General features: G+C 47.1%; 2 protein-coding genes across 5 annotated transcripts; both read left to right on the forward strand.

Annotated features, from left to right (window-relative positions):
• The first annotated feature begins 47,733 nt into the window (after positions 1–47,733).
• LOC126536448 (very long chain fatty acid elongase 7-like) lies at positions 47,734–103,481 on the forward strand. 4 transcript variants are annotated; one of them, XM_055074016.1, is made up of 3 exons: positions 47,734–47,774; positions 101,297–101,624; positions 102,194–103,481. In XM_055074016.1, the coding sequence occupies exons 1-3, from the start codon at positions 47,749–47,751 to the stop codon at positions 102,707–102,709; spliced, it is 870 nt and encodes a 289-aa protein (XP_054929991.1). In that variant the 5' UTR covers positions 47,734–47,748; the 3' UTR covers positions 102,710–103,481. The 4 variants fall into 4 exon arrangements, with proteins under 4 accessions (XP_054929991.1, XP_050039365.1, XP_054929990.1 ...); XM_050183408.3 differs by lacking the exon at positions 47,734–47,774 and adding an exon at positions 80,714–80,817; XM_055074015.2 differs by lacking the exon at positions 47,734–47,774 and adding an exon at positions 90,124–90,322.
• A 14,748-nt stretch (positions 103,482–118,229) lies between these two features.
• LOC126536809 (very long chain fatty acid elongase AAEL008004-like) lies at positions 118,230–119,462 on the forward strand. Its single transcript, XM_050183812.2, has one exon. The coding sequence runs from the start codon at positions 118,400–118,402 to the stop codon at positions 119,201–119,203; it is 804 nt and encodes a 267-aa protein (XP_050039769.1). The 5' UTR covers positions 118,230–118,399; the 3' UTR covers positions 119,204–119,462.
• The last annotated feature ends 24,717 nt before the right edge of the window (positions 119,463–144,179 follow it).

Raw genomic sequence — 144,179 nt, forward strand, 5'->3', positions numbered from 1 at the left:
GCACGTTCGAGTGAGAGCTTGCGAGGGTGAGCCGGCGAACGCGGTTCAATCTCGCGTACGGGAGCGAGGAGCGCGCCCTCTTCTGTCGTGCGCAAGGCACGGGGGTAAGGCGAGGGAGGGGGGGGGGGGGGGCGTTTTTCTCTGGCGGCTGCGGCTTACGGCGCGGCCGAAGACGTCAGACTCTGGAGTTTTGCAAGACGCGTCGCGCCACCTGCCGGTGCGAAGAGGCAGTAATTGAGTAGTGCGAAGCCCGACTCCCTTGCTAAGTTGCCTATGCAGCTAGCGACTGCGAAAGAACGATTTAACTAGATTTTGGTCCATATTGCGAGTGTTTTGCGCATTTAACACCCAGACAGAGAGCTATGAATTTCTACGCTAGTCGGACGCGCCGTCGAACTGCCATAAAGCGTTTCCTGGCTCACTCGTCAGACTGATGGCATAGAAGCGACGGCAACCGCGATAGCTCCGCGCGCTACGAAGAAACGCCGCAATCGACGCTACTGTTGTGTTGTAACTTGCCATGAACGTGAAGGACTGAATAACAACGTTCAGTTTTACCGATTTCCGTCGCGATCGTATGAAGGGGAAAGGCGACAGCGCTGGAGGGCCGTTCAACCTGTTGGGTAATCGAATAACTTGCATTCCCCACAACGCAGCGGCTCGCATGAGAAAGTGCGACAATTTCGTTCTGCTGTAATTGTGTTGCGTAGCCTTGACGGAGGACCGTGGTAACCAAGCGAAAACTCAAGAATCTGCAGCCGCCACTTCGTTGGCAGCAGAAAAAAACAACGGTGCGAACCATCCTGCGTATGTGCGATTGATATTTCCACCTGTTAACAGACGTCCGCCTCCGCTTGACTCAACAAGTGGAACGGATAGATTTGGCAGGTCAGTTTAACCAAACATTTTGGTTCGTTTACGAATTCAAAATCCCGCTCTAGAGCATCGTTGTATCGCGAGCTCATTTCTACTTTCGGTATTTTGTATGTCCTGCGCCGATACAAGCACGTTTGGCAATGTGCTGAGCCTGCTCGACAGCATTTTTCAAACGTGAGCAATAAAGTTGCTGTAGGAACACTGGATGAGTAATTGCGAAGTAACGTACGTCTGTAAAAAAATGTCGCGTTTATTTACATTTATTCGTGCGCTCTTGTTGCTCGAAGCGTCTGCGAAAAGTTCAAAGGTACTGAGCGATGCTGTAGCTCCTGCGAGAAAAAAAGAAAGATGTGGCGCGTATATAGACACTGTAGGAAGCTTACTTTCGTTATGATCGCATGCTGCTTGCTGCCTTGGAAAACGTTTTCTGTTTGCTGCCCTGAAAAAGGCTATGGAAGGTTTACTCTCTGAAAGTAATTGCGAGAAAAAATTACGATAATAACATGCATAAATATATAGGAGATACCTTAGTCTTGCGTTCAGGACATTTTTAATATGAACCAATTTGAAATGCTTAGATTTTTATGCTGATATGCCTATAAACAAACCTGATGCTCTCTGTACTTGCGAGCCGCAACACGCCAAAATAACACCTAACTCAGACTTCTTTTATATTGTACACGTACTTCACCCTGCTGAGCTTCCTCCCTTTCCGAAGCGTGGGTGGGCGGAAGAAGCTTTCCAGCTCCTTGATCTTTAGAAACCGTGCCTCAACACAACCGAAAGCGGAGGGTCCATAGAGGCCTATGCGTGCACGCTTCGCTTGTGGACAGCTCTTTTTGCACTACTCAGTTCGTGCCAAGTCTGCGATGGGGGCGCTGGTGACGGGTTTTTCCGCAGCGCCGCCTGGGCAGAGTCTGAGGTCTATCGTGAAAGCGAGCTGCGACGTACACCCGAAGTGCGCGCCCACGCGGGCCTCATCTTCAAAGCGATCTGCGATATTTGAAGAGTGCGCGTTGTGCCGTTTCGGCGTTTCGTTTGCGTTGAGGCGAGAGATGCACGAAGGCCAAATCACTGGTTGCTGCTGCCACGATTCCTCACTCCAGCGTTTTTCACAGCGAGTTTCTGCAGTCATCGAGCGTGATGTGTTCATTGCCTGTGCGCGCGTGTCACCGTGCTTGTTTAGTTAGTAATTGAATGTTTACAAGTTTATAAGGCCGATAAAACTACTATCCTTACTTCGTACAGCTATCTACTAATTCGCTATCGCAATCGGTGCTTCGCCTTTCGGGCGTAACTGCGCCTTTTTTTTTTTAGCGGTAGGCACCCACACACCCTACAATGCGCAGGCAAAAGCAGGCTCCCGAAACCTTTCAGAGAAGACAAGTGCACTTTCAATCGAATATTCACACAACGGCCGGTTTGACCTACGTATATATGTCCGCATCGCAACGGCAACCTTAAACGACACATGTATTGCAGAAAACGTATTCATTGGCTGACTTTCCAGAACACAGACTGCGAGCCGTACCAGAGGATGAAGCATTTCTTTGCCAGCGGACACAAATACTGGCAACATTACTGGGAGCGGAAATCACCACATGCTCGCCATACCTATTTGCTACGTTTTTCAAGCTGTGCAATAGCTTGTGTACATAGGCATAACTACCAGTATTTTATTGCGCACGTGCTCTTTTGATTTTTGTACTTTATTGCAACCTTTAACCCATTTGATCATATTGTGACAGGGCCTCAAGATTTTACTATCATGGTAGCCCGCCAGCTGCAATCTTTCAATCTGACTCTGGAAACTATTCCTTAGCGAATGTATGCACGTTTTCTTGAGCACAGAGCGCAGTGCAGCCTAAACAATAGCAGTTTTCATGATCTCAGAATACTCACAAGAAAATTTTAAAAGCGCTCTGCCAGAGCGGGGCCTATGCTGACAGCATAAATGACTTTCCCGAAGCCTGAGTTTGAATTGAAATTGAAGTTCGCAATTCGGAGGTAACTCAAATGTAAATTTCAATATATAGATAGATTCACAGAAAGTCTTTGATATATATATCAACAACTTCACAGTTGTGGTCACCTTCTTCCGTGATGGTTAGAGATTCATCAGCGTACCAGAAGACCATAAAATGCAATTTACCAAAAATTTTTGGTGACACACTTGTCGACGCGACTAAGAAAAATATGGCTTAGGATGGCGGCCACCCTTTCACTCGATAACAAACCCTTTGCACAAACGTCTTCCCGTTACTTTCAACAAATGCTTACCGCAAGTAAAACGAAAGTGTTTCGAAGAACCTTTCGCCAGCTGTGCGAGAAAGGTCAATGAATTCAGCTTCATCTTCCCATTAACGTATGTGTTTTCTGTTTATTTATTATTTTTTTTTATCGCACGTCATGACTTTCGTGGCACGCAGCTGGTTTCTGCTGCGCGTGCAGGGTTTCTTATCGTACAGCAAGGTCGGAGTTTGTCTGTATACGCGCGTCGTTTTCCAACAACTATTTAGTTGAAAGTCAGCGCTTGTGTTGTGATCGCCATCTCGTCGTCCTCGTATGGTAAGTGTTGCTGTTTGTCAAATATGAACTTCCACCAACTCGCCCAAGCTTCCCTACTATTACATACCATAGACTTCTTGGCCTAAGTAATTGTTATCTCGCCTTCTGGTCCATGACAGTAAAATGTGCTGCTTCCATGTGCACATGGTTAATACACATTTAAATGCCACATACTCGCAAACCACTTTGTGAATATGCTTTTCCTGTTCCTATATGGTTACTGAGCTGGTTGCTGAGCCGCGGTTATCATACTGAGCGTATATAGTATGGTCCATAAATCGAATAGCCTTACTTCGTGGAGCCATTTTGGGCTTTCTCTGTAGCATTATACTACAATTGTGTGCATGATTACTTTTATTTCTCTCCTAAGATTCAGCTGCGTCTACACCCTGCTCCTTTCCTTTCCCCCACCACCATTTCAGCACGGTCACTTCCGTATGGCGGTGCATTTTGTTACAGCTATGCGGACGTGAGACTCGTAATCGCGACGAACCTGCTTTGTTGGGACTGACACGAGAGAGCTAGCTGCTGAGCCGACGTTTTGGTGCGTGTTGAGAAGGCTGCGTTGGTTTCCAACTTATAAACAGAGCTCCCGCCGTACCAACTGGCGCCTGGAAGGAACGACACATCTGTTTAGGTGACGCCACTCGGTTTATATCTAAACACTCTCTTTTCTATTACGCTGTCGTTTTCAGCTTCAGCGGAGTCGTGATATAGAACCAGCCACTGTTAGTCGGTGACGGCCTTGCCCAATCCTTTCTGTTCGTTCCCTTGTTCTGGCGCTACCTGGCCAGGCTCCAAACTGTGGCCGTAAACATGTTGACATTGGTTACGCGCATCAGCGTCGCACAACTTTGCGAGAGATTATGTGCTCGCAGAAAGAGTAAGAACATGTCTAAATAAAGTTACATGCGGCACGAAATTGCGGGACCGAGGGAACGCGGTCAGATATGGCTCTGTGTCCTCTCCTATTCTTTGAGTGAGCGCACAGCGACATAAGGAATCGTTCCGCGTTTGTCTTGCCGTCTGCCGTTTCAAAGGGATTTACGCAAACCGCACCCGTTTAAGGTGTGGCCGTATTCAACGTTGGGCACGAATGCTTTCGCAAACATCTGCCTCATAGAGTTTTCAAGGTAAGGATTTATTTTTTTCGCTCCGTGAAGGCTGCTGAGCTCCTGATTAGGTTTCGGGGGGAACTACAGGACCATGGACAGGCATGAACGTTGCGTCAGAAATGTATAGAAAGAGAAACAGAGGATTGTGGTTGAATGGGGCAGGCGGTAAATTTTACACGCTGCAGGCGTTCCTGTGGCTGTCGTTCAAGTGGTATTAAAGGCATGCAGTGAATTGGCGAGACGCTTCCAAAACACTTGCGAAGTTGGGAAATTTGTTGGGAGAAAACTAAATCAATCACTAGCGCAGAAATTCAAAGGCATAAAGGATGCTCCCCATCCGCCGCTAAGGTTTGTGAGCGGTGGCACTGGCTAATACACCCAGGGTTAGTTCTAGTAGTAAAAACATAAATACCCAAGGAGGTGGATGGGAAGACGGCGCCGCGAGAAACTCCACTGGAGTTTTCTAAGTATGCGTAAACATACCCCCAAACTTAACTTGTCCTACCCAAAGATTTCGAGTTGGCCCACCCCCAAATTTAAGTTGGCCCGGCCCTAAATTTTAAGTTGGCCCAGCGCCCCAATTTCAGTTGCCTCACCCCTACTAAACACTGAGACGGGCGCCACAGGTATCACCATCGCTGCCGTTTTGCTCTGAACGCCCATCTCGCCCACGCACGCGGCACGTTGCGCCTTCGGATCACACCGAAGCACCTCGCGCCACTTCGCTTCGTAGCAGACATAGAGTTTCTCACTACATTACCTAGAGGGAAATCTGGCGCTGCTGCGCTGTGGTATGCATGGGAATGCCGGTATATTGTGACTTCGGATTGGCATCGTTCTCGTAGAGACAGGACACCTTGAAGACGCGCTTGGCTAGTACCGTTCCGTCTGTTACAATGATTCATTTTGTACTATAACAGCACGTGAAAAGCTGTTTTAGCTTTATTATTACGCGAGAACATGTTTTGTTTAACTATGAGAACTTGTTATCGCGTGTGCGACTCTATGTTACGTAAAAAATGTCAGCGGGCCGCTAAAGCTGGAGGACAGACGACACGGTTCGCGCTCGCTTTGAAACAGTTTGTCGTCTCTTCTTGCTTTTCTTCGCTTGTTCATGCATTGTAGGTGACTAAAGATGTAATATGCGTGAATGGAAACATTTTATGGAGATTTTAGTTTGAGAACGCGTTATTTGTGTAGCCATATCCACGTTTTAGACGAAGCCTCTTAAAACACCAGCCAACACGAGCCTCGCAGACACATATACCGTCATTCCCATGACGGCACGGTGCCCCCTTAAGAAGCTCCCATAGACGGTGGCGCCAGATTTCCCTCTAGGTGTTATAGTGAGAAACTCTATGGTAGTAGACGATGGATTCGGCTTCCGCATGATTGACGTGTGCGTGACGTCATCATAATATGCGCGCGCGCCCCGAGGCGATGGCCTCACCCAGGCGGCGACCAATCGCTGCTCGCAAAGCGAATTCTTCGGAAACCGAAGCGCTACAAAATACGACTCCTGCAGGATCGCCGACCGACTGCGCGTCTGTGTCGTAGCACGCCGAGCTTATCCCCTCACCGGCTGCGGAATGGGGTAGCGATGACGCTATATTTTTGCAAAGTGGGTGTCTTTAGCAGACATTATGGAATAATTTCGAAACCTGTTAAAAAAAAGGAAACGAAAAAAGGAGCCAGTACTTGATAAGAGAAGACAGGGAATTTCTGGACGCCGCTACCTTATTTGTCGCGGCGTCCGTCAAGGCATGCAGCGCTGAAGCTGTTTCTATTACAGGACTGTTTGTACAGACGTCGCACGATCAAGTCAAGTCTCATAGGAACTCGCGTTTATTTTTGATGAAAGCAGTCGTATCAATATGCATGAGCTTGTTGCATCTTTCAGTCGCGCTTTCCACACGCCTTACCACGCTTTGCATTAATGACATTCATGAATATAACAATGCACGCCCTGCATTAAGTGTAAGTGACTATCATGCATATCCAGCATGGTGTGCTTGCTTGTTGCACGGTACACAGGCGTTCTTTATTTCGCCCCCATCAAAATGCGGCCGTCGTGGCCGGGTAAAAAAAAAAAAAAAGATTACTTGCTTCTTTTGCTCTAACGAGGAGTGTTACTGCTTAGACCTCCAAGCGCAATAGATTAGAACGTTAAAAACCAGTCATAAAACTACCGCGCTAAAAAGTAAGACCGGAGGCGTAATTCAAAACACATTCATTCACGTACGCAGCGTGGCATATGGCCTGTTAAAACTACCGACCGCCCCACAAAACTAACGCGCCATTCATTTTCCGCTTGTACTCGAAAACCAGACACCTACGCAAACACCCTACCCCGCGGGGAACCCCTGCTCACGTTCAGTAAGACTACCACACTCTACTTACTGTCAATACGGGTATTCCCCTTGGCGCACAGCGCCTTATGCAGGGCGCGGGCGGTGACCCGCGAATTTTAGAAGCCCGTGCGAATCCTAACCTTGCAATATACCCTGAAAGCAGGGGCGTAGCCCAGGGAACTTATGGGGCTCCAGCCACTCCCCCCCCCCCCCCCGAAAAAAAAAAAAATTCTGTGGTGTCATTCACCGCCGACCAAAACAACCCCCGGCGCCGGAAATCATGCTGGATTTAGTCTAGAATGTCCTTTTCACGCTCGAAAAGTCATTTCAGCGCGAACATTGCGAACTCGGGCTGGATTTCGCAGCAACGCACATGCACCGGGAGTCACATAACGTACGGAGCCCCATCCGAGCAAAATTTCAAGGGCGTTTCGATTGCTAGCGGGCTCGTCGCGGCACCTTGCAGAGGCCGCGGAATCGACAGAGCGCATTAATTTCAATTCCGTATCTTTATGGGTATAAAGTTCGCATAAACCTTTGATGCGAAGGTGCTGTGACGTTTACAAAGTCGTGCTTTATTTAGATTTTAAATTCCGGAACATTGGGGGTTTAATGTTACAAACATTTGACGCCAAAGGTGGATTGAATTTTCGAAGTCGTACATCGGAGCATACAATTAGACAAGCCATACGAACACACTATCAGACAAGTTGACAAAGCACGCAGCTAGGTGCGATGAGACGAAGTATTGCGTTGGTTCATCTTTGCCGTCATGTCACAGAAAAGAATATCAACATTTCTTTTCACCGCGCCAAAACATCCATGACAAGACACTAAAGCCAGGAAAGGTAACTACGTTATTATTTGTTTTTCTACTTTGACTTTTATTCGCGAGGACACATTGAGCCTCTTCAATTTTTTTTGTTCCCGCTACCCGCGGGCTTCAAGAGTCAGCCAGAGCGCATGCGCTTTTCTCGTGTTGCCCCGACGACCGCGCGGAGCACTTCGATGCGCGTTCGCTTTTCTCTGGCCGAGTGGATTCTCGCCTGGTAGAGTTTTGGACGCTTTCTGGCTAGCAGACGAGAAAAAAAAAAGGTCGCTCACCGCCATCACTGCGGGGACTCGACGGCTTGCAACTCGTTCGCTTGAGCGCAACGTCTCCATAAAATTTTGTCTCGCCAGTCTAGGATACTGAGCAGTATGCGTATGGTTCTCTGTGGACCAAGGATCTCACGTTTTCTTCGATATTCCTTCGGTAGCCACATTAGGTGCCCAAAGTAGGCATTAGATTGTGGTCAACATGCTTTCCTTTGCGTTTCTTATTTTCGTGCCCCCGCCCATACAACAGAAAAAAAAAAGAAACATTGTTGCGGTGCAGCAAATTGCCGCATGGTGAAAGTTCGATTTTGTTACATCTTTTGTGGGAAGAAATGGGCCACGAGACGCTTGAGTTGCCCGATACTCTTATTATATTATTGCGGTAGCAATTATATGGACACTCCAGGCGCATTCCTGCCGTCGCCGTCGCCCTTAGTTTCCGTATAAAGCCCAAGGGCAATAACATCATGACCGCGCGCCGCATGCTGTATGTGCGAGTGAAAGCGTAAGGGAGCGGGAGTGGCATGGGTGAGCCGACGACGGTGCTTTAGTCTTGTGTGCGCAAGGGAAGAAAGCGGGGAGGAAGCGCGCCGCCTACTGTCGCGCGCGATACATCAAGCGGAGTGGAGGGAGGGGGTGCTGTGATCTTTGTATCCCTGATTTCGCAACATGTTTACTTGCCTTGTTTGACACATTATATACAGTTACTTTTCCTTAGATACATAAATTAATTGGATACTTATACGAATATTTAAATATCTTGTTGCGAGGTTTCCTGTATACGTGAAGTGAACTCTGTTTCCAGCGACACTCTTTTACCCTTTATTAAGCTGTATCTTCACATTTGTATATTCCATTGTATCTTCTAATTTCTAATGTACGAGGACGAGTCAAATGAAAATGAGCTAACCCACCCCACGCAATAATGGTTCGTTTCTTTATGTACGAAGCATGCGCGTAGTGCAGAGGGATCTTTCACTTAAAGAAGTGACACGGAGGTGTGAGGATAAAGGTTTTTAATGCTCTCATTCACTGGGTTGAAAATGGTTGCGTGACATAATGGTGTAAGGATTGGGAGGTCAGTCCCACCGCTCGTAACCCGTTGTCAAGGTTGAAGTCGGGCATGAATTTTAAGGTAGCTGGCCCATGCCGTCGTCCAACTTATCCACGCTGAGGACGTTGTTGAAGGGGACTGCTTCTCATCGAGAACGAGGAATATGGGTTTATTTACAGTATCTACATAAGGACGTTGCAGTTCATCAGCCTAGCATGACTGCGAGAGAAAGTGCCCTGAGCAGCCGCACAACAGCGGTTTATAAACACTCGGTCCTCCCTCGATCCCTAGCTGAGGGAAACGTTCGACCAGTCATCGTAGACGAGCCGCCTCTTACCATGTGCCGTGTGCTTACACACACACACACACACTTCCGCACAGGTTCACGGTCCCCACCGAGGTCAGACGGTCTTCGCAGAACTCGGGGCTTACGTCAGGAAAGGCGCATCTTATTCCCCGAGCTGACCCCCGGCAGCGTGGCCGCCAGTTCTCCATTGTCTTGCGTCTTGAAAGGCGCGTGGGACGTTGCCGCCAAATACGTTCCCTCGGGAACTCCCCCGCTCGCGGCAGACCAGATCGGCGGTGGCGTGTTCAGTCACAAAGCCTGGTTCGTCGAACTCATCTCGGCAATCCCGCGACGCAGAGTGGCGGACGCGGCGCATTGTCCTTGTTACACAGTAGACTTAGTGACGCCGTTTGGCTAGATGATGACGGTGGCTTTCCAGGAAAAGTCGACGCCGCTCTCGCACCTGGCTGGCAAAACTTGCACCTCAGCAGGCCTTTCTTAACAATGAACACTCCAAAAGTTGAACACCGCGGTGTCGTGAGGCTTTTGACAACTTAAGTTGTTTCCTAAAAAGAAATTAGTCGCCGTATGGCTGCCGTGTACGTTGAACATCGCATTTCATTGGCCACTGTGAAGCGTTGGAGCAAACGGTTCAAAGAAGGACCTGAAAGATACAAAGACGATCCAAGACTGGGCCAAAGCCACCGTGCAATCGCCCCCAACATAGTTGCCAAGGTTGATGAGCTGATTAGAGAATAGCGGAGGATAAGCATCGATGAACTGGCGGAGCGTGTGATCATCAGTCATTGTTCGGTTCACACCATAATTCATTAAAGTCTCGGTTACCGGCTCCTGTGCGCGCAATGGATGCCCAACATTTTGAACCACCGCCAGAAGACGGAGAAGTTCGGCGCTGTTTTGACTCATCTGATCCGGTGTCACAATGAGGGTGACGCCTTCTTGTCTGCAGTCGTGACCGGGAACGAATCACGGTGCCACTACTACGAGCCTGAAACACGACGGCAAAGCTTACAGTGGAAACATTCCAATTCACCGCCCCCAAAGAAACGGAGGCCGTCATTTCGGCCGGAAAGGTGTTGTTGACTTTTTTTTTCGATTGTCAGGGGCCATTACTGCTCGAATTTGCTAAACCTGGAGAGGCTATCAATCGTTTCCGATATATTGAAACGCCGGATCGGCTGTGTGTCGCAATCAAGAACAAACGAGGTGGAAAATTCAGGAATGGGGTCATCTTGCTCCAGGGCAATGCCCGTCCCCACGTCCCTGATATGGTTAACATAAACTGGCAAAGTTGAAGAGCGAAACGCTGCAACATCCGCCATACAGCATAGACCTGTCGCCTTGGGACTTCCACATTTTGGGGCATTTGAAAAACACCTCAAGGGAACCAGATTCGCGTCGGACGATGACATGAAAGCGCCAGTTACAGAATTTTTGAAGCAGCAACCCATGGAGTTTTATGACACGGGAATCACGCGACTTGTTAGTCAGTGGGACAAATGTCTAAATGCTCATGGAGACTACTTTTTAATATAGTACTGGCCGTTTGTGATATATTCGCATTGACTCACTTTCATTTGACTCGCCCTCGTATATTTTGCAGAACTCCTTCTCTTTATATGTGCTCTCTGTTGCGACTACAATTCCGGTGCAATTACTCACAATACACGACCGGTGATAGCTGCTCCTGCGCAATACATTGGAACAAAGGACAGCGTCATTGTTCTGGCCGTGTCATATGTACAAAAATGTCAACAAGGTTCTTGAAGGACAAAGTTTCATTAAAATATTTGTCGACAACTTGTTCATATCGTAGCCTTTACATGTTTCACATTAGCGGCATGCACTGCTTTGCTGGTTTCCAACTGATATAGTTCGTGTGATATTATGTTTACTTATTAAATAGACAGAAAATATGGAAGCATTGATATAAATTACTTCGGGCACAATTTTTGAGACATGCGAGTATATTCTTTTATGAAAAAAATGCATATTTTACTTGTCGTGACAGTGCACAGCGTTCAAGAATTCGTTTGCAGCATCTTTGGCAGTGGCAATGCAGTTAATATTCACGTATTTAATCCCTCGACAAATTCTATAAGGAGGAGGCCGACCTGCAACATATCCTGTTGCTTTTAAATGATTTCGCGACGTAAATACAAGCATTGCACACGTCAGAAACGTGACGGCATACACTTAGTCATACGGGTCCACTGTGAACGTGCATTTGGGAATCCATATATTAGAACTGGTGTCACCTTCAGAACTCGTCCGTAATAGACATGATTTTCGAAGTCACCGGCTACGATTCGTAAGTGGCAATACGTGGCGTAAAATAATTAGTTTAAGAGTTAATTAGCAAAACTTTGTTAACTATTCAAGAAATAATTTCGATTTGTTGCGCAAATACCGTTTGCCTCCGAGAGTAATCTAGCTTTAGAAGTAGAATCTTGCTAAATAGCACGGCTTATTTAAAAAATTTTCATTAACGATAAGAAAAGATAAATAAAAGAAACCTCGTATATACCATGACACCCATGGTGGTAGGGCCAGATTTCACTCTAGTTCATTTTTTCCCGTATTAAAAAAAAAGTTCTTATACGCTGGAACGCTGGAAGAGCAGGATCCCAGTCAATCCTGTTGTCGGACGTTTGATTAACGAAGGCAGCGAGCCTATTGTAAACAACACTTGTATATACGAACAAAAATATTTGTGAATTGCGCCCCTCATAGTATTAAACTGTACGGTCCTGGTAATATGGTTGAAGAGACAGCGTATAATTCGGAAAGGGTATTAAGAAAGGGACAAGACATGAGCACTGCTTTTATCAACAAAAATAATTTAATTCAAATTGATCACATGTGTTAAACTTGTGAGAACAAAGCAGCAGGCATGCTGTATCCCTAAAGCTCTTTTTTTTTTATTCCCAAGCTATTGGCTGCATTCTTTAATATTTACGTCTAAAAGCGACCGAGAACAGGCGGAATATTTTATCCAAAGAATGTGTGTGAAAATTCGACTCTTCCGACCTAAAAAAGAAAATGTCGTTTCTAACGTATTGCAACACACGCTTTCAGAGGTGGCAAACTTTTCAAAAAACGTCGAGGAAAGGCTGTCGGAATGTGAATGCTAACGCTTATGTTAACGTTACTGTAGCACATCAGGGTCGATATTTAAAAAAAGCGTTTGCGCTAAGATTGCTCGTAAGAGAAAATTTTTGCCAATCGTGATGCTGACCATATCATTGATGGCTTGCTGCAGCGTGTCTTGCCATCAATGATATGGCCAGCATCAACGAGGTCGTTGCATACGTAGAACCGCGCGGCCTGGCGTGCGCCCCACAGAAATCGGAGCTCCTTCTGTACAAGCCTAATTGGGGAGGTCGACGTCCAGACCCTCACCCGCCCGAGATAGAACTTCACGTGCACCAGCAACGCATACCTACTGTACCTAGCATCCGTATCCTTGGCTTACGCATCCAGCAAAACGGCAGAAACACGGAGTTACTCAAGCAATTATATACTCATGTACACCAAACCACTCGCCTCATTGCACGCATCGGAAATCGACATCACGGCATGAAAGAAAGCAACCGTATACGCCTGGTAACCGCCTACGCCCTGAGAAGGATCACCTATGTCGCCCCGTACCTTAGCCTCAATGCAACTGACAAGCTCAAACTCAATACCATGATCAAGAGGACTTATAAACAAGCCCTACATTTTCCATCTCCACCTCTAACAAGAAACTGGACGCCCTCGGCATTCATAACACCATAGACGAGCTTATTGAAGCGCAGCGTATTACGCAATACGAACGACTCGCCAATTCCACCATGGGCAGGCACATTCTAGGCACCCTAGGCATAACATACACCACATAATTCGAACCCAAAGTACCCATCCCTCCAAACATTCGTGCTCAGCTAGTTATCCCGCCCATACCTCGCAATATGCACACTGAACACAATCCGGAGCGACGTGCAGAACGAGCTAAACAACTACAAAAGCGCTACGACCAAACCCCTGACGTAACCTACGTGGACGCAGCAGAATACCCCAACCAAAACGCCATGGTGGTCGTCGCAGTCGCGGGTTCGCAGTACCGCCTCGCCGCGGCCGCGTCAATATTCACCACGCAACCCGAAGTAGGAGAAGAAACGGCCATCGCTTTGGCCTACGCGGCTACCAATGCACACTGCATCATCAGCGATTCAAAAACGGCCATTGGTAACTACACAAGAGGACTGATAGCAGCCCAAGCGCAGAAGATTCTCTCTGGCACTCCCCCCTCAAGGCTACGCCGCGTGCAGATCATCAGGGCCCCTGATCACTCGGGTCACCCGACCCCCGCCACCCCTGAACCCCATCAAGGACATAATAAAGTTTTATCTCTCTCTCTGGCCATATCATTAGCGAAGGCGGCCATCCAATTGCAAAGATCACTTACGAGTGAAAAGCTTTGTGAACTCGGCCCCAGATTAGTAACACTGTAACGGTATCTTGCGTTGAGCAATGATGCCGATAAATTTTAGCTTGCCGCGCTCGTATATGACGAGACTCACGCGTTTAATATAAAGTACCAGTCTTCAACGCCACGTGAAAATATAACCGTTGCAAACAGACTCGTTGGCATAATAGATCACAATGTATTACTATTTCTCCGAACGTGTCTCTGAACCCTACCCTTAAAGAAAAAAAAAAAGAGAAAGAAAGAAAAAAAGAGAAAAAAGCACTAAAATAAAAAGCAGGAAAAGAGATAGATAGACAGAGAAATAAATAAATAAATAAATAAATAAATAAATAAATAAATAAAAGAAATGCAAGAGACTTTGACATGCAATTGAGGAATGTTGCAAGCCGCCTGGTAGAATCAAGTAAATGGGCTTAAACTGAGCGACTGATCACCCTGGCAATAACTGCTGCAGAAATTCATTGGATAAGCTACAGGGAACCGACGTCAGGCATTGTGGAGTTTCATCGCGCAGCAGGGATAGAGTTAAGAGCCATCAATATGGCTAGTTCTGTATGCAGTCGAAGTCTCGACGGTTTACAAAGAGAAATATCAATGCTTCGGTGACCCCGCTTTGCTTTCCTGTTCAGCCTTCAGTGAACGCCGCACACCTTATTAATAGGCCTCCAGTATTCTGCGTGCGGAGGAGCCTCCTAAGATACGGCAATGACGTAATACCTGACCTCACGTTCCGGAACGAGGGCAGCTTGAGCCGAGTGCATCTACATAATCGACTCTGGGGACCTTCTGTACGAACCGTTCGCCACGGAAAGCGAATGTGACGCAAGGTGACCCTGTACTATTTATTCATTCCGTGCGGGTTATTGTCGGTACACGGTGTGATATTTTGTACGTAAGGAACCTTTCCTGCCACTAAAGGAGACAAGGTGACAGGAGTCATTTTACATTAGCAGATTAGAGCTTCCTTTCTCCTGAATCGTTTGCAGGAATTTCTGCGCACACTTTCCACCGATGTACAGGCGAGTCCGAATCACGAACGTTATCTGCGTGCGTTTCACAGGTTACAGGTTTACGCTATCTCTGGTTTGTGACTCGGCGTCTCCAGCTACGAGAGTTCACGGCACACAGCTTGGGGCTTGCTGCTACTGGACGACCTTATAGGAACACAACAAAAGTGCTTCGGCCTTTTTTTATACGAAAAGTAGGAGCCAACGACTCCTGCTGTTGGCGTTGGGTGTGTCCGCACATTTCACTATATAGCCTGTACGTGTGTGTGTGTTCTCGCGCATGCGCGTGTCGCCTGATCTCTGAGCACTTCGCGTTGAGCAGAATACCAGGCCCATGGCTCGGCCATCGTCTCCAAAGTGTTATACCCCGCCTGCTTTCTTGACCGTGTTCCCGTTTGAGTTGTAGTACTTTTCTTAGGCCTCTTCTGTTCCAGACGAGGAAGCACGGGAAGCAAGCACCCAAAGGAACAAGGTGGAAGCTGGGGTTGCTCTCACATTGTACGGCACAAGGCCAGTTGTTTCTCACGTTGAGGAAAGTGGATGGCTAAATATGAATACTCACAAACTGCAATAGATCGAAAGATATATGTGAGATGAAACTATAACGACAGTCAGACATACGTATCGGAAAGACGTTATAAGGGTTTATCAGTGCGCTTTCTATTTTTAGCGCAGGCTAACTGCAACATTTATGAGGTAACGCGAGAAAACACACACGCAGAACATCTTCGAGCACGATGTTATATGAGGAAACAGAGCCGTATGAGTTATCTTTCAAGCTCACCAGCAACAAGCATTAGCAAAAAGCTTCGGCGATTTGCGGACGTCTACATGCACTGTAAGCGCAATTTAAAGCACAGCCGTGATAAATTAAACTAGGATATCTCTATCGCATGATCACACGGGAACACAATAAGGCCCCTTTGCACGTATACACTTCCTAAATGTCCTTCATACACCTTCACGTACTATTCACGCGGCTACGTCACGCACCAAGGCGAACGTACGTGGACTTTAGAAACAGAGTTGTCTTAAGTTTATTTCATTTTTTTTTTCGTTCACGCTCTAATTTATGCCATGGTAAAAGCTCAGGAGCCGCTGCTGCAGCTTAGTAGCTTTGGCATTGCGCTGTTGGGCTCAATGTCGCGGGTTCGATCCTGGCTGAGGCGGCCGCATTTCGATAGGAACGGAATGCAAGAACGTTCGTGTGCCGTGCATTGGGTGCGCGTTAAAGAACCACAGGTAGTGAAAATTAATCTGAAGTCACCCACTACCACTCGCCGCATGATCATATTGTGGTTTTGGTACGTAAATCCACAAAATAAGTAGAGCTGGAAGACTCGGTGTTCTGCCTGAAAGGCACTTCGTCTTTTAGACTTTTTAGACTGACAACCTGAGACGCCTCAACAGGCAAGCCGTGTCTTCACATCTAGAGGCACTGGTTCCGAATGAAATCAAAGACATCAGAGTGAACACCCGTAAGAACGTCCTAGCAATTGACGTAGAACACGCGGCTGCGTTGGATTCCTTGCGCAATGTCACGGAACTTGACGGGATGAAAGTCCGCCCTCATATTCCGCTGGGCAAACAAATCAGTAGTGGCGTAATTTACGATGTTGATGAGACCATTGCCGACTCCGATCTGTCGATCTTAATCAAGCCAGCTACAGAAAACACCATCATCACAAACGCGTTTCGTCTCGGCACGTCACGGTGTGTCAAAATCATATTTAAAGGCGAATCCCTACCATCGCATGTAAAAGTGGGCCACTTCCGACACGCAGTTCGCCCCTTCATACCAAAACCGCTGCAGTGCTGGAAGTGCATGAAGTTTGGGCATGTGAGTAGTGTGTGCAAGAACACTACCGTCTGTTCTCGCTGCACTGGGCCCCACACCACTAACACGTGCGAAGCCAGTGTGCTGAAGTGCACAAACTGCAGCGGCCCTCACGATGCCTCCTCGAAGGAATGCCCGTTAGTTCGCAAGGAAATGGCAATATTGAGGAAAATGGTTAGAGACCACTCGTCTCACCGAGAAGCAGCAACATCTATTAGGCGGCGACGATCGCGTCGCCGACGTCGATCACGAACCTCCAAAGCCTCTGCAGAGCGCCAACCACGTACACTGCCACCCACTCTTCCGCCCAGGCCAAACGCAGTCAGCTCAAAGGACAAAGATGCAACGAACAGCCCTGCTGCTGACGCGTGGCCTGCACTCCCGAGGCTACATTCTCCTACTGAGCGAAATCAGACGTCTACAGCAAGGGACACTTCGACTGTTCCTGAAAAACTGACGGACCAAGATCAACAAATTGTTGTCATGATCAGCTCTCTGGTGAGTGCTATTCGTGTTCTTCTGGACAAGATACAGACACCAACAGCTCGAAGTGCGTTGCAAGTGCTGGATGCCATCAATCCGGTTCTAGCGAGCCTTCAGAAGTCCAGTGCTTGAGAACTTCTACAGCAGAACCATGGCTCATCGACAGCAACAGCGATCGTTCCGGGATGATGTGAGAAGTGCCTCCATATTCCAATGGAATGCGAGAGGCCTAAGGTCACGTATTTCGGATTTTCGACAGTTCGTGTTTGACTACCACTTTCCTATACTGGTGATCTGTGAACCGAACTTATCAGCCTCCATAAGACTATCAGGATATGAACCTTTTGTTTCAACAACGTGTGCCCGTAGTAGTAAGGTTCTGGTTTATATTCGCAAGGACCTAACGTATTTTTCGCAACCCGTAGCGCCACACGACGGTAACCAATACGTCTGTGTTAGTGTGAAAAAGAAGAGGCTGTCTTTTACTATTATTGGCGTCTACCTATCCCCAACAAGTCAGTTTGACAGCAAAAGACTAGAAGATATTATGGCTACTACTCCCGGTCCTTGGATAATAACAGGGGACTTCAACGCTCACCACCATATATGGGGAAGCTCCAGGATAAATTCGAGGGGCAGGTCACTAATATCCTTTGCATCAGGCCACAACCTGTGTCTTCTAAATGACGGAAGTCCGACATTTCTGCGAGGAACAACGTACAGTAGCTGCCTCGACTTGACTTTGGTGTCACGTTGCCTGACTTCGAGCGTGCAGTGGTTCACTGATATTGAAACCCATGGAAGTGATCATATTCCGACCTATGTGAGAATCAATGGTCTAGACGCCGCATTACCGGATGTATCTCGTCAAATCGATTGGACAGTCTTTCAAGATCGAGTAGAAGACACCTGCAAGAAACATATCGCACGCAGATTAGAAGACATAATTGCAGACGCAATGCAAGATTGCACGCGTTGCTTCACACTTTCGAAAAAGCGTACAGAGAATGACATTGAATTGGAAAGGCTTCGTACAATACGCCGCCGTGCTGAAAGGAGGTACAGGCGCACAAAGTCAATTCTTGACCTCAGAGAAGCTCGGCGCATGCAAAAGAAGATAAGACGCCGAATGGATAAGCTAGCGGATCAAAGATGGAAATGCTTTTGCGAGTCACTGGACCCCCGCAAGCCATTGTCCCGTGTGTGGCGTACCCTACGGGGTCTTTGCTCAAGACCCCAGCAACGACACCCTTTTAACGCCCTCGCTCTCTATCAAAACCGCCGCGAGATAGACGTTGCAGAGGAATTTTGCGCGCAAATCGCCGGCGGCACAGTTTTAGTCCCTGACATGGCTTTAAGCGACATCCCCGGTCCACGAGATACCAGCATGGAGGCTCCATTCTCTATGGAAGAATTAGAAGCTGCTATGGCGCTCTGTAGGTGTTCGTCTTCACCAGGGCCCGATGGCATAACATATACTGCTTTGCGCCACCTAGGCCGAGAAGCACGAAGAGAACTCCTCAGCCTTTTTAATAGTTCATGGCAAGATGGTGTCGTCCCACAGGAGTGGAAACGCAGCCGCCTGGTACCGCTACTAAAAGCAAGAAAGTCGCCGCTCGAACTGGCATCGTATCGGCCTATAGCACTTGCAAGCTGCGTCGGGAAACTCATGGAACGCATGATCCTCATGCGTCTCGAATGGTACCTAGAACACCACAAGATTTACCCTGATTCTATGGCGGGATTTCGACGAGGCCGTTCATCGATTGACAGCGTCATCGATTTAGTGTCATCTGTAGAACAGCAAAAATCTTGGAAACGATTATCAGTAGCGCTCTTTCTGGACGTGAAAGGCGCTTACGACAACGTTTCCCATCAACCCATTCTAGACGCACTTTTGACAATTGAACTAGGAGGGCGAGTATATCGATGGATCAGAAACTACTTGACACAAAGGTCCATGTTCGTACGTACGGAAGATGGTCCCACTACCGACCACTACACATGCCGAGGAGTTCCCCAAGGTGGGGTTCTAAGCCCTATTCTTTTCAACCTCGCGCTTCTTGGGCTGGCCGAATCCCTACCAGAAACAGTGAGTGTCTCAATCTACGCCGACGACATCTGCATCTGGTCATCAGCGGTCACTCGTCTGCAGGTTCGCGCAAGGCTACAGAAAGCAGCAACACAGGCATCTCACTATCTTCACACACAAGGCCTTACCATCTCTACAGAAAAATGTGCGTTAGTCGCTTTCACACGAAAACCAATGTCTCATTATCCAGTGTGCATTAATGGCCAGCCTATCTCCTACAAGAAAAATCATCGGTTTTTGGGTGTCATTGTGGACCGGGACCTTTCTTGGAGCCCTCATGTTGCCCACTTGAAGAAGAAGCTCACATCTATTGTTCATGTCTTCAAGTTTATCGCCGGGAAAACATGGGGATCCTCAGTGGGCTCCATGCTACAGTTATATCGAGCACTTTTCATCGGATTGCTACGTTACAGTTCTCCCGTGCTTGCTAAAACATGCAAGTCAAATCTTCGAGAACTACAGAGCGTGCAAGCACAGGCACTACGTGTTTGCCTAGGACTTCCGCGGAGCGCCTCAACAGCAGGAACCATTATAATGGCTCGAGACCATCCGATCGCGACTTACATTAGCATCGACACGCTTAGAGCCCATGTTCGTCATGTTTCACGCATGCAATCAAGCTCTCTTGCCTGCCTGCCAGAACGACGACCACAGGCGTCCTTCTCCAACGAGGTCAGCATCCATCGTGCCTGTCTACCATCGGGCTTCACACCCTCAGCACGTTCAACCTCAGCTTTGTGGTGTTTAGAACAACCTCAAGTGCGTCTCACGGTTCCAGGGATAAGGAAGAAGACCGACCTGCCTACCTTGGCCCTGAAGCAAGCAGCTCTAGATTGTTTGAACACTTTCTACTTTGACCGAGTCCACATATATACGGATGGCTCTTCCACTCAGACCAGCTCCACCGGCGCAGTGGTTATACCATCACGATCAATTAGCGTCCGATACAAGATTTCTCATATGACAACATCGACCGCATCGGAGCTTGTTGCCCTCCGAGGTGCCGTTGATTACATTAACAACCAACCCGCTAATCGGTGGGCAATATTCTGCGATTCGAAGGCGGCCTTACAATGTCTTCTGTCATCTCTTCGTCGCGGGTCGTGTGAACAACTAGTGTCGGAGATACGAGAAATGCACCATCGTATGATAGCGAAAGGACACGACGTCGTGTTTCAGTGGCTGCCTGGCCACTGCGGTATCTCCGGCAACGACCTCGCTGACGAAGCTGCTAGGAAAGCACACGAAGGAGCAACCCTTGTTTCTGTACCTTTATCGCGGACCGACGCAGCCCAACACCTAAGCAAGGTAGCACACCGTATGACATTAGAGAAGTGGCACACACCTGAATTCACCCAAGAACGATTGCATTCCCTCGACCCCTCTATGCAACTGCGGCTGTTACCAGGGCTTCTGCGAAATGAAGAAACAATGCTGTGCCGCTTACGCTTGGGCGTCGCATTCACCAATGCATATACGGTTTTGATTGGAATGACTGATAGCGCCAACTGTAATGCCTGCGGTGCCGAGGAAACTATAGAACATCTACTGTGCTACTGCCCATCTTTTCAAAACGAAAGACATGACCTCTGCACAGCTCTCAATCAGCTAGATAGAACACCGTTCACCTTGAAGAAGATCTTGGGACCATGGCCTCGCATATCGCAGCTACAAAAGGCCACAAAAGCTCTGCTGCGATATTTGAAGGCTACTGGTTTGAGTCAGCGTTTGTGATCCGAACTGAGTGACCGAACGATATACCCAGTAGACTTTCTCTTCTTCTTTTAATCTTTCCGTCCCCTTTTCCCTTTCCCCAGTGTAGGGTAGCCAACCGGGCTCAGTCCTGGTTAACCTCCCTACCTTTCCTTTATCATTTGCTCTCTCTCTGGTACGTAAAACCCAAGAATAATTTTTTTTTTTCATTTAAGAGCTCAGCAGATTTTAGCGATTTTCCTTCGGCTGTGAACTCATTTGCTACGGCAGTAGCAGACTCCCGTAGCGCACACCGTCGTCTTCTCAAGAACGACTTCTATGCAATGCCACACAACGTAGCCTTCGTCCACTAACGCTTTAGCCCCTCGATATTTAAGTGGCGCTCTCTCGCGTGCGACGTCAGCAGGGGCGGGGGAACTCCGCTGCCGCAAAGCGCGCGCGCTCCATACGTGAAGGCAACTTGACGCTGTCGGCCAACCTGCAGCGTTCGAGTTTTGATGCGAAAGCATCAAATGGCTAATTGAGCGAAAGAGCCGGCGTGGGCAGCAGCGATACGGCACGGCTGCGACGCCACGGCACGACCGCGCCTCGGCGGAGCAGCGCGGGCAAAAGGATACGCTTGCTGCCGCAATAGCGCGCCAGGTGTTGCGTGAGGGGAGAGGGAATCGCCGCGAAGCCTCCCACGCAAACCTGTGTTATCCGCGGGTTCCTTGGTCACGCAAGCTCTTGCCTGCGTTCTAAGTGCGCCTTGGTAAGGCAAAATCAAAACTTGCCTGGCGTCTCAACGCGCTTGTTGGCCCGCGAGGAGTTCATAACTCGACGTGCTTGCACGCCGCCATCGGTCGGCACCAGAATATTCAAATATTCAAATATGTTTTGATTCCAATGTCCTGACGTCAAATTTGCGTAACCGCCGACGCACGCATCGGGCTGTCACCCGCAGGGTTGTCTGAACAGACCAATCAAATGCTCTCCTCGTTAATAGGAGGTCGCTTTCATTTGCTTGAAAAACGAATAACATTGCCGACACTGAGCGGCTTGTCTTAACTAATTGGCTCACAAGTGGCGATGAGCATGCTCAAGTAGAGAGGGATTCGATGGACCCGAGCCACTGCACTGAAAATTGATAACCCGATGAAGAGGGTGGTGCCGCAGTCTGCGATTGGTCCGCTTTCCGTCACTTAGCTTGCAGTGGCTCGTCGACAATCGCGGCGGCATGCAACGGAAGCTTAAGAATGACGCTAAAACGGATCCTCAGCAAAGAAGAGTTGGCAGAAAGAGGTCGTAAAAGTGACGAAAGTGCTCGAAAACGTTACACGGCTACGCAGAAAGTTTTGTTACACGCAAATAAACCCTTGCTCTCCGGCAGGTGCAAGAGCCAGTGCCTGAGCGATCGGCGGCAGCCATCTTTTATTCCTTTCGGAACGCGGCAGCCTGCGGCTATTCAGAAAAAAATGCAGTTTTGTTCGGCATATTAATGCATTTCTAACGCGTACACGTCACTTTTACGCGGTGAGCTCTTGCGGTTTTGTGACGTCGCGTGACAGGCAGGTGAAGTGGGTGCAGCCCGAAAACTTTTGACCAATAGCCGAGGGCTGATGGCGAAAAGGCGTCGAATCAGAAATAACTATTTTCTTTTGTTCGGTCAAATCATGCATAATCAGTGTGTACACGTCATATCAGATGGGGAGTTATCGCGGTTTTCGTGACGCCGCGTGACAGACAGGTGAAGTGGGTTTTTTGGACCAATCGCGGAGGGCTGATTGCTGAATTGGAATAGAAAAGTTTGGAATAGTTTTATGTTATAGCGCCCCAGGGTCTGGCAAGCTTTTGAGGCCGCGGGCCGTAAAGTAGAGCAGCTGCTATGAAGCGTAACGTGGCGCTGAAGTTTCAAGAATAAAAGAGAAATAAACGTGATCGAGTAATACTAGTGCGCAAATATAAAAACAGCTACAATTATCCACATATTACATAATGCCTTATGCATTGCAAACAACCTGGAAAACAAAATACTACTGTCACTCCACGGGCGACAGTGGCGCTGCATGCCGAAGCTACCTTCCTGCGGTGGGCTGCGGCGCGCACAACACGGCCTCGCGGGCCACCGGTTACTGACCCCTGGGATCGGTGGTGTTCAAACCGATGCCCCAGCGACGGCTCACTCTGGCTAATAGAAAGAGATCTGAAAGGCTATGTTTTTGCTGAGTGCAAGTGGCGGAAGCGATTCGGGAACCTGAAACACGTCATTAACACCCTGTTTTAGGCATCTATCGCCTGTTGTAGCCTCCAAAATACACGCACCGACGCCAGTGCTCTGATGAGTATGGGCGGTGCACAAAACATCCATCCAAATGCCACCGAGAGCGAATCTCACGCCATAGCTCAGCAGCTAGCGCGTCTGGGGAGTGGTATAATCTGGACAAGTAAAACTCTTGCTTGGGCTAGTTGGTTCATGCTTGAATTAGTAAAGGCAAGGCGCAGAAGACCAGGACTCAAGAAGAAAAAACACAAACGACAGGACCGGCGCCTGGACCGATGCCCCAGCGACGGACCCTCCTGGACATATTCTGGACCACGGTAACAGAGTCTGGAAATCTTCAAATGCCGCCATCTTGTCAGCACCGATTGGTCCACAGGGCTGCTACGCGCTCTCTGATTTGCTCAAAGCGCCATCATTGCAGAATTCAGCAATATGGCTCATGATGAGAAAAGGCCTGGTGACAATAACGCAATACCAATGACGGCTTCACGTCGACGACGTAATAAGGAGGGGCGCGCACACAGCAAACCCAGTTTCGAGGTTCTGGCTGCTGTCGCAGATAGCGAGCCAAGTTTTGTAGGATCTAATTGCCCGGACTTTGTCAGTCAAAGCGCAACCGCCGAGGTCACCGTGACTTCTGTGTTGCATCTAAGCACTGCGCACGTGGATAGTTCAGGGAACTCCGTGCAACGTCCGAGCCATCTAGCACAACAACGCAGCAGACACCGTGTGGAGCTCGCTGGTTGTTAATTCCACGTCAGAGCGGACCGCAGTGCCTCCTTTTTGTTATTCTGTCAATGCACGATGTCTGCGTTCCAATGATTCAGCAGGCGATGCACCTTCATAGCACGGTATACGCTTTTCCAGGGATCAAGCCGCGCGAGGATGCGACGGCGGCGAGAGACGAAACGGATAGGTTTGCCGGCAGAACGGCGCAAAAGGGACAGGCATGCAAGAACTGCCGATTATTTTTAGAACTTATAACGGAGCTCCTTCGATACTCGCGACGGTACCTGACAGACGGCTAAAGGAAAAAAAAAATAAAGTAAGGGGGGAAGGGCGCCCCTTGGTCCCTCCACGAAGCCTGCGCTTCGTTCGTCATCCTTGGAGGTGCAGTGAAAGCTCAGCTGCGGTCAGCCCTCGCTGAAAAGAAAACAAAGAAAAAGAAAAAAGAAAAGCTATGTTTTGAGGCAAAAGCAACAAGAACACTACGTGCGGACAAGGTCTTTGCAGGGTCAAACCCACCGGCTGAAAGCACTCAAGACAGAGGCGAGCAGGAAGTACCGCGTTTATACGCATACAGCACACCGACCCTCCCGTTCCTTTCCTCTCCGACGTACGCGCGCACGCACTCACACATAATGAACGAGAAGAATGAGAATGAAGGGGCTCGGTGTTTGTAAGTCGCAAGCTGGTGAAACCAACAGACAATGAAGCCGCGGAAAGCGTAGGGAAAAGTAGCTGTGGGTTTAACCGACGTTTACAGGTAACAAGGAAGCGGGAAATGAAAAGCTGACGAAAAGACGACTTGCCGCAGGTAGCACCCGAACCGGCTTCTTCCGCATTGCGTGCACGCGATGCTCTACCAAATGAGCAACGGCGGTGGTGGAACTCCCGCATGCTTCCGCTGGTATCTTTTTCATGCGTACTAGATCTTTGTCTTCTTATGAATTCATGTGATGTTGGTTTTTTTCCAGCTCTCTGGTGCATGTTAAATCATGAGGAGGAGGAGTAGATTTTATGAAGAGAAAGGAGGAGAGGTTGGCCTGGAGAGCGTGTCTCTAGCCTGCTACTCCTCACTGGGGAAAGGGGAAGTGGGAATCATGAGGCATTGCGTACAAAGGGCCGCAAGCTCTTCGAGAATTATATCCCCTCAATATTTGATTATATCGACTGCTATTCCATATTCTCCTGTCGCTTTTCCTCGGGACATGTCTTGCAAGGTCCTTCTAACTTCATCGATAGTTATACGAGAAGCTTCTGCGTCCTGTTCATCACTACTTTTAATGAAGGTTGCGTGGCTGCTCTGAGTACTCTACAGGTCAGTATAGAGTTGTATTGCATTTACTCCATCATAAAAATTACTGATGACATCCCTCTACTTATCTTTCACTGCATACACCTTGCCCTGTCCCATGCCAACTGTTGTTCTGGCTGATTTCACACTATGGCATATTTTACTCTTCCACAATCTTTCCGACCGCTACAATTTCGAGTATCACTCACTTTTTTCTTGTTTATCAGTCTTGACAGTTAGCGAATCCAAACTTAGATCTTGTCATTAATTCTATCGTTAAAGAACTGAAGAATTATACGCCCATTAGGCTTGCTTTCCGTATAGCATATAATATTCACAAAGGTAATTTTCAGTAGAATCTGGGCAACAAATGACTTCATTCAACCAAGACACTAGGCTTGCTTCCGGAAGGGGTATTCTACAATGGATCACATCATTTTCATCAATCAGATAATCAGTACAACCAACCCCTCTATATGGCTTTCATAGACTATGAAAAGGCTTTTTATTCAGTATAGATACTAGCAGCCACAAACCCATTGCATAATCAGGAAGCAAGGAGACAGAATCTCTTCAACGCTATTCACTGCATGCTTGCAAGTATTCAGTTTATTAGACTGGAAATAATTAGAACTCAGGGTTAAAGACGAAAATCTCATCAACTTTCGGTTTGCAGGTAACATTCTCCTGTTCAGGGGACGAACTGCAACGAATGATTGAGGAAGTTAACCGAGAAATTGTACGAGAAGGGTTGACGATTATTTCGCAGAAGACAAAGGTAATGTTCAATAGCCTGTCAAGATAACAAGAATTTGTAATCGACAGTCAGTACTTTTATCCAGATAAGAGTACTTTGGCCAGATAAATTACTCACAGGGGAGCCTGATCATGAGCGAGCAATTTAAACAAGAATAAATATGTGTTGCAGCTTTTGCGGCAGGCATTACGAAATCATGACCGTGAGCTTACCGTTGTCGCCAAAAAAAAGTGCAAAATCATTGCATTATACCGGTGCTAACATATGGGGTAGAAAGTTTCAGGTTAGCAAATAAGCTCGAGAACAAGTTAAAGACTGTGCAAAGAGTTATGAAATGAAAAATATTAAGCGTAAGATAGGAAGATAGCGGTGTAGATCAGACAGCAAACGCGGGTAGTCACAATTCTAACTGACATTAACAGACAAAAAAAAAGTTGCTGAGTAGGCCATGTAATGCGTAGGTAGGGGAGATAATGGGGAGACCATTAGAGTTACTGAATGGTACCAAGGGAAGTGAACCTCAGTCGAAGACGGCAGAAAGTAGGTGGGGTGATGAAATTAGGAAATTTGCAGGCGCAATTCAGAATCAGCTAGCGCAAAACAGGGATGAATTGAGATCGCTGGGAGAGGTCTTCATCCTGCAGTAGACATAAAGAGAAGCTGCTGCTGCGGATGATGATGACCTGATCTCTTTTTCTTATATTTATTTGTACGTTTCAATTAAGACCGCAGTAAATTGTCTCTTTACATTCGTTGGATAATGTTCTGTTTGCTTCATGTGGTCGTTACGACATACACGCCCAGACACGCGCTACTATAAGCCACCATATATATATATATATCACATACACACACAAAAAGAAATTGCAGGGGTTTCTCTTTGAACCAAAAACGCTCACACAGAAGCTTAAAAGTTAGGCATTCAAGACGCGTGCACCCTATAACATCTGCTCGGTAGAATTTTTTTTCTTTACTTTGTATGATTAAGTAGGAGACCGAAGCGCAGGAAGAGTGACGGAGGTGGGGAGTGAGGGGGGGGGGGGGGGGGATGAGGAAAGACGACAGGTAAAACACGTAGAAATGCGGTATACGTGTGCGCGCGTGAGCGGGAGTGCCGGCAAAGGAAGACCACAAACGAACAAGAAAAAGCGGAGCAACAAGAGAGGGCGATGCCAAAGGACGCAGCAAAGGAACCCGCCCAACAATTTGCGGGCCGCCGCCAGGCGCCCAGGGGGACTCCTTCTGCGGCGCTTCAGAACGCGGGCGGCATCTCCGAGCGGCGCGTTCGGGGAGAGCGTAGCGACGTGCGTCACACCAAGCCGGTTCTCAAACGCCGTGACGCAAGCGGCCAACCTCGGAATACATCAAATCCACCGCCGCTAGCGGCGGGAATGCCGCGAACTTTCACCCGTCCCGGAGCGAGCGGCCTTCTCTTCACTGTCCTAAGGAACCGCGGCTATGGGTGGCACTGGCGAAAAATACACGCACGAAGAGAGTCTGGGCGGAGCGTAGATCAGTGACCCGACATACGACGAAGAGAACGAAGGGATCGTATATATGTGGATAAACTATGTATACGACCATGCACTTCAAGCGCAAACGAAACGTTAAACTAAAGGAGGCACGTCGGCGCCCACAAGAAGGTCCCCTCTAGATCTGTCCGATAAGCACGCTCTTTAATTAACTAACGATTCGCCTGGCGCGTTCATAACTTCTTTCCAATCTCGCGGATACGGCCTATAGCTTTGCGACCTTATACGATGGTCGAGCTCCAATGCACACTCATATATATATATATATATATATATGGGAACGATTCACGTTCGTTGGTTCAAAGATGTTCTTAAAAAAAGTGGCACGTAATAAAATTAGAGCAAAAGGTACGATTTCTACATCTATATATTCTTTCTTTTTTTGAGATGATAAAGTAACCGATAAAGAAACTATCCTTTCATAACACGTGAGTGCAACACACGATGCGTTCTCTCTGGCGTTCTCTCCCGCGACCTCGTGCTTAGCAGCCGAACGCCATAGCCAATAAGCGGCCACGGCAGGTACGAATAAATTGAAAGCTCGAGAAACGGCTAGGATAGCCGATATCGATCGTTGCCACCCGAGATGACCTTTGAGGAGCTGGTACGGTTACAAGGAGATTTCTCTCGTTCGCCGAAGGCACAAGTGAAAACAACCCCGCGACGCAGAAAAATAAGATAAACAAAAAGGAGAAAGCGTTGACAGGGAAAAAAAAAAGCTTTTTTTCATTGGAGGTGAAAACCCCTCCATTTGTGGAGAGAACTAATGCCACGTGGATGTCTTGTCAAAGGTTCTATGATGAAATAAATCTGTGGAATTTAGTGGGCACAGGTACACGTGGCTGGCTTAATTGGGCGAAATATCGATCTTAGCAGCTAGTGAATGCGAAAGCCAGAACTTATCTATACTACCACCACGCCTACTTGAACGTGCGTTTGTCTCTCTCCAGTTCGAACACCTGCGTCACCCTTTGGTCTGTTTGTTACTTTCGTGAGAATTGGCTGATGGAACGGTTCATGGTGGCTTGACGTATTGAGACACGCCACGCGAGGAGGTATGCCGAGTATTTTCAAACGCCTGGATTGTTTTCCGTGTACCTAAACCTTCCGCGGACCTAAACCTAAAAAGGTCACCCCCGAAGGCGTTTTTGTGCTTATGAAAGACACTGTTTCCTTACACAGATTCCTTACATTTATTATTACTGTTCTGCACTCACAGCGATTATCCTTCTAGCGTTTTCTATTTCTCTTCTCTGTTTCCTGTATATCTTCTGCCGCACTTAAATGTAAAGCAGAGGGGCAACACTTTCTTTTTCTCTTCTTGTAGTTTCGCCATATCGCTCATGGACCCCTTAAGAGGGCCCTGAACGAAACCAGCACAAAAAAACAATTCTGTCATGAGCAAGACGACGCGGGTAATGACCGGCTATGCCTCGACGCTAAAGGAAGTTTAGAATGATCCAAGCCCGTGCGTCGTTGCTGGCCGCCTTGAACATTACTCTCGCTTCATTCTCATGCATGGGGCGATAAAAAACTCCACGTCTCGTCCTCAAACCTCTTTCTTGTCCAGCCTTTATAGTTGACCGCTGCGTTTGCGTTGACAGCGTGTGCGAGTTGCGCAAGCGACAAGAATGCGGCACGCCGAACAACAACAGGGCAACGCGTAACAGCCACTTGGAGGAGGGGGGGGGGGATTTCCCATCCTCCTCTCGTCGACTCTGCGGCCACGACAATTTCACTTCTCGCAGCGAGAAGAGCGAGAAGAAAAAAAAAAAAAAAAACGAAATCTCGGTGGTTACGCGGGGCGTGCGTTTCACACAGACGTCGGCGGAGGCAACAACGTCACGCGAGCTTCTTTTGCGCGAGGCTTACGTGAAGGCGTAATTGGGGTAATTGTTTAGGAGCTCCCTTTCGCGAAATTGCCTTGTCCTGGGCGCCCCCCTTTTATACTTTCCAAGGTCGGCCACCGATGCATGTACATACCGGCGTCTTCTTGCATGACGCGAGCGGCCTTGCGACGCCCTTCGTTGCTCGTGAGGTTGATGAAAAAAGCTAGATGGTACGAGCGGCTTAATTTCTAGACCTACAAGGCCAGATATATTTGCAATAAAAACGGTCATTATGTGTTTTTCTGTGTGTCCTTTCAGTTTTGTAGGATTAATATACAAAGCCAGGCGCTTATATGCTGGCCCGTGACCACTTTACAATTCTTTCGCATGAACTTCTTCCCTAAAACACAATTCTAATTCAGTTCAAACCTGAAAATGATGTAATTTTATTGGCGCGGCTGTGCACTACGCCGAAATCGGCCCAGGAAAGAGGTTTGAGACATACATACCCGATACGGAAAAGCAGCAGCATGGCATGCCGTAACATAAGTGAAGATTACCCCGAGGCAAAGGGATAGTGGGCGATTGTGAAGATTTACAAAAAGTTGTTCCCCGACAGCTGGAACAACGATAGTTTAGGCTGATCTACCTTGCATAGAGGACCCACATCTGTGAGGATATGTTTCCTGCTACCATGCTTCTCTTGAAGTTGGAGCAAAACAAGCGCAGCAACCAAGGGAGAAACGTTACATTTCATCTCAGTACATCCAGTGCATACAAACACTCGTGACAGTAGAAACGCCCATATCTGTCGCGTATCGGCATTAGTTTTGTAAGATGCAATGATAGCCTGGTAACCAGGCAGTTGAAAGGGCTGAAGCAATGTGTCGATACTGGATGTTATTCATGCTGCATGAAAATGCGGATAAATTGTTCTTGTAGTAGCAGTGCAGTTACGAGTGTTGCTCGAGTCTCTACCACATACAGAGCACCTGACGTTGCCGTCGGTACGCCAAAACCGACATAAAGGCTCCTTACCATTGCCAGGTGTAACCTACTCCCATCTGCATGTTATAATTTTTGCAATACTTGCGGCGAAAATGCCTAAAATGGCTGCTTGCTGCTGCTTGCTGCCGTCGCCTACTATCGCCCACTATCCCTTTGCCGCAGCTAGCATTTACGCGCTGGACCCTACGCGTCTGCGTGACTATGCCTATTTTTGACGCTTCTTCATCCGGTTCTCTCCTTCGTGCTCGTTTGGGTGTTCGGCGTTCGGTAGGGCCCTATTATCGAATATTAGCGCTTATGATGCTCACAACCTACGCCCCATGAGTATCACGGGGACCTGTTTGCTGACCGCTGCGACAAGGAAGTATACGAACTATGCAGTATTACAGCCCGGTGGTGGTCGGTACGCCTTCAGAAATGTCGCCACAATGGCTATAACTTCGCTAGACACGTTCAGAGAAGAATTCATCAGCAAAAAGACAGGGTTGGGAAGCGCGGCGCATCCTTTGCATCGCAAATTAAGTCTTGCGCTGCAGATCACCTTCTTTTCGTCGTGGTTATTCATTCCGCATATTCACGCTATAAGTTAGCCGGCGTCAAACTTAGGCGCGCAGGAGCTTGCGAAAGGAGAGAGAGCCTATTTCCTATTAGTGTAGCACTCGTTGATATTCAAGTGGTTTTATAACACATCGGAAGATGAAGGTCACAAGGAAAACGGGCTTAAAGATAAGTACTTTTTTTCCTGTTTTAGTTTATCCTGCGGGAGCGCTGTTGTAAGCGGTACGCCTCCCCCCCTCCCCCCCCCCCCCCCCACACAAGAAGAACAAAAAAAAAAAAAAACACGAGAGTAGTCGGAAAGGTCTCCTGATGCCAGGACAGCTTTTTGTGCATTTCATTCGTAGAGTCTTGCGCACTTAAGCCGGATTAACGGCTTAGCGACAAGGTTTATCGGAACTGCTCATAGCAATAATAGCGTTGATGTTAAACTGCCAGAAGCAAATGACATGCATCCAAGTGTTCTTTTTTTTTACTGAACACGAGGTACTATAGATTAAAATTTTATTAAAAAATTACTAGGGAACTTCGATCAGAACGCCTATCAAGCAGATCGCTCTATGGAATATAATCCTGACTTGCAGCGCACTATTTTCTGCGAGTAAATACATGTAGAACTAATAAACTAACTTACCAAATTCACGAAGTTTTATGCACCACTCCTTAATTTCACCTATGCCCTTTGGTCTAAATAAACACCGATACATTCGTTTAATATTCGAGTGTCGGCACCTATATGTCATTTGGCGTTTTAGATAGCGATTTAACAAGCAAGCTCCTGACACCCACTATGAGATTCCACAAACACACGAAGTACCGTACTCGCTATAGGCACACAAGAACACCCTCAAACGAACACTGACAACACAATTTCATAAAGAAAGACCCTGATTGTGAATATTGCTAGCAGTGGTAAAAGAGACTGCACCTTGAAGTAGGTAATGTAGGGTGCCCCAATGGAAAGAAAATGTTATCGAAAAGTTCCTACGTATAGGATCATGTCCCGACAGTTGGAAGCACAGGCTCAGGCTCGTGTTTGCATTTTCAACTCGCTTGACCGCTATTGCCTACGTAGTCTCACTAAACATCGGGTTCCAAATTCCACTCCGAAATAACTGTGAAGCCCTGCGGGGCACTTAGTTTGGTCGTTTGAAGCATGGGCCTTCAACGCTTGTCCTGCCGCATCTCAAATGCCTATAGAGAGTGCGTCTTGTATGTACGAATGCGTTTTCAAGTACATCTCTACTGTTTTTCTTGCAGGCATGTCCGTAGAACAGCACCGCATGGTTTATCGCCCCCCCCCCCCCCCTCCCCTTCACACACACACCTACTAATTTTGCCAGAATACGACACTAATATGCCGTTCTGCTGCTGAGAACGTTCGAGGGCAACCATTACACGCGCCTGAGTGAAACGTACGATAGCGTCGTGTGGTGAGGCTATCGGATAACTGGTGCCGCCTTGTTGACCACCTCTTCGGGGCCAAAACGGCATTTAAAATCTGCGGCGGCGATCTATTTGACCTGTTTCTGCATATAGGTGTGCGCTCAGTCTGGCTGACCCACGGCCAAAGTGATTGTTAGATCAATCGAAGGAGGACTGGCAATAATTTTTTCCCGAAGGGCTGGACGAGAAATTGTTAATGCCTTGGAAGGTCCAATGCATCTTCGGAAATAAATTTTGCTTCACGTTAATAAAGCGTACACGGTTTGGCTCGCATTTCCTGTAGTAGTAGTATACATTGACATCAGGCTACGAAAACGTGACGTTTGATAACGCTAATGAAATTATATTTCTTTGATAATGAGACGCCATAATCAGCGATTACTACGTATATTTATTAGCGTGAGAGTAATCAAACTTGAAATCGGGATGACGTTTAACGAAGGGACTGACATCTACATGGAGGATGGAGTATCATAATTGTGTTAAATCGTAGCGAAGGGAAGAGGACGTGAGAAAACGCGCAAGTGTTAAACTGCAATTATCTTTTAAAATTGCAAGAAAAAATTCAGTAAGAACAACAAACATGACTAGTGTTGACCCTTCGCTTCTTTATGTTGCCACTACGCCGCATCCTTACTAATCCAGATGTGTGTGCTTACTTATTTTGGGGAAGGTGTCAACGTCGTGGCATCCATCGATCTGTATGTATATCTGTAGACTTTCGGAGCGATACAGACCTCTTTTTTTTATTTTAGAGCCATACAGCTTGAAAAATCGAGATATCTATATCCGCGTTGGGCGTTTCACTAAGGAAACAAAATTGATGCAATAGGATATTAAGGGCTGACGGTTAATGAGAATGACTGTCCAGTGTGTTACTCTGCACTTTGGGGAGGAGGCTTGCTAAGCAAAGCTGCTATAGACGAGCAAGATGAGATTTATGTGTTGGCTGGTTTAAAAAAACGTACGTGACCTAATGCTTATCACTCAATGCTAAACGTCAGGACTCATTCGTCGCGCGATATCTCGGAAAAGCAGCTATGGCGTACCTGTGGCAACGACAAGAACGTAAAAGTAATGTAGGGGCCCTATAACGTAAAACTATTCCAATGTGTTTCTATTCCAACTCCTGACGTCAAATTTGCGTAACCACCAACGCAAGCACCGGGCGGTCACCCGCAGGGTTGTCTGAACAGACCAATCAAACGCTCTCCTCGTTCATAGGAGGTCACTTTTGTTTGCTTGAAAAACGAATAACATTGCCTGCACTGAGCGGCTTCTCGTATCCAATTGGCTGACAAGAAGCGAGGTGAACGCTCAAGTGGAGAAGGATTCGATGGTGCCGAACCACTGTATTGAAAGTAGATAAACGGATGAAGAGGGTGGTGCCGGCGTCTACGATTGGTCGGCTTTGCCTTACTTAGCTTGTGGTGGCTGGTCGAAAATCGCGGCGGCATGCAACGGAAGCTCAAGAATGACGCTAAAATGGACCCTCAGAAAAGAAGAGTTGGCAGAATGAGGGGGTAAACGTGCCGAAAGTGCTAGAAAACGTTACACGGCCACGCGAGAAGTTTTATTATACGGAAATACACCCATGCTTTCCGGTAGGTGCGAGTAGCCAGCGTCTGAGCGATCGGCGGCAGCCATCTTTTATTCCTTTCGGAACAGGGTAGCCTGCGGCTATTCCGACGAAAATTCAGTTTTGTTCGGCATATTAATGCATCTTTATCGCGTACACGTCACTTTGACGCGGTGAGTTCTTGCGGTTTTGTGACATCGCGTGACAGGCAGGTGAGGTGGGTGCAGCCCGAAAACTTTTTACCAATAGCCGAGGGCTAATGGCGAAAAGGGGTCGAATCAGAAATAACTGTTTTTCTTTCTTCTGTCAAATCATGCATAATCAGAGTGGACACATAATATAAGATGGGGAGGTATCGCGGTTTTCGTGACGTCGCGTGACAGACAGTGAAGTGGGGGTGGTTGAAAATAGTTTTTGACCAATCGTGGAGGGCTGATAACAGAATTGGAATAGAAAAGTTTGGAATAGTTTTACGTTATAGCGCCCCTGATGATTCGTTTATTTTTCGACTTAGGGCGTCTGTTCCAGAACCCTACTCCTAAATATCGTTTCATGCTGATTATGACTGTTGATTCTAATTTATGCAGGCGTGTAAGGTCCAATTGGAAAACCACATGCTTGAGTGATATCCACACTAGTTCCTGTCGCTTTGTGCAGCATAACGTATTTCGGAGGACGATCGGTGTTTCTTTGGATCTAGCTGAATAAGCGAATTTGCTTCGTTTCAAGGTTGAGTGATGCAACTACGCAAAACTGGTGACACCGACTCTAAGATAACGCAGCTACCCGAGATAGGCGTTCTAGCCTGCGTGGCGGGTTTCCAAGTGTGAGTTCGTGTACAATACTCGCCGATGTAGTTAGCATGCGAATCAGTAGCAGCGGCGGAACTTGGCATCGGGTTGCCGTGCTAGTAAGATATTTGCTCATACCTGCATATAAAGTTTTCCGAGACTAATCGACCTGTCTAAGCTGATTTAGAGTTTTTCGTCAGTGCCCCATAAAGGATTGCTCCTCTGTTACCGCAACGCAGGCGATTGCTACAAAAGCTGCGCATGCGCAATGCATGCGCTTCTAAGATAGGAATCTCGTTCCCGTCACGTTGATTTCACGCAGTGCGAGGTCATATTTTGTTCGGTAGCCGGGCAAAAAGCAAATATTATGGGACTTCGCCGGTACCACGCGAATAGTGAATAGAGCCTTTAATTAGGCGAAGCATTCTTTGCTTCATACCAGACACCTTGCGGTATACGCACATAGGTAGGTTGATGGCGCGCCTCGTCTTTTCGGTCTTTTCGATAATTACATGTCCGGTGGGGGGATTTAAATTGGGTCCCCCTCTTGTCCCCCCTCCCTCTCTCTACCTGGTGATCGATGTTCTACTGACCAGTGTTCGCATATGGTTTCTTTTTTTTTTCTGGCCGCGTTTAAATTCTGCCGGAAGTGGTCGCAAGCGCACTTTCGTGAAAAGTCCGAAGGAAAAAGAAGAAAGAAAAAGAAACCAGGTCAAGGGCCTTTAAAAAATGATTAGGTTGCGTTGGCTTTCAAAGGACACTCCGGCTGAAGAGTTTAACTATGCTCTCTAAGCAGGTCCTCACCGCTTCACTGTTTATGGCTTACTTCTTATCCTGGTCTATCTGAAACCGTTGGGCAGCACCTACGCAGTTCATTGCGAAGGCTGTTTCAGTATAACGAGAGCGCGCGCAACCCCTAGCACATTGGCCTGATGTACGGGAACAATGTGTACGCCGGAGAGCTTTGGGCTATATACCGGAGGTCAACGGTCTTACCGCGGCACGCTGAAGACGGCGGCTGCAGTAGCCCATCGCTTATACAGGGTGTCCCACGTAACTTGAGCCAAACGTTAAAAATATGCGAATGCCACGTAGCTGGACAGAACAAAGGTAATATTGTTTGCCTTCGCTTGGAGATACTCAGATTATTTTTTTCGTTCCGCCTAATTAGATGATTTTGAATTTTTTAACGTCTCCCTTTTTGTGAGTTAGTATAATGTTGGCATTCTTCCAGTTCTCCGGGACCCTTGAAGTCGTGAGACATTTCGTGCAAAGGGCCGCAAGCTGTTCAGGCATGATGTCTCCTGCATTTTTGATTAAAGCAACTTTTATTCCATCTTCTCCTGCCGCTTTTCCTCGTTTCAAGTCTTCTAAGGCCCTTCTAACTTGATCGCAAGTTATAGAAGGAGCCTCTGTAACCTGTTCATTACCACTTCGAATTGAAGTATCTTGGTTGCTCTGGGTATTGTACAGGTCAGTATAGAATTCTTCCGGTGCTTTTACTATATCTTCGAAATTGCTGATGATATTGGCCTGCTTACTTTTCAGTGCATACATCTTGGCTTCTCCTATGTCAAGTTTTCTTCTCACTGATATCACGCTGCGTCCATTTTTGACTGCTTCCTCAGTCTTTCTTCCGTTATAATTTCGAACATTCCTTATTTTTTCCTTGTTGATCAGTTTTGACAACGCGAATATATCTTATCTCTTGAGTTGGACACTTTCATTTTTTTTCTTTATTAGGTCCTTCGTCGCTTGGGGGAGCTTGCCTAGTGGTAGCCTTCGTGCGTTGCCTCTCACTTCAATTACTGCTTCTGAAGCCAGCCTATAGTTACGGTTTCATTCATTACCTCTACGTCATCTTCATCTCGGTGTTCTAAGGCTGCATATTTGTTTGCAAGCACCAGCCTGAATTTGTTCGCTTTTAGCTTTACTGCGTCTAGGTTGGCCTGTTTCTTCTTGACCAATTTTACTCTCTCTCTCCAAACTGAGGTGAATCCTAGATCTCCCTAACCTATGATCACTACACTTTACCTTATCTAACACTTCTACATCCTGCACTATGCTGGGGTAGGCAGAAAGTATGAAATCAATTAAATTAATTAGTAAGCTTCTCGAATATTATAATTAGATGAAAAGTGTCAATGAGAAAATTGTAGAGCGACAGGAAAAACTCCCAATACAGCTTTCTGTTGCTTTATACGTGTTACACAAAAGTGTTTACGGAGCGTAACAGAAGCCCGCAAATACACGCAACATTGCCGCGCGACTGGTCACTCGAGGCACCGCAGGTCATTCGCGGGCACCGCAGGGTCTACCGACACAGCGGAAGCGGTCGCTCGTCAAATCAACGCTTCTGTACCCGCCGCGATAGCTTTGAGGCTATGGCATTGCTCGAAGTCGCGAATTTGATCGAGACAGCCGCATTTCGACGGGGGCGAAATAAAAAATGCTCGCGCACTTTGATTTAGGGACAGGTTAAAGAACACACGGTGCCAAAAATTAATCAGGAGTGCGCCACTACGGCCTGCTTCAAAATCCGAGTGTGGTTTGGCACGTACAGCCGCATAATCCAATTCAAGTTTAATGCTTCTTCCGCGATGCGATATGCCATGCGAGGCAATGGCAATGCTCAACCCTCTCGGACGTTATGAAATGTGGTGCACGAGAACGCATCGACCAAACACCTCTCCCTGTGTGTTTTGTGTACCAATCAGACAAAAAGCAGTGGTGCACGCAAGGTGACGTTTAACATCAACTCACCACTCTTGTGTTGGACACAACGTTCAAGAAATTAAGCATTCGCCATCGACATCATCACTAATTATCGTCAGTCAAAGCAAGCGGCACAGAAAGTTCCACTTACATTGATTCCCACAGTGCGTGGAATCTGCATAATTATTTTTTTTATTTTCTTTCATTTAGCCGCAGCGTACACGGTGATTTGAAGCCACGCTACAGACGCGAGAATGCAATTAGCGAGTGATAAAAAGATAGAAAGGCGGAAGAGTTGAAAGCTATAAAAAACGACACTCTGCTCGCCGGAACCAGGAAGAAACGGGCACTAAATGCGAGTAAGATAGGCAGATGTGCGTACACGGGCGCAATTAAATGCAGGAGAGCCTCTTAAACGTGGGCACCTGTGGCACGTTTCGTCGAAGTTGCAGTTCCTTCGTCTATGAGAAACTCCCTCTCCTATGGCGAGTGCATTCGCGATGAATATCACCAGGTAGATTGAGGCACACATAAAGACATTAATTGCCTTTATGTCTGCGTCTTAGGCAACCGTTTTTTGATGCCTAAATAAGATACTTTGACTTGACTAGATTGCTCAAACGTCGGTCCCGAGTGAAGCTCATGGAGCGCCCCGCTACTGTATTGAATCACTCGCGTGGAAGTACATGGCGCCATTTTTTTTACTCTTTTAGTGAACGCGTTTATCAACGTTTCCATCGTACCTGGTCGGGGAACGGTTGTTAGTACCCGATGACATAATATAAAGGCGACCCAGAGATATACAGAAGTTGCGAAATATCGCAAGATCAGAGATAGAGAAACGAGACGAAGAAATAGAAGTTATTGGTTTATATTACACGGTTATCTGCGCGTGCCCTGCGCACTGAAAGGGGTGGACGGAGGGTGTTGTGAAAAAGATAGGTTTCCAGCCAAATGGTTTACTTTACTGCCAGGATGACACTTCCTTCTCAATCGGTAAATGAGGAAAAGAAAAATGTAAAGAAAAGAAGGACATTGAGGAAATGGAATATTACCTCATTTATAAATATATACTAACACTTTAGTTTCGTCCTGTGTTCTGTTAGAATGACTGTTTACTGAATCGTCCTGTGTTTTCAGCAGCTTTAACTTATTCGCCAATATTACCGATCTCTAAATTTCTTCTCTGAACACATATCTAAGATCTTCCCGAGTACTGGCCAATCCTCCCAAGTGGGTAGGTTCCCAGTGACTTTAAGGTAATAATAATAATAATCATCATCATCATCATCACCATTATCATCACGATCATCATCATCATGATCATCATCATCATCAACAACAACAACAACAACAACAACAACAACAAGAAAAATTTTAATGGCTCACACGAGTCTCAGTATGACACGTGTAACCATGTCAAAGCCCGTCTCGCGGGCCTTGTGAACTGCAGCAAGGGAAGAAGCGGCACCGAGACCCTTTAGCGCGGACGCCCGTTGAAGGCATTGCACCTATATTTTAGTAGCGTGCGAATGTTCGAAGCTTTCGAATAACGAATCGAGTTTTGGACTATTAGATTCTGTCATCGAATCAAATCGCTATTCGATTTTGGGCCTCCAATCACAAAGTCACCAATAAAGATCCTAATATATTTTTTGAAAATTCCGCTGTAAACAATCGAGCATGATGTGGAAGCAAAATATTCGGCGACTTTCGTTCCTTTAACAGTGCACATAACAGTGGACAGCTCGCTGTGTCGCTCAAGCAGCCAGAATTTCCCGGCTAAACAAAATCAGTCGTAATCAAACGTTAGTTAGACATGCTATTCGGCTGTGGGATTTGTTGGGTACTATATATAGATGCAGAGCCTGGGTCATATCGTCGAGTACATTATGAAAACATTTTATTGCAACATACATTGTACAATAGTGGTACCATCTGCCGCGACTATTCGAACTAAAGATAGTGTGCAGGCCCCACGCACTGTCAGAATCAATTTTATGCGAAGCATTTTGCAGGCCCTTGACTATCGAGCATTGTTTGGAGTTACACAAAGCGATACGAGGTGAACCAACGTGTTTGTGCAAATTGAGTGCTTTTGTGCTTGGGTGGCGAGCGTACGTGTTTGACGAAAGCAGCTGGACGACGGCCATGTTGAAGGCTTCGCTTATACGGCAGCTATTCTACGCAAGCTTAAGACATAGCGACTGTTGGTTTCTACACAGGTAGTGGACGAGCGTAAGTGAGAGAAACACGGATTGGCATGACATCAGCGACTAGCTGTTATGCAATTATCCGTACCTATGGCTATGTAACGTAGTGTATATTAAAGCGGGGGACGACGACATTTACGCGGGTGAAGAAATGTTAACGCACGATTAACTTGGGCCACCATGAAGTCGGTACAACGTCGCACAATGTCTTCGTAGCGTGCTGCGAAGAAAGTACTGACAAAAGTGGACCGCTCTCGGAGATAGCGCAGTCTAACGCTGCGCTTCAGAGCGCCAGCTGTCACAAGAAAAGAAGACGAGGAAGTGACACGGGGCGCAAGCTATCAAAATGCTTAACAATATTTTCATTACACTTCTAAATTACAGTTATATAGTCCCTATTGAAATCTAGTTTCGCTTTACTTCTAAGCATACGGAAAACCGCCTGTTTCATGGCCAATCCCCCATAGCGGCTATGCGCCACTGATTAGGATGCAAGACAAGACAAGACAAGACAAGCTCCGAGCGTTTCAGCGAACTGGCTGGCTTTGGAATGGAAGAAGTAAGCATGCGATCGTGGCTTAACAGCGTCAAATGGTGCATCATCGCAAGGTACTGGCAAAAAACATTATGCCGTATGCATGCTAATTGCTCTGCAACGCATTTTGAAGAAGCGCTTGGCAGTGTCTATTGCACATCTTGACATTAGACGAATTCGTCTATATTTCCGAGAACCTATCGCAAGACTTCTTGAAGTAAGGCCTTTTGAACGAGAGCGCCCCGAATGGCGCCATAATGCCTTCTGGGCTGTGCTAATTGCGCGTTAACCACAGGGCAAAAGCATTGCAGAAGCTTCCGCGCGTGCCTTTGTACTCCCCCAGCACAGTCCAGAGAGGAGGTTCTCGCACTCCCCCACATATGGCAAAGTCGTGTACCAGAATGGCTCGACCGATTGGAGCCACTTGAATGCTTAAAATAGTTTCAAGACTTCTAAATCGACCAATGATTGGCTGGAATGTTTAAATCTCACTTAACATTGCCAATACGACTCTATTCTGAGCAACAGCAAGCAGTAAAGAAAGAAAAAAATATGCTGATGTGCTCGACGGCAGAGGTTCGATTCTACTGTCGGTCACACGCTATCTTCAGTTTCTTTCTATCAAAGCGAAGTGAGACGCGAACTTACCTACCTAGCTCAAGGTGCCAAGAAGGGGACAAAGAATGCTTCGCATTGAACGCACATTCTTTCCCCTCTGCCGGCACCGCAGACGGCACCCATTTCTGATTCGGTCGTAAAGATATGCACAGATATTATTTGGCCGATTCTGCGTTTGCAAGCTTTATATAATAATGAATTCCCACATAATACTCAGAATAAGAACCCAAATTTGCGAAGAAACTGCTTAGCTAATTGTTCCTAATGCTCCATTTGCGCATTCGATAAAGCATGCTTTATAATGTGCAGGATATATGGCAAACGCGTTCTAATGTTGTGTGCACCAGGAGGTGAGAAATGCTGGACACTTTAATGGTGTGAAATCTCTACATTATTCGCAAACTATTCGAAATGTACTCGATATCCGATTCGACTCGCTTCTATCACTGCTCGATTCGCATTCGATTCGGTTTCAAACACTACTATTCGCACACCCCTGCTATGCTCTTGTCTCCGTGTTTCCTCGAGTCTCCGTGTGTGCGTGGTTCTTGCGTTCGTGCTCGCGAGTTTTGGGCATAGAATGAGCAATTAAGAAGGACCTCATTTGCATAGCTGCCCAGGAACATTTGTGAACCTCCTGGGACATTGGTTTAATACGCAGTGTTTCGAAACGACGTTGCTGCATGTCTAGTCGTCGTTCCTATAGCAATAATCCTTTTTTTGTGTGTGTGTGCATAATTGTCGAGTCAGTAAACAAGAGTAGCAGACCCCAACCTACACAGACGGCAATTTCTCCTTAATTAAAAACACTTAAAAAAAGGGCCCCTTTAAACACGCTGCTGCCACTGTCGTTCTTCTAGCAGCACGACAGAAATTACGATTTCTGCGCTTCCATCGTTCTTGTGTGCTTGCATTGCCTGAGAAATGGTTCGGTCTAGCACCGGAGCTTAATCATGCACAGAAGGATACGTTGTATCCGGTTCTGTCCTATCCACCGTGGTAGCCCACCTGCTATGGCGCTGCTTCGCAGAGCTCGAGGTCGTTTAGGCCTGTTTCATGCAGGTACTGCAAAAGCGATTCATAAAAGGTGTTGTCCATTAGCCATCGTTCATTCTTTAGGTTGGTCGCTTCTCAACTGCCTACCGGGTTCAATCCTGGCCGTGGCGGCCGCATTTCTGTGAGGGCCAAATACAAAAATGATCATGTAGTTCGATTTAGGTACATGTTAACGAAGCCAAAGTGGTTAAATTTAATTCGGACGCATGCAGATAAAATGTCTGCGCGATTAAACAAATTTACGGTAATAAAATTTTGGTTCTCGTCTTAACCCACAATGTTTGTGGTAACTCCATTCGGTGAATGAGTCGAGCCACTCGGTAATACGTTTCACAGACCTATGTGATTTGTAAGTGCAACTTAAATTTTCATATTTCACAGCCTCGCCAATGCGATAATTAAAAAAAAAAGTTCTTGGTGGCATTTCAACCCTAATATTTCGTTCGTGAGTGATGCAGCAGTTGATCTTCACTTTGCTATGTCATCTGCATGTATTTTGAGTAATACAACGGTGGGAGGTTGTGCCAAAAAGTAATGGAAGTTTAGCATTCTGCTTATTTGTCCTAACTTCCTGAACCAGAGATACTGGTTTAAGTAGACTAAGTAGTCGCTGGCTTGAATCCTTTCTTTAAATTCAATTTTTTTACGCCAGTCGGTTTAGTTACCGTAATATTTCCGCGCTGTAATGTTCGGCCATATATTTTTTCTTTAAGAGGTTTGTGCTGTCCTCTAGACCTTATCGGGCTCAAGAATGCGACTAGATTGGTGCTCTTTGGCCATAGCTGGCCCTTGCGCCATAACACCTTACACATCATCATCATCATCATCATCATCATCATCATGATCATCATCATCATCATCACCATCATCATCATCATCAATGCGAGCTGTATTGTACGTTTATGTACTGACATTCAGCAGTCGTCAAACTTGAACATTGATTTTGCGAAATTTGAACAAAGCCCAGCAGCTTTCCACGTTTGACCCAAGATGGCGGCATCAGCGGCGGTGTATCCACCCTAAACAGATAGCCATGATATTCAGGGACCCTACTCTGAGGTTATGAGAGACGCCATGCAGTGGATGGCTCCAGGTTAATTTTTCACACCTGGGATTCTTTAGCGTGCGCATAGATCTAAGTACACTCGCTTTCTTGCTTTTCGCCCTGATCGAAATAGGGCCGCGGTGATCGGGAATCGAACTCATGACCTCGTGCACAGCAGCAGAACGCTATAATCACTTCATGAGCTACCTGGGCGGCTCACTGCTATAGCAGTATAGTGCTACTAAGAATATGACTGTGCTAGTGTATAGGACTTCTGCGGCGGCTGCTACCAGTTGTGATGCTAATAATACACGATGCGCTGGCTTCATATGACGTGCAGAAGGCCTAGGTTGTTCGAACACGTGGTTTCTTCTCTTTGATGGTATAGTCACAGGCAACGTGTCTGTCACGTGCCTTTGTCTTGCGTCTGGGAAGCAAGGACGCTGAGTAAAAGTGGTTGAAGTGCAAATATCTAGATGCGGGGACAATTTCTGGTCACGAACGCAACAAAACTCCCCTTCTCGTTTCTTTTACCCCCAGAATCTGCGATTCGACTCACTTTGTATTCCTTCAGGCAGCGTATTACTTGAGACACGATGACGCACGGGGGACCGTGTGCGTGCTGCAGGAAGATACGAAAACATGCGTAATCGAAGGCATGCAGTCAAAAAAATACGTAAAGCACGACAAAAAAAAAAGTGAGCTAAATAAACAGAAGGGTGGAGTCGAAGCTTGCATTGCTTGCGTCTTCGTCGGGTGCTTTTAGGGTGAAATAAGAAACAAGGGCTATCAAGGACTGTAATCTCATTGGAGCACCAATGCGGTCCAGCCGTGTGGCGTTGCTCCCGTGAGGCGAAAAGAAAAACGAAAAAAAGAAAACCCCGAACGCCTCTGGGGTGCATTTTCTGGTAAATGCCAGGTTGCGCAAGAGGTGCGCGACACGGCGCTAAGAAGGGGAACTTTGTCGCGGAAGGAGGGGCGAGGGGCTTCGATGCCTATTCTGAATCGGAGACATTCCATGACGCAACAAGTCGACGGGCCTGTCGTCATCCGAGAGGCGGGAAAATACGTAAGGGGAAGTTTAAGAAAAAAAAAATGTAGAAGGGGCTTCAGTAAAGAAAAGAAGAAATGCCGGAAGGGAGTCCTGCCCTGAAATCGTTGATTGCTTGGAATTTAAGATGCGTCCAGCTCTCATCGCCTGTGTGTTTCCCCCAGACCTTCTCTTCAAAGTTTTCATCTACACACAGGCGCATCCGCGGCGAACCGGTTTTAAGCGGCTTGCGCAGTATACCCGGACAGAAGCTATCTTTCATACATTGTTTGATAACTATTAATATTTCAGTGGTGATCGGGAATCTGCTTACATCGAACCCGTATGCTTATACCAACCGCCTGTGACTTACTGAATGATGAACGTTTGAGTTTGAGTTTATTGAACATTACATGGGGGCTTCGCATAAGGAGGAAGGTATACAGAAAGAGGTCCCTTAGTGTGGACACTGCAGTGGGACCTTTGTTAAAATGTTCACAAAAATAATACAAAATAACAGAAGCAATTGCGAAGTGCAGGCGTACAATACAAGGAAACAGAATCAATTGCGAAATACAAGCAAGCAATGCATACAAATACAGGCAGCTGGAAAGAATAGGAAGTAACGAACAGAAGAACTAATCAAAACTGAATAAATATGCAAACAAGGGAGTAAATAAGCGAAGGAATATCGAAGTGTCACAGATGCAATCAAATAGAAATTGAACACTAATAAATCACAGGACATGAAGTAACTGTATGAACATAAGAATACACGAAATGTACTGGAGAGGAGGAAGAAGTAACGACAGCGATCTTTATATAAATCAACTGCTCATGAACAGGCGAGCTGAACTTTTGAAAATAATTAATGAGTACGAGGTTTTAGCCTCCAAGGGTAGACTATTCCACATTTAGATGGCAGCGAAGCTTACGGTACTTTATCCGTAATTAGAGCGAGTCTTAGGTAGTAAAATGTCATTATTATGGGAAAACCGTGTATTATTAGAGTTAATCATAATTCTCTTTCCTATATTATAAAGAAGACTTCGATTACGCAAGATGCGGTAGGCCATAATGGATGAATTAAAGAAAGTAATATTCGAAATAGGAAGGATACTTAAGAAGGAATATAGTGGAGCCGCATGAGCGTGATATGTGCTGTTGGTTATAATACTGAGTGACTGTTATTGGGTATGTTCTCACGTGCATAAGGAAGTTTTGTATGTAAGGCCCCATGACTCGATACGATAGGTCAAATGACTATGAATGAATGCAAAATAGAGAGAATTTAGAGTAGGGAGCGCGAAATATTGACGAGCATTGAGAAGAACACGAACGCCGTAGCCAGTCTTCCTTGTTTTTTTGATTAATGTGCTCATTAAAGTTTAGAAAACAGTCATGTTCGACACCGAGAAATGTGTTTTGCTTAGATGGGCATATTGCACAGTTATTTACATAAACCGGAAGTAAGTTACATCGTTTTTTTAACCTAGAACTGAAAGTAACAAGCTTTGTCTTAGCTGGAATAATAACAAGCTTACTTTTAAGGCACCAAATAGTAACGCTCTGCAGATCACTGTTTAGCTGGGAAGTTAAGGCTGGAATGGAGTCATCTGAGGTGAAAATGATGGTGTCATCAGCGTGGAATAAGAATTGGGTGTGGTCACAAACTATCTGATAGGTGATTAATGTAGATGAGGAATAGAAGAGGGCCTAATAAAGAGCCTTGTTGGACCCTATATGTTAATTGTCTTGGTGTCAGAAAGCACGCCTGGAATAGATAAAGTCTGAGTACCATTAAGTAAGTAGTTAGAAATTAGTTCTCGTGGTGGTACAGTTACACCATAAGAAGAGAGTTTGTCGAAAAGAATACAATGATTGATCGATTCGAAGGCTTGATTGAAGTCAATGAAGACTGATTCAAGGGACATGCCGTCGTCAATTGTGTTCTGATGTTTTCAGTAAGTGCAGCAAACGCGAGATTAGTGGAGAGCACCTGACGTAATCCAAACTGATGTGGCGATAGTAGCTTAAATTTGTTCAAGCAGTTTGTAAGACGTATGGAAAATAACCTTTTAGCAACCTCATTAAAAAGGAATAATAGCGATGGGCCTATAATTATGGATGACTGCAGTCTATCGTCTTATAAATAGGTATAATCTTGCTCTTTAGTTCAGAGGGAAAAAAGCAAAGTTCTGAAAGATTAAATTGACAATATGAGCGAAGATAGGAGCGATAACATCAATAAGGTCCGTCATTTACCTAGCAGCTATGTTGTCAAGTCCAGCTCCTGTTGTTTTAAGATTCAAGATCGTGTTGCGAATCTGAGTGGGAGTGGTTGGGAAAAGATAAAAAGATTGCAACGAACGACGACTGTCACTAGAGTAAGAGTGCCTGGATGGTTTTTTCAGATTAGAAAATTATTGGTTGAAGGCATTTGCAATGGTATCAGAAGCGCGAAAGGTGTTTCCATCATGAGAGATTTCAGTAATATCAGTTAGAGAGCCAGTTTTATTTAAAGATGAACTAAATATACGCCACTGCTTTGCTGTATTCTTACCGGCTTGAATTATTACTTGTTCATAGTAATCTAGTTTCGCTTTTCTTAATAGTAGGGTGAACGTATTGCTATATTTTTTGCATCGATCTTTTAAAGGCAGACTAAGGAGCTTTTTCTTTGATTTTCTGCACAGGTTGTCTTTTTTTTCGTAAACAAGTAAGAAGACCTGGAGTTAGCCATCAATTTAGGGGAGATGAATGTTTTCTTCGGCACAAAACATTAGAGGATGAAGAAGTTATAGCATCAGATATTAGCGAAAAAAATTCGCTGACGGCAGTCTCAGGATCTTTGCATGTAATGACGTAAGACCAGTTTATTGTAGATATTGAATCGGTGAACTTTTTTTTGTCAGAGACCGACTTGGAAAAGCAAGTATTCGAAGGAATGGCTACGAGTCGAAAACGAAGCACTACGGGGAAGCGGTCAGTTATATTGGCACGGATGATAAAAGCCTCGGGAGCAGCAAGTAAATTTGTTAAAGCATGAACAATTAAAGTGCTGGAAATGTTGAAAAGACAGCTAGTTGGGTCGTTCAAAAGCGAATCAAGATCATATCCAAGAAAAATACTTTTATAAATACTGGAACCCGAGCATGAAACATCCAATAAGTTGATGTTGATGTCACCCATGATAACTACGTTCTTATTTCTTTGTGTTAATGTGTCAAGCAAGGCGACAAATGAGGAGCAAAAGTTGGTCATGGAAGAGTCAGGTGAACGATATATACAGCCGAATACGGTTGTACGTGTACTACAATTAAAGTCAGGGCTATCACTTTCAATCCAAACTGCCTCGCGATCGGGCACATCAAAAACCAGGTCAATTATGCGTTTGTAGATTGTACTGTTCAATATAAATATCGCTGCGGCACCATGACACGAGGACGCACGGTGGTGATATTCTGCACTGTAATTTAATATTAATATTTCAGTGGTTATGGAGACACTGCTTATATTGAACCCGTATGCTTATATCAACCGCCTGTGACTTATTAAACGAGGAAACTTTGTGTGTGTTTATTTATTTATTTATTTAAAGTACCTTACATGACTCTATTTAGGGCATTCGGTAAAGAGGGCTAGTATAATATAATGAGAAATCAAAATAAAAACAAACAGCACTATAGACATAAATTAATACATTTCAGGTGAAAATGCTGTACAATATGCAAGAGCTCTCTGAAGATGCATGTTAAAGAATGATAGGCAAGAGAACTAAATTCATATGGAAAAAGACAAGGAAAACTCCAGGTACAGTGCGCATGTCTGTTTCTCGTTTGACAACGTAAATGAACATTGAAGGCACATCAAAAGAAGAACCAATAAAACCTATCGATCTATGTAATCTCGATAAGTGCGTGCTCAGATTCTGGCGAAATTCCCATTAGCATATTCTATAGATGAAACCTGCGAGATCATTCCTGGAGGCCAATGGTGCGGGGAAGCGCTGATGAATAGAAATTGACCGCCACGCCGTAGGTGCACATAAAGCCGAGATGATTATGTAATCTGCATGATTTGCCGGATGGGACAGGCAGCACTGAGCAGAAATATGCCCACCATGGATGCTTAGTGGCTATGGTGTTGCGCTGCTAAGCACGAGGTCGTGGGACCGAATCCCGGCTACGGCGGCTGCATTTCGATGGGGGCGAGAGCACCCTTACGTTTAGGTGCACGTTAAAGAATCCCAGGTGGTCCGAAGTTACCCCACTACAGTGTGCCTCATAATCAGAAAGTGGTTTTGGCACGTAAAACACCATAATAAAAAGAAAGAGTAGAAATAAAAAAAAACTGGCCACAATAAACGTATTTGTGAAGCAAGCACAAAAGGGCGATGTCATGACGGATATTTAAAGGCGGAAGTGAAAGAACGCGAATTATTTCGGTTATGCTAAAGTAATAATCGTGTATGATAATCCCTTTTATACCCCTTTTCCCAGTGCGGGATGGCCAGCCGCGCTCAGCCTGTTTAATCTCCTTGCTTTTTTTCTTATCCGTTCTCTCCCTTCCTATTTCTCTACTAGACTCATATAACGGAACAGACCGCCGTTCTGAAAGGCACGTGATCAAATAAAACTCCTGTCTCTTCTATCTCTCTTGCTCCCCCCCCCCCCCTCCCTTATAAGATTGCGCTTCGACAGTAAGACTTCTACAAAAGAGCTTGACGGGCAGCTGTTCCGAGTGAAATTTGAATTTTACCAAGTAAATGTTAGAATGCGCAACATTTGGTAGAGCGTCAGTAAACAGCTAACCTCACACTAGCGACGCGGTGTTGTAGCAGTTGTGGCAGTGGGCATCTGAGTCAAACTGTGAAAAGTGTTTTATGCTGAAAGGCCGGGACACTAAAAGAGAGCAACTTAATCAGTTTAAGGAGAGTGTGTAGGAAGGCTAGTTGGTAAGACATATGTTTTGTGAACTTAAACTGCGTTAGCGACGAGACACCGAGGTAAAAGAAGGTAGGACGAACGCAGACTAACAACTGGTTCATTGAAATTACACAATGCTGCCTCTTCGAATCATGCGCATGCCCAAGCCAGGTCACAACCGCGTGATCATGGAACACTCCCTCGCCAATCCCCTCCCTACACCAAAAAATCAAGCGCTCCCTTGAAAAGATACACTGACGGTTCGCTGACGCATCTATCTGGGCCACCGCTAGCTATCAAGGAAGCTTCCAATATTTCACGCGCCCTTTGGTTCTTTGCTCGCCCTAACACCTTCGTTTTGTCCAAAATGGGCTTGCACTTCTTAACACATGACCTACAATGAACTGGCAGGTGCTTTTCGCTGCCATCTTTCAGTGGGTTAGAGAGCTCCATTAAGCGATTGTTGATACATTTTCCGGTTTGCCCCACATAAAACATTCCACAGGTCAGCGGAAACTCGTAAACCACCTCTGTTCTACATGGTACATAAGCTCGTCTGTGTTTTATGCCACATCTATTACTCTTGGGTTTATCTACGTTGGAAAGTGCGCATAACCGCTGACCTGTGTTTCCGCTGACCTGTGAAATGTTCTATGTGGGGCAAACCGGAAGATGCATCAACGATCGTTTAATGGAGCACTCGTACTCATTAAAAGATGGCAGAGGACAGGCGCCTGCCAGTTTATTGTAGGTCATGTGCGAACAAGTGCAATCCGATGTTCAACAAAACGAAGGTGCTAGGGTGGGCAAAGGGCAAGTGAAATCTTGGATGCTTCCTTGATAGCAAGACATGGCCCAGATGGTGCGTCAGCGAACCGTCGGTGTATCTTTGAAAGGGAGGGCTTGATTTTTGGGGGTAGGGAGGGGATTGGCGAGGGAGTGTTCCATGATCACGCGGTTGTGAACTGGCTTGGGAATGCGCATGGTTCGAAGAGGCAGCTTTGTGTAATTTCAATGAACCAGTTGTTAGTCTGTGTTCTTCCTGCCTTCTTCTACCTCGGTGTTTCTAGGCCCTAGCGCAGTTCACAAAAAATTAATCAGTTTAAACGCAAGGTACCTTTTCGAAACTTACTGTTCGTTAATCTTGGGATCATACGTTGATTATTAAACGAGACAATGAACGGCAGACCAACTTTTCGAATTTCGCGGCGACATCCCCAGCAATTAGTACATGACCGCGGTAGTTGGAGAAGAATGGGAGAGGCCTTTGCCCTGCAGTGGGCGTAACCAGGCTGATGATGCTGATGACCCCCAGCTCCATAACGTCAGTGTGACGTCACGAATTGCAATGTACCTTCTCGTAATTTGGGCTAGTGGCGGATCAGTAAATGTTCTCGAAGCTTGCCAAGTTCAATCCTTTAGCTATTTTAGACTACCATTTAGTCCAGTTTTACCAAACAAATTTTTAGTTGGCCCTAGCAGACGACACGTCACGGTGAGGTGGTGCGGAAATGTCAAGCTGGCGTCGCCACCCACCCTTTGCTATAGCCTATTTTCTGGCTTACCATGCCTCCTCTCATGGCACACATGGCGTTTTCGGTATAGCGGAAGCATAATTTACTTATGCAGGTGAAATTAGTTTTCTCGTTAAGAGGCGCATGCCGATGAAAAGCTTTGCGTCCCCCACTGCCGAGTACTGCGCGAATGCCATCGTTGATCGTGACTGTAAATACGGAATCTGGAAACGTGCAAGAGTGCCGTACAGAAATAATTTTTTTTGAAGCTCGGTTCCGGCTTACGTTATCGTTGTACACGATGCCAACGACAGCAGCGTGAAGTCACGATACAGGCGTAGAAATATCACCAGGCACCCAGGATTACCTACAGTGACGTAAATTGAAGAAGAACATCAGAACACGCTAAATTCAACGGATCAATTGATATGGGAAGTCAGACAATAATTAACGTTTTATTCTCTTTACCTGTCGAAACAACTGGCCAAATTGCGCATGAGAAACGGCGCACTGTGAATATACGTATGACGCATTCATTGTTCGCTCACAAGAGTTATAAATAGTTACCTTTTTCTGTAACGTTCTTTTTAAAATCAAAATTATTTAAACAATACGACGATACTGGAATTGCGAAGCACGACAACGCCACAACGCTAGCAAATGGAGAAGAGAGAAAGAGGGATACAAACTTTGATGTTATGCTGGCTGATATCGCCTGGCATGCTACTCCAGCTGCTTGGTGAAAATTGTAGTATTCACAGTGTTCACATGAACACACACATATAGTCACAGATACCCCCCGTGTACAATAGAGATATTCAGAAAGTTTCGTTAAGGTTAGTGAAAAACAAACACCAGCAGCGCTCTGGTGGCGTGTGAACACGCAGGTGGAGCCTTTCTTTATGGGCCGAGAATGTGCTGCAGCTCCAAGAACGATTCGCGCTGCAAGTGTAGTGCCGCATTCAAAGACTGTCACTATAACAAATAGCGGCAGCACTCACAAAGAACACGTTGCAGATCTTCAGAGGTGCTGCGCGTAGAGCACGTTGGCGGAGTTCGTTGGTTGAATTTTGCCCTTAATGTACGCGTATAGTTCGTGCGCAGGTCACGTTAAGTCCGATGCGGCGAGGGCAGGCTTGATTGTGCCTATCGAGGTCTCGCGGCATGTAAAAGTCACAAGTCGTTTTGTACAGGGGTCCGCATGGATGGCTTGCGTCACACCAGAGGGTTTGCTGCAAACGCCAAGCGGCTGCGGATACCAGAGTCTCCGCGCCTTTTTTCGAGAGCGATCAAAGTGTCGTGTGCAGCTTTGGCAGCGCAGGTCAGTCTGGACGTTGTCCTGTATACCTTGGTGGGCTGGCAACCACTGCAACACACCTTTACGATGCAGTTCACAGTCAGGGATGACGACCCAAGACTCATCGCTTTGGTGTATATACCGGAAACAAAAGCTACTCGCAGCGCAGCTTCAGCGGTGGCTGTGGCGGAAGTGCGTTGACTGAAGTGGCAAAGATGGTAACATTCGCGTTGGTAGGGAATCGAAGATGATTTTTATATATAAGAAGGGAGAAAGATGAGTAGCGAAAAGGAAATCGGCACAAGAAAATTTTAGGCGGCACACGTCAGTGTCGATCAAGGCCTATCTCGCAGGCCCGTAGATTGCAGGAAGCGAACTAGTTGTCTGGCCCTCTCGCTACCTTCAGGCCAGACTTGCAGGTAACAAATTACATGTAATTATTTAGTTGTTATCAATTAAATTTCTTAGGTTATCCTGTTTTTTTAAATTTCACGATTACTTTCTTTACACGGTAACGCTCACTGTAATTCAATTACCCCTTTCAGTAACCACTTACACGTAACCAATTACTTCATGGAAGCAACAGGCTGCGGCAAACGATGCAGCCTTGAGGACCCACTTTTAGAGGATACTATAGAGTAGAACGTCAGAGATCATTCCTTGCAGGCAGCATCGCGAATGCGCATTATTAGATGGGCAAACCAGGGGTCTCTGCATCTGTTTCCTCATTCAGCCGGCGGTGCTGCATGGTATGTCTCGGCAGCGAAGGCCGCCTATGACGGGTATAGCTGTGGTGTCACATACGAATAACTTTTTTTCCGGCGTTTCATTGGCCGAACCGGGAGCCTCTTCTACAAGTGCCAGCAACGATGAAGGGCCTTGTGCTTCACAGAAGACCCATATGATGAGTAACCTCAATCACGTGGTTACCCAGCGCGCACATCGAGGAAACTGACTAACTTCTCTTTCTTTCCTTCTCCTTTTTTTTTTACTTACTCGAACCAGTTTTCAGTGTCGCTGCTGGTGTCTTAACGAAAAAATTGAGCGGCAATGAATGACGATTTTTTTTAAAAGCATATCGTTAGTGCAGATAATCAATGTATGACGGGCTGCAGAGGACGTACTGAAGGTTACAGGGCGGCTCGTTCTGTTTACTTTATCTATGCAAAGTTAATAAATGTTCAGAGGAGGGTAACGTAGTAATCGAATAAATTTGAGCAATTGCCTTATTATTTTCGTGAGGCAGTAATTGGCGACTGTAGTGAATCTCATAATTGTAATTGTAACCAGTTAATTTTTTTTCCGGAACGAGTAAAAGTTTGATTTAGGCACACCTGCCCACTCTCCCACATTTTTCCTAGAGTTTACGAATTCGAGCCTGTTCTCATATTACGAAGTTACGAAAAATAAATAAATTCAACCCGTAAATGTTGAAAAATGAGCCGGCGTGCGATTGCAATAAAAAAAAAATGCATGCAAAAGAGAAACTGCGGCGCTACTTGCGCCGCCGTCTCGAGGCAACGCAAGACAACATATGCCAGGAGGCTATGCTTAACTAATTCGAGCAATTTTATACAGAAATAGTTTACAGGAAAAGCAGGTGAAATTGGCGTCGGCAAAGTCTTCTGAAAGAGTCACTGGGATCTAAAAACAGCACACTGCTTGTCAATCTCTGCTGTGCCAAGTTTGCTACTATTTCTGTGATGCGTGCAAAACTAAATCATCGGTACCAAAGTTCGTAGGTTAACTTCATACAGATGACGTGTGCGTGAGGCGGAGTTTGACAAAAATGCGGGATAACCCTCCTACCCTCCTCCCTTCGTCCGCGGGATATTTACGATTTTTAACGTTATCAGGTTGGAACGTATGCAATTTTAAAGCATGCATTTTTTTTGTGACTACTGCTCTAGTGTTTCTCTCGCTTTTACAGTGACCAGCACTCCCGTCAGCGAGAAGAATACGACAATGCGAGGGGCTCAATTATTTGCATAACTTGTTTATCTATACTAGAACTAACCCTAAGAGAGTATAGCCAGCGCACCACTCCCCCGCCGGGACCGTGAGTGGTGGCGCTGGCTAACACTCTCAGGGTTAGTTCTAGTAGATAAACACAAATACATTAGAAAGGGGGTGGCAAGACGGCGCCGCGGTAGCTCACGTGGTAACAGCATCGCACCTGTAATGCGAAGATGTGGGCTCGTATCTCACCTGCGGCCAGCAGTTTATTTCATTAACCTTAATTTCCATTTATTGATAATTTCTTCTATGTTGTCCTTGGTGTCATTGTTTGTTGGCTTCTTATGACATATATACATCAAGTCTCTTCTTCAATTGAATATCGCACCGGATCCACTGAGCCCCAATTTTCGAACACAGCTAAATAAATAGAGAAATAAATAAATGTTGCCTATAGAATGCACTGAATAATATTTTCGCGTGTATAATTTAATGCTGCGCTGTCCAAGGGCTCCGTAGGCAGCTACAAGAAATACTTTGTAAGTGCTACGCGCCAAGTTTAAAAGAAAGCAGTCGCCTTACAAGTCTGCAACTTACTGATCTACGCTTGCTTTACTACTACGCTGACGCCGGTCAGGCGCATGGAGGTAACGGGCCATGTAGAGGCCAACACGTGAGTCGCGACCAAATAAAAATGCTAAAGTGTGCGGTTGAGATTTGTTGGCTGTATACGTGACCGAACTGCGTAAATCAGAGTAGAACTTTGGTACTCCTTGCTCGCGTGCTCACCGTCTTCGTCAAATTCATAGGCGCGCTGGTCCTTTACGCAGTCAGCCAACGTTTTTAACGTTGCCGGAGGTATTACGCTTGTTTTGTGTCCAAGAGCTGGTCGAAGAAATAACGCGAAAACAGCTGCATTCATCGATTTCGTCGAGGCGCCAAAGGTGACAAAGGCCAGCACACTGCTTTGAAATGTTCGATTCGTTATCAGAATTCTTTGCAGTTTTCTCCTTAAGAGATCCACCTCACAGATTAGGCCGCGGGCCAGTCAAAGCAGAGATAGAAATGTTTGCGCGAAGTAAAGAAAAACGCAATATGTCTTAAGAGGAAAGTCAAGAAGTAAACCGAACGACGAGGAAAATAAGAACTGCTGCAGTTATGCAAGGCCACAACAACAACGACGTTACTTTACGAAAGGTAAAACTGAGGTAAATCAAGTTAAGCAAATGTAGCCTAACCAAAGTCACCAAAGTGGTGACCATATTATGTGCGCTGTTGATTATACAGGTATAGCCAGGCAGTGACTAATGGGCATTTTTTTTAGTGATTAGCCGTCTTTCACGTGGCTTTATTTCCTTGTTGTGAAACTCGAGCTGATTGGAGTTGTAGAATTTACCCCGCACCTTTTAATAAACCATAGTGCGAGTAAAGCTTCCGTACAGCATCGCCGGTCTTCAAGCACAGCAGGGTAACAAAATCTAGAAACTTAGGACTAACAAGGAAGCTCTTTGCGAATAACGTCACTAAAGAAATAAATTCCAGGCTTTTATGTTCCGAAACCACGATCTGAATATGAGGCACGCCGTAATGCGGGACTCCGGATTATTTTGACCGTCTGGGGTTCAACGTGCACCAACTGCCGCGGTACCCGGGCGTCTTCGTATTTCGCCCCCATCGAAATGCGGCCGCCGTGGCAGGAATCTGATTCCGCGAAACTTCGCTACAAGGCACGAGGGCTGCTGTGTAATAAACCCAACACCACGCAAAGATGCTGCCTGCGAAGTGAGTTATTGGTTGTTGCCTACCGAGCTTGATCACAAAAAAGAGTAACTGAGTTCTTAAAGCGCGTCGAGTACACCGGCGCAGCAAGCAGCTCTGATAATCTCAACACATGTTTGAATATAATTAAAGACAAAGATCGGCTGCTCTTTTAACTTGTAACTTTAGTTACTTCATTTCTTCCCTTTTTTCTTTTTTTTCTTGGTAGGTTGGTTATACCAATGAGTAAACTTTAGGGCACCTATCGCATATGGTTAAAAAAGTTTGCCATTCACCAAAAATATGGCACTGCAGCAGTGCTTGCCTATTGTTTTCTACTTGTATAGTAAAGCCGGAAACGAAGGGGCATATGGAATAATCAAAGGAACAAGCAAACGATGACGATGACGAATCATATGTGGGTGACAGTATTTCGCTTGGCTGCGACGGTCGTGTGGTGTTCAAAATTTACCGGAACCAGGACCGTCGACTTTACCCGATTAGCACCACCTGCCGTTTTTTTTTTTAACTTTTGCCGGTGTTCACTTTTCACAGCATTATCACTGTTATAGTGTTCTCGCTCGGCTCAGGTCGCGCATACAATACTTGAACTTCCATGAACGTTGTCGTCAACGGGCCAGTTCCTTTTTAAACAGCGTGACGACACCGGCCGTGCGCAAATCGAAGCGCAAGACGTGTACAAAGAGCGGGTGGGTAAAACACCACGCACTGTAGCTAATATGGGATCTGTAGCGATTGATTTGTCCGAGTACGTGAGTTCGCTGTCGGAACATGGCCGTCAGCGGTACGTCGAGAAGCTCTTCGTCTGCGTCTGCGTCAATGTCTCTGCGCCTGTGTCGTGTGGTTCTTTCTCTGTCTTGTTCTTTCTTGCGCAGTTTTTCGTTGTTCGCATAATGTCATACCAACTAGCCCCTCACCGTACGCTTCTAGACGTCGAGCAATACTCTGATCCTTCCCTCATGGACGGACGGATGACAGTTCCCAATTGCAAACCGAGCGTGCGATTCGGCGGCATGTATTGAGGGTGCAGACGATTTGCGTCTGTGAGCGACCAAGAAGCTCGATCACGATTTAGTTGATCCTGATCGAAGAAAATCACGATCTGAAATGCTCGTGTAGCCGTACTCTATCCGGATCTGACTCGACCGCGATTGACACTGCTCGTGCGCCAGGGACATCAATCTATGCGGCAAAAGGTTTAAGTGCTTGTTCGCTACAGCAGCAAACCGCTGTTCGCGTATTTCACGCTAATCTAATAGAATATGTTATGTATAGAGCTGCCTACGTGTCATGTGCTGTTTTCATCACACAAACGCGAACTTGACCGCATTTGTCCCGGCGGTTGTCTCCCTGTTCGCGCTCTAAATTAACATCATCCAGCACATACACAGGAATTCTGGGCATTGTTCCTTCACTCTTCTGTGGAACTTCTGTGAAATTGGGCGCCTCGGTTAACCCCCTTTTTTCTCGTTACTTACATAATGAGGGTCTCGAATCCGGCAACATTGATGTCTCCATGTAGCACGTGTGGGTTTATTGACCAAATGCCTTCACCCAGAAAGGGTCGAAATTTCCAGAGTCCTCCACTACGGCGTGCCTCATAATCAGAAAGTGGTTTTGGCACGTAAAACCCCATAATTTAATTTTTTTCACCCAGAAAGATCACGTACTCGTAACGCCTGCGGCAGAAAGGATGTTCCACATCCGCCGCCAAGGTTTGTGAGTGGTGGCGCTGGCTAACACTTCCATGGTTAGTGCTAGTAGGAACACATCAATACCCAAGAAAGTGGACGGGTAAACCGCGCCGCGGTAGCTGAGTTGATTAGAGCATCGCATGCGTAATACGAAGACGTGGGATCATTCCCCACCTACGGCAAGAAGCTTTCTCATTCATTGTCATAAGCCATTCTTTTATCATTTCTTTATTTCAATTAGGAAGTTCAAGTATATTTCCCCTGTGTTTTCATTGGTGTCTTTGCTTGTTGGCTTCTCATGGTGATATATATATATATATATATATATATATATATATATATATATATATATATATATATATATATATATATATATATATATACTAGGTATCCCCGTTAACTACGACCAAGATTAAAAAGAAAAACTCAAGAGGTCTACAGAAATCGTACCGACTGCATAGGAGCCGTAGTCGTGTGTACTTACAGCCAGTATTTTTCATCCCGAAATATTAATTAATTAATTCCGTTTAATTAGTGAACTATTTCATTATAGCTTGAATTGCAAACGTATCAATTATAAAGTTGCAGGGCACCTCAAATAACCTCCGAGTCAAGCATTTGTTTCGTCGTCAGGTTTGCCTGGTTGGTTTGCCCGAGAAAAAACAAAAGCGTGCGAGACATCCAAAATACGAAATAGATACTAGCTCGTGCGCCGCTGCTCAAGCGCTCCCAAGCGAATAGCCACGGATACGCGGCTTTACTAGCGGCGGCTGCTCGATACAGGGCTTCACGCTATGGGATGGTCGCGGCATCAAGAGAACACGCCGCTGACGCATTGATAAGCGTAGCGGAGCCGTAGGGGCCGCGGAGGGGGGGGGGGCGCCGAGGCGGGGGGGGGGGAAGGGGAGTTCCAAACCGGGTATCCGTGACGGCGCACTTCGGACTGTAATTTTGCGCCCTTCTATTGTTCTGTAGATAGGCACGCCCGGAACTTATGTTCATTTTGTTCCCTTTAGCAATAGAAACAAACCTTGCGCATGCTATGTTCATCTAACGCTGTTTTAACGCGTTCTCGCGTTAACGCGTTCTCGCGTTTAACGCGTTTTAACGCGTTCATCTAACGCGTTAACCAGTATATGCTGTTGTCGATTACGTAAATTATTTTTGCTTGACGTGTCTGAGCGTAGATAATAATGGGAGATCTCAACGGTAGCAGGCCAGTGACCTGCTTTTCAAGACGACAGTCATGCTCTTCACGAATGATCAGAAGGTTAAAATGATCCTGGCTCTGGGGGTGGCGAACGGCGACAAGATGAAGGCAGCCAAGCTAAACCGGATGCGGCATTGTGGAGGACGCCCTAGTCCGTCAACAATACTTAACGTACGAAATCCTTTGCGAGATGGGTAGCTTCACAAGAAAGCAACGCAAGACTGCGACGGTATAGTTCAAGAAGGGGAAACAGATGTTTTGGCATTCTTCGCTGGTAACCCTCACGGCAGTGTGCGCGACGCCAGTGCGGAGGCCGGAACCTCAAGGTCATCAGTGTGGAGGATTAACAAAAATAAAAGAAAAGGTCATATGCACCCGTAACATGTACACCCGTGAGCAAAAGTATATGGACCACAGGGTCGCCGAAAAAAACAACATTTCTTTGTAATTAACATGCATAAACTGAAGTTTACGAGTGCGCTGGAAAGTTCGCAATGCCAAGTTTGGACTGCACTCCACAATTTCAAGTTGCATTCACGGGTAGACGAAAAAATGGGCGTTATCGTGCAATCTCTGGTCCGTATACTTTTGCTCACGGGCGTACATCTCCAGCAAAAATTTGAAGACCAGATTTTGAAAACAGACTTAACTTTGCCAATTGGATTTTCACGAAATGCAAAGAAGAATTGAACTTTCTCACTCGCATGCTTTGGATGGACGAGGCTCATTTCACCAGAAAGGCACAAATTAATCTTCACAATGCACACTACTGGAGTGATAGGAATCCCCACTGGCTGGCACAAACACGACACCAATACCAGTGGTCGTTTAATGTGTGGTGCGGTTTTTTTAATGGCAACATCATCGGATCCATCTTTTTTGACAACACACTAACGACGCGACGCTACGTCAATGACATCCTCGAGGGCCCCGTGAATGATGTCTGTTGCAACGTTCCACTTGCGCAACTTCGGAACATCTGGTTGAAACATGATGGTACCCCTGCGCATAGGAGTAGTCAGTCTCGAGCGTGGCTCGACTAGCTTTTTCCTGGACAGTGGACTGGCCAGCACGGACCTTTGCCCTGGCCTGCAAGGTCGCTGGAGACTGCTGGACTTCCTCTTGTGGGGCTACGTGAAAGATCGCGTGTATAGCAGCGAAACTACCACACCGGACACCCTAAAGGCAAAAATACGCACAGTCTGCCGCGAGCTCGCAACGTCGTTGGTCAAAGCTGCAACACCACAAGTGTTGGAAAGAAGCAAGTACTGTATTGGCTTCAGACGGTGACCTGTTTGAGCACGTGGTATATGTGGCAGTAGAAAATAACCGCTCTAAAGACCGGTGTAAAACGTGACTGTTTAACGCACCTTCACGATGTCACCCTATATTTACATAAAAAGCTTGCGGCAAAGATAGAAATTTGTAAGGATTGCTTTGTTTTGCCTATTTTCCGGAGTTCAAGAGACAGAAAGGGTAAATAGCTAAACCAGTTGCACCTTTGGATGTTTTTTTGTTGGCGGCTCAGGCGCCTTACGTGCTTTTGGTTTATATTTATTGAAATAAACTCCCGAGTGGCTCTTTTCTGTTCTTCCGAGAGCTGCCTTCTTTCTTTTTTTGTGCTTTTTTGCAGGCTGTCTTTTTTTTTACATTCGTTGGATTTCTTTTTTAGCTTTGTTTCCTAATACGCGAATGTTAGTGCTATCCCAAGTGCCTTACGATCGAGCACAACATCTTTGTGTCCGCAGATGCTGACGCTTATCGCACCACGCTAGTTAGGTCGCGATACCTCTCAAGCCATCCTAGATTACGTAGCCTTGTACGATGTGGCGATAAACGAATGCAGCCGTGCATCTTTCAAAGGTTGCTTGTAGGCGCTTGAGCAGCGGCGCGCGAGCGCGCATCTATTTAATATTTCGCGTATCTCGCGGGCTTTTTTTTTTCTCGGAAGAAAACAACCAGGCTCACTGCAGCACGAAACAAATGCTTGACTCGGAGGTTATTTGAGGTGCACTACAACTTTGTAATTGACATGTTTGCAATTCATGGAATAGTTAACAAGTTCACTAATTAAAAGCGTGTAATTATTTAATACTGTCTCATGAAAAATATGCTGTCTGTAAGTACACACGACTACCGGTACTATGCATTCGGTACGATTTCTCTGGAGCTCGTGGTTTATATATATATATATATATATATATATATATATATATATATATATATATATATATATATATATATATATATATATATATATATATATATATATATATATATATATATATATATAGCGACAATATATGCATCTCATTATTTTTCTCATCTGTACTTATCATCGTCACCACGAGCCGCCGCGATTTCTTTGTCATCAGGGCTCCTAATCTTCCAGAATAAAGAAGTTCCTCAGAGGTGGTGGAGGCTGCTCCTCGTTCCCCAAGTGTCCCGCGTACGCGCAAGAACGAGAGCAACTGGTCTCTTCCATTGCAAGGATCCATAAGAGGCCGCTATCAGACGAGTTTCTTTTAGGTCCTTGGCCTAATGCAAACAGCGCAGTCCTGATAACAAGTGCCACTATAGCTTTGCTCAAGCCACTGGGCTGGACGCACGGTTTAGAGATGCTTCAACTCTGTGAATCTGTACATACGCATATCTTCCTTATACCATCATCACCAGTCATCAGTCCTCTCCCTCCCCTTCCCTTTTCCCCAGTGTAGAGTAGCAGGCCAGAGCAAGTTATAGCTCCGGCCGACCTCTCTGCCTTTCTGTAAATAAAAGTCTCTCTCTCTCTCTCTCTCTCTCTCTCTACGGGGGTATGAGCCATTGACAAAGTCCCGCGAATTTTTTTTTACCCCTGGAATATATAGACGCCGCGTTTCTGTATGATGTATGTGCATTTCCAATGAATGTATGCACTGTACGCTTCATTTTGATGAGTGCTTGTAGCCTCTGCATTACGAGAGGAATGAGCTATTACATTTTTTTTTGCTTACTTAAGGGGGTATGATGTTAGTTTTTGTACCATTGGAGCGGACGACGCGTTTGAAAACGATAGCGTTAAGGGCCCCTTGTCGCAGAAAATCCAGCGTCAGACGCCGCCTCACCAAAAAAATGTCGAACAAAATTACGAACCACGCATACCCAACCACTGTTCTACCACCACTGTTCTTTACAAAGTTATACCCCGGAGATTTTGAGAACGGCAGCCCACAAACAAATGTAACGCACGCACACACACACACACACACACACACACACACACACACACACACACACACACACACACACACACACACACACACACACGCGCGCGCGCGCGCGCGAAAAAAAATCGCATATCTTTTATGTTATGCATACCGAAAGCGCATACCTTTTATGTTAGCTCTTTTCAGAATAAAAGTGCGATACAATAACTGGAGATCGACCCACGCAAGAGGCCGCGTTTCTGCCAGAAAGCTTGCCTTCGGGTATAGCGTTCGCTGCCAGCGTTCCTTGGGAAACGTTACGGTTCCATATGTAGCGGTTGTCGGGAAGCATGAAAAGCAGTTTTGGATCTTTGAATGCTATCATGTTTCACTCATGAAGGCGAAGCTTAAGCGTCCGCCGGACATTTTTTTTTTCCAAGGCCATCGGGGTTATGAGCCACTTAAAGCTTTCGCCTTAATAAATGTAGTACAGTCACCTGAAATATTATCTCAAGCATGGTCGAAGGGGCCCCCAGGCCGCACTGCGGCACCGACATGCCAAAAATTGGAGCTGAACGGTGTTCTCATTACTGGTAAATAATAAACCAATATTTATTGCGCCAACGTAGCCGCGCGGTTTTGGGGCTGCTTCCAGCACGGGTGTCACGTCAGAGCACATATTTAACGCGACTGTACGCACGGCAGTATTGCCCCATATCCCTGTATTTTCTTTCTTCAGAACCTTAGATGGCCAATTAATTTTGCGCAATACACTCATCCCAAAAAGTTGATATGTTCCATTACAACGCACATGTCTGCAGTGCATATTTCATCTCAGCTCATATTTCACGTGACTAAGTATGTTATCATTTATTTCACAATATCGCGGTGTTTTCTTCTTTAGCTTTTAACATTAGGCAGCCAAAATATTTGCCGCAAGAGCACTCATCGTACTACTTCGGTACTTTTCATTATAACGCACATGTCAACGGTGCTCCATCTTTTACCAATAACTAAAAAGAATATCCAATGCTTTTACCCAGGAAGCTATTTTTATTCCTGATAACGCCAGTAAATCGAGCTTGATGCCATCAACGCTCTGAAATCTAATGGGAATCGCACACAATGCTCTCGCCCAGCTCGTGTGATGTACGCAGAGATGTTTCATGTAGGTAAGTTCCTGTTTATAGGTAGAAGTGCACGGTTGGGCATACGCGGTTATAAACTGCATTTGCATGAAGAAAACGTGTCCAAGAATTCGCACTTGCTTTGCCAGAAGCGCGTACCACACCATGCATATTCAGGCGGTATTTGTTTAACGGCATCAAACTTTTAAAAAATAAGCCAATATAAATCTTGCTGGCGTTAATGTTATCATTCGAGTGTTCAGCCGGTAATCTTTGGATACGAAGTAACATGAAAAATTGTGTGCCTAACTAGTAAAGCTACTTAGATTAACTTTTCAAGAATTTGACCTTAAGTGGCTAAAGCGAATCAGTAGTTTGGAGCCTCGAGGTTTTCTAGCTGAGAGAAGAACGTTTTGTTGAACATACTCCTGTATGAGCTACGCGAACAAATATTACACATTCTGAAAGCGGAACTGACGCGGAAGAAGAACATGTATCGGCGGCGAGAACTTACGGAACCGCCATCTGTCGGAAGCGCCTCGCTTGTATAGTGTGAGGTATAACGTGGCGTGCTTCTCGTCCGTTTGGCTGTCGGCGCTCAATGAAAACACCAGAGGGGGAGCCCTCTTGGACTATCCTGTAAGTACTCTCGAAGCGACGAAAGTTTGTTATTGTCAAAATAATAATCTTGGGCAAACAAAGCGCAGAATGGTTTACAGGCGCTGTCTCTTAACCGAATATGTACATTGAACGCCCACTGCGCGCAGTCGCCGCAACGGAGTCGCTCGAACCGGTTTCTTGCGGGAAAGGTAGGCAGTCGCTGAGAGCAAACTATGTGAAATATGGTCTTATAATGGGCTGTCCATATAACCAAAGGGAGCGCAATAGAATGAAGCCTCGATGCAGCGATCGCACGGGTTCGCAGCGACCGACACTGCGCGTTTGCATGCATGTCCGCGCACAGTATTTCGCTTTCGCTGAGAGCGCGTTTTCGCACCGAGCCGTGAGCTTTAGGCTGCAGCATATGAGCATTTAATTTCCACACTCTTGCGCTTGCGGTCTGGCTGCACTTGGACTGCGGCCCGGCTGTAAGCCAAGGTCCGCGCCACGTCACCGGCCTGCAAGAGGTGCGGAGACCCCGAGACTCTGGAGCACCTTCTTTGTGCCTGCCCATACATGGCGCAGGAACGCTCCATAGTCCTCACTACTTACAGGCGTCACGGCCTTCCAGCGACCACAGAGACTGACTTGCTGTTCCCGGTACGTCCCCGGCACCCTGCTCAGCGAATCTTGCTGAAGCTTATAGACGTAATTGTATTTAGGGGCATTATATAGACGCAATCGGAATCTCCACCTTGTGAGCGCCGGCTACAACGCTGGCCCCTTTGCTGAGGACTACCACCTGTCGCATGTAGCGGAGTCCATTAAGCCTCATCCTCCTTCCTTTCGCTACCCTCTTTCGCTTCCCACTCCCTATCCTCTGACGATGCTTCGCCGTCCTCCCTCAGGGGTTGCAGAATCTAGCGTCATTGCCTTCTTTAGATCACTATCATGATCATTTGACAGTGCACGAGCAACCGTTGTTGCTTGGACGCTAACAGAGCTGTTCGAAAATAATTTCGTTATAACCAGGCACTTCGACGCCTATCGGTGACTTGTTATGTGCCGTCGCGACGATTCAATCTTTTCCTTTTCTTATAAATTCTTGGACATTTCAATATCATTATTTCTCAAGTTACATCACATTGTATGCTTATCGGTCTTCTCAATGAGCAATTTCCCGCTACTTCTTTTTCCTAATCAAATACATTCACTGTTTGGTGCTAACACAAACATGACCCTATGCCATGCCCTTTTTTTAATGTGCTTCTTAGCGTTCACTTTCCATACCAGTGGACTTGCCAGTATCTAGCATCAGAAAGTTCCGAGAACGAAGCTGCTCGACATGGCAGCGCATGCGGGCAAGCGTTTCAGTGCGTGCTTCCTTCCACTCACCGAATATTCCAGCCTGTACGCCATAGCAGAAATCTTCCTCGCAGAAGTGCTTGCTGCACATCCGAGTTTTAGCCGATGGCCGCATGCCGGTTCTAAGTTTCGCGATCCAAGCTTCACGCAGCTTCCTGTCAGGCGGCTTCGTGTGAAGGCTGACATCGGGGTTCGTTGCGTATACGACCGGCACTGCGGCACCGAGCCGTAGCCTACCATGTTGGACGCCTTCAAAGGCAGCCACTACTTATTATAGTGCTTTCAAGTATTGTCAAGCAGACACCCGAAGCGGGAAAACCTCACCACTTATCATAACCGCAGCGAAGATGGGACTTTAGTTCTCAGCTTCCTTCGGCTCTTCCGAAGCAGCCGACGCGGCCGCTGTGTCCACGTCATCCCTCATACCACGTCACGCCGATGGTGGCGCCAGCTTTTCCAGTGGTGTACCTCGCTCCCAATCACGTCGACCTCAACGCCTCAGCGCACCCAGCCTTTAGTGATGTTGCCATTGTCATCATTTCATGGATCCTAGAGCAGGTTTCTTGCGGCCAGCCCGTTCTCGTTTTACAGCTAAGCTGTCTTTGGCTACCCTCTGGAAAAATGGTGGCGGCGAACAGAAAACGCCTTGCGACAAAACCCAACTTTCTCGCGAATGCTCTACTTCTCTCAATCTAACATAGGTATTTTGGAAAAATTCCTACTGAAATTGACCGCTAAGACGACTCTATCATCACGCCGAGTTTCGTTTACTTATCGTAATGAGTTCACAGTGAAGTTGTAAAGGTCGCAGAATTCTCGTCTGCTGCCATTACATAGGCATCTACGGAGAAAGTATGGCTACAAAAAATGGCTGTAACTCTTGCGTTATCAAACCTATCTCGAAACAAATTATATGACGATTAGCAGTTGAGACGACTCTAACATTAGGCCGAGTTTCATGTACTTTTCATAGTTACATAGTTCACAGTGAAGTTGTAAATATTGTGGAAATCTCGTCTGCTGTCAATACATGGGCAATACATGGGCAATACAAATACGGGAGGCAACGGACTGCCCCATGTTTTTCCTCTAAAATAAAACTCTAGTCCTTCAAGTTTCACTCGGCTAATTAACTATAGGTAGTATTGTCAATAGCAAATTACACACAAACGTGTTTTGTGTCATGCACTCCTTTGGACTGCGCCCCGGTCAACGTATATCGTTGCTCGCGTCGAGGCTAGGCTTAACGGCTACCTGCGTCTAAACGGCGTTCCGTCACAGCTGCGTCGACAAGACCGGCGTCTTTAGAGCGGCGTTGAAAAAGCCCCTCGGCGGTAGCTCTGTGTATGTAACTAATTGAATTCCTCAAGCGAAAATACGTAGAAAAATCGTAAAGTATGACTTACAGACACCCTACAGACGTGATAGCATCAGATTGTAATTTGACTATACGAGAAGACCTCATTCTCTTGCGCGAAAACTCAAAGAAACCCCTTTTCCAGCGTTTCACCATTCATACACCGGCCACGGCGTCCGCCATTTGCGCCCGCCGGCTCGTCAGTATTTCGGGGGTCGATTGAGTGATTGATTGAAACTTTTATTAGAAGGGATGGCCCGTGGCTAACGGAGCGGCGCGCCCGATTCCTTGCAATAATTCCAGATGGTGCTCGCCTCCGCCGCATCGCGACCTATTCCAGAGGCCGCGTTTCTACCAGAAAGCCCGCCTTCGTGCATAGCATTCGCGGCCAGCGTTTACCGGTAATCACTATGGTTACATACGCTCCAGTTGCCGGGAGGCGTGAGAAGCAGTCAGGGATCTTTGAATGCTATCGCGTTCCACTCTTAAATGCGAAGCTTGAGCGTCCTCTATATTTTTTACAGCGAAACTGTACATGGCTCAGATCCGGGGTTTCGTGGTGTCTGCCAGCAGAAATTATCATCATCAGCAACGACTCGAGCGTCGTCGTCTTCTTCGTTCGCGCTCCGTCGCCGTCGCCGTCGTCGTCTACTTCCACAGATGGCTCCATTGTGCAAAAAAAGCGATCATCATCAGCAATGGCTTTTTCCACAGCTGGCTCGTTGCGCCCTCCGGCGCAACCGCGTGAACGCGCTATTGGCACTGCTCCCGTGTTCGTCGTCGCCGTCTTCTTCCACAGCTGGCTCTGTTGTCGCTCATCATTTCAGCATTGAATTTCACTTCTGTCGTCGTAGTGGGGAGGCCGCGTTTACGGGGGCATGATCCATTAATCGTATTACGTGATGGACACATTAAATACCAGACGTCATACACGAATGTGTTTGCGTAGCTATCGTCAGGATCATCAGAGATCAGGACAATAACTATGTTTGTACATTTATTCAAAACTTTGTGTCAACTCTGCGTCGTGCATAGCGAGCTTCGCTGGTCACCCACCTTAACAAAGTGAAAGGGCCCGTGTTTTTTTCTCCATCTTGTTTTGTAAGAGAAGCAGTTCCTAGCTTCATTGTGAAAATAGCAGCGAACTTGTATCGCCGAAAGCTTGCTGGGCCGCAGAAGCGATGCACGACGCAATGACGGTGCAGATTTAGTGCGTCGCTGGCACAAAGACAATGCGCTACCACCGACACAAGCGCGCGCACGCACACACACACACACACACACACACACACACACACACACACACACACACACACACACACACACACACACACACACACACACACACACACACACACACACACACACACACACACACACACACACACACACACACACACACACACACACACACACACATACACGCACGCACGCACACACCCACACCCACACACACACACACGCACGCACGCACACACACACACGCACACACACACACACACACGTGCGCACGCACGCACGCACGCATAGAGAGAGAGAGAGAGAGAGAGAGAGACAAACACTCTCGATACACGACGCTGTCAGGTCGTGCCAAGGCGCGTGCGGTCGATGCCTTGTCATTTGCCTTGTTCGTCGTGGTCGTTTAAATGCCGATCGTGATAACTTTATTCGTCGTCACTATAACCGATGAAGCTACTGGGGATGATGACGATGGCCACGAATAAAATAATGATAGTAAACATGGGTTTATTAAGGAAACAGAAACTATCAATGCAATATAGTAATGCCGCCACCTCCTTGAATGAGCTTTGAGCGACAATAATTTATAAGCCTTCACGCATTACAATTCCTGCTGCAGCATCCTGGTACTAAGCAGGTGTGCAAGCAAAGAACGCCTTTTCAGGAAACTTTTTCACTGCTGTAATTACTAACAGTGTGCGGATGCCCTGCGTAGGAGGCCGACATGTAGGGTTCCTGTATGTAGGCTCCCTATAGCCTAAAATTGGGAGCCTTCAGTGCTTACGTGTAGGCTTAGCTTCAAGCCTATAGAGCACTTGTCTGCGTATCCGTAAATTTCGCAGATATAAACGCTCGACTTGCAAAGTCGCTTCCCTGGAGCGGGCGTCAGCCTGTCTCAGCCAGTTCGCTTACGCGGTCACAGTGCACTGTGACACACGCTGGCCACGCTGACACACGCCTTGTGACATTTGTTCAACGCCTTGTGACAGCGTCGGAACGAGTTAAAGCTGTAGACTTGGCTGGCCACACAGGCAAATTACAGCGAGCATAACATTTGCCTAGCAAACCGTGTCTCCACGGTATCAGACCGCGGAAATGTGGTTTTTTGCTCACAGCCTTCCGGCATTTGTCTTTCCGGCGCGAGTTTCGTGCAACTCGTGTGCACGCCAGCGTTGCGACGACTGCTACGCGGCCGAAGACGGCTGTCGTCGCCAACTTCCTTTGCCCTCCTGCTCTCCCCGTGCAAGTTCAGCAACGCAATCTCCGGTACAAACGCAACGGCTCGCGCATGCGGAAGAGTGACTAAAATAAACAAACAAAGCACGCGATAACACGGGAGCTCTGAGCGCACACGTTGGGCACGCATGGTCTGCGCGTGCGGACCCGTAATTCAAGAGATAATGGCACCCGGCGCTGCAAGTGCTTACGCTCGGGAAGAATATCGTATTTGCAGACATGGGGAACGAGAAAAGACTGGTCACTTATGCTAATACGCGGGAAATTGCGGCAAACCTCTTAGCCAGCGTTGTTAGTGGTTTCGCAGCGTTGTTCGTGTTTTCATTTGACGGGAAGGCATTTGTGTAGCGCGAAACGCGCGCGGGCTTTTGACGACTGGAGCGTAGGAAACTCGTTTTCCGAGAGAATGCTCAACCAGGCCTTCCAGCTTTCTATGTGCTTTGTTTCTTCGGGAAGCAAGAAGCCGACTTTAATGCTGTTACTGAGAGGCGCTTTTTCGCAGAAGAAATAGTGCTCGCGTTCATCCACTCGTCTCAAAAAACTGCGAACTTCTGTAAGTTTTCTGGGACAATCCTAAGTACGTTTATTTATTTATGCAACTGTACATTGTCTGTGGCTTCTTGGACTTCTTTGCGTAACTTCCTGTCGACGCCTCTCAATGGTATTCCGTGTTCTGTTGGCCACGCGACGAGCACTATTCGGTGCCGCCTGAAAGCGTCAACCTCTCCTGTACATGTCCTAAAAAAGCAACAAAAAAGAAAAGCAGACTCGAAGCACTTCATGTGTACATTTATACGTTGATTTATACGTGAATGGCGGAAAGAAAGGAGGGATAAAGCCGGGTAACATATTTGTTATCCGTATACTTCACGTGCACGACCGTCTGTGAGCCCCGCAATTAGTGACGTCATGAAACCCTTCTGTATATGTGAAACGATCCCCTTGCATAAAATCTATATTCTGCCTAGCGCTCTGCAGCGACAAGCGGTCACGAATCATATATATATATATATATATATATATATATATATATATATATATATATATATATATATATATATATATATATATGTATATATATATATCTAGGTGAGGCATGGAATAACAAGAATGGAGGACTCAACGCGAATCTCTACGAGGGAAGCAGCGTCTAACAAATTATAAACGGGATACTGCGTTCTTAAAGCAAATTGGGAAGCGCGTGGATTTGGGTAGGGCATGTGAACGATCTCGTTCCAAATAAACCTTCAGAGCTTACCGGTTTTCTTCTCTGTACTGGTGCTCAGCTGTCTGGAACTGTTCTATCGAATACTAACACAGACTGACTGAGTCTACTACAGTAACTGCTTGGGCGCTCATATGATCACCCTGTAAAGTTGCCTAGAACTGCTGCTTCACGGAACCAAATACTACTACTACTACTACTACTACTACTACTACTACTACTACTACTACTACTACTACTACTACTACTAATAATAATAATAATAATAATAATAATAATAATAGAACGCTTGTTTCGGGTGCAGCCGTCAACAAGCTGGAAATGCTGCGATTGGCCATTCTGACTAAAAGATTTCCCTCGCACTTTCGTTCAGCCTGCGAACATGAGACCACAGCTCGCGCGATCGATCCGCCTACATTGACGTAGGCATAAGAACGTCTGGACGCAAACTGGACGCAAACGCAAACGCATTGTACGATCTCAAGTTTCTTTTAACGTGATAGCGTTCAGGGCTCGTGCCGCATAAAATCCAGTGTGAGCGTCTTTCGTCGGACGTCGTTTGGTGAAAAATCATTCGGCACTACAACCACGCAGGTCATCCGCGTATAGCGCAGAGGCGTTACTGAACTAATACAATTCTTCAGAGTAAGATGCGCCAGAAAAAATCGTAAATTACGACATAAACATAACCCGCGAAGATGATTGCGTCGGACTGTAATTTGGATATACCAGAAAACATAATTGTGTTAGGCGGAAACTCAAACCTGAACCCCGTTTCCAGCGTTTCTGCCGTTAATAGAGCGGCGCGATGCGATCGGTTCCTTGCAACGTCATCCAGATGGTGTTCGCCTCCGCGCATCCGCGAGCCACGCAAGAGGCCGCGTTTCTAGCAGAAAGCTCGCCCGTTTCCCTTCGTTCATAGCGTTCGCCGCCAGTGTTTTGCGGTAAACATTACTGTTACATAAGCTGCAGTTGCCAGGAAGAGTGAGAAGCAATCTGGTTTCTTTGATTGCTATGGCGTTCCACTCTTAAAGGCAAAACGTAAGCGTCCTCGAATTTTACAGCGAAGCTGTATACCTCTACCGTCCGAGGAAATTTTCGTGTCCTTGTGAGCAAAAAACTCCCTGTACGTGGGCCAATCCCGGAGATAGTGAAATGCCGGGCCGACCCGCGGCGCAGGTGAAGCAGGCGTTAAGCACTCCCCATACGTGGGCCGATCCCGAAGATAGTGCAATGCGGGGCCGATCCGCGGCGGAGGTGCAGTTCGCCATTAAGGGCACACATACACAGCTTCGCTGGTCATCTTTCTTCACAGAGTGGAAGGGCACTAAGATTTTTTCCCCTTTCGTTTTGCTGTAACCTCACACTTACACATCAGGACGCGGACAGAGCTGACGTGATTGCGGGAAACAATTGATGCCCAGCCCTGACCATTACCTTGTCTTTTTTTTTTGTTTCTTTTGCGATGACCAACTGGCAGACGATGCAAACCGAGTCCTTGCCGTGTACTACAATCACTACACTGCAGTCAAAGCAGCAATTGTGTAGGCGACGCTCAGTAAGCGCCGCTGGAACGGCAAAAACATCCTAGCGACACCATAATCTGTCAGCGTCTCGACGCCGCGAGCTTGCAGCCTTTGCTACCGCATTGGACGCACCGAACGCCACCACCGTACTGTTTGGCGATTCGTCGAAGAAACTCTCCCAGTAGCAAACAACTCGCTTGCCCAAGGCCACCATGGCGAAGCAATCAAGTGATGCTATACATTACTCGGCTATTTTATTGCGACGGCAATTATATGAATACTCCGAGATAATTTTTGCCGTCGGAGTCGCCGTGAGGTTCCGCGTATATTTAGGTATATGTATGCTATATTCCATGCAATGCTATATAACGTGCGGTATATGCGGGTTACATTGCCACACCATTCTATAACTAAAGTTGCTCGTACCAGGTCTTACACTCCTGACAAAATTATACCTCGAAACATTGAAAATGGCAGCCCACAAACGAATGTCATGAAAGAAAAACCTACAGCGCGTGCCCTAAATACTTAAATATTAGCAGTGCGGAACAATAACAGAGCTTGAACCTGAAAATTATGCAGTTTTATTGGCGCAACTGCACCTTTGGGATCGGCCCAGGAAAGAGTTTTGAAACATGCACGATATGGAAAAGTGGTGGTAAAGTCGGTAAAAAAGACGTTGTTTTTAATTAATGAACATAATAAAATTGTCCGATGTCAGGATTCAAACAGAGGACCCCTGGTACAACAGCTCGTTATTGCTTAGTCAGCTTGCGTTTGTTTCAATTCATACGTCCACTACAGCTACGAGTCACACTTCGTGTAATACGCTAACATGTTGCTATCGCATTCATCACTTCGCGTTTATGGTGAAATTGTTATGTATTTTTCCTTTGTGCCCTCGCTTGCTTTACCTCTTTTTTGTTTTTGTTTTCTACATTCCTTAGTCACTGGAGTTTATTCTTGATGATTGGGGTAGCCGGCGCTTCGGTCACCTATTTTCCCAGTTCGCCTATTTTCCCACGACGCAGCAAGCGCTCACCGACGCAACAAATGCAACGTTTGAACGTGCACGAACTTGAAGCAGGCCGCATGCTGTTTGCTATATGTTAAGGGCTGGGCGGAACGTGCAATTCACAAGGCCATTCGCAGTCCGGTAGTTGTTGGTGAACAACGCGCAAACCACGTTCGACGCGCACCGATCACTCGTAAAGCGCGCTGTGATCTGAATAGTCACTGTTGAACTGTAGAAGGTAGGCGAAATGATTATTGAAAACTTTGCTTTGACTATTAAGGCGATTGCCGTCTGCAGAAATGTTGGCCCCTCGATGAAGCTACAACTGAACTCCTTGCGACTGCTTTTTCTTTCTTTTTTTCTTTATTTTTTCACTGATGTAGTTGCTGTAGCCTCACCGCCGAAGTCTATTTGATCTCCGCTTATGGCACCCGCGTCCGCCACGTGAATTCGAAAGTTGTTTTTTTTTCCAGAACTATACAAAGAAAGCAAGTAACAGTACTCAGTGAGGATTCGAACTATGAGACCGCAGATTGTCAGTCAATAATTCTACGTCTCGGCCACAGCACTTTTTTTTTACGTGGTATTTATTGTACTGAACTACAAGGTTTCCTCATTTCAGTATACGGAGTTTAGAGAGGACGCTCGTGTTGGACCAACAGTTACTTTAATATTTAAGTTTGGTGAAACGATTGTTCGCTTGAAGGACATGTATGAGCAAATAGAGTTTAAATCGGACTGGCAGCCACTCTTGTCCAGTTGCCCTCGTTGCCACCCTTTTTGAAGTACAATCACGTTCGCACTTTCTCCGTGTTGAAAGCTTTACACATCGTGCTTTCCGCGTCCTTCTGAGACCACAGAAGAATGGTGTGTCGGCCATATCGCCCGCGTAGTTCTTGTGCGGCCATTCCGCCGTTGCTACAGCGACAAAGAATACCGGGCCTGTCCTTTTGAGAGATCGCTATAATGATTGGCTGGAGGCACGTGCTGCAGTTTCTCCGTAAGCGAACGGCGAGGCGAAGTAATTTAAACGAAGCCAGCGTGGTAAGAAGCGAAAGACGGGATACGTCAAAGCGACGGAAGAAGAAACCGCGTCCTTCCCCTTCTCCACCACCAGGGAGCGCCACTTCCAGAAAACAAGACTGCACTATACGCTTGGATTTAAAGTGGACGGAAGCACCAATCCGTCAACCGTCGAGATAAGCGAGAGACGTTTAGAGTATTGACGGAAAAAAAAATATCACGGAAGAAATTGATGCGACAGGATCCGTTACAGGGACAGGTAGCGGTACAAGGTAGATAGAGAAGTTTTGAGCAAGAGAAAAAAGATTATGGAGATGTATGCAAGAATGCTAGAATGAACACCGTGCACAGCACACCTGATTAACTCAAGCAGGCCAGGAGACTATCTGTTTGGAATCAAGGTGGATACCAGTAAATCATCATCATCATCATCATCATCATCATCATCATCATCATCATCATCGTCGTCGTCGTCGTCGTCGTCGGCGTCGTCATAATCATGATCAAGACGACCCGAACATAACTTTTCTTCTTCCCGTAAGAAGAATGTTTGCGCGCGTCTGAGGACATTTACTGCAACCGATACCGCACGAAACCGTGAAATACTTACTCCGCATAATATTGTGCCAGCAATCGCGTCGCGGCCTCGCATTGAAGGCAGAACTGCAACTTCTTTTGCTAACTCTCTCAGTCTGCTGCTATAATTAAACGCTAGGGAAAACACGGGGAAGGCGGGAAATTGAAATTCAAGACGCTGATCGAAATGAGAACAAGGAAAAAGTGGGAGCCATCGTTCCGACAAGTGGACTTGTCTTTATCAAGGCAAGTCCTTGAAAAACGCTGTGTGAGGGAAATCATTGGCGCGTGTTACTGCAAATAACAATTATTTCGTAAACAAACAATAATTTTGACCTTCGCGGCTACACTCTTCACACAAGGGGCACTATTATTCAGCAAGGAACTGAATAATAACAAAACCACAGCAGGCATCCGGTAACACCAAAGTGACGCCGATAGCAATATCTTTGCTAGTTTACACAACCATATTCTGGCAAGAAGTTGTAGATGTTCGTTTTTAAGAAGAAATACACAAAGAAAGAAAGAAAGAAAGAAAGAAAGAATGAAAGAAAGAATGAAAGAACAAGAAATACGGCTGTGATCCAAACAACTATTCAAACAGCGAACGGCAGAGGTTATTGGACAGAACTGGAAATTGTACTAGTAATCCGGGCATGTGGCGGCACAAAGGCAACTATATATGCGGTTTTGCACATGTAGTTCGCTGGGTATTAAGAGTTCTTCAAACTTTTAACACGTCCCACACGCCTTTTCACTCTCTTACTGCTACTGACAAATAAGGCTGCGAAAGGACATCGAGGTTCTTTCACAAGTCGTGCGGGCGTGATTCTATATCGCCGCCGGTGGTGTTGCCGCCCGAGAGTGCAAGGAGCGTGTGCTTTCGGAGGGTATATAACTTGGCTGTTCGCTTCTATTTAATGGGGGGGATGAGCGCGGTACGTGTTGCTTACACTGTCCTTGGTGAGCTAGAAGCGTGGAGTTATGAAAACATGGAAACGTGTAGTTACGGTAAAATATTGTGACAGACCAGGGCCAAGCTGTCAGCTCAGGGACACGGCATCCTGGACTAGTTGTGACGCCGCCCCCCTGGACCGATTCTACCGTCGGTTCACATTCAAGGAGCTTATTCCTCCTCCTCCTCCTCCTCCTCCTCCTCCTCCTCCTCCTCCTCCTCCTCCTCCTCCTCCTCCTCCATTTTTCTTATTTACTGAGCCAGTTCGAACTGTGGGTTTAACACTTTCTTTTCTTTAAAAAAAGAAACAAAACTAAAACAGCAAGCTAGTACACGTGTCCCCCAATCATGAAAGTTTAATCTGTCGCTGCTTTGACTCACCGGCAAACAACGCGTGGAGGCGACATTCGAGCTTGTCCTAAGGCTCAATCTCATCGAGTGAGCTGTCGACAGACAATGACCCGACTAAGAAGGACCAAAAGGATAGGTTGGAGGATAAGATATAGACCGAGGAACACTTCTGAGAAACGCTGGACAAAAGCTCAAAATGAATAAACATTATTATTTGCAAGACTTTGCAAAAATCCACACAAGCAGGCGGACGTGGGTAGACGTTTGAAAAACAAGCCTCAGTGTAGATAATACTCAGCCCCTAAGCTTTGTCTGGTAAAATCGCGAATTCCGTAATTATACTTATCCTATTTGCAAGAAGTGCAATATTTCGTGCAGAGATCCTTCAATAAATCTATGAGGGTTTCCTTGTCGTCGGATGCTGTTTTGATGGATTTCCAGTAAGAATGGAATAAATCTGCTGAAATTCTTCTTTTGTTTTCTTTTTGTTTCTGAGCACCTGGGAACGGCCGTGATTCTGATGAGATTTGCCACATCAAGATTACGATTTCCAGCACCATGAAGCTAGGCTGCAGAACAAAAGTGACAATACGCATAAAAGCACCTGATTCGGAGACGACGGAAACCAAAACCAGCCTACAGCGAGTAATAGGCAAAGGTTACTCGAGCTCATGTGATTTTGACGAATATCAAAAAAGAAGCAAGTAGACTTGGATGTTTTTTATTTTTACGGGCTGACGTACCAAAAAATAAATAAATAAATGAAATGAATGCTTGATGACGAGGACATAACATTTTGGAATCGTATTTTTGTAAGGTTGATGACGATCTGTTTGTACGATTTGTTTTACAAATGCGAAATTATGTATTTTGACACACGAGAGGGAAAAAAAATATGGAAAAGGAGGGAATGCGTCTTTACAGGACGTTATATCGAGCTGGCCAATGCAACTAAACAGTGTGTCATTCTTTAGCACACTTTGGCTGCGCCTCCAGGACACCAAAAAGGCAACAGGGTCAACAAAGCTGGTACTCGAACTAGTCCGTAGGTTCGGGGCTCGCTGGAACCTCCATCAACCCACAGGCTGCCCTGGTTCTAGCTTTGATCCCCTTACTGACCGTTGGATGCCCTGGAGATACAGCACCGCCTGCTTTAATAGAATCTCAGGTGCTCTCCTCAGGGGTCCGTTCGCCGGTGTTAATTTTCGCATGGACAAATTATCTCAAACGACTAAATGGCAAGATAAAGGTAAATTCTTTCGTGCATGAGGACGCGCGAAAGAGGAGAAGAGGTGCGCTCTTCCAAGCGACTGGTCACTGGCCAAAACGCATGTGAAACCACCTGCTTCCTGGCCAATCTCCAGCAGTGGGTATAAACTAGTGTTTGGACACAAGAACAAGAACAGTTCCCCATAACTATTCGAGACAACAACTACTACTACTGTCGCTGCAGGCAGAAACGTCCTGCAGAGACCCTTTCCTATAGAAAAGGAAGATGAGGGGTGCCTAGCTTCCTTAGCCCTCGTGTCATCATGCGCGTGATTTACGTTGTATTTTCTGCGACGGCTGTATCAGATTTTAGTACTAGGGGATTCGAGAGGAAATGGTAATTTTCCCCGTTCAAAATTCACAGCAGCATCAGAAGGACGGGAAGGCGACTGTATGAGTGGGGGCCAACGTAGGGGAAGCGGTATCGGAGCGACCCCTTAGGAGGAAGCTCGGAAGGGAGGGATCGAGAGCGTATGAATCTCCTCAGCTTTGTTCTGCTGTCTCTCTTTCCATATCTTTTCATTTTCTCTGCCACTCTTGCCTCTTCTCCAGCATGCACCACGATGTGCCGGAATAGAAGAGAAATCATCATCATCATCATCATCATCATCATCATCATCATATCATCATCATCATCATCAGCCTAGTTACGCCCACTGCAGGGCAAAGGCCTCTCCCATACTTCTCCAACTACCCCGGTCATGTACTAATTGTGGCCATGTTGTCCCTGCAAACGTCTTAATGTCATCCGCTCACCTAACTTTCTGCCGCCCCCTACTACGCTTCCCTTCCCTTGGAATCCAGTCCGTAACCCTTAATGACCATCGGTTACCTTCCCTCCTCATTACATGTCCGGCCCATGCCCATTTCTTTTTCTTGATTTCAACTAAGATGTCATTTACCCGCGTTTGTTCCCTCACCCAATCTGCTCTTTTCTTATCCCTTAACGTTACACCTATCATTCTTCTTTCCATAGCTCGTTGCGTCGTCCTCAATTTCAGCAGAACCCTTTTCGTAAGCCTCCAGGTTTCTGCCCCGTAGGTGAGTACTGGTAAGACACAGCTCGTATACACTTTCCTCTTGAGGGATAGTGGCAACCTGCTGTTCATGATTTGAGAATGCCTGCCAAACGCACCCCAGCCCATTCTTATTCTTCTGGTTATTTCAGTCTCATGATCCGGATCCGTGGTCACTACCTGCCCTAAGTAGATGTATTCCCTTACCACTTCCAGTGCCTCGCTACCTATCGTAAACTGCTGTTCTCTTCCGAGACTGTTAAACATTACTTTAGTTTTCTGTAGATTAATTTTCAGACCCACCCTTCTGCTTTGCCTCTCCAGGTCAGTCAGCATGCATTGCAATTGGTCTCCTGAGTTACTAAGCAAGGCAATATCATTAGCGAATCGCAAGTTGCTAAGGTATTCTCCATCAACTTTTATCCCCAATTCTTCCCACTCCAGGTCTCTGAATACCTCCTGTAAACATGCTGTGAATAGCATTGGAGATATCGTATCTCCCTGTCTGACGCCTTTCTTTATTGGGATTTTGTTGCTTTCTTTGTGGAGGATTACGGTGGCTGTGGAACCGCTATAGGTATCTTCGAGTATCTTTAGATATGGCTCATCTACACCCTGATTCCGTAGTGCCTTCATGACTGCTGAGGTTTCGACTGAATCAAATGCTTTTTCGTAATCAATGAAGGCTATATATAAGGGTTGGTTATATTCCGCACATTTCTCTATCACCTGATTGATAGTGTGAATATGGTCTATTGTTGAGTAGCCTTTACGGAATCCTGCCTGGTCCTTTGGTTGACAGAAATCTAAGGTATTCCTGATTCTATTTGCGATTACCTTAGTAAATACTTTGTAGGCAACGGACAGTAAGCTGATCGGTCTATAATTTTTCAAGTCTTTGGCGTCCCCTTTCTTATGGATTAGGATTATTTTAGCGTTCTTCCAAGATTCCGGTACGTTCGAGGTCATGAGGCATTGTGTATATAGGGCGGCCAATCTTTCTAGGACAGTGTTCCCACCATCCTTCAACAAATCTGCTGTTACCTGATCCTCCCCAGCTGCCTTCCCCCTTTGCATAGCTCCCAAGGCGTTCTTTACCTCTTCCGGTGTTACTTGTGGAATTTCAAGTTCCTCTAGCCTATTCTCTTTCACCTTATCGTCGTGGGTGTTACTGGTACTGTGTAAATCTCTATAAAACTCTTCAGCCACTTGAACTATCTCATCCATATTAGTAACGATATTGCCGGCTTTGTCTCTTAACGCACACATCTGATTCTTGCCTATTCCTAGTTTCTTCTTCACTGCTTTTAGACTTCCTCCGTTCCTGAGAGCCTGTTCAATTCTATCCATATTATAGTTCCTTATGTCCGCTGTCTTACGCTTGTTGATTAACTTAGAAAGTTCTGCCAGTTCTATTCTAGCTGTAGGGTTAGAGGCTTTCATACATTGGCGTTTCTTGATCAGATCTTTCGTCTCCTGCGATAGCTTACTGGTTTCCTGTTTAACGGCGTTACCACCGACTTCTATTGCGCACTCCTTAATGATGCCCATAAGATTGTCGTTCATTGCTTCAACACTATGGTCCTCTTCCTGGGTTAAAGCCGAATACCTGTTCTGTAGTTTGATCCGGAATTCCTCTAGTTTCCCTCTTACCGCTAACTCATTGATTGGCTTCTTATGTACCAGTTTCTTCCGTTCCCTCCTCAAGTCAAGGCTAATTCGAGTTCTTACCATCCTATGGTCCCTGCAGCGCACCTTGCCGAGCACGTCTACATATTGTATGATGCCAGGGTTCGCGCAGAGTATGAAGTCGATTTCATTTCTAGTCTCACCATTCGAACTCCTCCACGTCCACTTTCGGCCAACCCGCTTGCGGAAAAAGGTATTCATTATCCGCATATTATTCTGTTCTGCAAACTCTACTAATAACTCTCCTCTGCTATTCCTAGAGCCTATGCCATATTCCCCCACTGACTTGTCTCCGGCCTCCTTCTTGCCTACCCTGGCATTGAAATCGCCCATCAGTATACTGTATTTTGTTTTGACTTTACCCATCGCCGATTCCACGTCTTCATAGAAGCTTTCGACTTCCTGGTCATCATGACTAGATGTAGGGGCGTAGACCTGTACAACCTTCATTTTGTACCTCTTATTAAGTTTCACAACAAGACATGCCACCCTCTCGTTAATGCTATAGAATTCCTGTATGTTACCAGCTATGTTCTTATTAATCAGGAATCCGACTCCTAGTTCTCGTCTCTCTGCTAAGCCCCGGTAGCACAGGACGTGCCCGCTTTTTAGCACTGTATATGCTTATTTTGGCCTCCTAACTTCACTGAGCCCTATTATATCCCATTTACTGCCCTCTAATTCCTCCAATAGCACTGCTAGACTCGACTCACTAGATAACGTTCTAGCATTAAACGTTGCCAGATTCATATTCCAATGGCGGCCTGTCCGGCCATCGGCCATACCATGCTGAATACGCCGGTTCTCGTCTGAAGGGAAATCAGTACTGTTTAAAAATACAGTCCTTTGCAGCCTAGTATAACGAAACGTATGAACGGGCTTTGAAGCGGACATAAACAGCGAACAAACGGTCGTGATCGCAGACACTTTCACTTCATCTAGCCCTCGGCAATACATGGCGCCAGATGGTTGCCGTGACAAGGGCCAATATCTTCTGAAGCGCCGTACAAAGAGCATTGTCCTTTCCCAGAGTAACGTTATACCAACTTCGCACCGTGCACGTAGCGCGCGCTGCTAAGGTGACTGTAACCAGACGGCCTCACTCGCCACGAAGGTGCACACCTTGCGTGTGGCCTCGACATCCAAGTTTGAAAACAATCGGCACACATGCCGATATAGCATTATTGCCCGAAGGATCTGGAATGTATAGTCAACCCGACGGGCGGAGTAAGACAAAAAATACAGAAAAAACACGAAAGAGAGACGCGACAAATTCGTGAGAAAGTGAGGTAAAATTATAGACGAAGCGCTTCAGCGATACAGGAGCCAAACCGGCTTTGCCGAAGGCCGCCAGACTGACTGCTCCCTTCTCTACTGTTTAGAAATCGCTTCACCCTCTCTTACTCTTTCGTTTTCTTGTTTAGTGCTTGGATTTCGAAAGTGCACCCTTCGATTCCACGTGCGTATTCCTTTGCTGCCAGTAGAAATCAGTGACGTCAGTGAGAATAGCGCAGGAAGCCGTTGCGTGCGCGTTCGTCACAGTGGACACCCCCCCTTCCCGCGCGTTTTATATATGGTGCTCGCTTCGGATGCTCGTCAGTCGAACGTTCACTATCGTTCTTTGCGTGAGTTCAGTCAGCTCCAGAAGAGGACCCTCTTCGGGACTTATAGCACGGAGAGACCAGGACGGTGGAAGCACTAGCGTCTACGATGTCTTTTCAAACGTGAGTCGATATTTGCTCGCTCTTAGTTTTAACAAAGGTGTTTGTAGCGGTCGCGATGGGTGTAAAGGGCAAAAATGTCTCTCACGGTGACCTTACCGATACCGCAAACGAAAGTGACAATACTAACGTAGCAAAATCATAGCCCCATCAAAAGTTCGCGCATGTATTCGTGTGAACTTTGATTTACTGGTTCATGCGATCTACGTGTAACGTGCGAGTGAGTTTGAGCAGAATGTTGCCTGGCGTATCGCATGGTTCATGTCATAGCGGCGGTCACGACACATCCAATCTTTTTTTTTTTTTTTTTTGCCTGTGACTATGTATTGTGCGCCGTCAAACCCATCAAAATGGATTAGTAAACGTAGATATTGCATGACCTCGGGTTCTTCACAGTAGACATTTTACAATAGAACAATAACCTCTCACGCATCGTCCAGCACGCCTATTTCAAAGGGCACGCGGGAAGCGCACATTGGGAAGAGGAAGGTCCTTGCTCTCGGAGAAGTTGTTTTTCTGCCTTGCATCAGTGAAAACCATCGCTTCAAAAATATGTCTTATACTTTGGAGAGTAAACAGCATGGGATCAGCTTGAGATAAATTTCTGTGTACCCCGTTGTCCTGTCGACCGTAAGCAATTGTCCTTAACACTATCGCTGATGGAAGTTATCAATCATCAGTGTTTCGAGAAAGCTCGAATGCAAAGTACTAAATTAATCGTCATGTGTGTTCTTTTACCTAGTTCGAAAGGAAAATATTACCTGCAGTGATTCCCTCAGCAACACTGCTAGACCTCTCGGCAATGTTACTTTCGGCGTCGTAAAAACAAATATTAAGAGTTTCGCAGCTTATTTGCACTACAAAGGTATAAAAGTAAGAAGCAGCGTTCGACGTGACATTTGCAAGCACGCCACCCCCCTCTCCCCCTTCCTTCGCTTTCACTTTTCTCTCTCTCTCTCTCTCTCTCACACACACACACACAAACACACACACACACACACATGTGCAGAAAATCAAGCGAGAAAACTCATAGGATAGAAATGTGAGCCTTAATTTCTACTGGCGCAGACCGAAGTATCACTTTTAATATTGCACCAAGCCTGTAAATAACTATGCAAGCAAAACCACCAAGCACATTTCTACAGGCGCAATGAGATGACTAAATTCAGTAACGTCAGACTTTCCGTTGTAACGTAACGCCATGTAGGGAAGAAGCCTCTACATCAAGTGATGGACAAAAATAACAATCATCTGCATCATTCTAATTAACACCGTAGCACGACAAAGGCCACTACAATAAAATCTCCACGTAATCTTGTGCTGCGGCAACAACGCACGCCGTATGACCAGTAATCTCTTGTGATCTAATTCCTCCACCTTCTGCCGCCATTGACTGCTTCTCTATTTCCTCCACGTGCATTTTATCTTCTCTCTGATTGACTACCATTGAAGTGTTGTGCACGAATAATGACATTCTCGACTACCTTTCCGATTCATCTCAACATTAAGAACGAAACACAAGGCAGTTGCCTTTCGGACAACAATGTACGTCTTCATTTCAAATTCTATATGAGGATTCCTTGACGAAACGCTGTTGACTTGTCTTGCAATGTCACATCTCGCCCCGAACCAAATTACGCCCCTTGTTCGCGTCAATCTCTTTGCCCAGCCTGCTAGTGACCAATGTTGTTGTTGACCCGAGTGGTCATGGCGCGAACACACAGTGGGGGATTATCGTTCTTGTTCCTTAGTAAAATGGAGCAAACCACCCTGGGAGATCGGCCATGAATCGAGCATCGAAAAGACTATTATTATCACTTTTTAGGGATTAGGTAAAATGGTGCGTTTCTTCTTCTACGAGGTACCGGCATTGCTTTACGAGGAACGTTTCTGAAGGACAGCAGTTCACTAACAAAACAACTGCTTTATATATATATATATATATATAAGGCAGGAATAGATGCTGGCCTCAGCTATGTAGAACCGACTGCGCATATCCCACAAAGGCACGATTCATGTGCCTTTGTGGTGATTCATGTGCCATTTCCGCTTCACCTTCCTCCCTCAGTACAAAAAGACAAAAAAAAAAAATGGCCAGGCTTAGCTTGGTTAAGCCAAGAATGCGTTGCATATTGCGCGCGAGTTGGGGCCCAGCTTTTCCTCCGGCTGTCGTGACGTCACGTCACGTGGTTGCGCTAAAGGTCAATGGTGGCTGCCCGGCCGCGCCCAAGGGCTGAACTGAGTGATTGCAATATGCAACGCATAAAACTCTAGTGTAGGGGTATGAGCCACTATGATGGCTCATACCTCCAATGGTGGCTGCCCGGCCGCGCCCAAGGTCTGAACTGAGTGATTGCAATATGCAACGCATAAAAAATCAAGACACACAACAGCGCTAGCAAGGAATTATATTAATGCTTCCTTTGCGAACAATGGTCTTTCCCCCTTGTGGGTATATTCGTGCCATATGTTAAGGGGGATAGTAACTGACGTGAGTCCTTGCGTTCCGGTAGCCGATTCTTACACGAACGAAATATTACGTATAATCGGTGCTAGATCGGTGATTGCGCAAGTGCCGAAGGAACTCCATCTTTAGAAGATCGTCGCGACGCCCGCCTTCTTCCTGCGGAAAGAAACAGTGCAACTTCCGCATCCCACCAATCTCCGGTGAGACCCTTTCTCATTTCCAACGTTTTCCACTCCCGGCACTGCTGCAGTGACGTGGTGCGGTCCGGCATGCGGGCGCTCCTGTTCCGATCTGCTGCGTCACGGGGGTTCATTGAGCTATCATTTGTCCGACCCTCTCTGCCGCGCGTCTGCGTTTTTTTCTTTCTTTTTTATGCGAAGCTTGCTTTGCCTCTTTCCTTCAACTTTTCCACTGCTGCTGCTGCTATCTTGCACGTCTGGTCTGGGGGTGGTGGGAATGCTATATAATCTACATGGTAGGAGCGGGTCAACATACTGTACCAATTATCGTCAATCAGCGCAAACAGCTTCGCTTTCAGCGATTACCATAACGCGTGGGAGTCACATGATTTTTTGTTTTTTTTGTTCTTGTGGGTGGCCAGTTTTCTTGCGATAGCATCTATATGGACAATCCAAGCTAAATTTAAGTGCGTAAGCATTTCTATGCCTGCCCAACGAGGAAATCCGTCCACCAGTCAGTCACGTAAGACGAATCGTTATGAAAAAATTCATGTATATAAATTCGGAATTAACTCGAAAGGAATAATGTTGGCAGTGGGGAGTTTCGAACCTACGGCTCCACGCTCAGAAGCAAAGTGTCCCACCCACTGGGCTAACCACCCACGCTTGGACAAGGTGAATATATCTGAACCACATGAATGTGTTGTACCGGTGGTACAAAATGTCAAAAGAGAACAGTTTCTATAAAGGCTTTCTTGCAAGGTTTGGTGATGGTGGAAAAAAGGCCATCTTTAGGACCACAGGCAGAGCTAACTTGGGGATTGCAGACATGAGGAAAATTCCGATTTTGCGGAGATTTATTGCCAAACACATCACATCCCCGATATGTTTCGGTGGTCGCGGGATGCGCCTTTCGTTGGGGCGTTCCTTCACTGAACGAAATGCCACCGACCTCTGAGGGCTCGTGCTCTCCGCATCACGAAACACCGACAGATAAGCAGTCAATGAGTTGATAAGGATAATAAGGAGTGATGAGTGGCCATATGGGTCTCATCACGGTTTATAATAGTTGGGCGCTGATGGATAAAGTGCTAAAGGGCGATAAGGGCTTATTATGGTCGGAGCGATTCTGATAAGGACCGTTAAGGGTTGATGAGGGTCGGATCAAGTCCCATAAGGTTAATAAGGACCGATAAGAGATCACCAGAGTCGGACGACGTCCTATAAGGCTGATAACAACCGATAACAGTCGTATCTGGTGCGATAAAGTTGATAATAATAATAAATAAGGGTTTATAAGGGTTTATACTGTTTGGGTCAAGTTTGATAAGATTGATAATGGCACCGGTAATGACATTCATCGTAAAGAAAACATCAAGATTCTGATATACCAACAGAACGCAAAGTTCACGCAATGGGTAGAAAAAGACGTTCGCACATCAAGACAACGGTGCTGCGAAAGTTAACAAGCAGTGCACGGGGTCTATATGATGGTCAAATCAAACAGTTCGCACAAGAGCTGCTCAACTCAAGGTTCCTCTATGGCCTACCTTTCCTTCCAATCACGCCGACCCAGCTCAATGCAATTGAAAGCATCAACAAATCATGCATCCGGGTCGCTATAGCGTTGCCAAAGTACGCGAAGGTCGAAGATCTCTACGGAACAGGTCTACTTCTCCCAATAGGTGACTACGTAGAACTGGCACTGCAAGCCCAGAACGAGCGCCTCAAACTGACCAGAGCAGGAAGAGCTATCACAAGCGAGATAGGTCTCAAACCTACCTCAAATTTTGCCCACCACCCCTGCATGGGAATATATCACAGTGACGGACAACCGTCCACTTCCGAAGCATATGAATCAAGCCTCGGACAAAGAGTGAAGGGAATACTATGCTCAAAGGCACACGCATTACCTCGGAAGCTTATCTGACGAGGAAAAAATTATCGACACGGACGCTTCGTGCACTCTGGAAGGGTTCAACACTGGGGCGTTCTTGAACTTCAGAACAGGTGACGCATCCTCATTCTCTATTACAGCTGTGCACTACATCTGGGATCGGCCCCGAAAAGAGGTTTGAAACATAACCGATACAAAAAAAAAAGTGATGGTAAAGTCGCTTTGAAAGACGTTGGCTTTAATTAATAAACATAAGCGAAACTGTCTCATGGCCGGATTCAAACAGAGGGCCCCTAGCGCTACAGCTCGTTTTTATTTACTTAGTCAGCTTAAGTTTACTTCAGTTCATGCTGCCACTACAGCTACGAGCCTTCTCTTAGTGTGATATTCTAACATGTTGATATCGCATTCATTGCTTCGCACTTGTGGATAAACTGATTTTTTTCCAGCTGACAAAAGGGGAACGTTTACTCAACTAGATTCTAACACTGGGCTCCTGTTTCGATACGGCAACCGCTCTATGAGTGACTGCAATCCTATCTGATGTCCTCGTGTGTTATCTAGCGCGTTTATTTCTCTGGCACTGCAGACATCCTTGACCTAAAAAAAAGAAAAAAAAAGTAACCACAGGCAGCATTTAGTCAGCGTAGGATCTAACCACAGCTCCTGTCGGTGTTTTGCAGATTTCCTTGGTGTTTTCAAATTCTCTTTGTTGTTTTCAGTATAACAGGCACTTTGTTTTCTTTTCTCGCCTTCTGTAAAATTTATTTTCCTTTTCCACTTCACACGCTCATTATTTACTTCATTCCATCGTAAGATACTAATTTTCCAGTATATTTATTTCATTCTATAACGGTAATTTACCCTTTCACCTTCTTTCATTATTTTCTCCATTATCTGCTGCATTTATTCTGCCTCTCTTCTCATTGATTAATTTCTTCGTTCCTCTTTATTTCTAGCAGCCAAGGTGGCTCGGGGGCTGTGTGTATGTCGTTTTGTGCTATGCACAAGGTGTCGGGCTCGATTACCAGCCGCATTCCGACGGGGGTGGAGCGCAAGAACGCTCGTGTGTACAGCCCCTCGCGTGCGCATCAAAGAAACCCAGGTGGTCATAATTAACCTCCACTACGGCGTCCATCGTTACCGGCTGTGTAGTTTCGGGAATTTGAACCTCATAGTTTAAAAATCTCTAATTATCTCTTTCATCCATATATCCTTGTTTTTTATTCATTTATTTCTTCATACGTCCACACCCGCCCCTTTCTTTCTTTCTTTCTTTCTTTCTTTCTTTCTTTCTTTCTTTCTTCAGTGTTGCCTATCGACACAGCAAGCATCAGGCTCCGCCTCCCTGCACCCTTCCGTAACAGCAACCGAGCGAGCGAGCGAGCGAGCCAGTCGACCGTGTCGCTGACTCCCATGCTTCCGCACAACTCGCACGCCTTTCTCGAGCCGGCACGGATTGCTGCTTTGGGAATAGAAGGTGGTGGGGGCGACGTGGCGTACATTCGCCGTGTGGTGCGTCAGGCCCCAAGTGGCCCAGTTTCGTTCCGGCAAGCGGCTGTACGTATATATACGGACTTCCAGAAATAAGATGGGAAGCTCTTCGTGCTCGCACGCACACACACTGTCGCGGCAGAAAAGAAAGGGGGAACAATGGGGGAGAACGTTTGACGACAAATTCTCAGCGAGCGCTATCCCCGGGCCTTTTGTTTTATCAGACCATTTCGCACGCTCGCTCGGCATGAAAGACCCGATTATGGGCCAGTGACTGTGGAGTATAAACGAATACGCGTATAGTTTCGTGTAGTTTTTCAGATGGCGCTGTGGTTCCTCTGCTACACTGAATTTAATTTAATTTATTTAAAGACTTTATTCAAGCGTGCATCTTCGCACTTAAGAAGAGAGGGCAAATGGCAGTGGTGCCTGACGGGATACGACAGTTGCACGCAAACCGCGACAGCACAGCATAAATGTTAGTCTAGTACATTTGAAGTAAGTGTGCACAATTACACAATGAAGAGCCGATAAAACTGCAAGCGCGCATACACATGTGACAACGTGTACAAAAAAAAAAAAAAAAATGAAAATCCGGCAGATCCCACGCCCTGTGGGAACCGATGGTATGCGAAGCTGTGTGCGGGCAGCCTACCAAGTTAACGAAACAACCATGAGAGTACCAAGACGTAGGCACGGCTGTTTCTACACCTACATGAGACGCATATTAAGAAATTCATGTCATGACCCATCATTTATGTTCGTCATAGACTCTTGTCATACTATGCCAATGTTGGTACATACCAAGTTAACGAAACGACCATGAGAGTACCAAGACGTAGGCGGCTAGATAGATACTGTCAAAGTCGCAAATGTTCGCCAATAAATGCTTCGCGTTTAGTATGTGCACAAAAAAAGAAAAACACTGCTCATATGCATCATTACAGAGAAGAAAAAACGCTAAATACCAGAGTTTGTTCAAATAAAAAAGATGGTCCTCCAGGAGATTTCAGACGTCATAAATTAGGCGAACAGTAATGGCTTATTTTCCGCTTTGATTTTATTCTTTTTAAGGATATATGGTTTCTAATCATTCTTTCCGATTTTTTTTTAAAAGAAAATCTAGATCTGGTTTGTGAGCTATAGTTCTAAGTCTCAAATTCTCGGAAATTTCACATTTTCGCAGCACCGAGTCGTTCTGAGCGGGAGTGATCAGATATTCACTGGGACACGAGGCATTTTCTCTTAGAAGAGGCAAGACGAAGTAAAGAAATAGAAAATACACATGCGATATACTTTATAATACCTTCCTCTTGCACTGCCTTTTATTATCAGTTATAGTATTATCAGTTATGTTTATTAAAGTATGTAACTGTGTAAAACCTTGGCTGAGAGACGTGACCACTATTCTCTAGGGCCATCTTATAAAATTTGTTTATTTAAGTTCATTGGCTTTATTTAAAGCATGCTCGCTTGTCGCTCAACTTCACACGTCCTCACGAACGTTCGCTGGTTGGTAACGCATGAATGATTTACGAAGTGTTTTGTACGCGGTGAAACAAGGGTACTCACTTCATTAAGTGTTTGAAGAGGTCAGCATGCAATTATATTTCAGCATTCAGAAAATTAAGATCAAGGAGAAGCTTTCTGTACTGCACGTTTCACTGCATTTATGCGACCATGTAATGACCTCGGCCCAGAGTAACCTCCTTCCCCGTTCGTTTGCTCGGGTGAATGCTACAAACATTTTTTGTTTTGTTATATTTTAGCATTGATATACTCACTATCGTCTCTGGATGTGAGTCTTATTACTTATAATCTGCGGTCTCCAGAAAAGAAATACAAACCCTGCGTACAGATATTTCCGTCCTGCTCATAATCGCCAATATTTTGTCTTGAGCACGTGAAGGCACACACAACACGAACAGCCTCTTATATAGACAGTATAAATCTCTATAAATTTTGTATTCCTCGCAAGCGGACAGTGTTTAAATGGTGGGAAATGGTTTCATATTACCTGAAAAACAAAAAAGAAGCAAGGCCTTGCTGCCCAAAGGTGTATGCCAATTTGCGTATTGAGAAGACACTCAGTTCTTTGCAAAGAAGACAAAGGAAGAAAGAGGGGCCGATTGGTGGCTCATTTCTAATGCCGAAACGTCGCACCGGATCGCACGTGAGTATGAACGCCTCAGGCGTTAAGAAGCACAGCGAGGTAACCTTCACCCGCTTCGAAACTTGACCTCAATGTCTATGTATATGTTGGCGGAGCGTCTATTCCCGTTTGATCTTCACCTTACTTCCCCTTTGTCTCCTTGTAGACTTCACGCATCTTCATTGCTGGTGCACTTAGTGCTCTTGAGCACTTGTCCAGGCACAGTATACGGCGCTCCAGAAAACGATGCTCCATCGCACTCACCGTTCCTTTTTGCGGGGGTCCATTTTCCTTTTTTTTTATGTTGATGCCCTCGATGACTCTTACTGAATTTTTGCATTGCACTGCTCAGAGGGCTCATCCGACAAAGCATACATTGCTCTGTCCCCCGGTTCAACCAATGATTTTTCATTACCACAACCGCGTCGTGACACGAAATAGAGGAAGTCTCTGCTCTAAGCGCCAGGCAGCGTGCCCAATCGACTCGCCTTCACCGCCTGTCTGGCCCCTCTCCTTCGCGCGCTCTCTCTCGCCGGCCAGACAACGGACATCCAACAGTGCCGCCGGCAACACGACTGACTAGCTTGGGTCGCTTTGGCTTGCATACTATGTGCACAAGTGCAGGATATAGCGTGCGGACGTTCGCTTCCTCTTTGGAGGAAGTGCGTGTCCCTCGTCGCCCTATTCCGCTGTCTCGAGAGAAAGCCGCAGGGTCTAGCGTCGCCGCCGAAGCCGCCGCCGAGGCCCATTTCCTCGCCGCTTCTTCCTAGTTCGTGGCCTCTTATGGCGGTCTGCCGCAATCCCTGCGCCGACGACGGCGCTGAGCTTTCTCTGCCCAAGGCGCACCTGGAAGAACAGCAGCGGCGGGAGGTTGGGAGGAAACGAAGACGCGTAGTTGGGGGGGCGGAGCGCGAGGGGGGGGAGGGAGGGCGGAGACAGAGATTACTAAAAACGAAAGCGAACGCTCTCGGTGGGCGAGCGTCGTTCTAGATTTTCGCTCTCGCGGCAAGGGCGAGTATCTGATGGACAGTTTGGAACCGACTGCCGACCGACGGCGGGAGAACAGGCCCACTCTAGACTGCCTGCGGACAGATGGTTGTCAGCTTTTGGCTTTCGGAGGAGACGCCCTAACAACCCCTTGCGTTCAGCTGCCGTCGACGACCAGAGTGGAGGAGTCAAACTTGCGTGCTCTGCATGATGATGATGCTGTTGCTCGTGGTGCCTGTGTTGTCGCTGCTGCTGTCTGCTGACTGGTCCTGCCTGACGCCATTGTCATCGCAATCCGTGGGAACGTGGTGGTCGAGGTTTCTGCCTGACAGGTAGAGTCGCCAACCGGCAGCCATCCACATCCTGTATTTGTATCGGTCATCTGTCTACTCTTCTCCCGCCTTCCGGTCGTAACTTCTTTTCTTTTTCGTGTACGCGCCCGCTTCCATTGGTTTATTCTCTTTCTTTGGCGCGGAGGTAACATGGGGCAAAAAGCAGCAGCTTGCAATGGCCCGTGCTTGATGGCGTGAAAAAAAAAAGGTTGGTGGGGGGGGGGGGATCTCACGCAGTGAAAGGGATCTGACACGGCGAAATTGCAGGCCGATCTCGGTTGGTTTTTGAGAGGCGCGTTTGGCATAATATGCATGCTGGCACTTTCGAGGAATAGTTCCGCCCGCGGCCTAAACAACGTCCCACGGCCGTTTAGTCGGTCGTTTAGTCGTGACTATTTGTAGAGGGGCTGCTCCTTCAGGAAGCAGCCCATTCCTGTGCCGAAGTCACTGGAGCCCATCGCTTTGAGTTGTGAACATGTTTCTTGCCGGCGACTATCCGCGGGAAAAAATGTGCATATCGATCACCGATGCTTCCTGCAGTTTTCATTCACGCCGGGAAAGCCGACGTTCGGCGACTGGTGCCAAGAATCGGGTAACTGCTCGCGGCCGCCATTTATACGATGCATTATGCGACGCGCAAGGTAGCTATAGCGGCTTCGCTTGCCTACTTCTTTAAAATTATTTTTCAGCTCTCCTAATGTCCCGCAACTGGGCACGTGGGCGCTCCGTTTCATACGCATGCGCTCTAGAAATGCGAAATTCTCTCGCGTAACGTTCGAGCGCAGTTCTGGCCAACTGATCTTTCTTTTTTCTGCTCCGAGGATGAGTTGACCCAGCAAATACTGAAGCAATTTTAAGAGCGACGGAGCGTTTTCGAATGTGTTTTGTACGTCGCAGCGAGGCTCAAGGTTATCTTAATTACATTCATTTTTTTTTAACTTTAGCTAGTCCACGTCGGGGCCACGCACATTGCTTCATTGGCGTCAGATCCTCCTTTGAAGCGTTTTCAAGCACGAAAAAAGAAAAGAACGGAAAAAAAATGAAACCAGAGAGCGTTACCTTCGGGACTTTTCCGTCAAAGGAAAACGCGCGCTGCCGTTTCGAAGCGACTGTTGAAGCGATAGCGCGATTAAACTGACGATGCCCAAGTGCAAGTTTAATACTAATTTGTGCGCGCGGGTTGTTCTGTGCACCACTTCTACTTGTACTGCACGCGCTAATTTCAGATTCGTTTACCACCTGCACTAGGGAGATGAACCTGTTCGCACTCGCGGTCGCGGTTATCGCCACCTCTCACATTACAATTCTCGCCAGCTCACGTCAAATGCACGTCGCAGGCAACTGACCCGCTCACTCGGCAGAGAAGCAACCGACTTTAACCCAGGAACGCCTATTTAGGCTGCTCTGCCGGACAGCATGCAGAATTACATTCCCGCATACGCAATCGATTTCGTCAACTCCTCCGTTTGACGCCGCATGGCTGGCTCGCTGACCTTGGCCAATCTGATTACAACGCGGTTTAGCACCTCTTCCCTACTCCCCCCTCCCCCCCCCCCTTTTTTTTGTTTCTTTGTCACAAAAAGTGCAACTCAGCCGCTCAAAGATACACCCGCGGTAGCGAACAGGCCGACTCGCCGCGGCCAGCCATTTAGCGGGCGTCTCATTGTTTTCTTTTCTCAGACAATGGTTCCGCGACGACAACGATGACGACGTCATGTGGCACCTTGAGCGCGACCAATCCCCCTCACCCGCCCCAGAGCGGCGCGCGTGCATTTTTTCTCTTGTCAAGCTCTTAAAACGACTACCACGCGAGCACGCAGCGCGCAGTCCATCTGCCCTTGTCGTTGTGCTCAGCTGACGGCGAAGTAGGACGCTCGACACGCGGAAGCCTCTGCGAACACCAGGAATAATGCGGCCGCTAGAGTTGTAAGTACACAGTGGTGGACCTGCTTCCACGGCTTTATTATTTAATGGCGTTTTGAGTGCCAGCAGGCAGAGCGACGTTCGAACGTTTTTTTTTAGGTTATAATTGGGTTACTCTGGTAGAATATCGATTGCTACGGCTGTGTATGAGATGAAGCGTTGATTCGCGATGTTGTTTCGAAGCAGGCTTGCTGACACGCCCCTTTAGACGTGCTAAGTAAGCCTGAATAAGCCGCGACCGAACGAGCAGGGCCTTCTGGTGGTCGGCTCTTGTTGCAGACTGTTGCCACATGGCACGCATGGGGTTAGGAAGAATGAAAACGCTATTAGTACTCGGCACTTGAGGCCAGCCAACTTCACTGTTTAGTCGCGCGGAACAGCGGTTACTAGAAAAGATAATAATCCTAGAAAGCTGCATTAGTGGTTCATTAAAACTGTGCGTCGTGATTAGCCATCACTAGTTAGTGCGGAGAGTTGGGCCAGCTGGTTCAAGTAGTTCGACATATTTACAGCGCTGGAAGAAAGGAGACACACCGCATGACGGCAGCTGTGTTTCCATTTTTGCCGGAGATGTAATTATGTCAGATTAGCCATCACTAACCAGATGTTTTGGAATAAAGAACAGCAATAATGCTGTACTACATCTACTATTTATGCAAGTCAGCACCAAGAGACTTACTTAGAAGGCTTCAGTTATCAGAAAAGATGTCCCTTTTATACATTCACAGCTGTACTTGCATTTCATGGCATTTTTGGCATTAAAGGATGGCTGTAGCTTTTCGTCTTGTGCCTGTTGTGTTATGTTCCACTTGTTTTACCGCTGAATAATCAGGATGAGTACAGTTTGCGGACCAGCTCTTGTAGCACACCGTGCAAGAAGTAACTAGGAATTAAAGTAAGGCAAACATCAGGCTTCAAGGATTCATAACGTCTGGAGTGCAGCCGCGGATCAATACCGAGAGCAAGGAAGATATCTGCACACAATGCTTCAAACAGTGTAGCACGGACTTGCCAAAACATTGCGGCCTTTAGCGTGTCATTTGTCTGAGCATGAGAGCAAATACAGCTAAGCGGGCTTCATAACTATGCTGCAGTGCCACTCGGACGGCGCACTTTCTTTCATAAAACCCCCTTTTCAGTACGCCTGCTGAACTAGCACAAAGCTTCTTTTTATCGTTCTGTATTCAACTGCTTATGTCAATGAACCAGGGGAAGCTTCAAGCTACTTAACAGCAAACCAACTTTCATGCAGCTGCATCTCTCAAGTGTAGGTCCGTGGAGTGGGAGCAAGAATTTCGAAATCTTTCACGCCCCCTTCCGTTCTGTCACGTGCTTCGTTGCGTGCTTCACCAGCTATTTTTCGGGCGCATATGTGGATACTGTTTATATACACGCACGCAAGCAGGTCACCCTATCAAAACCATGGACAAGTGTCGTATATGCGCCGCAACCAGTTTACACTGAAGTGTGACATTAACCTTGCTTGGGGGAAAGTAGGCACAACATTGACCGCGATTACAAAGGGAGAGAGGGCTTGCCGACATTGTAGCGCACTTTTGCAAACGCATGCAAGGACAGAGGAACTTCAGCGAGGCCCGATTTCGGCGAGCTATGAGGCGGAAACTAAGTCGCAACACGCCTTCATTATTCTGCGCCATTACACTGCAAACGCGTGACTTCGCCATCAACGTAGATGAAGGACGTACTCACCGCGTCCACTAGATGCAAAAGGTCGTAGCCAATCGATGCCTGTCCGCATTTCTTTACAAATACTTCTTTCCCCAGCAGCGAAAGTGAATAGAAGGGAGAAGGGGGTTCGATTGATAAATACAATATAAAGATGCCGCTAGACAGAAAGAAAAGAAAAAGACATCAAGCACCCGCATAGGTAGCAACGGTGCATGCAAGGCATATTTGCACGAACTCGCGGGCTTTCGGCCACAGATCTCGGTACAGATAAATCTCGGGGGCGATAATGGAGAGATTGAACCTCCGCCGCTGCAGAGTGAAAAGTGCGTGGTGGGATCGTTCCGACGCTCGGTCCAAGGACTCGGGTCACTTGGACGGGGTTGCCGCCGTACACAGCAGGCCCGAGGCATCTCAAGGAGACTGCGACGATAGGGATCACAGCAGCGCCTTGATCCGAATACAGTGCCCTGACACACAAATGCGAGCTCTCTCCAATCGCTAGACACGACAGCGCGTGGTCGCACGCCGCCGAGCTGTGCATTGGTGCGGCTCGTTTGCCATTTGTATCGCGACTCTCCTACCTCGAGTAAGCCACGGCCAAGCATTCCCGTTACTCCAGGCTTGCACTGGGTGATCGCCGCGCACACCTCGGCTACTTGATATAGCCAGTGCGTGTGTCTGGATCGGACCGAGGAGAATCGCTCGCGATTGTCGGAAGGGCGGGTGCGGCGCCAGTGGGTCCCTTCAGGTATGGAGCCAGCCGTTTGGCACCTATTTTCAGGCTACTCGAGGCACTTCCTTTGTTTTGCGATTGCCTGGGCGATCCTTCTCTTTTCGTTAGTTTTGTTTTTAAGTTTTTCTTTTTCTTTAAGTATCTTTTTTTTTAAGTATCTTTTAAGTTTTTCTTTAAATATCTGTAACCGATACCTGATTGCGCGTGCTCGTTAACATGTTGTCCGCGTACAGCGATGACAGTGATTCGAGCGATATGAAATGCTCCAGACACTTGCGGGAAAATACAAACCCATCTGAAGGGCTGCTAAAACTGCATGGCTGTCAGGCCTGTGTATAGTGAATCACTGGCAGTTCGACGTAAGCCCGTAAGAAGTTGATAGTCGTAACTGCAATCAGTATGTAGTCCGAGTAGTAACGAAACCGGGCACAGCCGCTAATTTTTCCAGTGTCTGGTGAATTCTGTTGCCGGCGGTTCTTGCTAGGGTAATGTTCATCATGCCGATAATCTTGCGAGAGTGTCCGTGCTCGCCATGACGATGCATTTTCTACCATGTTAATAAAGCTAACCGCACGGCTGGAGTTAAAGAAGCCACTACTAAGATGAATAAAAGATATTTCGAACGTCTACCAGCTCTTTAATCTCCCCTGGCCAGTTAGGCGAGTAACAGCTGCGTAGTGACGAGACTAATAAGAAAACAAAAGATAGCCACTGCGTCTAAGGTTCGCTCACTGCAACGGCGGTCTTTATACCAATAGCCCCATATGCTAGCCCCTGCTGCATTAATTACGCCATAATGGCTCGTCGTGTTGTGCAATAGTTGGCGTCGCCTGCCAGCCTGCAGTGACGTATGGCGTTGCACGTGCTTCCGTTGTTTCTTGGGGGCAGGGCATTACATTTGTTCCCAGGCTTCGCTAAGCGGCGTGACGCACGAGTTTTCCTCGTCACCTCTGCGCCTTCCCGTGGGAACCTGTCGTCTCTCTCCGCTGTTGTCTCGATAGCGACTATACATACCTTGGCTTCGGCGTTGTCTTGTTGGAAACGTGAGACTCTCTAGCTTTTACGCGTATTTTCTTTTTTTTTCTGCAATCTACGTAGCCGAAGCTCGTCTGTTCTCGGAACTGCCATCGGAGAACTGATATAGTAAGGACGCCTTCAAGGTGACCATTGCCGGGGTCGTTACGAACACGATATAGTCGGGCTAAAGAGGATAGGCTGATTGCAGTTCGTGCCAATTTTAGGAGGAAAACGTCTACGAATTGAAGTTAAGAACCATATTTCGTGAGACGAGATATCTGGCTACAGCAACGAAATGACCTCAACAGGCACTTTAGTAGTGCGGCGAGAACTTAAAGGACGCCGAGAATCTCAGCCTTTCACGTCTGGCGCATGAAACGTGTTTAGCCATCGCGAAAGGGATCACAATGGCGTGTGGGAAGTCTAGATAACAGTGATTGTAGAAAGATTTAACATTTGATAATATGCGTACGTTGAGATCCCTTTTTTTTTTTTTTTCGAGAACTAACCTTGGACTGGTATTCACTCATTCACAGTATTTTGTCCTTTATCAGCTGAGTGCACATGTTGTTCAATGGGCATGCTGCTGTACTGCAGCGTCAGAAAGTGCAACTGAGCTTCGCACGCACAGTTTGCTTTAGGAGCAGTGCGTCAACATGAGCCCTCTTTAACGCTTCTTTCCCCCTAAAACAACAAATTTGGTGCAATATACGGAGTTAAACGCTTTTTAGTCTCCTTTGTCAAGTTATCCCTCTTAATGAGGATCAGCAACACGAGCGTATAAGGCAACACGCGTAATATGCTGACCTGCTTCACTCATGTCATGTGCTCTTCCTCTTTGTTTTACAGTTCTCGCGACATTTTGCCCGTCTGGTTATTTGCTTCATCGCGCTGGTGTTAGGCCACCACTTATCCTTTCCAACATAAATCGTGCAGAAATGAACGAAACAACCGCCAGGTAGCGTCACTAGATACGCCTGACAACAAACATACCGCAGCAAGTGTTCGTAGCTAGATGAGGCGTCTGTATGTTGCAGCAAACACTCGGAGACCACTCGGCACATCCTAATGGAATGGGAAGGGATTCACCCAGTGAGACCCGTAGGTAACGTACACCTTCCAGAAGCGGATCTAAAGTGGACGGAAGCATCAACCGGTCAGCAGTCTAGATAAGCAAGAAACGTTTGGAGTACTGTTTGAAAAAATCGGGGAAGAGATTGATACGACCGGGTCCGTTACAGACAGACATAGGCAGCTGTACAAGGTAGATAGTTTTTAGAGATGTACAGAAAAATACTAGAATGAAAAGCATGGACAGCATACCTGAGTAAATAAAGCACCCCCCCCCCCCCCCCCCCACTCCCGTTTCAAAGCGGATGCCAATAAGTCATCATCGCATAACGTCTGTGGAGCTAGCGAATCCTCAGGTTGGGTGCCCTTGTCTAGGGATGTATTTATTCTGTGTATGTGTGTGATACGCTTTAAAACATGAGGATGTACAGTTGGCTGCTGACTCTTGATGCATCACACGAATATAATCGGGGCAACACGCCGCAGATGTGACAATTAAGATTAGCGACGTTTGGGTTGTCAAATTTGCCACGCTAAGTTTTTCGCAAGGTCTTGTGCCCACAGAGTACGAGGTGTGCGCGCGTGTTGTGAAATTTCTTCCCGCGAAAACTGGACGCCTCTGTTTAAGGCATCTGTTTCTACCGAATGCATATTTTATAAAGGACCAACACATGAGTCTCGCAAAAAAAAAAAAAAAAAATGTAGAACAAGAACGCGGTGAATGCGTCGAAAAAATTACCACGAATAAACGCGCTTAAACTAATCCTGGCATAACATTTATTTTAATTTGCTTTTGTTTTATTGCGTTTAATCGAACTTCTCGAAACCGTCGCAAGGAAATGAAACTTCAGAGCGCCATCAATAAGTTAGTTAAATAGCTTTTTTAAGCATCGGTTTCGGTTTGTTTCGCTAAAGGTGTATTAGGCGACGTCTTGACACAAAATGTGGGAACAGGACATCGAGAAAGTTGTGCACTCGCTTGGTGGCCCATTATACTGCTACATCGGGCAGCGCTATGAACGGCAGTGTGGCAGCTATGATGCACATCTTGCTATTAAGCAGAATTGGTATAAGAGGCGCCAGCACCACGTTAAAAAAAAAGTTTATGAAATTCAAAGCACAGGTTCGCAGGGGATGCTTTTCGCGGCATGAAGAGCCGAGGTCACGCGGTGCGGTCCTGCGCCGGCTTCACGCAACGCGTCCGTGTATTCGAAGCGAGGCCACTTGTCCGAATGCTTGATTGCAGCTGCTTGAAATTGGTACCAGTATAGAAAAAATTGCCAACTGACGAGGCCACTAACCAATTTGACGGCTACTTGCCGTGTTTGTGGCAGTCTGCAACTGAGCGCGAAGTTGCGAGTTCGATTTCCGACAGCGGCAAGCGCATTCCGGTGGGGACGGAAATGGAGAACGTTCGTGTATTAAATACGCTTTTGGCTCACGTTGGAACCCCAGACGTTCAGAAGTAATCAGACTCGTCGAATGAGGCCGCTTTCCTAAATCCTACATTCCTATGGTTCGTTAAAGCATATCGTGGAAACCCGTGTGGCTACGTATGACGGCAGGACCTCAAGTAGGCGGGTGAGGGAGCGTGTCATGTGCATTTATTTTAACCGCAACGCAATCTCGTTGCATGTTTTGTGATGTTATGACGCATATAAAAGAACTGCCTCAATTTCTTTCCTCCAGCGATCGCTATTGACGCGGCCTTTTCTTTATTGCGATAACAATTGCATGGACACTCCAAGCGAATTTTCGCCGTCGGCGTCGCTGTGAGCTTCCGTATGTATTTTCGTATACCTATGTTACGCCGTGCTATATATTACGTGCGGTATATCCGCGTTATATTCCCACGCCTTTCTATCACTAAGGTTAGTCATACCAGACCTTACACTCCTGACAATAGTATTCCTAAGCAATTTAAGAATGGCAGCCCACAAATGTACCGAAACAAAGCATCGACATCGCATGCCTTTTATTTTAAATCTTCTCAGACTTGTATATCAAAATTGCGAAACAATAACCGCTCAACCCTGACGATGATGTAATTTTTTTCGCGCGGCTGTGCACCACTTCCGGTATCGGCCCAGGGAAGTTTGAAACATACCTGATACGGAAGAAGTGGTGGTAAAGTTGCTAAGATGTCGGCGTTAATTCATAAACATAATAATTTCCGATAACAGGATTCAAACACAGGAACCCTAGCAGGACAGCCCTTATTTCCTTAGTCTGCTTATGTTTACCTCATTTCAGACTTCGACTACACTTACGAGTCTTACACTAGCGCTTCGTGTAATATTATCACATGTTGTTATTGCGTTCGTCGCTTCGCCCTTATCACGAAACTTATATTTGTCTTACTCACTGTAAAGCTGCAGTCCTATCTCGGGACATTTAAGAATCATGATTGCGCCACACGCATATTGGAATCCACATGTCCATTCCGTCGACGTGCATAAACACTTTCCATCTTTTTCTGCTCTTTGCACTGTCATTCTTCTTGGCCTGAAAGCAGGCTTCACCGCTTCCTTAACGCTTTGAACAGATAGGGCTTCAACTCGCAGTGCAGTCAAGCGCTGTTAGATCCGGGAAGCGCCACTTGCGCTGGCGACAACACAATACCGCGTTCACTTTCTGCGTGCGGCTCTATACGCGATTCGAGAGTAGCTAGCTCATCGAGCATGGGCTGGATGAGATGTTTTGCCGTGGATGCAGGCACGTCGTCATTCCTTTGTCTCATCCGCGTTCCATTTTTCCTCGTACACACATTGTGGCGGCTTTTCACTCCGCCGAATTAATTACGCTGCCAACGCCGTTTCCTCCTGCGCCGGCGCACGCCATACTGCGATGGGTATCACGTATAGCTAGCGAGCATTCCTCCTCGCTGCCCGAGTGCGATGCTGCGTAACTCAATGACCTTCTTTCGCGTCGCGAAGCAAGCCACCGACAGCTGTTTCGGGCATCGCATGTATGTACCGCTGCGCACGTACGCACACGCGCAAGTAGTGCGGCTGGCCATTTGTGCGCACCGGTTATTGCGTGTTTACCGTATCGCTGTTCGGTACTGCGTGTGCCAGATTTCGCGCGCCGCTGCGCTTACAGAGACTGCAAACGTACTGCAATGTGAAGTGAAACGCGAGCAGGACGGATTTAGACGCGAGTGCACAAAAGTGCTATAATTCGGCTGAAGGACTTCGCGTGTGGACGTGACTCTCTCACCTCCCACGCAACGGTGCATCGCACGTAGAAATTCTAATGGAATACGCCAGTATGCCCCGTGCCAGAAGCTAATGTATTTTCCATTTCGGTGGTCTGGTTTGAACTTATATGTTGGCGCTTCGCTTGCTCCAGATGTTCGACTCGTGCAGCGGTTCTGAGGAATACTGGCGTGCCACGCAGTTTTATTGCGACAGAACAACGTGCACATTGTTGTAACATTGCAATGAACTGGACTCTTACACTTCAAAGCCGATGTTCAAGCTGGTAATGTGTTTACCGGAGCTACAGGCGCGCACCCACATGCGAGGGCAGACTTTTATTTTAGGGCACTCGAGCTGGCTGAGATGGATGACGTTTCTATACGTAGGGGAAATGGGGCGCATTGTATGGGTCTTACTTTAATGTCACGTTGACACTTAAGCAGCACCCATCCGGTACTTCGCGATGTTCCATACGAGGGCTTCGCTTCTTCCTGCGTTTCTTGCAGCTGGATTTGGCAAAACGTCGGGAATGTTTTCTAGCATTGCGAAGATGGCCGTCGATATGCACAAATATCCTAGTCTATGTTTTGAATGTACGACTTCTATTTATGGCAGCAAGGTACTTAAACGTACTTACGTATTTAAAGGGTACATAAACACTTCTGCTTGCTCTGTTTCCGTGGCGAACACGCTACGACGTGTACGTAACTAGACACGTGAAAATTGCAAACACCCTTCTTGCGTTCATCCTCTGGAGCAGCACACGAGCGCTTAAAGTTCCCGCAGTATGGTGCACTGTGTGCCACACCTTTCCAGAATTTCTTTACCTACCACACAACTTGTACAAGAAGTTTGGAAAATGACATTTGTGGTCGTAGTCACGGTATTTGATTACTTCATTCCGTAGTTATCTGTGCCCGAACACCATGGTATTGAGTGCCTGCTTCAAGGTCACAGCCGGCCCGTTCTCTACAGGACATGTCGCTAAATGATACGATTCTCCAAAAGCCTCTTCTGCCGGCAATGTTTATGCTGCAGGTCCTCGTGTGCATTACAACGATGAACTTTGTGCATAAGGAGTAATGGATGTCGTGGGAACCAACCTAACGTGGCGCCTTTCACCCTTTGCAGATCAACTATATATGCAGTGCTCTGCGATGGGCTTGCTCGTACAGTTTAGTGACGGAAAACGGCAAGCGAATCCCTGTGACGAGCTCAACATTCGCGCTAGCTAGGCGCGCGAAGCATGGCATCAATCGCTCGTATAATGCAACAATCAATAGATTGGCCCCGCTGGCTCGTGTTCCGTCACCTCAATTTCCATCTTGTTTCGTCACGCAGGATGAACGTGAAGGACTCGTACAGCTGGTTTCTGCCGGACCGGGATCCACGAGTCGAAGGATGGGTGCTGATCGGAAGCCCCGTGGCGGTGACCACGGTGCTGGCGTGTTACGCTTACTTCGTCAAGATCTGGGGGCCGCGCATGATGAAGAACGCCAAGCCGTTCGAGCTGCGCAAGACCATCCTGTTCTACAACGCCGCCATGGTGTTAGCGAACCTGGCGATAGCGACGCGCGTGGGATACTACGCCTTCGTTACGGGCCACTACAACCTCTTCCTCCAGGGTCCGGACCTGTCTAGTAGGCCGACTACCATGCTTTTGCTGCAGGTGAGCCAACAGTTTAAGGCATACTTGCTCGAATTTCGTTCGCGTGCTGTAGGTGCGTTTAGCAGAGGTCTTTCATCTGAAGGTTACTGGTGCGCGTTTCGAAAGTATATGGACACTACATTGACGTCAGAATCTTACTTTCCATGTTTTACGCACTTGTCGTTCAATCAAAACGACAGCCAACTGTTCGCCAATCCACTGTCACGGTATATACTAAAAGAAATCTAAACACATCTGGCCGAACGTGGCGCCAAGTAATGAAACTTTAACTTGACCTCTCTCTAAGATTACGCAATGCACCGGAGCCCAGAACTGTCACTCAGTTTTGACCTGTTAGTCTGACTCTACCTCTATAGCCCTCTGCCTACAACTCTACATATTGTCTAAGTGTCCCAGTACACGGCAATTCTTCGCAGTACGACACTCGGGGCTGCAGTTGGGACGTATTTCACGCGTGCTGTGCTTCCCACAGCGTGTTTCGAAACAGACCGACACGCCGAGCTGCGAGATAGCTTTGCACGACTGTGATAGCTGATTGCAACTGTGACCCCTTCCACTGCTGCATGCAGGTTTCGTGGTGGTACCTGGTGCTGCGGCTGTCCGAGTGCATCGAGACGGTGTTCTTCGTGTTGCGCAAGAAGTTCAACCAAGTGAGCGGCCTGCACGTCTTCCACCACGTGTCCGTGTCCTTCTGCACCTACTTCTACATCACGTACGGCGGCTTCTCCATCGCCTGCTTCGAGACCGTGTTCAACGCCAGCGTACACGTGCTCATGTACTCGTACTACTTCCTGGCCGCGCTGGGACCCCAGGTGCAGCGTCACCTGTGGTGGAAGCGCTACCTGACGCGGCTACAGCTCGTCCAGTTCATCTTCATGATCGTGCGCAACGTGTGCCTCGTGTTCACCCTGGGCGTGCCCTACTTCTCGCTGCCGCTGTTCATGCTGTCGCAGTGCTTCATCTTCTTCGTTCAGTTCCTCAGCTTCTACATCCGCTCGTACAAGTCCAACACCGTCCGACTTGTCAAGTGCGGCGGCTCCACGCCCGACGAACAGTGGAAGGTCGAGCGAGTCAAGGCCCAGTGAGGAACTGCCACCCGAGACAAAACGCACACCGATCAAACGCGCTCATCAAACTGACGCGCTGAGCGGGGCGCGGCAATAAGAAAATTTCGTTGCCGCCGATGGGGCAGATTCGACGCCGAATGACCTCGGTAGGAGAGCGGGCGCGGTGCGCCGGCTACTACTTTGGAACACGCGACATCGACCTTCCAACGCTTGCCAATTTGGACGGCGGTGGGCCCCACCACTGTGAAAGACTTCCGCGGTATACAGTGACCTTGCAGTGCAAAATACGCCGTAGTGACCTCTTCGAGCCCGGCGATCGTGCGGTGTGTGATGAATCTGAGTGGTGGTCGTGCTTACGAAGCGCGGTGTTGCGACGCACGGACGAGGACGATGCTCATTTATTGCCAGTGCCGATGCGTCGCAAGCGTGAAACTGGCGCGACGTAGGCGCCTGCGTCTGCTTCCGTGTTTGAGCGAATGAATAAGCGAACGCGGTACTGTGCGTCCCGAAGAACTCTGATGGAAGATAAAGGACGGTGCCTTACTTCTGAATGTTTTTTTTAGGCACTGATACAGTAAGTGTGGCTTATTTATATTTCCTAAACGTGTTTGTTACGCGATACATAGACCTAACATGTTCATCGTTTTCAACCACGCGACTCCTCGACCGCGTTCCGCGGGGAACACGCCTCGAAGAACGCAACGTCTGCGCACGCCGTATCCACGTGGGACTGGCGGCTTCTGTAGATAGCCCGTAATAAACAATGCAATATACGCTCGTTTCAACCTTCTTCCACGTTATTTCATCGCTATGTATTCCAATTTGCTACCGCAGGCTTACCCTGCTTTTGCCGAACGCTGCAACGGTGGCTTGCGTCTAGTTCTGAAAAAGAAAATACATACATCAGTAGAAAGTCCATTGCTGCAGATATTTTTGCCCAATTCTCACTACCGTCTCCTTCTTTCTGCTATTTGTGGGTTTTGATCGGCGGTTTTAAGAGGGCGAATGTCTGAGTATGTTGACTAGGAAACCCGAGAGAAGCTGCTACGATGGTGAATAGCGCAAGTCAAACTTAAAGGAGCGCACTGTTGGAATGGCTGCGTAGACAAAAAAATTTAAAGTATTCACAGTATATGTTACATGATAAAAAAAAAAAGCGCTAGCGGCTACTTTCTGAAACACCTTTGTTGCATTCTTCGACACACGATGCACTGTCAAAATCTTTCCACTCTGTCATTCAAGTATGCCGGAAAGTCGACTCTGAAGGTGGATGACCCGCGAAGATGTTTAACGCACAACACACAGGTGACCCAGAATATTGAACAAAGGTGCGAACACATTCCTTGTCATTATCTGTGGTCATCGTGGCGATAGAGGTACGCACACACATTCGCGTATTACCTCTGTTGCTAAGTGTGTCCTTCACGTAAGGCAATGAATGGCTCGTACCCCCTTAAGCAATGGCTCGTACGCTCGTAAACGCGGCCATCCCATTACGGCTACAGAAGTAAAATTCTGCGCTGGAATGATTGGCGGCATTGCAGCCAGCTGTGGAAGATGACGAAGCTCGAGCCTTTGCTTATGATCATAGTTTTTTGCACAACGGAGCCAGCTGTGCACGACGACAAACGCGCGGGCAGTGGCACTTGCGCTGTTGGTGCCGAGAATTTCTGAAGTGTTCTTTTGAAGATGTTGTACAAAACGTTTCTCTCAAGAACATCAGTTCTCACCCTTATGCCTCGGACCTCTTTGGGTCCCACGTGTGACAACGGTAGTTCAAGGGCGCGTTACAGGTCCTCGAGCCCACAGGGGTATGTGGAATTGAGCTTGGACCCTTTTTGAACTATCACCAGGATCGGCCCACGTGGTTTGTTTTCAACCTCTCGGACACTTTATTTTTTTTCAGATATTAGCCAGACAGCTTCGCTGTATAATATGGTACCTTAGATTCCATTCTCCCATTTCTACGCGTTCGTTGACACGCTACATAGCAAATGAAGTGCATTTTCATGTTCGCCTCGTATGCTATAGACATATCTTTGCGAGTTGCCAATACTACGAGGTGTTCGATCCCCACGAGAATAAATAGCCTTTTGGGGTCGTCACAACCTTCTGAATTATTCAGCAGCATAGAAAAGTCTCGCGTGCGGAGCAGTTTAAATAATTGACAAAGCAGCAGTGTACCTGAAGTTTGAACGTTGTGCTGAACGCGTAACATTGTATTCTTTTGTGTTGCATTCCTTTCTTGTCAATTTTTAGGTGTAAATCACTCGATGCATCTGGAAAGGTCATCTTACCTCACTTGCTTATTAAATTTGACATACCAGACGTGCAGGCTATCGTAATGAATTTTCTACTATAGCATAGTTGAGTTCGTGGCTTGAATAAACAGTGTCGCCAATTTGTTTTCGAATATTCCATGCACGTTTTCATCTCTTCTCTAATGAAGAATCTTCCTTTTCTTTTCCTGCACCGAAACCAATAAAGCTTGAATACGTTGCCGACTTTATATCCTTCCTGCACCTGTAATAACCCTTGCTTTTAATGATAGATGTACAATTAAATGACATTATTGACTTGCTATATTGACACTGTGACAACGCACCCTCCCGCTAGGTCATGTAAAACTCGTGAATGCGAAAATCAGGCGAACATCCTGTTCTTGTGTAGGTGAAACAAAAGACGACCTGTTCAAGAAAATTAAATTAAAACTGAAACGAAGTCAGCCAGTTGCATCCCTTTTTGTGAACTCTTGCACCTTCAGGAATAAGCGGTTCTTACACGTCAGCAGCTAATCAAGGGTGCAAAAATACCGTTTCTAATAAATTTGTGATCGCATGTATTAATGTGTACAACCCCTATAACGACTTCCTCTGTCATTACTACTTTTATAAGTAGTGAAGTACCATGCTACTTGCAAGAACGTTTCACCCTGGGATTTTAAAGAAATTTCTGCATTTCAAGTGTACACAAAAAGCAGTTTCTTCAATAAAGGGCCGCAAACAGCATTTTTGCAAAGACACACTCTTTCATTGCAATTTTTACCTACATACAGTCAAGAAAGGAAAAAAAAAACAGATCTGTCGGTAACAAAAGTGTTCTTCACTTTAGTCACCTGCCGCTGTGGCTATGGGATTTTGCTCCTAACACAAGGTGAGGGGTTTAATTAGAAGCCGTGGCATTCGCATTTCGACGGGATTTAAGTAAAAACGAGTTCTTGCACTGAGATATAGTTCATCATAATCATTTATTGAACACTCATGGGTCCATTAGCTATTGCATAAGGGGGGGGGGGGGGGGGCATGCATATGCAAAATCTAACAAGCAACACCAACCGAAAGCAAAGGGCACATTTGTAAAACAAGCACCTTTCCCGTACTTCGAATGTGGAAAACATTCATCGCGCCAATAGGTATTGTATGAACAGCACTGCACAAATAAGCATGACTAGGCACAGTAAGTACTCCAGGTAGCTGGTTCTACAGATGGAGCACAATTGCAGACCCAGATAAACATTTGCGCGAACAAGATGGCGGAGTTTGGGCCTGCATTCAGCGCCAAAAAGTCTGCGTTGCAATGCTTCTCTGGTTCCACGGAAGGCACAAGCGCTATGACGCTTCCAGGGAGCCAGGTCACACAAGCAGGAGACAGAGTACAGGTATACTTGGTTGTCAATCTGTGTGCTCGGCCTGAATAGACGCTCACGCATGAAGAGGATCTACACAAGGCTTCAAGGCGGGTCAGAAATGTCCTCCGCAGACAGAGGTTCTGGGGCCTTAAGCATTTCCTCATGGTTCGCGAGTTATGCGAAGTGGTCCACGTCTCCGCGCTTACAAATGCAGTCATTTGTCTGAGGGCCCAAGCACGGGAACGGCCGGAGAGAGGTCAGCAGGCGGTGGGCCGTATAGGAGGGGGCTGCCATGGTAAGGTCGCGAATGAAGCCGTAGATGTACAGGGAGTCCTCGGATGGTGTAGCTTTGAGGCCAGAGAAGCGCGTAGCAAGATTTCGTACAATGGCGGACGCCGGCTGATGGCAGAGAACGCCCGTCACGTAAAGTGTTCGATTATATCAGTACGAACTGCGTCAGCACAAACGGGATGAAGCGCCTTCAACACCTGGGCCAGAAATTCAGCTTTTTCGGCTACCCTATGCGAGCTGACAATGCCCAAAAAGGGGCTAGAGCGGTGAACGAACGGGTGCGCCAACAGGAGAGGGAGGCACGGCGCCTAGCTCTGGAGTCAAAGTCCACGCTGCAGCAGTACAAAGCCTGGAAGACTGACATCCGCTCGGCGCCAATATAGGACAGGAGCGTCGGTAGCAGCCTGTTGTTTGAGGCGCGGGTAGAATGACTCTTAGGACTCTTACCGCAGGCACTTCGACACCTCTGTCGAATACACATTGTGTAGGGCATGTGGCAAGGCAGATGAGGACGTTGAACACATCGTCAGGCGACGTGCAAGCCTGCAAACACTCCCGCAGGAGGAGTCAGCGCTACCGACAGCGCTAGGTTTTCGTGCAGGTGGGGAGGGCACCGTGGGCCTCGCAGTGGCAGTGACTAAATGACGTCTCGCAGAGTGGTGGACGCTACGCGCCGATGAGGCGTAGCGTGAACAATGAATAGGGGACGTCACAGTGCACGTTACGTTTGTGCATTTAGTCTAGTTCTTTCTCTATTACGTTTATTTATCTGTTCTTACCAGGGCAACAGTTTACCCGCCTGTTACAAAGGGAATGGTCACAGATCATCATCATCATCATCATCATCATCATGTAATACACGCGATATCAGGCCGTGGGGTTGTAAGTTTGTAACTCACTACCACCAACGTTTTTCCTTTCGAATTAATTCTGTTCTTTTATAGATCAATTTATTTGTAGCGATTACCCAGGTGCAGTTAGAACGTAGACGAAAGCTTGCGCGGACAATGAACGCGTAGATAACACGGGCTTCTGAGAGCGAGAATGACGTGGCGTCGGGGGACGCCCTCATCCCCTCGCGCAACACCTAGCGCAACATTGCGGTAGCACGCGTGTTCCCTTTCGCCCGCTCTGCTCCGTCAAGGCGCGCTCGTGACGTGGCGTCGCAGCCAATGGGAATTTAGGCGCCGTTTTTCGCTTGCCCAGACGGCATCAAAATATGCTTTGGCATCAAAATATTTTCACGGACCGTTTGCGTAGATGTGGTACAGGCGACACCGCACTTTTATGTGATCACCACCGATTCATAATGATGATGATGATGATTATGGTGATAGTGGTGATGACAACCATTATGATCGTCCTTTTGTGTACTGCTGTGTTGCTTGCTCACATTAAATGCATTGAATACAGCGTTCCCGCAAACAATATGCAGCATTTACTCGAACCTATTAACCACATTTTTTTTCACACCTTTATAGCTAATATATGTCAACATGCATAAGTTGGAAGAAAATAAAACAACATAACGATCTACCAACAAGAACCGTAATTTCTTTTATAGGTAAACACAATGTTAAGCGTTCAACGTCATGTAGATTGGGAGGGAGGTCATGGTCGAGGGGTGAGGGGCGGGTTGGACCCCCCACCCCCACCCCCCAAATTGCTGCTTGCATCACCGCGCTTATTTCTGGTTACTCACTCGCGATAGCATTTTGTGCGCAGACCATCTTGCCTTTGCCAACGATTGAGCTGTTTTTCCATCCTGGTACTCTGTTATCTGCTAAGAACGTGCTCTTTTTCGGAAGGTATACGAAGCAGTGCGATGGAACGAGGGCAAGAACCTGCACAAGGGGATGTACTCGTTCCATATCACGCTGCCGCAATGCACCTCCAAGATGAACTAATTCGACCACATTAAGCTGCTCTTCTGTTCCACCAAGCCTGATTATGTTCGTCACGTCGCCTCGAACCCAGATAGGACGGACGGACAGATATTTGTTGAAAGGAACAAAACGGTGAGAAGGCGAAGAGCGAATAATAGACTGGAGAAAATACCGTAATTCGTACTTGAATGGGGGTGGGGGGTCTTTAAGGTGCCTTGGGGCCACTGCTGATAACTCTCGAACGCACAAAACAGAACAGAAACAAACGATGCGAGAAGGCTACTGCGAGTTAAGAACACCGATATTTATACGGAGTTTCATGAGATTGTCCCTCCGTGTACAGAAGTACGAAAAAAAAGAAGTAAAATAAATTGTCGACGTACGTATTCAGCCGATTCTTGGATAGAATACCAATGAAGCAGTGAGAGTATGCTCTGGCTGCAGTCTTATATAGGTCGATGAGATAATCATCTGTCACATTATTGAAGTAGCTGTACTCTTCTCCATACCTATCGGCTGCAGCGGAGTGGTTAGTAAGCGAATTCTATTACGCCACAAATAAACGGAACCAAACGAAACGAAGGCGCACAGAGCAGACATATGGCGACTGGGAAACCTGCCACACGCATAGAGAGCAAGGTTTCTTGCCCTGCTAACTTCTTTATACAGCGAACAGTTCCGAATGCCGCGCGCGCCGCACCTCCACTCCAATAACTTATCAGCATCATGTCGTCACGACATGATGGGGATTTGTATAAGATACAACGGGGGGGATTTGTATAAGATATAAACAGAGGAACGGGCCCGTGATCGTCTCCACTTCGTTTCATTTAATTTTATTACATTAAAGACACCCTCAAAGGAGTTATTCATAAGGCGTGGAAAAAGAAGAGCCCGAGAGAAAAAATCAAAACAGAAATTGCGTACAAGTCATTAAATACAGAAGTGATCATTTGCAGCCTTTTAAAACAGTGTTGGAGAAGTAATGGCGATAACGTGCCAAAGAAGGCCGTTCCAGGTCAGTGGATGGTCAGGTCCAGGTAAGTGGCACGTAAGAAAAGCAGCGAAGCGTCGGTGGTAAGAGCACGACCAGAATACGTCGACGAAGGCGGGTCCCATGAGGACGAAAAAAAAAAGCTGGCTCTCCCTAATCGAGAGCAGATGTAAGCATGAAATGGGTACTGGCAAAGCAGATTGGCTGGAGATGACACTAACCACAGTCTTAAAATGGGTGTAGTGCATGTTCGCGACGGCACACCACACCACGCCATACTCTGCAATGGTCCATATGGATGCAATAGTTTCCTGTCACAGACAGAACCTGATTGCAAGTCTCTTCTCGGTCAAATAGCCATCCGCGGTGTGCTGGACGCTACCGACTGGGACGCTGCCGGCGCGCCGGACCAACACCTCTTTGGCCGAACGCGCCGTGGACCTCCCGGACCGCTGGCGTTCAAAAGAGCACAGGCAACTCTGCCTCAGCGCCAAAAGATGACAATCTTTCGTGATTTTTGGAGAGGGAAAATACGCTCAGTTCTGCAGCCCAAATGGGAGCACATCAAGTAAAAAGTGCCCTGTATCTGCCTTTTGAACGTCGCCCCCCCTCCCTCCCCTATTGGAAGTGACAAATAAAGCTTCAGCGTAGTAGAAGTTACAGATTGAGTGCACGATGTTGTGAACAAACCTTTGGATGAACTTGGAAACAATATTTTTTGTAAGTTGTTTGGGAAGTAACTAGCGTATGTAATGCGGTCTTGACTGGTTGCGCGGATGATCTCGTTTCGTTCTCGCAACTTGCCCGGATGTTCTCGTTTGCCCGTGCCCCGATGATCTTGTCTGAGTGCCCGGATAACGGCGCTATCTTTTGGCTGAAGGTCACTTGAAAGTCGCCGACAACTGGAGCTAAAAGCACTTCATGCTTAAAAACAATAAACATATATTCACGTTCAAGAAGGGGGGGGAGGGACTTTGGGCCAGTTTGGCCCCCCGACATTTATAAAGAAGAAAGGAACCGCGACTTCAGACGGGATGTAAGACGAAGAAGTGGACAGGACTGAGTTGCTAGTTACCACTCGTCCTGTCCACTTCTTCGTCTTACGTCCTGTCTGAAGTCGCGGTTCCTTTCCTCTTTAAATAAATATATTTAGGTGTTATCTACAGGGTAGATAACATGCAGATACCACCGTCAGATTCTCGAGTGTACCCTCATGGTCCTAAATATGGCCCCTTCCGTAGCAGGAACAATCATGGGAGCTGTTGGAGGCAAAGGATCACCAAGGAATTGGTGCTGCCCTTAATTGGTCTGCGTCGTCGATGACCGGCTTCGCCATGTTGGTCGAGTCTGTCGCTCTTCTCTTCTCGGGCCATCTGATGTGATGGAGTCGCTGTTTCAGAGTCACCCCGGTATGCGCATTCGCCATCTGCCCTCACTTTGTCGTCTGACTTTGTATAGGGTCACTGGAGTCTCCAAGGCAAGGCTGGCCTTTGTGATGGCGATAACTTCACTGCAAACACTCTTGGAATGCTGCACGCCCCGCGTGGAAGTACGAGTGATTAGCGTTCTCACGCTTGAGGGTAACCAGCTTGGAAAGCGAGCTGGTAGAGCTGCCTGAACTTTCCAGTTGCTTTTTAAGCTGATAATAAAACCAGGCTAAAAATATGAAAAAAAAAACACACACACACCAGCTTCTGGAGATAGCAGGCCACATGTGTAGCGCTGTGTGCGTTGAAAACATTTCGGTGCCAATGTAATCACCAATGTGGGGATCTGCGTATAGTGAAAGGGAAGCAACAGACAGACAACAGCAACAGACAACAGGCTGTTTTTTTACTGTTCTCTTTTTTTGTATTATTCTCGCTGAGTGTTTGTGCTTATGGGTAGCTGGCGCTTTGTCAGGCATTTATTTTCCTTTTCGCCAGCGTCCACGGAAAATCTGTACATGATTGTCCGAAATAAACAAACTTCAAACTTCAGATACGATTGATGGCGCTATCTTACCTCTCTGTCTTATGTCCGTCCTTTCCTTTTAGCACCAATCAGACTACCCGTATGAAAAACCAGCTAGCCCAAGTTACTGGCTTAATCAACAATGTGTCACTACTCCAGATGCGGCACACCAACTGCAGCTGAATGTCTCACAAACATCCCCAGTAAATGAAGTCAGCGGCAGAACCATCGGTGAAATCTGCGGGCATTTCTTCTTTTTCTTTCGTTTTCATTACGGACAGAATTACGGCGCCCTTTTTTAAAAGGACCAAGTAGCTCCGTGTATAGGATGACATTTTTTTTTCTTTTTCACTGAAAGCTGATTTAAAAACGGTCACGGACGCGACGGACGCTGCAGACGGTTTACCAGCCATCGCAGTCAGTTCATTAATTAATATTAGATTGCGAAATTTATAATTACCGATCTTAGGACTCACATTACCGCTATAGAATTGCGGGGGGGGGGGGGGGGGGAGGGATTAGCCTCTACAGAAGACTGGAGCTTTGCAATTTTACGAAATTTTAACCGAATGTCATTCGTTGTTGAGTTATTCGTCGACAAAAATTAATCTTGCTTGTCTCCGATTCGGCAAGTGCGAGCGAACTGGGCACGGAGATGCACTCCCCGTGTGATTCGCTATACGCTGCCGTGACGCAACGCAGCTCGTTGCGATGACCTGCTGAGACATCAAATGCATCGTCGCGCACCAGCACTGCTAGCAGCAGTCTCTCCGTCTGTCGCCGAAGGCTGAGCTCCACGAGAAAAGAGGCACGCAAAGGTGGTGAACCCGTTTACTCGAGGAGCCGAACAGCGTGGGAAGCACCGCGTTGGGAACGCCACCGCTACTAGTTGTACGCCACGCTTCGGAATCGGAGCGGAAAAAGGTGAATTTACGCGTACGAATATCTGAACTGATGACGCCTAAGAAATTTTTGTAAATTGCCTCAAGCTTCCGCGGTGCCCACCTACATTTGTGCTATTGCAACGTGGGCCTTACATATAGCAAGTGTGAAGTTTGTAGACGGCGTGCCACGGCTATTCGCCCATATATTGTCCGCAGAACTGTATAGCGATCATATCAAACCAACAGGCAATGAAGCCAAGTAAAGCATAGCGTAAATAAATAGCTTTGCCTCAATGAAATTGAAATGTAGAAAATAATGCAGAAAAGGTTAAATGAAAGTGGACGAAAAGATAGCTTGTCGCCGGTGGGGACCGAACCCACAGCCTTCGAATTACACATTGTGCATTCGCTTGATTCGGTGCTTGCATTTCGACATAGCTTGGGAACGATGCAGTTCGCAAACGTAAAACTTGCATGATAATAAGGTTGTCACCGTCGTTCTGGATAAACATGCACATTCCATGAGAATACACGTTACACTGAATGAAGTACGCAACATTGCGAGCATCGTCGTTACTCGTAAAGCATTTCTTTACGCGCTTTACTGAAGCTTCGCTTCACGTATAGTACAACAGGTGCTTTAGATCTGCATATTTTTAAAATAATATTTCATGGGATTCACAGCCGCCAAGCCATCGAATTGACAGCAACACTGCAAATGTTAAAAAAAAAAAACTTGCTCAAATCTAGCAGAGCCATTGCCTGATTTAGCTCGTGCTGCAAGTGAATGCTGCTATGAGTGCGTGCAGATCACTTTTTATTTCATTCCTTTCCTTCCCCTTCCATTTTATTGCGATCGCAATTATATGGACACTCCAAACGAATTTTTGTCGTCGGCATCGCCGTGAGGTTATGTATATATTTAGGCATATGAATGCCATATGCCACGCCTTGCTATATAACAAGCGGTATATGCGGATTATACAGGGTGTTGCACGTAACTTGAGCCAAATATTAAAGATATGCAAATGCCACGTATCTGGACCGAACCAAGGTAATTGTGTTTGCCGTCGCTTGGAGATACTCAGATTATTTTTTGCATTCTGCCTAATTAGATAATTAGTCCTCATTATTTATCAACATCTAGAATATTATATTTAGATTAAGAGCATCAGTGAGAAAATTGTAGAGCAACATCTAAAACTCCCGGTGCAGCTTTCTGTTGCACGATACGTGCTACGGAGAAGTGCTTTTCCGAGCGTGAAAGAAGCCCGCGATTACACGCAAAGTGCCTCGAGCTGCCAGTCGCGCGACAATTGTGCTTGTATTTGCGGGCTTCTTTCACGCTTGGAAAAAACAATTTTATGTGTAGCACGTATCGAGCAACAGAAAGCTGTATCGGGAGTTTTTCATGTTGCCCTACAATTTTCTCATTGACACTTTCCATCTAATTATAATATTTGATTGATGATCTTTAGTGTAGTGCTATGAATTCTGGCGCTGGAAAAGTTGCGGCACACCTGTTCGGAGTTGGTCACTATGACTTCAACCTCTGTTCAATCAAAAGCCGCCAACGAGATCAGTCATGATCATCTGGGCGACAGCTCATCACGGCATTCCTGGCAACGAGGTCGCCAACCACGTGGCTCGAGATTTGACCCACCGAGCTGACGCCGAGGAATCTGAACCCGAGCGCATGCAACCTCTAGTCTCGTACCAAGACATCACACAACACTACAAGCTAACCCGCAGAACATATGCACACCCACACAAGTCACTACCTAGAGAGCAGGAGCGATTCCTCCGAGCTCTGCAGGTTAATACATTCCCCCACCCAACCAGAAATCACCTCGTAGCCCCTACACAATTGTCTCCTCAATGCCGCTTCTGCGCAGAGCCCGGGTCCCTCAGGCACATAGTAGGGGGTTGCAGAGATGCACCATTAAATCCTCCGAACCCTTACCACACCAACGAGCTTTGCGAGAGAGCCTTGGCCAGCTCCGACCTCTAGGATCAGCAACGGCTGATTGCGAGGGCCCAGGACGCGGCCCGAGCTCAAGGCATTCTGGAATGAGGACGCCTCTCCAAAGCTGCATTTAGCTAATAAATATGTTTATTCTCTCTCTCTCTCTCTAAATATAATATTTCAGAAGTTGATTAGTTAATGAAGACTAAATATCTCATTAGGCGGACTGAAAAATAATAATCTGAGTATCTGCAAGCAACGGCAAACAACATTACCTTGGTTCTGTCCCGCTACGTGGTATTTGCATATTTTAAATGCTTGGCTCAAGTTACGTGCATGGGGCACCCTTTATATAGTTCTTATTGACGTCATCCTGTGCGATATACTAGGGTAGCAGCGCGTCGAGATGCTGCGCAAACACGAAACTTGACGTGAAAACATTAACTGTAAAAAAGAAAAAGAAGAAAAAAGCAATACGATGCACGCGTGATGATAAAGTGCGTCACTGACGCCAATGTGGTCGCCATGACCGGGTACCCGGACTAAGAGAAGTTGCCTCCGAGACGTCAAATGAAAACAATCAATAGCTTTAAATTGACATTTGCTATTCGTTGCGCTTACACCAGTGTTTCAATACGGCTGTTCAGCAGGAACTTGGGCGTGTGCTTGCACAGCAGTCTCCGCTGCCGAGTTTGTCGCTAATGCCGCCAAACGCATTGCGCGTCCCTGGAAGCCTTTTACCCTTTGTGTATCATACAACTGCTAAACGGATCTGTGGCGCTAGTGTCGACGGGAGCTGCAAGCAGGGCAGTTCAGCCAGGATGGGAATGATGGATAGTCAATGGATTTGCCTAAACTTCGTTTTTATGGCGGTATATGGCTTCGTGACTTTGTAAAGTGATCGTGTTTAAGAAATTCCTGCTTTATATGCAATTAAAGGAATAGCATTGAAATTTTCTGATGGCGCGATTCGAACACAGGACCTCTAGCACAGAAGAACAATATCGAAACTATTACGCCACGGATGCATAGACAAGTAGCAACACTGCAACTGGCGGCGATTATGCGTGCTTGCAAAGTCTTGTTACCCTCTATATTAAAAAAAAACATATAATTTGCTTCAAAATTCAGGCCAATTTAGGCCCAGACAAAGCGCAATAAACAAAGCCACAAGAACGTCTGAAGCCCCAGTCACGAACATCAGAGAAATCCATGTACTACCAATCATTCCCGTTGTTGTTGTTGTTGTTGTTGTAAAACTTTGTTTGGCTCTATTTACAGAGGTGTTCCGCGGCTGCCCGCCAGGATCTTCAGTCTTGATGCTTATGTTCCCAACTGGTCTCAGTAGGGTCGGTTCCCTTGCGGTCTCGCTGCACTAGACCGATTTGGTCTTCGCGGCGGTCGCTAGCTAGTAGTGCCTCCCATTGCTACGCACTTGGGTTTGTAATTATTGGAATCGCATTTGGTTTCTGACATTCCCATGTAGCGTGATAGAAGGTGAGTTCCGTGTTGCACTAGGAGCACTTGTCTGCGTATCGTTCAGGGTGCAATTTGTTTAGTATGTATAGATTGGGAAAGGTGCCTGTTTGGAGTTGTCTCCAGTCGACTGCCTCGGCCCTATAGTTAGAGATTTAGGTGGGGGTGGATATATCTTTCTGATCCCTCTGTACTGTGCTATAATGGCCGAGTATCCCTTGGTGACTGGCGAGGGCTCTTCGAGGTCGGGTTCGCTGAGAGCTCGGCTTGTAGTATAGCCTCGAGCTACTTTGTCCACTTCTGCGTTCCCTGCTATCCTCACGTGTCCCGGCAATCATAAGATACTGTGTTGGACCGTGGCTTGGTGCTCAGTAGATTGTGTTGCGTCGCCTTCCGCCTCGAGGAGTACACGTGGTGGCTGAACGATCGCAACGCCAGGGTTCCCTATATTAATTGTAGGAAACTCTATGCTTTTAATCCTCCGCGCGGTGGCTGCGCATGCGCCGTCGATACCGTGAGAGCACTACGGTGGCAGTAGCGTCGAAGGCGGGAACACGCCTCGAGTGCTGTATAATTCCTATCGAAATAAAAGAAATGTTCATTACTGCTTCCAGGTATAGAACTCCTGCTCCTGCGTCAATGTGCAGCTGGTAGGAGGACGCGTTTGCCACTAAGCCCCCACTCAACATTCACTTCGTTGGACATGCTCTTGTTGAAACATATCTTGAAGTTATCGGCATGCTCCCAATTCTTTACCTTCTCATAGTGAGGCGGCAGGAATACTAGCTATCCATTCATCCATCCAACCAGAAAGTGATGTGGTCTAACTGCAGCAACAATCTGGACGTCTGGAAGCAGTCAGAGAGCTACAGATGAGCGTACTTCCCTCCTGTATCACAATGTCTGAGGTCTGGTCAAGCTCAATCTCATTTGCAATACTACAGAAAGCTTGAAAAAAATTATAAACAACCAATCCCGGTTGTTGTCCATGACTCCGTTTAGCATGTTTCGGAAGTGGTTATTTGCGCACTAGCTTGGCACTATGCTCATGGGTGGCCCTCCTCTTACTACTGCGCTTTACCAACACCTCCTAAAGCCACTGGCCTTGCCCTTACGCAGGAGCCAATCGGTACTTCGATAGGCACTTCCTCAAAGAGTATTTCGAAAGAAACTCCGCGGAAAATCTGAGACCAGAGGTGCAGCGTCTCAACGACAGCGCCTACGAACTCTAGCTGTCACGAGGGAAGAATACGAGAACGTTGTCCCTACCACCGTGCCACCCGTGGAACAATGCACGGTACCACTGCTGTGCGGTGGTACAATCGTGAGGTGTTTACCGTTGTGTTAGACGGCGATATCTTCGGGGTCAGCCTACAATAACGGTTAGACACGAAACATTGTGGTTAGTTCCCAAGGAAAGGTAAACGCTTTCATATTTTCATATATCTTGTGCAAAAGTACATTTTGTGTGGATGCGTTCGTCATTTATTTTTCCATCTTCGGAATCTTGCTCATTCACGGGCTGTGTAGACACTCCTAAATGTATTTCCGCTTTTGCTCGCACTACTCATTATTCACGGCTTTCAGTCAAACGTACTATCTGCAATCGAGGTGAATAGCCAAAGTTACCCCTACCTGTCAAGGCTAAACCGGCGTTTCCGTCCGGCAGCAACAGGCTCAAACTTTTCCTCTAGCGATACGTGCACAACTATAGGCAGAAATGTAATAAATTGATCACTGTGCTCAGTTCCCCGTTGGGACCGCCACCTTTCCCATAGGCTGACGCGCGGCTTGACAGCTTTATTTATGATGCAAAAGCACCAAATGGCCCAATGAGTGAAAACGCGGGTGTCTCTAGCAGAGAAATGGTACCTAAATGCCCATTGCCTGCGACGCCACGTCGCAGACGCGTCTCAACGGAGCAGAGCGGACGAAAGGGAACACCTGCTACCACGCTGACGCGCCAGTTGTTGCGTGGCTGGAGAGAACATTGTCGTAACGCCATGTCAGCCTCGCTCTCGGAAGCCTGCGTTATCCGCGCCTTGCTCGCACGCACAAGCACTCGCTTGCGTTCTGACTTCTCCTCGGTAATCGCTATGAAGAAATTATTTTATAATCAACAGATTAAATTCGAAGGGAAAAGAACGTTCACGTCAGTGAGTTTTGAACTCACCAGCCCACGCTGAGGCGCCGAGTGTCCTGTTTACTGGGCTAAACGAAGGCGTTGGCCAAGCGTCTCAACGCGCTCGCTTTCCCGCCAGAAGATCGTAACTCGAAGGACCATTCAGCGGCGTTCAATTTGACATTAATGCTGTCGTATTCACAACTAATAAGTTCTCAGATGTCTTCTAATTGTTTCTTATGAATACTAGGTCCAATCCCGCGACCTCGTACTTAGCAGCTCAACACCAAAGCCGCTAAGTCACCACGGTGGGTGTATATAGTCAAGAAAAGCCGCCGGTGTTTCTACGTGTCACTATCGAATGCGTCGTTCGATCGGGTCGTGCTGAAACTGCTGGGAAGGAAAGCCGCCTGTGAGCAGTATGCTTTTGTGATCTTGCAGGTCTCTCATCTCGGAACGGTGCTTGCAGGAACCAGCCTTCTTTCTCGCTCAGCGTGGCCTACGCACGATGTCGCCCGAAATGGCTTCGCATGCACCTTTCTTCTCTGACGATGCCAGTCGCGTATGGCTGCCGAAGCGCGACCATCGCACCATAGGTTGGCCGCTGACCGACAGTCCCCTGCCACTCCTCGTGATCACGGCCGCGTACGTGTACTTCGTCAAGGTGGCCGGTCCCCGCTGGATGTCCCGGCGCAAGCCGTTCGAGCTGAAGGCCTGCATCCTCGTCTACAACCTGTCGGCCACCCTCCTCAGCGCGTTCTTCGTGTGTCGTTTCGTGAAGCTCGCTTACTGGGACCTGGGCTACACCTTCCTGCAGGACCTGGATATGACCGACTCTCCAGCCAACCTGGAGATTGTGCACTTGTCCTGGTGGTTTTACATGTTCAAAGTCTTCGAGCTCGCCGACACCGTGTTCTTTGTGCTGCGTAAGAAGAACCACCAGGTCAGCGCGCTGCATGTCGTGCACCATGTGACCGTCGCCTGGAACTTGTGGCTGAACGTGGCCTATGGAGGCCAGTCGCACGAGATGTTCATAATGTGCCTGAACGCGTTTGTGCACGTGTTCATGTACGCGTACTACTTCCTCGCGGCGCTCGGTCCAGCCTACAAGCACCTGCTGTGGTGGAAGAAGTACATGACCATGATGCAGATCTTGCAGTTTGTCCTCATGTTTGTGCAGTCCGTCGGCATGGTGTTCGCCGAGGGGAACTACGTTGGCCTCTTCGTGTGGACTTTGGTGGCGCACGCGATCCTGTTCTTCGTGTGGTTCGTCGTGTTCTACATTCAATCTTACTCCAGGAAGAAGCAGTAGGTCCATGCACCATTCCGTCAGTGAACCAACACGCAGTTTTTTTTTCTTTAAGTTTCTTGACCTTAAGTTATTTGGGCTACATTGAAAGTAAAGAGTGGCTGAGATTTTCCGAAAGTGTGTTCTGTGTTGCGCTGTACCAGTTTTAGAGTGTTGAAGATACTTTTTTATGCTTATAGAATTCTCCTTTCAAGACATTATTGTTTCTGCACTGAGTTACCCTGCGGTGCCATGCTACATAAAATTGAGTTTCGTAGTTTTGCTGCTGTTTGGCGAAATTCGGCGAATTCACAGGTTTGTCAAAATCGAAGATTTGCTAACTTCGCCGGGTTTCGCGACCGTGGTTGTGACCTGGCCGTTCTCTTGCCGAACAGGGCAACCAATGACAGCGGAGCAGGCGCGCAGCTCACTCCCCTGTGTTCCTTGCACCACCAACAGATGGCGCACGCCTACACGCATTCGCGCAGCACAGCAACAAAGAAGGTCAAGCGGAAAGTCAGAGAGGCTGAAATATTCTCATGGGTGGCGGCAATGGGAAAGAAATCTACCATGAGTAACTACTTAAGAGGGAAAAAACGAAACCAGGAAAGAAACAATTTATGATAACTCAAAGTGAAGCTCATTACTTTTCGAAGCGAGATAGGGATGTCTTAGAACACGCACCTATAAAGCGAGATATAAGAAGGAAGAAGAAGCATGTGCTTGCTGCGGTAAAGCTTGGGAAACGATGGAGCACGTTTGATTAGAATGTGAAGACGTCTACCCAGCGTTCGATTTAGGCACCACTGGCCTCCTTGAAGCCCTTGGGTTCAGCGGGAGCAGTGGAAAAATAAACATGTCCGCAATAAGCATAATTAAGAGGCGATTGGAGGATTGGTGGAAGAAGAGTAGGGAAACGACAAAAAACGGAGACGTACAAAAGCACAATTCGCAATAGGGGATCAGAAAATTTGGGTGCGGTAGTTCATAGTGTTTTTTTTTCCTTTTTTATTGTTTAACCTAGGTAGAACATTAGGCAGTATAATAGCAACCACCAGCGCAACCCACCACGCAGTTCCAAAGGGGACGCTCATAACGTCCATCCATCCATCCATCCGCCGGCGCCGGCCGTCTGAGGGAGCGAAAAAACAAATGAAGAACCATAAATCTCGACTTCACACATCAGCGGCTGCGCGGTAATGAGAAAGTAAACGCTTCTTGTGGATACAACGGATTTCAATTACGCTACGTACATATGCGCATTCTGCCTCTGAAACGATGATGCGTTCAAGGCGCCCGTCACGGTCGCTAGTAGTAAGCAACTCCGCTTAACAAAAGGCTCGATATTATTTGTGTACGCCCGCGCTTGTCTATCTGTCTGTCTCTCTCTCTCTCTCTCTCTGTGTGTGCGTGTGTGTGCGCGTGTGCGTGTGCGTGCATGTGTGCGTGTGTGTTCTAAACGAACATTTGTTGTGCTGTGAAGGCGTTTGTTGAACTTCCGAGCAACTTGCTGTAGCAGCGGTTCATCGGTGCCCTTGGAAAGTTGCCCACTCCGAAGATTTTCTTGCTTTCTTGCTTGCTTGCTTCTATATTATGGCGCAGACTTTTTATCCCGTGTGCGCTCAGATATACATCACCTTTCCTGGACTCTGTCGATGTTTGTTCTCTTTTTTTTTTATTTCGAACGCTTAGAAAGAGAGCCTACTAAGTTTACCCGAATTACGCCGCTAAAAGTGAATTATCTGTCCAGGCTGGCATCGTATGCAAGAAAAATGAAAGCAATCTATTAACCAAATAAATAAAACATTCACATTTTATAAGCGAACTTTACGGCACACGTTTATATTAGAAAGTTGAAGAGAATCGGCGTAAAAGTCTAGTCTCGTGTTTCATCAATTCAATATGGCCATACAGACCCAAATAACTGGCGTAAAATTATTCGTTCAGTTTACGTGACTACGCACGTGGATCCCCGAAGTACGGCACTTGATGTAACCTCCCTGTCACATGGTGGAGTGTCGTAAAGCTTTCCCATACCGCTAAATAAGACGGTCGGACACGCCCCTGCTGCTAAAGTGTGTTTGTGTTGGATTGGGAGCTGCGCAGAGCTCAGACCATGGGAAGTCAACAGACCGCGGGAAGACAGAAGTGCGCGACGGCAGTTTCATTTCACATCAGCCTTCTACGTCACCTAAGTGTTGCACCTTGAACCACGCTTAGTGCCACGTGTGAAATCAGGTAAACTGAGTGAATCATTTAAAACCTGTTATTTCAGTCCATATAACCATTCTGAAATTTAGAAAACAGAACTTGACTTTTATGATTACCCAATTCAAGTTTTTAATAATGCTAAACGTATAAAACAATTTATAATATGTATTTAAATATACAGAGGGTTCGCGGAGACGGAAGAGAGCCCAGCCTTGACTTTTATGATGACCCAATTGAGGTTTTTAATAATGTTAAACGCATGAAACAATTTATAATATGTATTTAAATATACAGAGCATTTGCGGAGAAGGAACAGAGCCCAGCCAGGCTGTGTTGACTTGTCGTCGCCTTCGGAGCAGTCGTCGTTATCTTCTTCACCTCACCGTAACACGAGCTCCGGCGGAAAAAGGCCCGTCCCGGCGCGTCAATCGGGACCATCACGAATAACGGGGTAGGGCTTTAGCCGTGCGACGCGAACATTGCGCGATGAGGTTATGCCAGATGACACGGTAGAGCTGGCGGAGACTATTTCATAGGCGACATCGGTGGCTTGACGTAGTACGTAGTGAGGACCCTCGAAGCTAGGAATCAGTTTTAACTTTCGTACGAAAGTGTTTTATGCCGGTGTCCACGCTTGACTGCCTGTAACGGATGTAATGCACGTGGCGTTGGTGCCAAGGAGTAAAATAGCTGCCTGGTTGCAGCACTGTAGAAGCTACACGAATTCTTAGCCAATAGGAAGGCCGAATGCCCCTCGAGATGTGCTCATCCGCGCCCCGTCGTCTACTCAGCGTCTGCTTGCCATCCTGTTACATGCTCCACGTTTGGTGGACTGACGCAAAAAAATGTTTTGACGCCGTAACCATAAGCTGCGTTTACATGCATGTTTCAGCAGGGCTTCGCTTTACCTGTACGCCTTCCCTGCAGTTACTTTGCAGCCTCCTTAGCAAGTATAGTACGAGCGAATGCCCTTACAAATATTCACTTTCTGCTCGGCTTCTGCTTGGCGTTTGCTCGCTATTGTTATCACGTACCGTGCTAGAGCGGGGTAATAAATTAATGATGCAGTAAACAATTAGGATTTTATAGCGCTCCACATCGTCAACGCATCACCAATACTAATGCTGTAGCGCCATCTGCTAACTAGCAACCAAACCAGTTTTACGGCTCGGCGCCGTGTCTGTAGTGCTAGCAGCGTGAAAACAAACAGCCGATCTCAATAATCACGACAAAAATACTAATGATTTCACCTCAGATTGAGATAGATTTAGCGATGACGGATTTTGCCGCTTGCTTCTTGCTGACAGAGCAGAAGCCACTAACGAGCGCGAATTCGGATCGAAGCAGGTGGTCGGCGCTGTATAGTCGCTGCCATGTTGCTATAGTTGATCGCGGTTAGGGTGGCTGCTACGGTTACTGGCGGTAACTGCCGCAGTAATTCTCAGTATACGACGTGCATTCGCAAACGTGCTAACATGACATGCATCGCTGTACAGTATCACGTAGGGATAAAAATAAATCTCTCTAGTGTACAGCCAGTTACGCCCGAAACTCTATACCGCTGCTCAATCATATCGCCTGCGTACACCTTGTACCTCCGGAAGAGCTGCAGCCAGCTTGTGAGAAGAAGGTAGGAGGTGTGAAGCGAAGTACTGCATCGTGACACTAACGAGCGCCGACAGGAAGCGCTTTGGCAGTATTTTTCTCTATGGTCACAGCGCTAAACACAGCGTAGCGGAGGCTCCAACGCGGTAAGACTGATGTTGACACTTTGCGCACATGGTTTATCTTTCGCGTCGAATTAGCCTGTGGCACCTCGTCGCCTACGGAGTGCAGCTCCAACATGCATCAGCAGTGCTTACACGCCACCTACTGCTTCGCTTGCGACGGCACCAACTAAGAAAACTGCTGCGCTAAGGGGTGCAGAAAGGCAGCAGCATCGACAGGCGAATCTCGATTTGGTCCGGCGAGAGACACGCCAGCGTAAAGCAGAACGCCTATACGCGTTCGCGGCACCCGCTGAAAACTCTGTCACTCGCATTCCTGAAGCTGAGCGCGTCGCAGCGGGCTGGCCAAGAAACTACGGAGTCGGACCAAAATGCTCGTAAGGTCGCCGAAGCGACTCGATAGCCGAACGCCACTCGCCAACAGGACGCCGCATGCCAAGCAAACCTGCAGCACGGTTGCCGACCTGCAAATCGTGCGCCTTTCGCTGCAGCAGACCAAGAGTTCGCGAAGCAAACATATAACAGCTTCTGTGAAGACACGTTTCACTTTCGTATTCTACCAGTTCCTATATGAAAGAGGGATCAACACTAATATTTTTTTTTTTTCCGAGAGGCCCACTCTACGGGAAGGCGACCAAGTAGCAGAAGGGCACCTGGTGAAAAGTGTACGTCATGGTGGCGCTGATTTCAAGCGCGCTTTTGATTTTCTCGGGATGCCAATAGGCGTGTACGGGCATGCTGCCTTGCGTGGTCAGCATGGGTAATGGGCGTCCAAGACCAATGCAGGGTTGCGACAGAAAAAGAGGTAAAATGGCGAATAACCAGCGGTTTCGTGGCGTGAGGAATCGCATGCGAACGTGACGCAGAGTAGTGCAATGTACCAGTCATGGTGGTCTGGCGAAACGTGCTTAGAGAGCATGTCAGTGGTGTTCAGGCTCAGTCGCTCAGTCGGGCCATTGGTCTGAGGATGGTAGGAGCTAGTGAGGTTGTGCTTGGTAGAGCAAGAGTGCGAGATGTCTGCGATGACTTGAGAGAGGAAGATACGACCACGGTCTGTGAGTAGCTGTCGTGGGGCACCATGTACTGAAATGATGTCATGGAGGATGACATGACGTCATGTCGCGACGTCATGTCGGAAGCGCTTGGGTAATGGCGTAGCGCGTCACGTAATGAGTAGCCACAGCGATCAACCTCTTACCGGACCTGGGCTAGGGGAAAGGACCCAGAAGATCTAAACCTACTCGAAAGAATGGCTCACTTGGAATGCCGAGGGGTTTAAGATATCCGACAGGAAGCGTCGCTGGCTTTTTTCGATGCTAACAGGGCTCGCACGCAACAACGTATCGCCATACAGAGCGATCGAGGCCGGGCCAGTAGAAACGACGGCGGACACTGTCGTAGGTGCGAGTGACACAAAGATGGCCTGCAATCGGTGCGCCATGAAGCTCACGGAGAACGGCTGAGCGTAGGTGTCGAGAGACGATACAGAGACGGAAAAAAACCATCGACGTTGAAATAATGGCTGTACAAAATTTTGTTCAACCCTTTCCAAGCTGGCAGTGCCCGTCCGAAGAAACGCGCTTCCATTCCTTACGTGCCCGGGATAAGCGAGACCTTATCACGCGTGCTGCGTAAATATGACGTTTAGGTGGCTCACGTTCCTTTGCGCAAAGTGAGGCACGCACTCGTTATTGGGAAGGACACAGTGTAGAAGGAAGCCTTTTCTGGCCTTGTTTGCAAGATCCGCTGTGCAGATTAAGCTCAGCCGTTGTTCGGGCAACTGTAAGCAGCGGCTGAGCCAACATCAAAACGATATCAATGAGAGTGGCTGCAGATGCTTTGGCAGAGCACGCAAAGAGCACGCAGCAACGGCTACGCACACTACTGAGTGAATGGAGTCTAGTCTAATCGGCCAGGAAAAAAAAAATGGAAGTGACGTCTGTAGCTGGAGTCCGTCGAGATAACATCAACAGGTCACACGTTCAATCGAAACGAAGGAACCCTCCTACCGTCTTACGCTCTGTGGTTGCGCCACATGCTGAAACCTATTTAAACAGGTGGTGGTGGTAACAACTTTTATTAACAATCCGGCAAATTCGTGGCCTGGGCCTAGGCCGCCTCCGAGGAGGTCCGGAGATCCTGTCTCCTCGCCGCCTCACGGGCTTGCTGGATGGCCCATAGTTGATTTTCGAGGTTTGAGCTGCGCAACGCGGCCATCCATCGCGCCGCAGCTTCATCTGGGGACACTGCATTTTCTTTGCATATAACCTCACATTCTCAGAGAATGCGTCCAAGAGATGCGTGAGCCCTGCTGCATAGTTTGCAGTTATCATCTGAGTAGATGTCCGGATATATCCTCCTGAGATGGACGGGGTTGGGGAAGGTCTTTGTTTGTAGCTGCCTCCAGTCTACCGCTTGGGCCCTGTCGAGTTTGGGGTTAGGAAGCGGATAAACCCGCCTTGAGTTTTGATAAAATTTTGTAATATCACAGTATCTGGTCATTCTGTCTCTCTCTGTCCATGCCTCCATTGGATTTCCAACCCCAAGAGAGGACCCGTCTTCGCGGGCGCGGAACATGAGACCTCGCGCTACGCGGTGGACCTCCTCGTTGAGGGTGGGTACGGGGGTGTCGGGGGACGTGTGAGCCGGGAACCATATAATGTGTCGTTCTTCCATCTCCTCGGAGGTGACATAGTTCGTGTTGACTTTGAGTATAGCCTCAGCCTTCGGCGAAATTCTGCCTTGTGCATATTTTCTGACCGCCGTCTGCGAGTCACTGAGTACGTATCTACAACTGGGGTTATCGATGGCTAGGGCAATCGCCACCTTTTTCGCTACCTCAGTGTTTTTTACACGTATGCTACAAGAACTGACCAATTGTTTCTCGGTATTGAGGATGGCCACTGCCACTTCAACCTTTTTCGCCCCGTTGTGAACAAGGCTTGCGTATTGTCTTTGAATGACTTTTACTTAGTCGGTGTACGTCTTTCCTTGTCATGTCTCTTCCCGAGGAGACGGGCTTTCGTTGAACTCTCGGTTGCAAAGCCTTTTTGAATTTTAACCGCTTGAAATCCTTTTTTATTTATATATTCAATGTGCATGTGCCAACTAAGCTGGTTATTATGCACTGTGCATGCCCAGGTATTTTACTGGGTCAACCTGAGGTATATTATGCAGGTGGTAGGTAAGGCCTATATGTATTGGATCCCTTAATTTAAAGAATATAATTGAGAATTTTTTTACCTTAATGGAGAGGTGAATATGCTGTAACTAGTTTTCTATGGCGCACAGGTATGTTTTCAATCAACTGTATAAAGATTGGAAGCCATTGTCTGATACAAAAAAACGCTATGTCATCTACGTATACATATGTGTATAAGTCATTATGACAAGATACAGAGCATAGTAATATTTTAGACAATACAGGTGAAGCGACAGCTCCTTGTGGAACCCCACGCGACTGTCGATGTCTGTCTGAAGAAAATCCTTTCACAGCGCAATAAAATTCTCTGTCAGAAACTCACGAAACCGTTTTATTATACGTTTTGAGAAATCAAGGTCTGCTAACCGATTCAATAAAACGACGTGCTCTACACTATCATCGGCTTATGATGTATCTAGTTATTAGAGCTGAATTTACTTCTGGCATCGTGCTAATTTTGTCGAGCTTTCCAGGTACACATGAACGTGCCAAACGTAACAGCCAGATCTAAATCCAGTTTGGCCAGAGCTGAGTGCATATTTGTCCCCTACTAATTTCATAAAACGAACATTCAGAATCCTTTCTAATAATTTAGACAAATTGAAATTTAGAGCAATTGGTCGGATGATGTAGAGTAAGTGAATGCTTGACCATTATTATTTTTAAGAACCGGAATAATTTTAGCGAGCTTCCAACTGGAAGGTATCGACGAAAAATGAGTAGTATAGTTTACTGCGTCCAAAAGATCATCTGGCAAAATTTGAGCAAAATGTTTAACATTTTTGCGGTTACTGCAGGCAATATCGACCCTTCGTAGTCTTCGGAGCCGTCATCGTTTCATTCTTGACCTCATTGTAACAAGATAAATACGTGCTGTAATGTTTGTTATGGAAAATGTAATTACTCTATTAGTGAATGTATTGATTGGGTTTCTCTTGCAGGTGATATCCATCTGGGCAGATAATTCATCCGTAGTCACGTAATTCGAGTAAATTTCATGCCCCTTTCTTTTTTAAGTGTTCGAACAGTGTATGTGCAGCTTCTCAGGATACAGCTGTACTTCGTAAACGATGCTGCTAGGTAAGAGTGAGCATTTAGCAAAATAACGTATATTCTAGGAGTAGCCGGACCCCTAAAAAAATCAGGTCACTTGCCTTCAATGCACCAGTCTTATACAAAACAGGAGCCAGACCTCGGCGATATCTGCAAAGGTAAGTATTAAGTACGGATCCACTTTGCTCCTATGTATTCGTTTCTTATCCACCGTTCAAGATGGTCTACGGAAAACGCCGCTAGGGCCATTGACGAATCATGAAAGGAAATAACATTAAAGTAGAGCCGGTAAATAATTCCGCCTCATACCAAAAAAAAGAAGAAAATCTCTCTCCTACAAAGGAAGGCGATCTTTATAGTACATGCCACATGGGCCTGCTTTGCGTATGGTCTACCCGGTCATGAACATGCGCTTCAGTAAAACCTCCACGTATATCATCATCATCTTCATCATGACCACCATCCTTTTTCTGTCCACTGCAGGACGAAGGCCTCTGCCAGTGATCTCCAATGAAACCTGAGTTGCGCTAGCTCATTCTAACTTCCATCTTCCAATCTTCCAATGAAACCTGAGTTGCGCTAGCTCATTCTATCTTCCATCTGCAAATTTCATAATTCCATACCTCAACTAATTTTCTGCCATCTTCGAATGTGCTTCCCTTCCCTTGGCACCCATTCTGTAACCAGTGATCCACTGGTTATCTGTTCTACGCATTACATGGTCTGCACAGCTCCATTTTTTCGTTTAATGTCAACTTGAATATGGGATAAGCCCTTTTGCTGTCTTATCCACACCGCAATCTTTCTGTCATTTAGCGTTACGCCTAATATTGTTACGAGCCACCTTCTTGAACTAACGAAGAAGAAGACGATGGCCGGGACGTTGCGGGAACGACCAGAGACGTCCACGTTGGACCTCGTTGAGTGTTCTTGAGTCCCGTTCGGCTGGCCGTCCCGCGCTGCTGGCCTCGACAGAGCGATCGTTTCGTTTACCTGCAGTGGTGTTTTGGCTAAGTATCGGGTGGTTGCAGGTGTCACACTAACCTTATTTTAGTTCCTGGTTCATTGGAATTCCTTGCGTCAGCCATCTTGAGCTGATGTCGACCAGTTCTCCTGGCCAGGCGCGATCCGCCTGGTCAGCATCCCTGCCACCTAATGAATTGCCTATAGATTTATTTTTTCACAGTGGCGTCGGCACCATTCCTGTGGCGCTTGTGCCTGTCAATGGAGGTTCCATCAGGATCACGAATCCACAGGCTGTCCACAAGGCACTTGAGACCACGTCCAACCACTTCCACACCATCACTGATGTGCGAGCGTTCGGAAAGGTTGGTATAGTGTGTCGTTCACCCGACGAAACCTGTGTTGAAGACCTCTTGAAATGCACTTCATTCGCTTCCACCCCGGTGAGTGCTTTTATGCCTCCTCACCTTGCGTGCACCAAGGGTCTAGTGCTGGGCGTAGACTCCCGATTAAGTCCTACTGAAACCCTGGACAAGCTATCCGCAGCAGGCGTCATTGCTATCTACCGTTGCAATCGACTGGCTAATAACGAGAGGGTTCCGACAGAATCTGTAATTGCAACGTTTGTGGGCACATCATGTCCATCTGAAATAAAGGTGTGGCCTCTTGTGTTCCGTGTAGAGCCGCTTGCGTCACGTCCAATCCAGTGTCAGCATTGTTGGAGATTCCAGCACAGCGCAGGACGATGTAAGCCTAGCTTGCGTTGCCGCACCTGTGGGGATGGTCATTCTTCAAGTGAATGCTCTACTCAATCTCAAAAGTGCCGCCTCTGTGGGGGAGCACACCCAATTCGAACTGCTCAGTTCGCGCTTAAGAAACACAAATTCTTGAAATAATCGACCGCCGTCGCTGCTCCCGAAGAGCTTCATTCATTTATCAAAGACAGGGCCTTCGGATACTCTGGTGTTACAGCGCGCAATACTCCATGTATGGATCTTAATCTCTCAGAAGCAATTGACTCTGCTGTGGAAAAAGCAATGGCTAAAGCTATGGATAAATTCATATCCAGTCTCTCTGACTGCATAGCGCAAATCATTTCGAGCCACATGATGCAAATAATGCAGACCACTAAGACACCAATGCAGTCCCCAATATCTAACTCCACACCTCGAATGCCTAGCAACGAGGTAGAGACGCCTTCCACAGTTGCAGAACATTTCACAGACACTACTTCGCTTGTCCAACCAGGCGAGGATGAACCCTCTTATTCAGACACTGTTAGTGTCACAGATATGGAACGTGACACTCGAGATCCCAAACGTATGGGGTCCCCAATTTCAAAAACTGTGAAACCAAAATAAAGAAAGAGTCAACCATCTCCTGTGCTTACAGAAAGTATTCTAAAGGTGGCAGTTGCCGCTGCTGTGCGTTCACCACCTTTGGGCAGTTGAAAGTGCTGCAGTGGAACTGTTGCTCTATATATTCAACTTTAACATATTTATCTTGCCTATCTATTCAATTCAATCCAGATATCTTACTTCTTCAAGAAACGTGGCTTTCACCATAGAAAAATTCGAATTTAAAAGGTTTTCGGTCTTTCCGAGTAGATCGAGACTCGCGAGGTGGAGGATTAATACTTGTTTGCAGTAAAATTTGTCACAAGGCAAAAATTTCTTTTCATATCATGGACTGCGACTGCGAAATTTTGGCCGTAGTTTTATGTTTCCCAGGATACCACCCATTTTCAATTATAAATGCTTATTTTCCCACCGGTGTGCAAAGTACACGTCAACTTGATAGGGCTGTGGCTGCCTGTAGAAAATAAATTTTGTTGGTAGGAGATTTTAATTCGCATCATGTGTCGTGGGGGCTAAAAACAGATTTGTGTGGTAAGCGACTATGGGAGCGGACTATTGATATTCACCTTTCATGTCAGAACACAGGGCAAGTAACGTTTGCTAGAGGTTCCTTTCGTTCAGTGTGAGATTTAACATTTTGTAGCGCTGGCATCAAGGTTTTGTCGTGTGTAGCGGTTGACTCAGCAACCAACAGTGATCATCTTCCTGTGTCATTTGAAGTCAATTGTCCAATAACATCTTTAGAATACCAGGCATGTACATTTGTGGACCATACTAAATTTAAGACTTTCTTGCGTTCTGCTGTTTCGAAACTTGCCAATGCCAATGATAAGGAAATCGCTTCAACCATTTGCTCAATTCTAGAGGATTCCTGGAAGCAAGCAGAAATTGTCATCCCTTCGGCTAAAGACACCGCTTGTCTTTGGTGGAATAATGAGTGTACGCGGGACTATAGAAAAAGAAAGGCCGCTTGGAAAATGCTTCTGCATAATCAGTGCCCAACAAATTGGAAAAATTATCAGTTTCACGCTGGTGTATTTAAGCGTACTGTTAATTGAGCCAAAGAGGAATACGATATTAGGAATTACGATTATCTATCAAATTCAAAAATAAGCGTGCTTTATTTACATTCCTTCGTGCTTGGAGGGTGCTACCAGCACCCTTAACATTAGACTCAATTGTTTTTTGACCCCGCAAGAACTGAGCGCCTCCCTAGAAGAGATTGCCGAAGGCTTAGAAAATCGTTTTACGGCCAGTCTTCAGGCTATTCATTATAGATTAGATCCTTGGTATGGCTTTACTCCACTTTCCTTAGCTGAACTAAATGAGACTGCACTATGTTTACCGAATTCAGCCCCTGGCCCTGATGGTGTCACAAATGCAATGTTAAATATATGGTTACAAGAATCGCCTAACGTTCTTTTAGACCTGGTGAGTTATTCAATATCAAATATACTAGGATTCCGTTGCAATGGAAGCTTGCCAAAGTAATATTGATGCTTAAGAAACAGGAAGGAAGGTATGTATTGGAGAACATTAGGCACATTGCGCTTACACCAAACGTAGTAAAATTCATTGAGAGGCTTCCTCACCTCGGGTGCAGCGGTGTGTTCGCTCAACTGGGTAATGAAATATGTTGTTTGGGACATGTGCTTGTTCTCGTGCGGTGCAGTACCATGGTGCTTGTATTTTTCCTTCCACTCAATTGTGTCAAAACGTTGTTGTTTTTCTTCTCTCCTATTTGGTTATTGTGTGTGTCTTTATCTGCTTTAATAACAGAGCATTACATTTAGTTCATGCTATTCGCATTACCGTCGTCAGTCATCGGCGAATGGGTTCTGGCGAAACTTTTTTTTTATCTTGATGACGATATTCGAACCACACAAATAGATTACTCGACACTCCATTCTTCAAGATTGGGTTAGGTATTCTAGTAATATTATCATTTCGGGTCTCGTTGGTAGGCTATATTTAGATATGTTTGTTGCTTAGTGTGTGATTTTTACACTGCAACAAAACGAGTAGCCTGCTAATTTTGGCAGCTTTATTCCACTTATCCGATCACTATTCATTTCACTGAAATAATTTCTCCCAATCCTTAATTAACGCTGTGGGTATTTTTCCCTTGGTAATTACATATTTCATAATTTTCCTTCAGTTATTCTGACTGCTCACTTGCATACTATTCTAGTTCTCCCGTTATTGTCTACAGTTTTTCCTTTTAGTTTGCGTTTCTCCTCTTCAAATAAGAATTCTCGTAAGATACCTCCTGCAGCCCGATTCCTGGCCTATTCCCTTAGCGAGTACGTTCCATGAAAGTGGAACATCTGTGGGATTCTCACCCGTGCTCTTGGGACAAAGGAACGACAACACAGTAGTGCAAACAATCACAAGGATATTTATTGCACCTTTCATTGATCAATGCCTGCTAGCCAAGTTGCTATCCACAAAACAAGCCGATGGGTGCTTGACAAATCGCGGAAGCCCGACTTACCGCTACCGGATAACGATCGAGTATGTTCGCCCCATGCTGGACACCAAAGCCTGGTCGTTCGTGTGTACGGTCACGCGAACGGTGGCGCGTTCGAACGAGGCCTCGCGAGATGGTCTCGCAGAAGCATGGATCGGCGCACGCGCGGAACGTCCGCGCCCCTGCCGAACCCGAACCAAAGAGGAAGAGCCTTTTCCTTCTCGCGCCCAAGTAACCCCGCTGTTAGCTGGCGTTAGCAGAGCCACACTCGCGCCATCTCTCGCAGTGTGCTTCAACCACACCAACTGTCGCGGGCATCAAGCCAAGCTGCGAAGCCGGATTACAGGAGACGGGAGCTATGCGGGGAAATAACATATCAGGGGACACGTGAGAGTCGCGCATTCCCACACATCCTCCTCATCATCATCAGCCCATGAAGCGAAGACGAAAATGATGAGAGCGACGACGACGAAGTGTGGCGACGGGATCTAAACACAATATTTTATTTATTACCGGTATCTTCCATGTGTTAGATTACTTTTTTGTTCCTTGCTTCTTTATCATATTACCACCCGCTTCGTGGCCTATCCCACACACTGGGTTTATGCCATTAAATAAACAAATCATCACCGTCATCTATCGCGATTGGGCCCCTTGTTCGCAACATGTGCTCAAGAAGGTGAAGTGAAGGCAAATGTGGAAGAGAAGACAGACGGAGAAAAGAGACGGCTGCCATTATCCAACGAGCTGTGTGTTTGACATCCCTGGAGACCTCAACAGCCCGGAGCCAGCGACCACGGCAACAAACCGGACCCCACTGCACATGAGCCGAGTCCAAGACTGCCAGGCAATCCGGACTACCAGCAATCAGCAGCCGTGACCCTAGCTAGGGCGGCTGTGCCAGCGCTGACTGCAGAGCGCCAGGCCCGGACGTGTATGGGTGCCTGGGACAACCACCATGCAGCCCCGGCCCGCGACCCTAGTGCGCTACGTCACCGCCGCCGCCGTCTCCACCGTCCATCACCTACACCACCTCAAGCCTTCCCTGCACTGCCGGCTACAAGCATTGCCAACACCACGAGTAACGCCGTACCTGTCCGTCAGAGTTTACGTGAATAGACAGTACCGTGATAGCGCCGACCTTCTCTTTATTGGCTTGTAGGCATACTTACGTCAAGTTCCGAGATTCACGTATTACCTCGTAGAACTTCGCATTCGGCCAGAGGCTGCGAGTTAGTTTGTAGTTTGTTCATTAGCACGCTTTGTCTCGTTACCTCTGTCTCGTTGCATATAGACGGACGTACAATAGGGGATATGCGAAATTCCGTAAGCAGGCACTCCCACACAGCTCACTTGTCCTAACCAAAATGGCCGCGTTCCAGCTAATAGCCTTGTTAAACCTGAGACATGCGTTTTTAAAGCTTGGATGGTGCGAGGGAGGGAAGGCAGGAGGGATGGTGACAGCAGTCTGCTATTTGACACCGTAATTACGATTCGAACCCGACGACCGCCATCTTGGTTCGGCCAAACTATGTGTGTGGGAAAGCCTGCTTACGGAATTTCGCATATCCCCTATTCCGTTGGGCCTTACAGTCTTACAGACGTTCATTAGTACGTTCTGTGGAATTTTTCGTAAGTCCTGCGGACGTTGTTAATGTCCGGCAACGTGATCCGGAGGATGTGCCAAGATTGTCTGCTGTCCATTGAGTGATGCCGTGGTGGTCGTTGTATCATCATTCCAGCGTCGTAACCTAACTCTCGTTTCACATTCACGCGTGCTACCTGCGCTCAGGCCAGGAGGAATACGTCAGAAGATCCCGGTATCTCGGCAGCAGAACACTTGGTGGTGGTTGCATCCGTTCAAACAGCGATTGAAAAAGTTTCCAACAATCGCCGATTTTCGAACGCCACCGACAACAACGCGCCAACTCCTCGTTTCTCCCGAAGCTCGTAACGCACTTTCACGGCCGCTTAATCAAACAGCGAGGCGCACTCTATCCGGGTGCACAAATTCCTGTATGGCCGCGTCATCGCGGCTCGGCGAAGGTGAGCAGTGCACCACGCCACTCATCCCGTCGACTATAAAAGGACGTGAGCTTCAGTTTGTGTTACGGTTTCGCAGTCAAGTCACCTGTTTGTGTCCTCCAAGTGATTTTTCCTGTTGCCGTCCATGAGCACTTAGTTTCTGCATTTGTTATGCCTCTCGCACTTCCATGCAACTCGTTCATATGAATTCTATTGTTCGTAGAAATCATGATATTGTCGTTACCGTAGTCATCGTGTTGTCGCTGTAGTCAAAGACACTCACTCTCATGTTGTTATTCTAGTTCACCGTACTCGCGTAATACAAAAAAATACCGTACTTAAACAAACACATTGGTCAACTTGACAACGCTTTGCGGAACCCAAGACAATGCTGCATTGGCAGCCGCCTGCAAAATGCTCCGAGCAACAACTTTTTTAACAGGAAAATATTTCATGACTGGTTCCACCAAAATTTTGTCCAACGCACGTGCGTCCCGCAATCATCATACCTCTAATTCCGTTGCACCCGCGCGAGATGGTGCGACTTTGCTGTTTTTTGAGGCGTTCAGAGCTGAAAGGGAATGGTCAGAGAACGCCACCCGATGGTGTTGCCGTCTGCGCTTCATCTGGCGCATCTGCAGGTGTGCGTTACCTACTCCTTCCAGAAGCCCTTGGATTTAAGTGGACGGAAGCATCAACCGGCCAGCAGTCGAGATAAGCCAGATACGTATATAGTATTGGTGGAAAAACTGGAGGACGCTTAAGTTTTGCCTTCAAGTCTGGAACGCGATAGCGTTATGGCACCCCGTTCGCACCACCCACTCATTCACCAATCACGCGGTGAGCACCGAGCAACGCAGCGTTCGGCTCGGCAACGAAACGTGCGCGTGAACCAAGGAACTCGGTGTCTCGCAGGGAGAAATGATCGGCACGGACAGCCGGGACGTGACGCGCCATGAAGGCGGACGCGGTCATGGGGCTGACGCCTCGATGGGATCGTCCTCTATCTCGCTTGGGAGCACCACGCAGATGCATGACTCCTCGCCAGCAGCACGGCACGCATCGCAGGGGGCGCTTTCCCACCAGACGCGCTACGGCGCAGCGATCACGTCAGAGGCGCCCCGCATCGGACGCTGCACCTAGGAATCGCGCTGTGAGCGGAAAGAGGAGCCGCGTCGCCTAAACACGAGGGTTCGACGACGCACGCTGGAAGTTGTAAGGGGAGAGAGCGAGAAAACTTATTAAACGCAAGGGTATTGCGGCATCCTCGCACCGGTCCCCGCACGGCCCCAGTGCGCTCAAACGAGACGAAGGGGAGAAGCGGGCGAGTGGCGCTCCACCTGTCGGGGCAGCGCCATACATAGCGAGGAGGGGGTCTTCTGTGTTTGCCGCAAGATGGCTCTGCGTGTGCGCCAAGCGCAGAAGAAATGTAGCCCAAACGTACTTCGCTACGCGTTTAACTGCAACTTCTGTAATTTAAATCCTCATAATTACCGACATACACCGCAGTATAACTTTCTACGGCACGTTTCTAAGGCAACACCGCATTCACTAGAGGCGCTTTTGTACCGCTTTGAACCATCGAACTCATGGCTGAGTGGTAGCGCCTCCGTCTCACACTCCGAAGACCCTGGTTTGATTCCCAACCAGCCCATCTTGCAAGTTGTTTTTATTTATGAATTGCCTTCCGCCATTTTTCGTTCACGGCCAACGCCGCCGATGGCAATGCCGACGACACCGGCTTTTCTGCGACACGAGCTCCACAACGCTGTTTCGTTCAAAAATGAGAAACGAGATTGATACGATCGGATCCGTTACATACATAGGTAGCGCTACAATGTAGGCAGAGTAGCTCTGAGGAGAAAAATTGAGGAGATGCATACAAAAATGCTAGAATGAAAGCATGTATAGCATGCCTGGTTAACAAAAGCTTTCTGGTTGAATATTTGTCACCGTCTCAAAGGGGATGCCAAATATCATCATCATCATCTTGGTGGCATCACCTCGGCGAGCGGTCGGGGCGGCGGCCAGCATGCGCTTTCCGGTTTGGACACAGTCGCATCTTGCAACGAGGCCCGCATCACTGCACTCGAACAGCGCCATGCCCGGTTTGATGTGCGCGCTTCATAGGCAGATGAGGGTGAGTCCTCACTGCGTTTGTAGTTCTTTCGTGCAGGTGCTCTCGCGTTGGCGGTGGCGCGGGCGTATGGCGCGCGTCGCGCTTTCGCTCGCGAAATATACCATGCGGTAACGACGCTGTCTGGCACATACGGCCTCACCGTAACGTCAGATATACCTATGACCCCTGGTAAGCTGCGAAGAGCCCTTTACGTTCAGCACAGGCATCGCGTGCTTGCTATCGCTGTCCTCGCCTCGCCCATTGAGCGAGACTGCACCTTATAAAAGGCCGTGCGCATTATGGACTTGTTTTAGTGAATGTGCAACGAAGCTACCAATTTTTGTATTCCTGCTTCTCCCTCCCCTAGTGTACGGTAGCAAACCATGCTGTAAACTGGTTAAGCTCCCTTCCTTTCCCTTTTCTTTCTCCCCGAAGAGGGAAACATCAATTCTAGAAGAAACATTGGATAAAATGGTTGATGCCAATGTCTTCAAAACGACTCATCGAGCTTGTAAAGCAAGCAGTCTTTAACGGAGCAGCTGCCAGAGTAATGACGGCCTAAAAGTTAATTTTCAAGAACACTTAAATTTCAAAACTGGTACAAGGAAAAAGGAAACTTTATAATTAAATATCAAATCAAATGCCATGCTGCCGACACGACGGGCGTACAGGTGTTTCGCCGTTGTCCTGCTCAATCTATATGATTCATCAAGACTACGTCGAAACACCAGCACAACTTTTAAAACCTTATTAAACTGACCAAAAGGCAACCCACGATGATGCACACAAAAGAAGCGAATATGCACATGATGCACAAATATAGTCTGAATGAACCATTCTCAAATAGAAAAGTGCACTACCTCTACAGAGCTTACTATTAATACACGCTTTAGGCCATACAGCTGCGGATATAGGTTATGTAAAGCTATACATTTGAACTAAATAAATCTAGCCTGCATATTTAAATGTGACATAGCCTCCTATATTTTTTTCATGCCCGCAAAATGGTGCAGCGGAGACCGTCCGTTGCCCTCCCGTCCTGCTCGATTTAGGCCACCGCTTTTGTCCCGTGACCCGCCTAGGCATCATGCCACTGTTGTGGCTGCTGCTGCCACCCAACCTTTCTCTCCCTTCCCCCTTGTGGAGTGCGGTTTAGGTGTACTCTATTGAGAGGCAGTTGCCGCGCTGCACTTAGCCCCACCTTTCACACCCGAATCAAGAATCTCTTTCTCCGCGAGATACGCTCGCGCCCCATACAGGCTATCGCATACCAGACATAGCTAGACGTCGAGAGGCATCGAAGCACCCACACAAACCGACCATTCAAGTAAGAGTTGTGCTGTTTGCGTCGTGCTGGCTGCACGTAAGCATGGGCGTTTTGAGACAGCAGTACGCTGATTTATATTTTCTACGTGAAATATCAGGAATGCATGGCACATTTTGCGACAAGTGTTTACAAATGAAGTGACCGTTTGTTTACTAGATTTTCCGTGACCACGTGTTAGTTGTTGGCGTCGTTGGAATGTATATTGGTGTGCTACTTAAAATCAGTGATTTACGATACATAGTTCTTACCATTTCTTTGTTACTTTCCTTTCTTTTTATACCCACTCAGTTGTCAATCTGCAGTGTGGAGTCGGTTGCGGTGTCCCTGCATCCGAAAATATGCCGCACTGCCGCGTGCCACGCTGTAAGTTATGAAAAAAAAAACAATGGAGGCCGGGAGTATCGTTCCACGAAATACCAATCGATCGGGAACTGCGCGCAAAATGGCTAAAAGTCTGTTGAGAGAACTGAGCACCGGATACGAAGTCGGGCCACTCGACTGTATTCAGCCGACACTTCAGTTCTTGTGACTTCAAAGAAGGTTGTAAAATTCGCAAACTTAGAAAGAAGCTGCCCTTACCACTTCCGGAGAATATCCGGCCTACTTGCAGTCTCCTAAAAGAAAAGGAGAGAGAAGCGAGGCATCAGTGAAAAAGCGCGAGGCCGCTGTGCTAATGAACCCACCACTGCCGAAGCGAAGAGCAGTCATTCGTGACTACTAGAGTCACGTCCGCATCCATTCAACGACTTGCCGGTCGTCGACGTCGCCTTTGACGGTTCATCTCCCGCAGACTGCACCGCTACCGAACCGTTGCCAGCCGTGAAAAATGGCGCCAGCGAGCACTGCGTCACTGCGACATTGCAGGTGGACAGAGTAGTGCAGGTTTCCTCACAATTCTCAGTTCTCGGTAAAGAACGAGACTTACATGCGCGTATTGAGCGGTTCAAGAATACCGTCGATAATGGCAAACTAGAAATACAAAAGCTCAAGGAAGAGTGCTTTGTTCCTGCATTCCTCTAAGTTGTCGAGAAAGCGAAGTAGAAATACTTGGCTGCGTCAGTATTAGTAGAACAAGTTCCGAATTTCCGGCAGAAGATACCAACGTGGTCTGATCTGACAGTGCGCCATGCTGTGGTTTTGCGTAACCTCTCCACTCGCGCATACGAGCATATCAGAACTACAGGCATCCTCCGGCTAACCAGTCGAAGCACTCTGGAGCGTTTTACGGGCTCATCATGGGGAGAAGTTAGGGTGACGTAACTCGTGAAGCAAAGGTTGTCAACCGAGCTCGCTTCTCTCCCCTCATCGCAAGCCAGGGTGTGCTCGTTAATTGTAGACGAAATGCGCGTGAAACAGCGGCTACTTTATCACAAGCAAAGGGACGCCTTCATTCGCGAAGTAGACTTTGTTGGGAGCTTTCCTATAGAAATAACAAATGAACCTGTGCTGGCGAACTCGCTTCTGTGCTTCGTCCTCAACAGCCTTTGACTTTCGTTGAAAATACCCGTGACCTACTTTTTCACAAAAAATTGCAGTGGCCACAAGCTGCATGCGCTTATATGCGACATGTCCTGAAGGAAGTTGAAGACATAAGATTTTTTGTCGTGCGCGTTGTCACCGAAACCACAAAATCAATCTCTTGGCGTTCCAATCAATGTCTTGGACAAATCAATGTCTTGGACATCCGAATCGAAAGATTTTTCTAGCATTCGATCAGGGCCACTTGATCAAAAAACGTGTGATTGCAGTTTTTGTCGCGTGACGTCGGGAAAGGCGGCGAAATAATGGCGAACGACTTCAAGAGACTACAAAATGCAGCAAGGCAGCCGTGTAAAGCCAGTTAGGTATTTGACCAGAAAACACGTGTTCCTCACAAATATTTAAAAAAAACATGAACATGAAAAGAGCAATTGAAGTTTTTCCTCCTCTCGTGAAAGCTGCACTGAAGCTCCTGCAAAAGCAAGCGGGCCACACACGCGATGTTTCGCGGGTGTCAGACCCACGGTTGTATTCAAGGACACCGTGCACCTCTGGTTCATGCTCATGGACGTGAGAAATTGTACCCAGCACATGCATCAGAACAACGCCGACTTCAAGCAGCTCGAATCTACAAGCGATGAATGGCTAAACTGGCTTCAAACAAGCTTCCTCGACTACCTGGCCAATCTTAGAAACCAGTGCCTGGCGAAAAACTTCTTAACCAAGGAGTTTTACGAAAGCCCGGTGATGACAACTCGTTCAAATGTCGAGTGCATTCGATATATTCTTGAAGACATTTCCTTTATTTTCTTTCAACGAAGAAAGTTTGGTCTGACCCAATCGAGTCGTTTTTTGGCTTGTCGAGGAAGTCAGCAGGCTCCAATGATCAAACGAACGCCCGAGCTGTTCTCTCGGGTATTGAGAAGACCGGCCTCGCGTCGTCGTCGTTTACGAGCAACATAATGGCAGCAGAAGGTAACTATTGCTTGTCGACGCTGCCGCAATAGAAAAACACAAGGAAGGGAATAAGAGAGGAATTCCCTGCAAAAGCACGTAGAGAGCTCACAGAGCGACTCAACCGAGAACAGCCCCTGCTTCCTACTCCAGATGTCGCAGCATTACCCATGGTCGGCGGCTACATGGCAAGAGCTGTACAAGAAAAGATCGAATGTGAGGAGTGCGCTAGCCTTTTATCAAAGCCAACGCGTCGACGCCCTCGGACTGGTTGATAAAGCACCAGGGCCGCGGTGGACTGAACTACCAATCTGGACAACTTTTAGGAGTTCTCTAAACATTGGAGAAGTTCATCCAAGTTCTTCTCGCAAGAAGTTGTTGTTTACACGTCTTCATTCACATTTTTGCCCTTAAGGGGCTGCGGTGAATTGGCTTGGTAAGTGGAGGGAGTGAGAAGGTAAGGGAAACAGTGATAAGGGGGACTTCATTATCTACATCATGGGGTCTGATGCTTTCGCTGGTTCGCTCGAGATGAAGAAGCCTGGTCCCAGTGGCTGGAGCCTCAGGATTATCCAGGAACTCGTACAGTGACCGCCAGAGCTCGTTGGCGGTCGCTGTTTCTTCTCGCAAGTAGAAGGCACATAAATTCCCCTTTGGAGAAGTCTGTGAATAATGCCGCTGAAATACTCTGTGAGCGCAAAGCCTTGATGTGCTCGACGCCGGGACACCAAGATAACTTGCTTAAATTGTTGCTGACAAAAGTATTTTTCACCCAATATTTACAAATTTTGCAATGAAGGCGACCTACAAACACGACATGGTTAAAGTGTTCGAAATAAAACCGCTGTCACGAACCGCTGTCACAGTTGGGCGCCTCTGGGCGAAGGGCTTACTTTCCAAAACATGTTTTGTATTGCTTACTTCCGATGCACATCGTCTACAAACGTCAATTGAGAGAGAGAGAGAGAAGAAACTTTATAAATGAATGGCCGGCAGTTTCGTTGTGGTGGCCTCCGGTGGCGGCTCGAAGTCTTTGGACTCGGGCGGCATCTTTGGCTTGCCGGACGGCCCAGAGCTGGTCTGCCAACTCTGAACTTTTGAGAGCCGCGTTCCAGCGGCGGCGACTCCGATGGAGAAGGTCCCCGGCGGCCGCCGCAGCTGGGGCGGCGTCGGGGAGAAGCGAGCTCGAGGCTTCCCGTACTGTGGTAACGGCCGCGATTACGGACGCGTCGCGAACGGATGTGGTCCCATTACCGTGGTTGCCGGCACATTCCCAGAGCATGTGTCGCAGCGTTGCTCGTTGACCGCAAGCTTTACAGGCATCTGTTGGATATAAACCTGGGTAGAAGTGTTGTAGGACCGCGGGGCTAGGGTAGCCGTGTGTCTGGAGCAAGCGTAATGTTACGGCCTCATTCCTGTTTAACTTGTCGTGTGGTGGCGGGAATGAGCGTCTTTGGAGTCTGTAGATTTGGGTGAGGTCTCTGGACGTGGTCAGGCGATCGGCCCACGCCCATTGTGATTCTTGTTGCCGCATTTCTGTTGTAGTGTCCCGATCAGGCAGATCCGATGCCCCGCTCTCGGGGGCGGGGGCGGCGGCCACATAATCTGCGGCAGCTCGGCGTGTGAGACCTCGAGCCGTGGCGTGGGCCGCCTCGTTGCCCGCGAGCGGGACATCGGTGTGTGCCGGGGTCCAGAGGAGGAAGACTGTAGAATTTTGGGGTTGCGACGGCGATGACGAGTCGCCGTCGTCACAAATTTGGAGTATGCGGACCGCTTCCCGCCAGACGCGACCGCGCGCGAAGCCGCGGATTGCCGCCTGCGAGTCGCTGATCACGATCGCATGCGCTAGGCACCGTGGCCAGTGCTATGCCGCTGAAATGAACCCAGAGGGTGATGTCATCCGCGTATAGACTATGATGCAATGCTTCTACTTCTGTTAATTTCTCGTGTAGACCGAGTAGAGCTAAATTAAAGAGTAATGGTGATATGGCGGATCCTTGCGGCGTGCCGGACGGACCCGTCTCCAATTCCGGCTTCTTCGGCCGCCTCCGTGTGTCCCGTGGTCACTGTAGCGCTCGCGAGGCACTTACCCGTGCGGTCTCCAACAGCTATCGCGTATGCGCTTCTCCCTCCTCCATATCGCGCCGCGTCTACGTACACCGCCTCGTTGCTCATACCAAACTTCTTCTGAAGGTCGCTTGCTCTTTTGTTGCGTCTCCCGGCGTGGTGCGTCGGGTGCATGTTCTTGGGAAGCGGCGGGATGATCAGGCTATCGCGAACAGAGGCGGGAACCATCGTCTTTTCTCCATGCTGAGTGTGGTACGCGATGCCGAGCGACTCGAGGATGCATCGACCTGCCTTTGACCTCGATAATCGTTCGTACTGCGCAATGTCGTGCGCCTCGATTAAATCGTCAAGTGAGCTGTGAAGCCCGAGCTTCAGAAACTTGTCGGTGCTCGCGTTGAGTGGAACGCCGACCGCCCTCTTAAAAGCCTTTCGTATCATGCATTCGACCTTGTTTTTTTCGCACCCTATTCACTTAAGGTAGGGGGCAACATACGTTATGCGGCTTATCGCGTACGCCTGCACGAGACGGATCGCGCAGTCTTCACGCAAACCACTGCGTCTATTCGTGATGCGACGCAAGAGTCGGATCGTGTCATCTACCGAAACTTCGTTTTTATGGCGGTATATGGCTTCGTGACTTTGTAAAGTGATCGTGTTTAAGAAATTCCTGCTTTATATGCAATTAAAGGAATAGCATTGAAATTTTCCGATGGCGCGATTCGAACACAGGACCTCTAGCACAGAAGATCAATATCGAAACTATTACGCCACGGATGCATAGACAAGTAGCAACACTGCAACTGGCGGCGATTATGCGGTCTTGTTACCCTCTATATTAAAAAAAACATATAATTTGCTTCAAAATTCAGGCCAATTTAGGCCCAGACAAAGCGCAATAAAGAAAGCCACAAGAACGTCTGAAGCCCCAGTCACGAACATCAGACAAATCCATGTACTACCAGTCATTCCCGTTGTTGTTTTTGTTGTTGTAAAACTTTGTTTGGCTCTATTTACAGAGGTGTTCCGCGGCTGCCCGCCAGGATCTTCAGTCTTGATGCTTATGTTCCCAAGTGGTCGCAGTAGGGTCAGTTCCCTTAGAGGCTCTGTTGGCTTCAGCTGCCTTGCGATCTGGCTGCACTAGACCGATTTGGTCTTCGCGGCGGTCGCTAGCCTAGCAGTGCCTCCCATTGCTACGCACTTGGGTTTGTAATTATTGGAATCGCATTTGGTTTCTGACATTCCCATGTAGCGTGAGAGAAGGTGAGTTCCATGTTGCACTAGGAGCACTTGTCTGCGTATCGTGCAGGGTGCAATTTGTTTAATATGTATAGGTTGGGAAAGGTGCCTGTTTGGAGTTGTCTCCAGTCGACTGCCTCGGCCCTATAGTTAGAGATTTAAGTGGGGGTGGATATATCTTTCTCATCCCTCTGTAATGTGCTAGAATGGCCGAGTATCCCTTGGTGACTGGCGAGGGCTCTTCGAGGTCGGGTTCGCTGGGAGCTCGGCTTGTAGTTTAGCCTCGAGCTACTTTGTCCACTTCTGCGTTCCCTGCTATCCTCGCGTGTCCCGGCAATCATAAGATCCTGTGTTGGACCGTGGCTTGGTGCTCAGTACGTTGTGTTGCGTCGCCTTCCGCCTCGAGGAGTACACGTGGTGGCTGAACGATCGCAACGCCAGGGTTCCCTATATTAATTGTAGGAAACTCTATGCTTTTAATCCTCCGCCGGGGGCTGCGCATGCGCCGTCGATACCGTGAGAGCACTACGGTGGCAGTAGCGTCGAAGGCGGGAACACGCCTCGAGTGCTGTATAATTCCTATCGAAATAAAAGAAATGTTCATTACTGCCGCCAGGTATAGAACTCCTGCTTCTGTGTCAATGTGCAGCTGGTAGGAGGACGCGTTTGCCACTAAGCCCCCACTCAACATTCACTTCGTTGGACATGCTCTTGTTGAAACATATCTTGAAGTTATCGGCATGCTCCCAATTCTTTACCTTCTCATAGTGAGGCGGCAGGAATACCAGCTATCCATTCATCCATCCAAC

The sequence above is a fragment of the Dermacentor andersoni genome, chromosome 4 (genome assembly GCF_023375885.2).
Source record: "Dermacentor andersoni chromosome 4, qqDerAnde1_hic_scaffold, whole genome shotgun sequence".
NCBI lineage: Eukaryota > Metazoa > Arthropoda > Arachnida > Ixodida > Ixodidae > Dermacentor > Dermacentor andersoni.

Coding starts and splice junctions, on each gene's coding strand:
- LOC126536448 (XM_055074015.2), top strand. CDS start 90,198: ATGATGATGATGCTGTTGCTCGTGGTGCCTGTGTTGTCGCTGCTGCTG. Junction 90,323..101,296: donor TCGAGGTTTCTGCCTGACAG/GTAGAGTCGCCA, acceptor TTCGTCACGCAG/GATGAACGTGAAGGACTCGT. Junction 101,625..102,193: donor CTACCATGCTTTTGCTGCAG/GTGAGCCAACAG, acceptor TGCTGCATGCAG/GTTTCGTGGTGGTACCTGGT.
- LOC126536809 (XM_050183812.2), top strand. CDS start 118,400: ATGTCGCCCGAAATGGCTTCGCATGCACCTTTCTTCTCTGACGATGCC.